The sequence below is a fragment of the Sebastes umbrosus genome, chromosome 18 (genome assembly GCF_015220745.1).
Source record: "Sebastes umbrosus isolate fSebUmb1 chromosome 18, fSebUmb1.pri, whole genome shotgun sequence".
Lineage (NCBI taxonomy): Eukaryota > Metazoa > Chordata > Actinopteri > Perciformes > Sebastidae > Sebastes > Sebastes umbrosus.
The window spans coordinates 26,146,298-26,257,063 of record NC_051286.1 but is presented as its reverse complement, the minus strand read 5'-3'; the positions used below and the strand labels follow the sequence as shown (position 1 = coordinate 26,257,063).

Sequence of the window (110,766 nt, the reverse complement as noted above, 5' to 3'; positions counted from 1 at the left end):
GCTGCTGCTCACTCAGGCTGCAGGGTAGAGCTGACGTTCAGTGGGCCAAACAGCCTGAGCGGCTGCAGGGCCACACACATACAGTATCCTCAGACTGCAGTTACTAGGTGAAGCTGCCTTATATATAGAACAGAAATAAGAACAGCCTATTATGAGGGAAAACTGTGTGTTTGAGAAAGTATATGTATGCAGGAAAAAGGGTATGTGCACGTTTGTCTTTAATCAAGTGTGCTTAAACAGTTTCAGTGGTGAGCCCACCCCCCACACAAAGACACACAAGCATGCAACTTGGCCAACATTTTAACCACTGCTGTTGTAGTTCTTTTTAAAGGTCCCATATTATAAAAAAGTGATATTTTTATGTTTTTTTTATTATAAAGCAGGCTTAAGTCCTATATAAATACTGTGAAAGTATCAAAACGCTCAATCCACAGGGAAATACACACAGCCCGTCTTCAGAAACTATGCGATTTCTGTCCATTTGTGATGTCACAAATATACAATATTTAGACCCTTTACACAGATTTAAATATAAACATTCTAAGTGTGTCCCAGTTTATTCCTGGTTGCAGTGTATGTGAATGTCATCAGCTGACAGGAAGTATACATGGATCCAAGCTGTTGCCTAGCAACGCAATTCTGTTGCAATTTTGTCGCAATTCCGTCAAAATGCGCTAAAACAGAGCGTTTAAGGTCCCATATTATGCTCATTGTCAGGTTCATACTTGTATTTTGTGTTTCAATTAGAACATATTTACATGCTGTAATGTTTTAAAAAAAACTTTATTTTCCTCATACTGTCTGTCTGACTATGCTTGTATTTACCCTCTGTCTGAAACGCTCCGTTTTAGCTCATTTCAACGCAATTGCGTTGCTAAGCAACAGTTTGGGTCCATGTTTACTTCCTGTCAGCTGATGTCATTTACATACACTGCATCAGGAAAAAACTGGGACACATTAACAATGTTTAAAACCGTGTAACAGTCTAAAAATATTGTGTATTTGTGACATCACAAATGGACAGAAATCCTGACGGCTTGTTTCAAATGCAAAATTTCTGAATACAGGCTGTGCGTATTTCTCCGTATATTGAACGTTTCAATCGTTCACAGTATTTATATAGCACTTAAACCTGCTTTATACTATAACAGATATGACAATCTCACGTTTTACAATATGGGACCTTTAAAAGGATAATTCCGGTTTACATTTTCACCTTCTCAGCAATGGCTTATTAAAGTCCACTTTGGTTCTCTAAGACAGAAAAAGCAAATAGTGCAGTGCTTTTCCGTTTGATGTATTAATCTTCACAGCACGTCTCTGTTGGGGGGTCTGCTGTCACTCTGTGGTTCTGTTGTGACTTCACTGTTCATACACAGAGGCCTCAGGCACACGTCTCTGTGCCGGGAACACGCTGATGTGTTTGTATTGAGAAAGATGGATGCTCCCGCACATGTATAGTTGGTGCTGTAAGTCTTTTGGCAACTCAAACAAACTAGTAACTATGTTACTTTTCAGTTTACAACTTGTCTCACTCATTCCATATCTCTCTAAAAGTCGACATACTCCATAAAAGCCCAATAATAATCCAAATATGTCAATATTAGGACCCCGTTATCTATATTATGGCCAAATGTTCGTTTTTGCTATGCCAGAATTCAAAGCTGACACCCATGATGCACATAAAGAAGAACCCCTTTAGAGCAGTGGTTCCCAAACCTTTTTTTTCCGACGTCATCACCTAAAAGAAATTCATAATCCTCAGATAACGTCCTCAAATTTGAGTAAAGTGATTCGGTGTATTAAATTAGGTCTTTTTTTATAATTCAACTTTCTCTGAATGAATATGACCACAGTGAAAATGTTGTTTTTGAAAGGCTAAACGCCAACAAATATGGATCGAAGCAGAATATCTCATTAGATAAAAACATGTTGTGAATTTTGGAAATGATAACATCTATCTTTTTTTTTTCAATACATGTTGACTTTTGGACTTAACAATATGCTCTGGAGATAATGGGAATGTTTGGATCACGAGTCTGAAACAATCCTTCGCAGCCAATACTGGAATCTAATTCTACTAATAATATAATAATAATAACAATAGCGGAGCTTGATCTTTATCTGCAAATGTGCAGAAATACTGGGTTTAAACACAATGTGGCCTACTAAGTATAGCAAAAAAAAGACTTGTGGAAATTATCCAGTAAGTGTGTTATTATGATTTTAGTTATACATGTGCAAATCTAATGCTGACAACCTCAAAGTATAGACAAATCCTGGCACACCCCTAAAGGGGCCCCAAACCCCCCAGGTTGGGAAACCCTTCTTTAGAGGTTTGGGTGTGAAACTGTAGTTAGTAAATGCTGAACTCTCTCTCTCAGACAACCAAAGCAAAGCTCCTCAAAGAAACTAGTTTGGAGTTTGAAGGCGTCAGCAGCAGCTGTGGAGAGCAGTCTCCTGGAAACAGACCAAACTCAAACACCAGTGTCCAACACAGGAGGCCTGAAGGGAAACACTAACATTCTAAAACCCATCCAAGTGGTAGATTTCAAAGTTAAACCATCATGTTTGGAAAAATAGAAATAAATAAGAAGAGTGAAGGTCTAAATGTATGCAATGTAGGGCCGAGTTAATTGCTACTTACACTAATGTAATGTTACATCTCTGATATTTCCTGATGCAACAAGGATTATTAAAGCCGAAGTAGGCGAGATTGGAGCGAATATGATTAAAAAAAGTTATTTTTATTAAAAAAAATATCGTGACAGTATTACATGAAACAGTTAACCTGGGAAAAAAACATGTTCCTCTGTGTCCTCCGGTGCTCCTAACGGCATCTGCAAGATTTCACAGACCAGAGGAAAACAAGCAGTAAGAGCTGATCTGAGGTCTGCTGTCCATCTGCCATCTATGAGAGCCGGCTGTCAGTCACTCGCGAACTCCGACCAAACAGTCAAACTAGGCAGCGCTGATAAAAAATGAATCAATATTATGTTACGTTGATGCCTATTTCTCTCCTCAGATGTTCTCAGAATTATCTTGTAGTGGACTGTTTAGCTGTAAAATCAGAAAGTTTGTGACACCGCCATCATTGTGAAATCTGGTGAAGGAACACAGCCAATAGGAATGCTTGTTCTCTGAAATGACCTGTGATTGGCCAAAGTCTCCCGTCACGGGCTAGATTTTCTAAAGCCTGAAAACAGAGCCATGAGGAGGTGCAGAAGTCTAGTTATCTCTCAGAACACTTGAATTACAATATGCTGAAATGTTATTATGGAATTTTTGCCCAATGATGCCAAAAATATACTGCCCACTGCAGGTTTAAAGGTCCCATATTATGCTAATTTTCAGGTTCATACTTGTATTTTGTGTTTCTACTAGAGCATGTTTACATGCTGTAATGTTCAAAAACCCTGTATTTTATTCATACTGTCGACCTGAATATGCCTGTAATCCTGCTTTGTCTGAAACGCTTTGTTCGATGGAATTGCGACGGAATTGCAACAGAATTGTGTTGCTAGGCAACAGCTTGGGTCCATGTGTACTTCCTGTCAGCTGATGACATTCACATACACTGCAACCAGGAATAAACTGGGATACATTTAGAATGTTTATGTTTAAATCTGTGTAAAGGGTCTAAATATTGTATATTTGTGACATCACAGATGGACAGAAATCCTGACAGCTTGTTTCAAATGCAGAGTTTCTGAATACGGGCTGTGTGTATTTCCCTGTGGATTGAGCGTTTCGATACTTTCACAGTATTTATATAGGACTTAAGCCTGCTTTATAATAAAAAATCGTGAAAATCTCACTTTTTTATAATATGGGACCTTTAAGTCATAGTTTGATTTGACAAAAAAAAAATCAAAAACATTATTTACAATCAAGTAGATTTGATTGGAAACCAATTTAAATATATTGTTATGAATACAATAATTTCAGGGATTTATCACGACCCTTTATAAATGTGTCAAAAGAGCTGAGAGACAAGTGGTTGCTCCAGTACAATAACAAAGATTAGCCTGACCTCTATTGGACAAACATGGTGATTACAACTTAAATACAGCATCAGACCCATCACATATCAGACTGTTTAGTCTCCTAAAACAGGGAAAACAGAGGCCATGTTTTGTGGATCCAGAATTCAACTTGGACTTGTGGCAGCTGCCAATTCTCTGGTGCTTGCTGTTGTTTCCCTTTTCCCTGGTGTTTTTTTGGTTGAGTTGCTGAGTGATTAGAGGGTTATTCAGTTCACCTGTTGCGCAGGGTGTGGGGACTGGCTCTTAAATGATAGTTGAGAGCAGCTTGGTGCATTCCCCTCTTGGCCAATCAGGGTGTAACGACGCCCTTTCTGTAGGGCTTAAAAGAGGAGGGAAACTGCACACCCAGTGTCATTCTGATCTCTCCTTCACTCAATGCAACATGTGTTATCAGCTTTATCAGAAACTCTGGTCTGTTTTGGGCCCTTTTGGGATTCTGTGATCTTTGTGTTTTGTTTGTTGAGAGTGTTGACTCTCCTAGTTGGGGAAACAAGTTAAGTGCCAACCAATTGGGTTACCTGCACTGGGACGTTTAGGTACTATTTGTGCAACGATCTGGCTTGCCTTACAATAGCCTGAAGGCTGTATTTTTGTATTCTATTCATTTGTTGATTTTCAATGAAACCCTTTATACCCATTTCTTTTAATGTATTTTATTTGGGAAAACTTTAAAGGAGGGTAAAAGGAAAAGCAAAACCAATATTTCAGTTTCCTTAATTGTTTGTTATTATAGAGGCATTTGAACATTATTGAAGAGGTATTTGTTCATTATTATTATTAAGAAGGCATTTTATTTTATATTATTATGTGGATGGGAACTGTTTTTCAGTCTTTTGACTGAACAACTAAAGTCTGGGGAACTCAGTACTGCCACATAATTATTAAGTTTTGTGTCCCATCTTCTGATATCTATTTAGCAAGTGTATTTGAGTGTATATTTCTGAAATGTGTATTTGGAGTGTGGCTTGACTATTAGTCCAAATAATTACTAGTGACTATCCATCATGTCTTGGGAAGATCCAGACATTACAATGACCGCATTTGAACCGTCGCTTGCGGAATTGGAATCCGCGCTTTCTCTAAATGTTAGCTTGGATATGCCTGTAGTTGGGCAGGAGGTGCACTTACGGAATGATGATGATGATGATGATGATGAAGAGGGATGGGTAGATGCTCCAGTAGAACCACAATTGTCTGTGGACACTCATCCTCTTTTGGCTTTAGAGGGCTTATTACTTCCGCCTTCATCCCCAGTTCCTGTAGCTCCTCCCACCCAGGAACACTCAGATTCGGATTTAGTCATTTTTGCTAATGCTGTAGAGTCGATGAAACTTGTGTTTAAAAATACAGTGGATTGGCAGCGTGAGTGGCTGTCAAACATTTCAAAGGGCATACCCATCGATAAAGCTCTAAAAATGTGTACTACTCTCATAACAAATGTGGTGGAGAAAGCAAGTAACCATTTGCTCGCAGAAGTAAGGGATTTTGGTTCAAAGTGCATAAATGCCATTCAGTGGAATGCACAACAAACACAGTCTGAGTTCCAAGAGTCCCTGATTACTGACCGTCAAAACTTGATGACCTCCATTACATCCGCGGTCACTGAAAACAAGGATGTACAACTTCTGGTGACCGAGGTGCATACATTGCAACAGCAGATGGGTTCAGTGCAGGCTACCCTTGAGTCTCTTGTGCGTCAACAGTGTGCACTCAATTCTCAGGTCAATTCAATACATAAGCGAAAGGAATGGGTCCTTAAAGAAGTAGTCACACCTGTTGCAGTTTCGTCTCAAGCACACACATATCCTGTTTCTCCAGTTGTTAAAAATGTGGTTTTGTTGCCTACCTCCGCACCTGTGGGAGTTCGTTCGGATTGCTCGGGAGCTGCTGCTCCTGGGGGTGAAATTTTCCAGGATGATGGTTGTAGAGTGACTGATGGCAAACTTCCAATTAAGATGTTTTTCCCTTGCTATGGCGGGCCTCAGGATGAGAAAGATCCTTTGGTGTATTTGCAAAGATGCAGTGACTTCCTGTATCTGAAACCACTTACCCATGGTGAGATCCTAGCGACCATGAGAAGTGTATTGCATGGTTCTGCACGTGATTGGTGGGAGACTGTTAGGGAGAAAATCCATTCATGGGAGGAATTTCAGAGAGCTTTCCTATCATCTTTTCTTCCCGAGGACTATGTTGATGTTCTGGAAGAACAGATTCGAACCAGGGTGCAAGGAAGAAATGAGTCACTACGAGACTTTGTTTTCTCCTTTCAAGCACTTATCAAACGTTGGCACTCTTCGGCCACAGATGATGAGATTTTAAAAAGAATATTGAAGGCTATAAATCCCTTTCTGGCATGTCAGCTCCGTGGTCGGGTTACCTCCATAGATGAGATGATCCGCATTGGGAGTCAAATAGAAGTAGATTATGAAAACCAGAAAAGGTACAGGAGAACTCTGAACGAATCTCACAAAGCTAATGGTACAACTGAAAAGAAGGTTATAAAGAGACCTGAAATGGTTTTGTGTTGGCGTTGCCATGGTGAGCATGCACCAGGGTTCTGCCCTCAGTGTCATGCCTTCCCAGGTAGCTCAAAATACAGTAGACAGCAAAAGTCAGAGTCAAAACAGACTTCAGCGTCCAGTAAAAAAGGTTCCATGGCTACTGTTGCTAGTCAGCCTGCAGCCAAGAACTGCCAGAAGCAAAAGTCTACTAGTGTGGTGGGATCTCCATCTCACTCGCCCACTAGTCTAAAACAGTTGGTTGTGCCCATCACGGTACGTCGGCGTCATGGGAAAGCGCTTGTGGACACAGGTGCTACTTACACTTTATTGCATGTGAGTCTGTGGAATAAGATCAAAGGCCCCAATGAGTCCCTTGTATCATGGCAGGGTGGACCAATGTATCTTGCGAATGGCCAGCAAGCAAATCCTATCGGATGTAAAGTGCTGGAGTTCAGCATGCATGGTAACAGTTGGTTCGTACCTACCGCAGTACTGGATGCAGATGTGTTGGTGTATCCATTAGTTCTTGGTTTAGATTTTATGAGCATGAGTGGGCTCCAGGTCAACGTCCGGGACAAGGTATACTCTTTTGCTGGTGATGACACCACCAGGGTTTTCCCTTTCCAGCCTGTCCTGTGCCCTAGTGATTGTTGGGGTGTTCTGAGTGTGAGCAGTGTTGCTTTGTATACTACCTTACCACCTACATTACCGCTCTTGCCTGCCGTTAGTGATGACTGGTGTAACCTAGCTTGTATTCCTAAAGGTGATGACTTACTCAGTCTGCTCCATGCTGCTGTTGCAGACAGTGGTTTAACAGGGAGGGAGGCTGAGAAATTGTACCAACTCTTGCTAAACAACCCGCGGGTCTGCACCACCACTTTAGGCCGTACCTCTGTGCTGAAACATAAAATCAAATTAAACAGTGATGTTGTGGTTACCCAGCGCCCCTATCGATTACCCCTACAAAAGCGGAAGATGGTTAAGGAGCAGATCGAAGAGATGCTTCAACAGGGTATCATTGTACCTTCCCATTCACCATGGGCATCCCCGATTGTAGTGGTGCCTAGAAAAGATGGTGGAACACCCCGATTTTGTGTTGATCTCCGCCGTGTTAATGAACGTAGCGAGGGAGATGCCTATCCTCTACCAACGATTTCTGAGGTACTTGAATCTCTGGCAAGTTCAGCTGTGTTCACCACCTTAGATCTCAACAGTGGTTATTGGCAGGTAGAAATGGACCCGGAAAGCCAGCACCTCACGGCATTCGTCACATGTTTTGGATTATTCCATTTTCGGGTTATGCCTTTCGGCTTGAAGGGAGCTCCAGCTACCTTCCAAAGGCTGATGACTCAAGTGCTGAGGAGCTGCCTAGGAGAGTGCTGTATGGTGTACTTGGATGACATCATAATCTATTCCAAAGACGTCCAGAATCACTTTCATGACGTCCAGCGAGTGTTTGATTGCCTCCAGCAGGCTGGCCTTACACTCAATATTAAGAAATGCCCCTTCTGTTGTCCCGAGCTTAAATTCCTGGGTCATGTAGTGAGCAAGGAGGGAGTGCTGGCAGATCCAGCAAAGACAGAAGCACTTTGTGACTACCCTGTGCCTAGAAACCTCAAGGAAGTTCAAAGGTTTTTGGGTCTGGCTGGATGGTACCACTGTTATGTCCCTAACTTTTCAATGATTGCGGAGCCCCTGAATGCGCTGAAAAAGAAAGGAGTTGTGTTTAAGTGGTCAGAGGAGTGTCAGAAGGCATTTCAATGTCTTAAAGACCATCTGACCTCTCCTCCTGTCCTTGGTCACCCTGATATGTGTAACACATTTGTCGTCTACACCGATGCAAGTTCTACGGGTCTAGGGGCAGTTTTGGCTCAGAGATCGAACACTTCCTCTAGAGAAGAGGTTATCGCTTATGGCAGCCGCTCTCTAACAAGGTCAGAGCAAAATTACTCCACGACAGAACGGGAATGTCTGGCTGTGGTGTGGAGTCTGGAGAAATGGAGACACTATCTGGAAGGGAAACCTTTCGTTGTTGTCACTGACCACTCTTCGTTGTTGTGGGTCTTTAACACCAATAAAGCTAGCTCCAGGCTTATACGCTGGGCACTGCGTCTGCAGGAATTTTCTTTTACGATTGAATATCGTAAGGGTAAGTTGAACAACGCACCGGATGCTCTGTCGCGGGCCACTGGTCCGGCCTCCCTTGCATTGTACACTCGTTCCCTGGCACGGGATGAGAAGTTTGTACCTTTTCCTCTGACTGATGAGGATGTCTGGAAAGCCCAGAGGAGTGATCCAGACATCCAGAAAATATATCAGGCACTGCTCACTGATGACAAACCTGGCGGTGAAGCAGACTCCGGTTTTGTCATTTTGGAGGATATGGTTTACAGGAAAACCAAACATCTTGACCGTGGTGACCTATACCAGGTATATGTTCCACAGTCACTCCATCCAGTCGTCTTGCATGCATACCACGATAACCCTTTGAGTGGTCATTTTGGACGATATAAGACCCAGCAAAGGATTCGTGAAGTTGCATACTGGCCGAAAATATGGACAGATGTCGCAGAATATGTAAGATCTTGTACTATTTGCCAGAAATATAAACCTGAGTCCAGGAAGCCTGCTGGTTTGCTCCAGCAGACAAAGGTAACGGAGCCATGGGAAATGCTTGGTTTGGACCTCATAGGCCCTCTGCCTCGTAGTTCCCTGGGAAACACCCAATTACTTGTTGTGGTAGATTATTATAGTCGTTGGGTTGAGTTGTTTCCTTTACGTAATGCTACTGCTTCCACAATCAGCAAATGTCTGCGGAAGGACATCTTTACACGTTGGGGTGTCCCAAAACATGTCTTATCAGATCGGGGACCTCAGTTCACATCAGAGGTTTTCAAAGAGTTGTGTGATAGCTGGGGGGTTGTCCATAAACTCACAACTGCCTATCATCCACAGACTAACATGACTGAGCGTATTAACCGCTCACTAAAAAGCATGATAGCTTCGTATGTTGGAGAGAAGCATAAGAGTTGGGATCGTTTCATACCGGAGTTGCGTTTTGCCCTGAACTCCGCAGTCAATGAAGCCACCGGCTTTTCCCCAGCTGAGTTGCTGCTTAGAGGATCTTTGAAGGGACCTTTTGCCAGAGCTTTTGAGCCCTCTTCTCAGGTCCCACGTGCGCTGGAAAATGTCCAAGCTCTGGTAGAGTCCAATCTGGCACAGGCAAAAAGGAAACAGGCTCATACCTACAACAAAAACAGGCGACATGTCACATATGAAATGAAGGATAGGGTCTGGATGAAAGCCCATCCCGTCTCCAAGGCTTCCAAAAATTACACAGCTAAACTGGCCCCACGATGGATTGGTCCGTACCGCATTGTTGAGCAGGTAGGCCCTGTGAATTACAGGATTGTGCGTGAGGACACCGGAAAGGATCTAAGGGTGGTTAATGTGTGTGATTTGAAGGAGTGTCGCCCAACCTCTGTTGAAGTGGAGGCTCAGGAGAGAGAGGCGGTCATGCGCATTTTTCTGGACAGTGACACTAGTGATGAGGATGAATTTATGGGTTTTTTGTGACATTGTATTAAAGGTAAATAACTGTCTAAAGGATGTGTGTAAAACACCTTGGAGGCAGTGTTTATTATATGGGGGAGGGAGTGTGGCAGCTGCCAATTCTCTGGTGCTTGCTGTTGTTTCCCTTTTCCCTGGTGTTTTTTTGGTTGAGTTGCTGAGTGATTAGAGGGTTATTCAGTTCACCTGTTGCGCAGGGTGTGGGGACTGGCTCTTAAATGATAGTTGAGAGCAGCTTGGTGCATTCCCCTCTTGGCCAATCAGGGTGTAACGACGCCCTTTCTGTAGGGCTTAAAAGAGGAGGGAAACTGCACACCCAGTGTCATTCTGATCTCTCCTTCACTCAATGCAACATGTGTTATCAGCTTTATCAGAAACTCTGGTCTGTTTTGGGCCCTTTTGGGATTCTGTGATCTTTGTGTTTTGTTTGTTGAGAGTGTTGACTCTCCTAGTTGGGGAAACAAGTTAAGTGCCAACCAATTGGGTTACCTGCACTGGGACGTTTAGGTACTATTTGTGCAACGATCTGGCTTGCCTTACAATAGCCTGAAGGCTGTATTTTTGTATTCTATTCATTTGTTGATTTTCAATGAAACCCTTTATACCCATTTCTTTTAATGTATTTTATTTGGGAAAACTTTAAAGGAGGGTAAAAGGAAAAGCAAAACCAATATTTCAGTTTCCTTAATTGTTTGTTATTATAGAGGCATTTGTTCATTATTGAAGAGGTATTTGTTCATTATTATTATTAAGAAGGCATTTTATTTTATATTATTATGTGGATGGGAACTGTTTTTCAGTCTTTTGACTGAACAACTAAAGTCTGGGGAACTCAGTACCGCCACAGACTGTTACAGAGGACACAGTGTATTTAGGATGCAGGGGAGACATCAAATAACCTTTGATTACTCACAGACTACTTAAATAATTTAAGTACTGTTATGTAATTTAAGTATTTAAGTAATTGAAATAATGTGATCCCTGGACAATAACAGGTGTCTGGTAACAATTTATCAAGTTCTTTTAGAGACCAACCCAAACGTGAAACTGTATTTGGTTTGTTAGTTGATCCTTTTTTTCAGTCAGTTCATCTGTCAAACTCAAATCACACGTAGACATAATATATGGACCGTATAAGAAAGAGAAACTAGAAAATCTGCTGATTAACACAATTCTCACAATGGCAAAAAAAAAACATTTTTAATGCTTTTTTAAAAAAAATAATAATTTCACCTATACGGTAAATCCCTGAAATATATGAGTACATGATATATGAGTACAATCTGCAAAACAACATTTGGTTTAAAATTGAGGAAAGATACAAGTGTCAACAATTTTTTTTTTAGAGCCCAACCCAAATGTGAAAGGAACAATTTTGTATACAAGGAGTGCCTTTTCTTAAAGGGGATATATTATGCTCATTTTCAGGTTCATACTTGTATTTTGTGTTTCTACCAGAACATGTTTAAATGCTGTAATGTTAAAAAAAAACTTTATTTTCCTCATACTGTCTGCCTGAATATACCTGTATTTACCCTCTGTCTAAAACGCTCCGTTTAAGCTAATTTCAATGGAATTGCAACGGAATTACTTTGCTAGGCAACAGTTTGGGTCCATGTTTACATCCTGTCAGCTGATGTCATTTACATACACTGCAACCGGGAATAAACTGGGACACATTTAGAATGTTTACGTTTAAATCTGTGTAAAGGGTCTAAATATTGTAGATTTGTGACATCACAAATGGACAGAAATCTTGACCGCTTGTTTCAAACGCACAATTTCTGGATACGGTCTGTGCGTATTTCTCCGTATATTGAACGTTTCAATACTTTCACAGTATTTATATGGTACTTGAACCTGCTTTATACTATAACAGACATGACAATCTCACTTTTTACAATATGGAACCTTTAAAATTCTGCCTCCTTGGGGCATCATTTAAATTGAAAAATATTTCAAAATGTTTCCAATGTCACTTGTTCACACATTTTTTTGAGAAAAAAAGATAACATTCTGACTGGCTACTTACTTACTTAAGCCTTTAAATTCCCTAAGGAACATGCCATCAATGAAACCCCTCCATCTTCTCCGGTCTTGCGCCCTCCGATCTAGTTGTTGCCATGACAGCCCTTCCTTTTTCATCTCCTCTTCTGTGATTCTTCTCCAAGTGGTTCTAGGACGTCCTCTCTTCCTCTTTCCTTGAGGGGTTCCATGTTAAAGCCTAGCTGCTTTGTGATTGATTTGTTGAGTGTGTGATCTATCCACTTCCATTTTCGCCTCTTAATTTGAATTTCTATTGTTTCCTGCTTGGTGCGTTCCCATAAGTTGGCTTTTGAGATGGTGTTGGGCCAGTAGATTCCCAGGAGGCGTCGGAGGCAGCGGTTAATAAATGTCTGTAATTTGTTCAGTATGTTGGTGGTCGTCTTCCATGTTTTGGATCCGTAGAGTAGAATGGATTTGACATTTGAATTAAAGATTTGTAGTTTGGTCTTGATTGATAGTTTTTTTTGTTTTCCAGATTTTGTTTAAGATGTTGAATGTTGTCCTTGCTTTTCCAATTCTGGCTTTGACATCCTCCTCCGTACCTCCGTCCACAGTAACTATGCTCCCAAGGTATGAAAAGCTGGCTACTTCCTCTGGCTGGTTTTGATCCATGATTATCGGTGTGTTGTTCTCGTTGTTGATTCTCATTAACTTGGTTTTTGATGAGTTGATTCTGAGGCCAGGAGAGGCAGCAGTTATCTCTAGTTTATGTAATTTTCCTTGCATCTGTTGGTAGGTGTGTGCTAGTAGGGCCAGATCATCAGCAAAATCCAGATCTCCTAGCTGTTCAGTCAGGTTCCACTGTATGCCGTTTTGGTTATTGCTGGTTACATGTTTCATAATCCAGTCTATGCAGAAGAGGAAGGGACTGACTGGCTCTGAAGGCCCTCAATTCTTGGCAAGAAAATCCGGGTTGTGGAATAGATAAACATTAAAGATGTTAGCCGGAGCATTGGTTCAATGTCCCTTTGGCTATGGTGCCACCTACTGGTTTAAAGGGGACATATCGTGCTCATTTTCAGGTTCATACTTATATTATGGGTTTCTATTAGAACATGTTTACATGCTTTAATGTTCAAACAACACATTATTTTCCTCATACTGTCTGTCTGAATATGCCTGTATTTACCCTCTGTCTGAAACGCTCCGTTTTAGTGCATTTCAAGGGAATGGCAACGGAATTGCGTTCCTAGGCAACAGCTTGGATCTATGTTTACTTCCTGTCAGCTGATGTTATTTACATACACTGCAACAGGAAATACACTGGGACACATTTAGAATGTTTACGTTTAAAACTGTAAAATTGTCTAAATATTGTAGATTTGTGACATCACAAATGGACAGAAACGCACAGTTTCTGAATACGGGCTGTGTGTATTTCTCCGTATATTGAGCATTTTGATACTTTCACAGTATTTATATATCACTTAAACCTGCTTTATAATATAAAATACATGACAATCTCACTTTTTACAATATGGGACCTTTAATAGAACATCACAGCACATCAAAAATCCACTCCAGACTGCCCAAAACCAGCTCATCAGTGTTGTGTTAAAGGTCCCATATCATGCTCATTTTCAGGTTCATACTTGTATTTTGTGTTTCTACTAGAACATATTTACGTGCTGTAATGTTAAAAAACAACTTAATTTTCCTCATACTGTCTGCCTGAATATGCCTGTATATTCTCTGTCTGAAACGCTCCGTTTTAGCTCATTTCAACGCAATTGCGTTGCTAGGCAACAGTTTGGGTCCGTGTTTACTTCCTGTTAGCTGATGTCATTCACATAGACTGCAACTGGAAATAAATTGGGACACATTAAGAATGTTTAAAACCGTGTAATGGTGTAAAAATATTGTATATTTGTGACATCACAAATGGACAATTTCTGAATATGGGCTGTGCTTGTTTCTCCGTATATTTAACGTTTCAATATACCTTTCACAGTATTTATATAGCACTTAAACCTGCTTAATACTATAACAGACATGACAATCTCACTTTTTACGATATGGGACCTTTAAAGTTACTTCCTGTTTTGATTCAGCATATTTTCAAACAACTTAATTGGTTTCCAGTTGAAAAAAAAAAGAGTCATACACATACTTACTCATAAATTTGTTCATAATGAGGTCCCCAAATATCTGATTCGATCCGATTCAAGAGGTCAATGGGCAAAAATACGTTTTTATACACGGCTGGTTATGAAAAGTAGTAATCTGCCGGTATCTCTGAAATTCATTGGAGCAGAGAGACATTTTAAGCAGGCTATGAATAAATGGCTATAGCAAATTAAATCAGCGTTGTCTCTTTTATGTGATTAAATGGATATTGTATTTGCACCTGTCAGACCACAATGGAAATAAGCCTACTGTAGGCTTTTATTGTGTCATTTAATCCTCGACGCCTCGACAGTTTGTAGGTGTATGTGATGACTGTTTTCAGGTGAAGCAGTGCTATGTATATTTTATGATTGTCAAATCTATCTATCTATCTATCTATCTATCTATCTATCTATCTATCTATCTATCTATCTATCTATCTATCTATCTATCTATCTATCTATCTATCTATCTATCTATCTATCTATCTATCTATCTATCTATCTATCTATCTATCTATCTATCTATCTATCTATCTATCTATCTATCTATCTATCTATCTATCTATCTATCTATCTATCTATCTATCTATCTATCTATCTATCTATCTATCTATCTATCTATCTATCTATCTATCTATCTATCTATCTATCTATCTATCTCAGTTTCACATTTTACCCACAAGGTGGCTCTAGTGTGGCTCTAGAGTGAAGCCCAGTTCCATTGAGCAACAGGTTTTTGAACCACAGAGTCTCACAGTTCCTGTAGACGATGCAATAAATCAGGTCTGGAGGGATTTATAGTCAATATGTTTTCTATGTGCTATCACTCCTTTTTTTTATCCCTCCAAAATTCAAATTTGTCCATCTTTTTTCACCCTTCTACACATAGATCCAGTATAAAAGAGGGTAACCAATACACCATATCATGAAGTTATATATCATTGTAAAGCTTAGACTATAATCTATCCATCGGTCACATTCACATTGTCATGACACTGAGGTCAAGAGAATTTTGACCTTTAACCTCTAATGCTGTAATGGGGCAAATTCTGAATGCCACTGCAAATTCCCTGATAACTAACTCCACATTGATCTGATGTGCTCATGGATAGTTCCAGCATAACGAGGACAAAAAGAGCTTACAAAATGATATATTATATGAATAACAACAATAACAACATTTCTTATCAGAATAAAGGCAACTTTGTATCTGATAGAATGTGCAGAACTTTATATTGGATTCTGTTATTGGGGCAGTTTGTAAAAAGGTATGTTTCTAATGTGATGCCAAAACAGAAATCCCAGATGTAAATGAGGACTGTTGTGGTTCCCATAATCCACTTGGACAGCCAGGCTTCCACTGCACGGCATTCATACTGGCCAACAATGAACCATGCAGTGTGTGTGTGTGTGTGGTACTTACGCGGTCAAACACATTTGCCTCAAATTTGTGTTTACGCTGGCTGCTGAAAGGCTTGTTGACACTTTGCCTAAATGGATCCTGTCAGGATAAATATGCCCTCAACTACTTCCTTTTTTCACAATTCATTCTCTGGTGTGAGAGATAAGCTGGGTAATTGACAGCGGGCACGGTGCCTACTGTACAGCAATGACTTGCTTTTTATGTAATACCACAGAAGAAAAGGGCCTCATCACAGTGGCAATCTAAGCTATTTATGTCTAAAATGTAAATCCTAGTGCAGACAATAAAAAATCCTAATATAAAGAAATACAAATTTCTTGGAGGAAAAAGACTCTTTCGGGAGGAGATCTTGACAACAGGAGACTTATCACAAAAAAGTAATTAAGGGCATTGAAAATGTCTTCATTACTACAGCATAATATATAGTAGTAGATTTGTAACTTTTGAAGTTATTTTTACCTGTGTGAAAAGAATGTATCAGAATCAAAGGGGCACAACATGATTACTAAGAGACATAAAATGACCACAATGAGACACAAAACAACTACAGAGACAAAATGACAGCAAAGACACACAAAACAACTACAAAGAGACACAAAATGACCACAAAGAGACACAAAACAACTACAGAGACAAAATGACAGCAAAGATACACAAAACAACTACAAAGAGACACAAAATGACCACAAAGAGACACAAAACAACTACAGAGACAAAATGATTACAAAGGGACACAAAACAACTACGAACAGACACAAAATGACCACAAAGAGACACAAAACAACTACAGAGACAAAATGACTACAAAGAGACACAAAACAACTACGAACAGACACAAATGACTACAAAGAGACACAAAACAACTACAGAGACAAAATGACTACAAAGGGACACAAAACAACTACAAAGAGACACAAAATGACCACAAAGAGACACAAAACAACTATAGAGACAAAATGACTGCAAAGGGACACAAAACAACTACGAACAGACACAAAATGACCATAAAGAGACACAAAACAACTACAGAGACAAAAAGACTACAAAGGGACACAAAACAACTACGAACAGACACAAAATGACTACAAAGAGACACAAAACAACTACGAACAGACACAAAATGACCACAAAGAGACACAAAACAACTACGAACAGACACAAATGACTACAAAGAGACACAAAACAACCACGAAATGAACACAAAGAGACACAATACACACAAAAAGACACAAAACAACTACAGACACAAAATGACTACAAAGGGACACAAAACTACTACGAACAGACACAAAATGACTACAAAGAAACACAAAACAACTATGAACAGACACAAAATGACTACAAAGAGACACAAAACAACTTCAAAGAGACACAGAATGACTACAAAGAGATGAGAGATCTCACTTATGTCGTGTTTAAAAGCAAATCTTTTTTAAATTTTTATGATTTGTCAGACATTTTCACACAGGCTCAGCCGTATGATTGTGTTATAAACAGTTTGTCCACTTCATTTCCTTTCGCAGCAATCACGTTGTTTGGGGTGTGGTGTGGATGTTTTAAATAGCGTGTTGTCCCTCAGCAGACAGGAACAGGATACTACTGTGCCTGTTGATGCCTTTGTCATACCTTTATGACACTGCCACAACCCATGGCATCGAAATAGGATTTCAATCAGATACACGGACAGAGAGGCAGAAAACAAGAGGGGAAGGGGGAGAAGGAGTGATATCAGAAGAGTGGAGCAGAGGAAATGTAGTATTCTACATCTTTTTTAGGGTTAACAGGATACTGAAATAGCCACCAACACTGTTCTGGAGCCAGATTACTGGGAGATGTTGAGTACAGTTGACTCACACCTATACCTCTCAGACCTCATTACAATATACAGTATGAACCCTGCATGCAGTCTGCTGTCTTCAGCAACCGAGACAGCGACGCTGCTATTGTTTTCACCTTGTGTGTGAGTCATCGATGCAAAATGTGGTCCTGGAGACACCTACCAGAACTACCACAAGGCAGTTTTCGCCAGGTGTTTATGTCGGTCTGTCTGTCTGTCTGTCTGTCTGTTGACAGATTTTGTCACCGTGATAGCGTCACAACCGTGTAAGATGCAGTCACGAAACTTTACAGATGTGTAGTTGAGATCAAAATGAAGGCATTTATGTATTTTTCTATTTTTCTTATTGCCCTGTTCTGTTGTTCTGTGTACCACTGGGTGTATAAAATACAAAAAAAATGCAAATATACTTTGGATATTTTGTGAATATACTAATTCATGAGTGGATTGCAGTAAAAGCATTAACAAAAAATGAATGCAGATTTTGAAGATGGGTGTGAAAGAGGCTAAATAACGCTCCAAACTAACCCTAAATTTTGGCGAGGAAAAACGTTTTCAAAGGGGTCCCTTGACAACTGACCTCCAGACATGTGAATGAAAATGGGTTCTATGGGTACCCACGAGTCTCCCTTTTATAGACATGCCCACTTTATGATAATCACATGCAGTTTGGGGCAAGTCATAGTCAAGTCAGCACACTGACACACTGACAGCTGTTGTTGCCTGTTGGGCTGCAGTTTGCCATGTTATGATTTGAGCATATTATTTTATGCTAAATGCAGTACCTGTGAGGGTTTCTGGACAATATCTGTCATTGTTTAGTGTTGTTAATTGATTTCCAATAATAAATATATACACACGTTTGCATAAAGCAGCATATTTTTCCACTCCCATGTTGATAAGAGTATTAAATACTTGACAAATCTCCCTTTAAGGTTCATTTTAAACAAATAACAAATGTGAGATTAATTTGCGATTAACTATGGATGATCATGCGATTGATCAAGATTCAATATTTGAATCGACTGACAGCCCTAATATAAACTACACTATATCATAGTATCATAGTATTCTCATTTCTATTATATATGCTTAATAGTATTGTATTATAACTGTATTGTGTGTGTATATTACATAAACTGCACATATATTAAATATAACATAATTACTGTATTATTGTACTTATTATTCTCTCTCTCTCTCTCACACACACACACATATATATAAATTATATATATAGATATATCTATTTTTTTTTCATATAATATGTCTTTTTTCTGTTATTTTTTATAAGGGTACTGGGTGTTTCATGTCCTGTGTGTGTGTTTATTGTAAAAAAAAAAGATGAAAATAAAATAATAATAAATAAATAAATAAATAAAACGTATATTTCGCGCACTTAAATGTATCTTGACTTGAAGTTTTCATTGTGTGGCGTATTTTTGGTTATTGTTAACTTTTAATATCTGCATGTTGGACAACAAGTTTAAGAGCTCAAATTAATTTATTATTATAATTTATTATTATTATTATTATTATTATTATTTCTTTTCTTTCTTTTTTCCAGATGAACTGTTTTAAATTCCCCTGGCGCTCTCGTGTGAACAGAAGCTAGTTATCTAGTGTCATGCCAGATAAAGACTTCTGATAAGACCATTATCAGTTTACAGGAGTGGTAACAACAGTACCGGAAACGTTTTTTACTGCTAGGTTTGTTTCCCATTCCCATAAACATTCCTGAAACTCTGATAACTGCTGGTTAGTTCAGTAAAAAAACAAAACAACCACAAATGTCCCAATAGTTGGGAGGAGGTAGTCTCTCTCACACGTACACGCACTCGTACAGTAGTTACTGTACTTGTGCTGAGTGGGCCAATCACACAGCGGGGGGGATCAACATCAACATTCCATTAAACATTCCTCTCGCGGGACTGTCCTGCCCGAAATCTCGCGATGTTTCCTGCTGTTTAGTATTTTGGTGGCAGCCAGCAGCAGGCAGCAGCCAGTAACCCGGGGAGACGGGGGAGACCAAGTCCAAGAAAGGTGGAGACTCCTGCTCAACTTCCTGCACAATAATCTGGAAGCAACCACCAAGAGAGAGAGAGAGAGAGAGAGAGCTGGGGACTCTGCTGCTGCTGCTGCTGGGGCAAAAGACGAATGGATATACGACTCACTTTACTTCTTTTCTCGCCAGTGAATCGACCCTGAAACACTTAAAGTGGTTGATTCCATCTTACCTGGCTAGTAGCTACTAGCTAGCAGTGGAGGCTGCTGCTCTGCTGGAGAACACATTCCCAACATTGTGATAGCGAGGCGGTGATAGAAGGAGCAGGAATGGGTGAGTTTTCCATGATGTGGCGCTTGTGTTTTCTACTGTTACCTTGTTTTCTACTCAACGCACGAAGCGAGTGGACCACACACGTAAAGCGTTAAACCGAATGTCAGTGACATAAATGATCCTGTTGTGAAGCCAGCGGGCGAGTTAAAGTTAGCCAGCTAGCTGGTTAGCCTAGCCCAGCTAGCTGCCAGGAGAACGCCACCTCCACCTCCATCCCTGGATCAGGCTGCACGTCTGGAGCTAATGTGAGAGAGCTAACCTCAGAAGCTGATGTCAACATGGCCTCTGCTGCAAAAAAACACGTTATGCCCTGAAAGGACTGTAACGTTAGTGGCTTGAAATTCCCAGTTTATTCTTCCAAAGTTAGGACTGTTTAGGTGTGGAAAGAACTCCACAGACAGGAAACCTTAGACATTAAGTTAGCTTGTTCTTCTCCTATACGTTAACTTCTGCTTTTGAGATTTTGCTTTTAGGTGTGATAAGAATATGTAGATTTGATTGTGGCACACTGTGTGACAGTGACAGTCTTACTGTAAGTAAGTTCCTCACACTCCAATGCATGGACTGCTTTGCTCGTCTCCACTTAACACTGGACCAAACTGACCCAGGGTCTGTTTTTGACCCATGATGACCCCATCCTTTAACCTCACATCATGTTTTTTTTTTAACACTCTTAACCCTCTCTTGACTGTAAGTACATTTGTCACAACTGTTTGATGGGACATCACAGCTCTATTGCATGTCTGCAAAAAGGTAGTAATTCACCCAAAACACTTCATTCATGCTTCAGAAACCTAGTTATTGTGTCAGTAAATTGGCCGATGGCACCAAAATGACAAGTTGTTTTGTCATTGTGATGTTTTTTTCACGATGGCAGTCAACCCTGGAAATGTTTCTTATATACGTGTATTATATATGTTAGTTGCTTGAAATTCCCCAGTTTATTCTTCAAAATTTAGGACAGTTAGTGCAGTTTAGGTGTCAAGAGAACTCCACAGGACAGGCAAGCCCCAGACAAGTTAGCTTCTTCTGATACTATACGTTAACTTCCGCTTTTTACATTTGCTTTTAGGTGTGATAAGAATATGTAAATTTGATTGTGGCACACTGTGTGTGTCGTCACTGACATTCTTTCCATGACAGTGACAGTCTTACTGTAAGTAAGTTCCCCACACTCCAATGCATGTACTGCTTTGCTTGTCTCCACTTAAACACTGGACCTAGCTGACCCAGGGTCTGTGTTTTTGACCCATGATGATCATCCTTTAACCTCTAAACACTCTTAACATTCTCTTAACTGTAAGTACAATCGTCACTACTGTTTCATGGGACATCACAGCTCTATTGCATGTCTGCAAAAAGGTAGTAGCTCGCCCAAAACACTTCATTCATGCCTCAAAACCTAGTTATTGTGTCAGTAAATTGTTTTTTCCACGATGGCAGTCAACCCTGGAAATGTTTCTTATATACTAATCTCTGTTTTGTTCAACTTGTTTGTTGACACTGACTGCTTATTGTACTATACCTGAATGCTACTGAGCTTTTTTAGATTCTGATTTCAACAGTAGGTACAAGTTTACTGGGGAAAAGTCAATACTGTAGTATACAGTGAATTTATTTGTGTAGCAATTAGGGCTGTCGATCGATTAAAATAACACATTTTTTATCTGTTCAAAATGTACCTTAAAGGGAGATTTGTCAAGTATTTAATACTCTTATCAACATGAGTGGACAAATATGCTGCTTTACGCAAACGTATGTATATATTAATTATTGGTAATCAATTAACAACACAAAACAATGACAGATATTGTCCAGAAACCCTCACAGGTACTGCATTTAGCATAAAACAATATGCTCCAATCATAACATGGCAAACTGCAGCCCAACAGGCAACAAGGGGAGACTTGTAGGTATCCATAGAACCCCTTTTCATTCACATATCTGGAGGTCAGAGTTCAAGGGACCCCTTTTGAAAATGGCCCTGACAGTTTTTCCAAGTTTGGAGCGTTATTTAGCCTGCTTTTGCGACAAGACAACTGAGTCCGCTACAACCCTAAAAATTGCAAGTCGCACTAATGTGTTAAAGAAACTAGTGGCATTAAAATGAATTTGCGTTATTAATCCTGTTAACTTTGACTGGCCACTTAGCGATGTGTTACATGTACTGTAACAGAAAATTCACCTTTGACCCATCAAGTAAAGTCATACATATACAGTGGCACAAAATGACATCCACGCCAAAAACAAACAACCCGCAACAATGAAAAAAGCTGCAATGGTTGTGCGAAATACAACAAATTGTACCTCCACACAGTATGCAACACTGTGTCATAGATATTTATGGAACATATACATGCATGTTTGACAGATTTTGATAACCGATTGGATCATTTTGATGACTCAAGCGATGAAAGAATGTTTACAAGTTGTGCGTAAGACAATTTCATGGAGAATCAACTCAGAATCAGTTTTGATCAGCGAGCCAAAACTGATTGGTTATTGTGCAAATTGTAGACTTTTTTTTTACTCTTTTGCACACGTGCGCCAAAACACATGCAATTTGCTTGAATGAGAAATTCAAATCTGTTGCAACACTCTAATTGTGCAGAGATTTAACTTCTTTTGAGAGAAAAACAAAAAATATCTCATTCAAGAATTGAGCCGAAGCGAATGAGAAAAACAGTAAATTGACATGATTCTCAAAGTGATGGATTCAGTTATCTCCAGGCTGACAACATCATATAATCATGGCATTTCAGTAACTTGAAAACATAGTTGCAACCAAAGATGGTTGCTATCTTCTATATGCACAGATGTCACAGAATGTGGTTGTCGTGATGGTCATAGCTGACTGAATGTAGAGGAAACACTCTGATCTGTAAACTGCAGACGTCTTGTACTGTACCATGAAACCCGCCTGTTGCATCTCGCTAGATGTGCAGTCTGTGGTTAGTGTGTGGTTGTGTGCAGTGGGACTTGCTCAAGAACTCTGCTATGTTGTAGAACAGGTTAGAAGCCCAGCCTTTGCTTAGCCCTCAGATGTGTGAGGTTGCAGATGGTGCTTTTTGATACTTTCAAGTCAGAGACAAAACTGCTTTGCATGAACTTTGTTGCTCCCACTTAGTATTCAGTTCTACAGTGACACACCACAGCGAAGGATGTAGGAGACATATGAAACTAACACTGCACTTAATGAGCAACAAAAACATTGCAGAAGGTAATCAGACAACAAGTTGGGGAGTTATTAAGAATGTGACTAAAACTGACAATCACTCCATATGAGAATCCACCAAAACAGGCTCTTTAGCTAGTATCCGTTTATCTTAGGACACTGGGTTCACATGTGATGCATTGTTCTCTACTTTGGTATGCCTTTCTTCATCTCTGAGGATATCTGTTTGAACATGTCTGAGCTGTGTGAGCCCCTCACATTCTGTGTTCTCTGAACTTAGCTTAGGCTACATGTGTCCTGCTACCAGGGCTGGGACGATACACCTATCTCCAGATTCGATACTTTCTGGATACTTGGTTGCCAATTCCATATGTATTGCGATTCGATATTATAATTTATTGCGATTTTTTTTTTTAAACTTTTTTTTTAACACTAGACAATGGGAAAAAGTTGAATCATACACTTCTGGGGACTTTTACTTTCTCTTAATTCATACAGTAAAAATGTTTGATTTTCATGTCCTGAAGTCAAATATATCAGTTATTGTCAAGCATTATTTATTACATTTTTTCCAGCAAGCCAAAAATCAAAGAATAAAGACATTTCCCCTCACAAATTAGTGGTATTTTCTTTTTAATTTATAAGGGACATGTAATGTTCTATTCTTCTGGTGAATATAATCCAATCAATCTTATTTCCATATATGTATTTTGTATATACAGTACACTTTATTTTGAAAACCGGACGTAGTCACACATGTATACTTCCTCTAACTTCTCCAAGGTGGTCTCTAGCTCTCCCGTCAGCTCCGTTCTCTTTGTCCATCCATGGTCAGCTCCATCGGGGCCGTGTGATTGCATTTAACATAAATGTCAGTATATGGGTGCTCTACAGTTGTAGCGTCGGCCCATTTGACCACGGAGATGAGAGCGACGGCCGGCTCGACTGCATGTTACCATGATACAGGAACTACAACGTTTCCTGTCTGTGACAGAGTTATCATGCAGCTTTAGCCGTGATGTCTAGCTCTGCTTTTCCTGGAAATGTGTGAAACTAGGGATGCTAATTTTGAAAAGATAATTCTTAACCGATAACCGACCCTCATTAACCGACAAATTTGTGCCTCGCATGCAGCGGTGCACCAGCTGCAGTGTACGAGCACGACAGACAGTCCCCAGTTCACCGTCCGGAGAGCTACGATGCTGCGTTCACTGTCTCCAGTTTACCGCCCGGGAGTGTTAACTTAGCAGCTACGATGCTGCGTGTAGTGTCGCGGACATGCAGCCACTTTCCCAGTAAAAGTCTCCACCGCACATTTAGTTTAGTTTAACAGGATGTCAGATGTGTGTCTGCCCGGATTAACGATAGCGATTGTCCTACAAACAGTGTGTGTGTTTGCGCTACGTTAGCAGCTGCTAGCGTTGCCGGTGGCTTTGTGCCCGCTGTAGCCACACACATATGGTCTGTCAGCGCAGCGTAACTTCAGCGAGTTTTCCCGACAGACCGTGTGTGTGTTGTTGGTGGCGTTATAGCTGTGAATGTAAGTGTAGCAGACAGTGTGTGGACAGTTTATTTGTCGGTGAATAAATGCTACGAGGCTACAACTCCTCCGCTCAAGTGAGCTATAGAAGGGAGCCAAATTCCTATTGTCGGTTCAGACTCTCTTAAAGTGGACCAGCTTTTCTCCTTAAAGTGACGAGTTATTCTCAGCTTTTTAATTAATTATCATATCCCTATGTGTAACCCAAAGTGTTTCCATACTTTACTGGATGTGTAGTGTTTACAACCTTGCATTTAAAATGTAAAAGCGGTAACTTCCGTCTAACTCAGCATAGACTCAAATGAAGCAAATACTGTTTTTATTTATCAAATATCGATTCTGGGATTAAACATGATACATAAACGTGATACATAGGTGAATCTATTTTTTTCCCACCCCCTTCCTGCTACTGGTCGATCGACTTAAATCCACAAACTGGAATTTAGTTTGGTAGCATTAAGTGGTTTGAAATACTGCTGCTTTGTGTGGTGTGCTCTCACCATCTCTGTGCCTGTCTTCAATCTTGTATTTTTGTCTTCTTGTCCTCTTATTTTGAAAGCGGATAGTACAGAGGAGAAAGGAAAATGAGGGGAGAGAGAGCAGGGATGACCTGCAACAAAGGTCCCCCAGCGAGACATGAACTGGGGACATTGTGATTACACGGACAACTTCTTAAACCCCTCCAGGCCACCAGGACGTCCCAGTTAATATTCTATTCAGCTTCACCGCAGGATTCCATAGAACCAGCGAAACAAAGACTGGACGTGTGCCAGTATGTCTGATTGAATATTAACCTCACTGGCTTCAGCCAATATTTACCAGCACGTGGTTTGGGGGTGATTTCCCACCATGGTTTTAATTTAACCAGTGAAGGTCAGTTTACCTAGTGTGGTTAATCTGGTGGTTAAAATGTTGTAGTCTGACTCACCGGATATAGACTGTGGGTTTAAGCCTGCCAGTGGCCGCGTATTTCCCACGGCTTTCTACTCACCTTCCACTAACTGTGCTATCTATTTTGTATGGCTGCAACTAACAATTATTTTCATTGTCGATTAATCTGTTGGTCATTTTCTCGATTAATTGATTTAGTTATTTGGTCTATAAAATATCAGAAAATGGTGAAAAATGTTTTGTCCACAACTCAAAGATATTCAGTTTACTGTCATAGAGACCAGAAAATATTCACATTTAAGAAGCTGTTCTCTATGATTGTAAACTGAATCTTACAGGTCTCCACAGCTATAACTGTCCTGAGATCATAATAAAAAAACATCTCATCTGAACTAGGGATGAGTCATGATTTTTCGATTTTTCAAATAGTCGTTAAGTTATAAGAAATCAAATAGTTTTGTCCTTCCGTCCATCCGTCCGTTCGCTTGTCACAATTTCGTTTCTTGAGCAGAACTGGTAAACTATTTGACTTAAGAACTTCAAATTTGGTTTGATGGTTGACGGTGTGTCCTAGTTGTGCCTTTTGGGGGTTAGAAGTTGAGGAAGGTGAGCTAATAACAAGCTACTATTGTGCTCAATAGACTAATTCCATTAGTTCCAAAAGGGGCAAAAACCTTTGGCCCTACTTTAGTAGGGGTCAAGCGGTGAGCGGGGGTATGTGAGCCAGGCTCACTTTTGCCTTGTTTTCTCAGCGACCCTGTCTTCGAACGGTGTGAATGAGAGCAGAGAAGGAGAGACAGGTGATCAGAGAGAGAGGAGAGGAGGGGAGTTTGGGAGACAGCCAGCTGCAGCTGGACTCACTACTACTTATCCAAGTTTCATCCAGGAACATTTGTAATTTGTTATATGTTCATTAGAGTAAAAGTCCATTTAGTTAACCAGCTTAACTTGGTTGGACTGATTCATCTCCACCTGAATGAAGTGCGTTCTACAACGATCGGCAAGGTAAAATGACTGTTTCTGTTACTGGAGTCTCATAGCTCTGAGGGGAGCATATTGATTGTATATTTTGTACGTTAATACATTTTAATAATTTCTTAAATCCCTGTTGATTTTTTTTTTTTTTTTAATAGGCCTACATTTTCCATTTCAGACAAGTAAGTTTGGTTATTGGTATAAGTAAAGCATCTCATCTACTTGCCCCAAGGGAAACTGGCTGAAAACGCTTAATGTCAAGCCCTGCCTAGTACTATGTTCAGGTACAGTATTGAGAGTAGGTCACCCGTGTTTTGGCAGTGTGAAAAGACCAACACACAATCACTGTAGTTACCGGTATGCACGTAAACAACAGAAGAAAATGAACGTGTGGAAAAATACGTTTTGAGTTTGCGGTTATGCGTGTATAGTGTGAGCCGTTTCGTTCATATGGAGAAAACTAGAATGGCATTCGGAGAGCGCAGGACCTCCGCCAAGCTGCCCGAGTACGATTGACCCCCCCCCCCCCTCCGTTTAGCTTGCGCCATCATCCAGGTGTATTTTTGTTTATGTTGAGATCAGCTGTACGTAGCGGAGCATCGTAAAACACTTCATTCAAACTGGACAGAAACAAAATAAAACTCACCTAAACTGTCCTGGTTACTCTTTCCAACAATCACCAAGTGTGCTTTGGTCAAACTCAACTGTAATTTCACAGAGTTTAATGTGAAAAAACGCCAGATCTACAGGTGTATCTGAATTGTCCTGACCAGGGTTCAACCTGGGTTGACTAGCTTGGTTTGAATTGACAAAAGGAGGGTTGGACCAGGGTAGGTTAACCCTGGTCCAATCCTGGTCATTGGTATGAAAGTGGTATCTGTCCCTCTCTCTGCCATGGATGTATAAAGAGAACTGTATACAGCGTTGGAGGCGGGGCCCCGGTCATTCCTATGAGAGTTGTTCATTGGCGCATGAAGCCTAAATGGCTCGACTTCCGTCTAGAAAAGTACCCGGATCTTGGCGGAGTAGCGTCCGAGATGAATGGCGGAGTACCATCCACTTGGTCACATGACTATGTCATGGGGTCCCAACGTCACGCCGTCGTCACGTCTTGGCGCTCCAGCCTCGGTCTAGGTCTCACTCACATGAACGGAGGAAGGGAAATAACTCTGGATTCAGCTATTAGTGCGTTTTACAACATTAAAAACTTAATTTTTTAAATAAGGATTATTAGAGTGTTCGTACTGGGGAATTGATTCACCTCAAAAAAAATTATCCGCTGAGTTACAGATGTCTCTTTCCCAATGTAAGTCTATGGGGAAAAGTATTTTTGTGCCCAATGCATCGCGTGAACGACACAGAAGTTGCAATACCGCCGTTTGGCCACTAAGAAAGTCGGGATCGACGACTGCCGCGCTTCCGGGGAGCTTGCTCTCTGCAGGCAGAAGGAAACATGCAGGGAGAGGCGTCATGAATGCGTCATCAGTGTACACTGATGACGCATTCATGTCTTAAAGCCTGTTGTGTTAATGCATAGGCTGAGTGGAGTTATTAAAGAAAAAACCCTAAGCCGGATCATGATCCGGATCGCCACCAAAATCGAATGGATTGTTCATTGTGCCACACCCCACCCCTCCAAAAAATGTCATTCAAATCCATCGCAGACTTTTGGAGTAATCCTGCAAACGGACAAACCAACAAACAAACCAACAAACAAACCAACGCCGGTGAAAACATATCCTCCTTCCTAGGCCGAAAGCCTAGGAAGGAGGTAATAAAATCTTGGAAATGGTGTTGGTTTGTTTTGCCAATCAGTGGTAGTGAGGGAGGTGATTTCAATGCTTACTCTCTGTATATTTCTGATCTTATATGATCCGGGGTGAACTGTGCGTTCCTCAGTGCGTTCCCTGCTTTCCTATAGATTATTTGCATACTAGTTTGCTCGCAGCATAACCATGTCTTATCTGTTAGTTTCCACCATTCCATCTGTAATAGGCAGCAATATTTACGTCTCCTCCCAGACTTCTTGACATGTTTGCTCTTTGAAATCTGACAGCCATTGTTTGCACTTGGCCTTTTGTTTGCTCCTAGAACTATGGGTTGTGTATATATTTGTGAAACCAGACAGGTTCAATAACTTGAATAATAGCGACAATCCCTGTTTGATTGTCTAGTTGGCCAAACGTAGCTCCCAGGTGTGTGTAATGTGTCAGGGCATCGGTAAAATGGTCACATGTTCAGCTACTATCCTCACCGTCTGGACTGTGGGTGAATAAAGGTGAACAGGAGTCCCTCTTATCCGTCTCACTTGATTTTGTCCTGGTAACACTTTGCCCTTCATATCAGCCACCTCTCAGATCAGTGGGAAGGAATGCAGTTATGAGTTTCCTCTTTGCTGATTAGTGTGTGTGAGTGAGTGAGAGAAGCACAGAGAGAGCACTGATTCAGACTGTCTGCCTGGCAATCAGCTTGCCTGCGTGGCCTTGAGTACCCCCCCCCCCCCCGCCCTTTTCTTCCTCCCCCCGTTACATCCTCCTGTCTGTCACTGGCTTATATAACACCCATATTGTATAAACTCTTTACCTGGAAACATTGTGCGAGGAGAGGAAAACAATAACCTGGAAGTTCCTTTTCTTTCTGTTGAACCTAGACCCAGCGCACACACACAGACAGGAAGTGACATCAACATTTGCAGTGCGCTCTCAGTATGAGAGTAAAAATAGCAACATAGAAGATAATCAAATTGATTTAAAAGACTTGCAAATATGTCTATTGGGGCTCCGGAGCCACATGCGTCTCTTTAACCCCTCTCCAGTGGCTCCCTGTGGATTTTTAAAAATGGAAATGAAAGTTGTAATATTATGGTAATAAAGTCAGAAGTTTACGAGAAAAAAAAGTCGTAATATTGTGATAATAAAGTCAGAAGTTTACGGGAAAAAAAGTCGTAATACTATGAGGGGAGAGTCAGAAGTTTAAGAGAAAAAAAAATCTTAATATTATGAGAATAAAGTCTGAAGTTTATGAGAAAAAGTTGTAATATTATGAGAATAAAGTCATGTCAATGTCAATGCCAGTTTTTCCTTGCCGGAAGTTCGAAGCGTTGTTGAGCCTCCTTCGCGACAAGCTAGTAGGACATGGTTGGTACCGATGGATTCCTCAGGTTATCTAGGTTGTGATATCTTCACTCTAGATTTAAAACTGAGCCCGCTACAACTAAAAAAAACGCAAGTTGCCTTAATGTGTTGATGCTTGAAATGCGTCATCTTTGATTTAATGCTTAACCGCTGTGTGAGTTTATTAAATTGACGCTGTGGGGAGGAGAAAGAACGATAAAAATGTATCTGATAAGGACTCAAAACAAGAATGGGCATGATGGAAATATGCTGTATTGAGACAATCATAACACACACAGACATTCATAACAGTGCTGCAAATAGGCAATAGCATAGTTACTCTGTGATGAGAATAATCCAAGATCCACTTCCAATACATTTATTTATTTGCTTTTCTCATGGACTACTATCACAACTGGGCAGCAAGTTGTGGACGAAGTGTGCGTCTGCAGAGGAAATGGTGCATGCAAGCACACAGTGAACATGTGTCAGCCCAAAGTGCTGCTTTGGAATGACTCCTTTTTAGCTTTTGATCGTCATCTCTCTCCCTTGCAGCAAAAATGTCAGGAATCCTCAGCCGCCACTCCCCTAGGCCTCAGGTATCAAGTCACTGTTAATGAGAAAGATAGCTCCTGGTGCGTGTTTTTTTTTTTTTCACGCCTTCTTTGTATTGTTATTTCTCGCTAGTCTTTTAACTCCCACTTCTAGGGTTGGGAGATATGGCGTAGAAATGTGTCCACTGGTTGAGATTTACTAATACCATTTCCACCGCGATAGCAACTCTCGCGTGAATTTCTCGATTCACACAAGATCGAGAATCCAGCTTCCTCGCAAGGTAATGTGAGTTGGGCAGATATGGAGGAGGAGAGCAGTTGCCTTTTGTTTGTATGGAAGTTCCAAATATATAAGAAGAAAATAATCAAATGTTATGAAGGACAGTATGGCTATTTTAATTTCTTAATTGATTTTACAGAACAATTACTATATTGTGATATATACAGTTACTGTGATATAAAATTACATATACCGTGATAGCAGACATTGCCCATATCACATATATTGGCCATATTTTGTCCCGGATTACGTTTGTTTTTGACGTATCACAAATCTTTTTGTATTGATAGAGCGCAGAAGTTTGTGTATGGAGGAGTAGGAGGTTGGGGTGGTGGTTGGGTCAAACTAACCCAGAACTTTAGCCCAGGAGACCGCTGTTTGTGCCCCGTCAACGTTTACTTAATTTAATCATGATGTGTTTTTACTTTTACTAAACCTAACCAAGTAGTTTCGTTGCCAAAACTAACCAAGTAGTTTTGTTGTGTTTTCTGTTTTATTTTGTTTCAATTTACAACATTAACCATCTGTTTAAAACCGTTTAAAAGTGCGTCCTAGTTTCAGGGAGAAAATAGGATTCCCTTCAAACGTAATTGAGGATGCAGTTTAGTTGTATGGGAAAGTCAGTTTGTTGGAGACAGGGTTGACATCAAAGACAGTTAACTTCCGTTTCCATTAGTTTCCTTTTCTGTCCGTAAACCTGTGGGCATTGCCAAACAATCTGTCAGGAAGTAACTTGGCAGTGTGGTTTGTAGAAGCGGTAAGCCAAAGGAACTTATCAACACGTTTTACAAGTCTTGAACTTTGTTCCCATTATTATTATTTCACTCTGTGCTCAAAACTAGCGGTTATAGAAAGAGCAACTGTTGTCCAGAGGTGTAGGCTGTGTCCAGTGCCATGTGCATTCGATATTATGCAAATGATTGTTACATGATTACTCAGGACACATCTTCAATAATAAGGGATGTTCCTAAGGACTAATTTCCATGATGGTTAAACGGAAGTTAAAACTTAGACTATTCGACTAGTCTAAAAGTAAGAAAACACTCAGAAAACAGTCAAAATAGAACACAATTTAATCTGTAAGGTTAAACATTGTGCATAAAAAACATTTGATCATTATGTCCCCAGTGTTTTTGTGTTAAATATAACTAACATTGAATGACACCACATTTAAAATGTTATTCCTTCATTAAGCGCAGAGATTTCAAGAGTGGCAGATACAATTTCTGAGTGGCAGACAGTGAAAAAAGTTAATTTCAGACCCTGACTATCAATAATGTCAGAAAATATGAAGTCAAATATTTTTAAGATGTCAATGAAACCTCCCGACAGTGTTGCCAGAAGACTCCAGGGGGGTTCCCTCGGTTATGTATTTCTCATCTCATTCTTGTACAGGGTTTTGACTCTCGCTCTACTCATCATTTGCTTGATGGCACACCATTTAATGGGATGTGCTTTTGGCTCTTGGCTTTATGACCCATTTCTGCGTTTGTGGCTGCTGCTTGTTGTTTTAGAAAGCTGTGGATATAATCTTATATTGTTCAGATTAGACTGGAATTAAAGAAAAAATGTGATATAGTTAAATTCACATCCGTGACTGCTTTTCAGTGGTCTGCATGCGTGACACCAGTAACAGGATCATATTGTACTGTAGTACAGTCTGACATCATGTAGGTCATGAATGACTATAGCAGACCTGCTGACCCACATCCACACCGACCCATTAACACAAACGTAGCCAGGGAGACAAGCATGCAAGCCAGTTAGCAATGAAATGAAATACTCACTTACACATTTGGGTATCTGGACCGCCAATGAAGCCTACAAACTGTGAGATAAGACAAACAGTCACTTTTTGAGACCTTATTTCGGTAGTTGAATGTGAGAGTCAAATATTTTTTTGGATCCCGTTTGAATTGCGCCAAGAATCACACATATGATGTTTGTCAATTTAAAACATAATTTTGTAAGTCAAGAAACTCTTAGTTTGTTATAAACCTGTTGAAGTATCAAACTGTGAAAACTGCGTAATTAGAAAGATGACACACCCAAATGTCACCTAAGTGACGTCTGTCTCTGAAGCTACGATGTCTGTGTGTTTCCTACTGGGTTGAACTCACACCAGCAACGGGTCTGATCATTCTTTCTCTTCCCGGCTGATAAAAAGACCTGGAGTCGCTGGATAAAACACATCCGGTAAGATAAAGTTACATTTGTGTGTGTAACACAACCAAGTTAGCTAGCTGACTAACGTTGGTGCCGTATAGGGATGCACAGATACCAGTATTGGGTCCGATTCTGTGCCCATATACTCGTACTCGTTCTCGCAAAACGGCACCGATACCACTTTACGGCAGCGCGACGTTAACCTCTCGTTACCACCTTTCGGGTCCTATCGCACGCGCTCACGCTCCACCTCCCTGACGGTGCGGGCGAGACGGGCCGGTGGTGCGCCCGACCGCATGAAGTCGGGATCCCACCTCAGGCGGCGCGCGCCGGCCCTCACTTTCATTGCGCCACGGGTTGCTTGACTCCTTGGTCCGTGTTTCAAGACGGGTTGGGTGGGTTGCATACATCGCCGCAGACCCCTGGCGCCTTTTACATGGGCCGAGCCCGCCCTGGGGGCACGACGCGGTTGGGGCGCACTAAGGACAGTCCGCCTCGGTGACGTTTTGGCCACGGCCCCGGGAAGCACCTTCACCCTGAGCCTTTCCAAACCGACCTAGAGCCGGTCGCGGCGCACCGCCTCGTATGTGGGACTCCCCAACCTGCCGTGTGTTGACGAGGGTCTTTTGGCACAGAGAAGTACTCGTATCGGTACTTGGTATCGGTGAGTACCCAAATGTAAGTACTTTTACTTGTACTTAAAGTGGCATCCCTAGTGACGTATATTGTGCGAGACGAGAGATGTAGTTCACTGAGCAGGTTTCACATGAAACTAAATGATACTACGACAAACGAACGACAAACTGCAACTGTCTTGACTTTCAAAATTATCTTTCAAATTGACAAACATCATATGTGTGATTCGCGGCGCAAATTAGGACAGCCACGTCGTGCCCCCAGGGCGGGGCTCGGCCCACCTAAAAGGCACCAGGGGTCTGCGGCAATATCTGCAACCCACCCGACCCGTCTTGAAAAACGGACCAAGGAGTCTAACGCACGCACGAGTCAGAGGGTGCAAGCAAAACCCCGTGGCGCAATGAAAGTGACGGCCCTGCTGGGTCGGGCGCACCACCGGCCCATCTCGCCTGCACCGTTGGCGTGAACGCGTGCGTGACGAGAGGTTAACGTGAGGTTAACGTCACGCTGCCGTAAAGTGGTATCGGTGCCGCTGTATCGGAGCCGTTTTGCAAGTACAAGTACGAGTACATGAGCACGGTATCGGACCCATACCCGATACTGGTATTGGTATCGGTGCATCCCTACTTTTTTTACTATCGGAAAAAGCTTAATTCTTGGCCAGTATGAATATCACAATGGAGCTGCTCCTGGGACAGCGGCCTGCACCGGATGAACAAAGCAATTCTCCAACATGCGTGAAAACCTCAGGGTGAACTCTGATTGGAGGCCCCTCATGTGATTTGACCTTGGATAGTTTTTGTCCAGGTTACTTTGTTGTTGATGATGTTGTTGGCAGGCTTGTCTTCACTTTCATTTCTCATGAAAAGTCAATCAAACTATTTTGGCCAGAATCCCCCGACCCCCACCCTCCGTCGCTGCCTGACCGGCAGGAAGTTTGCTCTCGCTGCTACACACACATGCACACAAACCACCTGTACGCTGTTCGTTTTTTGGCTGCGTTTAATGTATTTAGAAAGGCATTTCCTCTGAGGAACAAACCAAGCAGACTTTGTCCACTGCCCCCAATGCTGGTATTTGACAGGCCAACACCCATCACTCACTGCACTCATTCAGCAGCAGCAGCCACAGTTTGTGGGGAAACAAAATGCCTGACTACTAGAGAAGTGACCATCAGAGTTCATCTATGTGTCTTGCTTGACCTCACACAAATAAAGATGAGACATTTTTCTCAACTTAAATCAGCAGGTGGCAAGCAACTTGACTTTTTTACCTTTAGGTTTGAAATTGACATTTTTCCCTGATAAAGTCAGTTGTCTTGGCATCAGTTTTATGTCACATCATGTCCTTAATGTGATTTCTGTTTTGTGTTTTGTTGAGCTGTTTTCATAATAACGCATTAATTAAAACAAAATTAATAGTAAATTAAAGAAAAAATCCTCAAAGAGTTTACAGTTTGAGGATTTTTAGTTGCTTTTTCTCCACTGACAACTAGGGGTGGGGGAAAATCGATACAGCATGGTATTGTGATATTTTGCGTGGCAATATTTTATCGATAGACAGGCGTCATTTTTTTTCTGTTCAAAATGTCCCTTAAAGGGAGATTTGTCAAGTATTTAATACTCTTATCAACACGGGAGAAATATGCTGCTTTATGCAAATGTATGTATATATTTCTTATTGGAAATCGATTAACAACACAAAACAATGACAGATATTTTCCAGAAACCCTCACAGGTACTGCATTTAGCATAAAAAAAAATGCTCAAATCATCACATGGCAAACTGCAGCTATTTGACTATGACTTGCCCCAAACTGCATGTGATTATCATAAAGTAGGCATGTCTGTAAATGGGAGACTCGTGGGTACCCATAGAACCCGTTTACATTCACATATCTGGAGGTCAGAGGTCAAGGGACCCCTTTGAAAATGGCCATGCCAGTTTTTCCTCGCCAAAATTTAGCGTAAGTTTGGAGCGTTATTTAACCTCCTTCGCGACCAATGGATCCCTTAGGTTTTCTAGTTTCTTATGATACCAGTATCTTTACCCTAGCTTTAAAAGTGAGCCCCATTATCATGTTAACTTTGACAGCCCTATTTATTATATAAACTATTAACCTTTTAAAAATATGACGGCGCGCCCACGGGCTGGCCGCTATACTGTCTTTCAGAGTCTTAAAGCTAAAGTGAAGATCCTGGCATCATATAAGGAATCCTTTTGTACCAACCATTTCATGTTAGCTTGTCGGGCAGAACGCTAAATAACGCTCCAATACTCAGCATATCTGAAAATGTTTAAAATCGCAATAAAGTATCGTATCGTAGGGTCTCTGGTTATCCCCACCCCCTACTGATGACCACAATAACAATAATTTAAGTAACACTATGTTATTGGCGTCTTCAGGATAAGACAGGCTAAGTGGGCAAAAATTCCCAAACAGAATGTAGAAGTCAGTGTGCTCGGAGGTGATTTAGGTGATAGTGAGCTGACTGGCCCTGCGTTCCTCAGGCAGGGTGTGTTAGTGTGGTTGCTGAGGCGCTGTAATCTGTGTGGTTGCAGAAAGTCCCTCTGCTTTACACATCCAGTCATCTGGAAGATGTCCTGTTAACTCAGCGGAGTACGACTCTGTCCGTCAGCGCTGCTGCCTCTTTGTTTTGTTTACTACAGAGGACCATATCTCTTCCTGTGGTTACACGGACAGATAGTCCCAAATTACTGTCTGTGGGCCCTCGGCTGAGCGGTTTATTTGTGTACTGCTCAGCTTGTTGCTGTGTGTTTTTTTTCTGCACTTTTTGTGTGTCTAGACTGTCAGCCGCAGTGTACCGCTCACAGTTGACTACTTTATAAGCTTAAATGTAGTCTTCCTTACAGTTGATCTACAGTGCTGGTAGGAAAGGGAGTAGCTAGAACCCACTGGACAGCAGCTGGACTCATTACTGACAGAGACTGAGAGAAAGAGAGAGTTTTACTCGCCTCGCCTGGCAGTACATGAAGTGGTTTCACTGCCTGGTCCATAATATCTGCCTAGTCTCCACCAAACCGGATGAAGTTTATGATCCTGCTTCCATGGTGGGAGTGACTGAGGTGGGATTCTTCATGTATGTGTATGTGAATTTGTGGCTAAATTGTTACACAAATAGTCACTGGTCATGTCGATAATGTTTTGTGAACAGTGTTTTTCCACCTTATATCTTAATGTTTGATTAAAAGACAACTTATAATGAAGCAAATGACATTCGCTAGTCAGTATATTATACATTTGATACAAGGTGAAAAGGTATTAGCATGACATACAGTATACAAGGTTAAAAGTGTTTCAGCTTTTTATTAAAGTATCAAAAGCATTCATCATATAAGTGGTGTGTAACAATATATACATACTTCGCGAAAGTTTCTCAGCATTGAGATATTCCCTCTGTCATTGCTGACGTTGTTGCTGCCGTATTCATTCCTAGATGGAGCAGCTACAATGTTAGAGCTTGCCAGCTCCGCGCTCTGCAGCGCGAGCACGCATCCATGGCGTACATGCGGACGAACGGAGGACCGGACTCCTCGCTCTCGCACCCGGTAGCGGCGTGTAAGGGAGACAGGCACCGGTTCTGCATGAGCTGCTGGCTCTGCGGTGCCGAGGAACCGGTCGACGGAGTTTCATTTTGGGTGCATTACGTGAGCAGGCGCTATCAGTCCACTTGACGAGGGGCGGCTTCACCCACCGGCTCTTTCCCCGTGTGCTGTCGTATTTTCATTCAGAGAAAATTACTTTCCTTTCCCCGTCATGATATCTATGTGCATCACGCAGCATCAGCCTCACGTATCCAACCGGAGAGCAGACGGTCCGCGAGGCCAATTATCACAGGAGTAAAGTAAAAAAACAGAAATAGTTAAAAAACATAGTTTTTAAAATGTTTTTCCATATGTTTTCATGTATGAAGGAGCCCAAATAAACACTGTCGGTGGACTACTTGATTACTCTCAGCAGATTATTTAAACAGCGCTTGTGTAGGAATGATTAGTGTTAGCTGTTTGATCGGTTGATCTCTGTATTATTGCTCTACCGTTTGTATTGAAAATGAGAAAACAGAAGCAGCAGGTTAAACCACTGTTCATTTAACTTGAATAGAAGTTATATTTTTGTGTTAAATATTGCACTGCTTTGTATCTTGAGAACTGAATCAGCAGGTCCTGCAGTTGCACTTTTTTTTATTATTTTCTAATAAAAGGTGTATGTATTTGCCATTAATCGTTGTGTTTATTTGTTTATATCCATCATTAATTTATCCCTGATTCCCTTACAAGAAAAACTTTGAGGAATCCTGACCTGCTCTGTCCAGTATCAGCTATTTATTTCACAGTCACACTGACTGAACTTTTGGCAAAAAAGTTACTGTATCGATTTCAAATCATTGCATCGCATCGCATCGCATCGCATCGTATCGCATTGTATCGCTCTAGATGAGCCAAATATCGTCCCAGAATCGTATCGGAACCATGGAAATCGTATCGTTGTAAAAAAGTATCGTCACACCCCTTAATTGTGTGTGTTTGGCCCTCTTGCCTCTTACTGCAGACAACCCTGTTAGTTTGTTTGGTCCGTCAGCAGTAAGACACAGCAGGCAGCTAGGCTGAAGCAGGAACCGCTGCTCCTCTTATCCTCTTTTCAGAGTGTTTGATGTAGAGAGGGGGAGAAAGCTGCTCTGAGATCATTGGCCGCGGCCAATTTCACCTTGGATGTTGGCCCAGGCTATGCTGTAGTGTTTGGGCCAAGGTTGGTGATGTCAGAGCCACACAGTGGAAACGGCCAAATTCAACAGCAGTTAATCTTGTATCGCTTGACCGATGACTCTGCCCAGGTGTGTGTTTGTGTGTTAGAGAGAGACACGCACAGTTTGCAGTGCACCCTTCATGTTTTTGTTTTGGCTGTGTGCTTGGTGTGAAGCCAGTCGAGTCTCTTATGCTGTGAGTCACGTGTTAAAGGGCCATACCCCGTAGTAACATACCTCACTACCAGTTAGTCCTCTGCAGCCCGCATATTTTTAGATGCTGCTCAACCTGCTGCACTGGAAGCAGTCGGGCAGAGCCTGTCCAACTCCCTCGTCTCTCTCTCTCTCTCTCTCTCTCTCACTCACTCACTCACTCACTCACTCACTCACTCACTCACTCACTCACTATTTGTTGTTTTTGTGAGCACAATATGTACTTTAACCAGTCAGAAGATTAAACACGGATACTTGAAATACCTGTCTGCATGATCTGTAGACTGTGTCGACTATGTTTTTCTATGTAGATGTATTGTTTTGACTGTTTCTTCGCATCCTCCCAACAGGAGATATTTTCCATAGGGGTGTAACGGTGTATAATAATAAATAGGGCTGTCAATCGATTCAAATATTGAATTAATATAGAATCGCACATTTTTTATCTGTTCAAAATGTACCTTAAAGGGAGATTTTTCAAGTATTTAACACTCTTATCAACATGGGAGTGGGCAAAAATGCTTGCTTTATGCAAATATATGTATATATTTATTATTGGAAATCAATTATCAACACAAAACAATGATAGATATTGTCCAGAAACCCTCACAGGTACTGCATTTAGCATAAAACAATATGCTCAGATCATAACATGGCAAACTGCAGCCCAACAGGCAACAACAGCTGTCAGTGTGTCAGTGTGCTGACTTGACTATGACTTGCCCCAAACTGCATGTGATCATCATAAAGTGGGCATGTCTTTAAAGGGGAGAGTTGTTGGTACCCATAGAACCCATTTATCTGGAGGTCAGAGGTCAAGGGACCCATTTGAAAACGGCCATGACAGTTTTTTTTCTCGCCAAAGTTTGGCGTAAGTTTGGAGCGTTATTTAACCTCCTTCCCGACAAGCTAATATGGCATGGTACCTATGGATTCTTTAAGTTTTTCTAGTCATGTGATGACAGTATCTTCACTCCAGCTGTAAAACTGAGCCCGCTACAACCTAAAAATCGCGTTGCGTTAAGAAATTAGTGGCATTAAAACTAGGGATGACTGAAAACTTCAAGGCTTCGACCGTTGCCATGGTGTTTGACCTCCAAATCACTATTCAAATGCTTTATGCATCACCTGAATGTGGAGTTACTGGAGAGTGAAGATACTGGCATCATATGAAACTAGAAAAACCTGAGGAATCCAGTGGTACCAACCATGTCATACTAGTTCGTCGGAAAGGACGTTAAATAACGCTCCAAATTTACGCCTAATGTTGGCGAGGAAAAACTGGCATGGCCATTTTCAAAGAGGTCCCTTGACCTCTGACCTTCAGATATGTGAATGTAAATAGGTTCTATGGGTACCCACGAGTCTCCCCTTTACAGACATGCCCACTTTATGATAATCGCACGCAGTTTGGGGGCAAGTCATAGTCAAGTCAGCACACTGACACACTGACAGCTGTTGTTGCCTGTTGGGCTGCAGTTTGCCATGTAATGATTTGAGCTAAATGCAGTACCTGTGAGGGTTTCTGGACAATATCTGACAAATCTGTCTCAATTTGCATAAAGCAGCATATTTGCCCACTCCCATGTTGATAAAAGTATTAAATACTTGACAAATCTCCCTTTTAAGGTACATTTTGAACAGATAATAAAATGTGATTAATAAGCGATTAATTGCGATCAACTATGGACAATCATGTGCTATATTGTTATTTTAATATGCCACTTTGATATTTAGTTAATTTCTGTGTGTTATTGTTTCTCTTCTCACCCCTTCAAACCCTTTCTTTCCCTAAACTTCCTCATCTTGTCCCTCTGACCCTCATGCCCTTCCTGTGACTGTCCCCTCCTTCTCTTTACTCCTCCTTGTCCCCCCCCTCTTGTATTGGCTTCCTCTCTTTCTTCCCCCTTCCTTTTCCTTTCCTCTGTCCTATTTCCGCCCTCTCCCTGTCTCCTCGAGCAGAGGTGGTGGTGGAGTACGAGTATGAGGCGCTCCACGATGACGAGCTGACCCTGCGACCGGGCAACATCATCAAGAACGTGCGGTACATCGAGGAGGATGGCTGGATGGAGGGAGACCTCAACGGGAAAAGGGGCCTCTTCCCCGACAACTTTGTCAAGGTGAGAGGGGAGACCGTTTAGTTTACGTTCATTTTTAGAATATTGCTCTGGAGTTATAATAGAGTTTGCTTGTTTACACTCTAGAGCTGACCTTGCACTTCCTCTGAGGTTTTTCAAGGTTGGAACGAAGTTTTGCTGTCGTTCCATCAGAGAGAATCCTGTTGAAACTGCGAGCATCGTTGGACCGTGGCGGTTTGCGTTGGTCACATGCTACAGCAGATGTGGTGACCCAGAGCTACGATAGTAGGCCTACATCATATCTGTACAGAGACCGGATGAAACTCTGTGTATGAATGTATGTGTATAAACCACAGACTGTCTATGGTATAAACAACAACGTCGCTGCCGTATTTATGCCGAGACGACTTCATCTTGAGTGTTGATGGTGCAACTGCATAGCCTGGCACCGATCGAGCCGAACTCCGTTCAGAAAACAAGCATTTTTAAAGTTGTTTGCTTGTCGTCTTGCGGACAGACCTGACAAAACATGAATTCAGACTTTTTACAAATCAGCATCATTATGTAGTTATTTCAGCATCATTTTGATTAGTTTACAACAACGTCGCTGCTGTATTTATGCCTAGATGACGTTATGTTGTTGGAGCAGCTACAATGTTAGCATAGCCTGGCACTGATCAATCCAAACTCATACCTCAGTAGTGACGTGTGGCTTGCTAGAGATACAGTCCGTGCAATGGCACTGTATGTGAATACAGCTCGCCGCCGGGTGATGTTATGAACCCAGACACAACGGCAGTTTGGTTTTCCGACATCTCTGGGACCTCCCATAAAATGTACAAAGCAGCAACAGTGGTTATTTCTTCCATGGTTGATGGCGGAAATTGGCAGAAAGAAAAGTTGTTGCTTCGCTCTTGGTGTGAATGCGACATTGGACTTTGTGTAATTGTAAATTACTACAAACTACAAAAGTGTCTGAACAAATCTGTGTGCAGACATGAAGAGGCTGTTAGAACTGTGGTTGTTTTGCTTTTGATTGGATGAAGGACGTGAGTTGATTGATCGCAAAAAGTAAGTCAGAGGTTGTAGTCCAGCCTTTATTGATATCAGATTTGATAAAACAACCGTGGACTATTTATAAGCAGCACTAAATGGACCCTGTGTTTGTGCCCTTGACTTACAAGCTACTGATAACACTGGACTGAAAGCATGGGTTAGTGCAGTTTGATGCTGCTGGAATAATGAATCCTCTTTGTCGCTGCGGTTAATTCTGTTATCGGGAAGAACCTTTTGTTTTTTGTGGTTAAGAAACATCTGATTTTAGATTAACACAGGGCTACATGATTGTCTTCCTTGTGATTTGTCATCCACAATGAGGATTGTTGGATAAGGATTTTAATGCTTTTAGTATAAAACATTTTGCTACACACTTTACTAATCAAAGTAGAGCTGGGCGATAGATTGAATTAATTCAAATTTTTGTTTTTCTATAATGTGTGAAATGTGTACATCGTGAAAATCAAGTTATTACAACATACACAAAAAGGTTACTTTCAGTCAAAAAGTAACCTAAATGAAAAGTGGTTACGTTAGCCGGCTTTAGTCACGACAGTTCTTTAAAGGAATACTCGAACGACAAAATGACGAAGAAAAGTCTTGATGAATTGAAGTAAATGGGAGTCACTTTTAACGACAGCAAAACTATATCAAAACTAGGACTGAGATGATACGCCTATCTCCCGATTTGATACTATCTCAAAACTTAGTGCTGATTTGATGTGTATTGCAATTCATTAAGTATTACGATTCAATATTACGATTTAATGCGATTTTTGTTAACTTTTTTAACACTAGACCATGGTAAAAAGTAGAATCATAAACTTCTAGGGACAAAGTCAACGTCTAACCTTAACCATTGGAGGGCAACGCCTAGCCTTAACCATTCAAGGTCAATGCCTAACTTTAAGTATTCTTGCTTGTGTTGATGACACAAATTCATGTCACCAAAGTTGATTACTTTGCCTGGATATCTTTCGTTTTCTTTAGTGAATCTAATCTATTATCCTACATTTAAATCAACTGACTTCTGAGTGAACTGTAGCTGACCTACAGTAAATGGTGGCGTGACTGGGTTCTTGTGGTAAATTAAAATCAGGCGCTAAAAATTGCTGCTGGTGTGCTGTGAAAATTCCTATTTAAATCAAATTAGGAAACTCAGTTTGCAGCTGATGATCACACACAGCTAACTGTGCAGCTGTAGACCAGTAGATACACAGTATCTGTAGTGGTTTTGGTAGAGCTGAGTCCTGTTATAACTTGATGCACCTGAGAGATCTACTGTGAAATCAGTGTTTTCTGTGCCAGATATTTACACAGCTAATGCACCGTGAAATGATTCACCGCGGTGCAGTCTGCTTATCTTCATCTCTCTTGTCTTCTTTATCCGACCCTCACTTCCCTCTCCCATCTCTCTCTCCTGTGTTTTCCCATTCTGTAATTCCACGTAGTGAGATAGGTAATCTGCTAAAGAGCCTGGCCCAGTCACTGAGCACGGCTAGTTAATCCTCTAAAGAGCCTGCTGGCTTGCTGAACTTTGCTCCCGACAACGTGCTGTCGCCTGAGACGTTGTCTTGTTCCTGCTTCCCTTTAATTGGTGTTGTAGCCGAGCGATCAGGGGACATGAAACATGTCTGGGGGGGAGATGGTAAGAAGTACTTCACCATTTAGGATTAATTGACATGAATGAATCTTGTTGTTGAAGTGTCCTTGTCCTAATCAGTGCAAGATTGTCCTCAAGGTAGAAATGTGTGTGTGATTATAGGAATCAAGTACATATATGGGGGTTTTGGAGAAACAGGTTTGATTTCAGGTCTGTGTGTATTTCCTCGGGTGTAAAACCATCCATTTTCCATCGTTTATGCTGGTCCAAGTGTTTCTGGGTGTGTAATATCTCATCTGACTGTGTGAATATAAGAACCATGTTGATGGGACATTCTTTGGAACTACAGTTCCCATTATAAACAGGAAGTATAATGTCAGTGAGTTAGCTTTAGGCTTCAAATTGAGCCCCTAAAACTCATGTAAATGAAAAAATACTTACAGTGTATCATTTACTTTACGCCTACTACTCTTTTTTTTTTTTTACTGAATAGAGCCCTAACGCATCATAATGTAACTCCTCATAATGTAACTGCAATGCAACCTCCGTTAACATAAATAAATAAATGAATAAATGCATGAATAAATAAATGTCATTAAATGTAGCAAAAATAATATTGAAAATAAATGTAGCCATTGATTAATTGATAAAATGTGAAAGCACCCTCATTTGCATAATGAGGCAGAAATGTAAAAATAAATGTATAAAGAAAAGAATACAGAAATAAAAAAGTTTAGGGAAACAAATAAGGGATGAAATGCAAAGGGAAAATCATGCAAAAATAAATAAATATAGTAAATGCAAACATTTCAAAATAAATATAAAATAAATAAGAAATAAAAAATATATTTAATTAATTAAAAGATAATTAATTAATATATAAACATAAATGCAGAAATAAATAAATACATTTAAAAATAAATACAAATATATATATATATACATAAATACAAAATATTTTCAGAAATATATACATCAATAAAAAAATAAATGCAAAAATAAATGAATACATTTAAAAATGAATACAAATAAATACATAAATAAATAAAAAAGAAAATTAAAAAGAAGAGTTAATTGAATAAGGGAATTAATACAAAGATAAATAAACAGAGAAGAGAATTAAAACAGAAATATCAATTTATGTCACATTTTATCAATTAATTAATGGCTTCATACATTTTTTATGTTATTTTGTGACATTCAATGACATTAATATATTGAGTCATTTATTTATTTTTGTCATTTATTTTTGATTTTGGCAGGTTCCGTCCTCCATAAGCAGGACTGACTGTGCTGTCCACCAGCTGCTAACAGCTAACGTTAACTAGCTCCTGCTGATTTCAACACTGATTTGTTGTCACAATGTAGCATTGTCAGGGACATTTTCTATCGTCCCCGGGACGCTGGGACGCCGTTAGTCACAAGTCCTGACCCCTCGGTACCTGTGGTGCTGTGGAAAAATGAGTACCGTCACATTCTCAGAATTTTGGCATCGATGCATCGATTCTCGCGACACCTGTGGTACATCTGCAATAAGCCAATATCAGCTGATATCGGCCAATTTATTTTAATCTCATCTACCAAATAAGTATTGAGGTTCAATATCCAACTTTAATTAAGATTTTTCTAATAACGCAGTGCCCTCTCCTCCCCTTTATGTACCTCCCCTGTCGGTGATGGAAGTCGATTTTCATTAGATGAAGTCATTACGGGGATCATTGCTGATCCACTCGTGGTGATTATGATGCTGTAAAACTGCCAAGCTGATACTCGTGTCCCCATGGAGATCTGCCAGTCCAAGTACTAAAACACTCAATAAAGACTCCCAATTTACTCTTCAGTAAATTCATTTTTCTATCGTGTCGGCCATGTTCACTACTTCGACCATAAGACTTGTCAAGCATGTCATGGAAGACGAAAGAATATACAGAGAACGGTCCTTTTTTGTTAGTGGAGTATGCTGGAATGAAGAGATGATGATCTAATTAATACCCCAGATGTGTGAAAACAGTTTGTAGGTTGAGCGTGTAGATATACGTGGTGATGATGTGTGATCTCAGTTTTTACACTCTTCAGCAGTGTCAATGAAGTACTGTGGAACGTGGAAGTAATTCTTCAGTGTTTATTACAATTATTTTAGGCTGTATTTCAAAATCTCATACTATAGTAATAGTACGTACTGATTTGGTGAAAATGTAGTATGTAGCATGTAGTATGCAAACAAAAGCTAAATCTACAGTATGCCAAAAATACCCGGATGTAGTACTGATTTGAAAAAAATCTTCAGTATGCATCGGACAAGTCAACAGCGGCCAAAACGGCACGTTTCTTGTAGCTATTTCATCACTAAATTCACGTCTGAAAATGTTTGAGGCGAGAAGTCGACCGTGTAGATTTTGAATATCGACAGTTTTGCGATATTAGATGGCGAATCGAACATTTGCTCCGACGTTTTCGGAGTTGAGAAGCTCCACAAATTGCCGTGACAGCTAGCTATAGTGCCTGCCAGGGTCGTTACCTCGCCAGCCAGCCGGGCGGTCACGCTCACAGACCCTGCTATGAGCTGGCTGGAGCTCTCTCTAGAGACCGGTCTGTAGACGAGAGACTTTTATTTCCTTGTCGACGGATAGTTTGTTTAAATATCACGCCTGTGGGCGTAACTCGCTCTAGAGCCGGCCAGTGATGCTCACAGAGCGGCTACAGAGCAGCAAGGCCTGTTGAAGGAGGCTGGGACACGGGCGGAACACGGGTCTTGGGGTATAACACATGCGCAGTGTAACTGAAGCTGCGGTCGTGCGTTGCGATTGGCTCAATTTCGGCGAGCGCTGACCAGATTTTACTGCGCATGTGTTGTACCCCAAAGATATGACACGTGACACAGCCTCCTTCAATAGGCCTTGCAGAGCAGCAGGAAGTGGCGAGGAGAGAGAAGAGGGAAGAGAAGAGGAGAGAGAAGAGGAGAGGGAAGAGGAGAGGGAAAGAGCAGCCTCTGACGGGTTAGAGAGATACCTGCTGAGTCAACATGACCCTTTTTAACATGACTCTAATATCTGGAGGGAAATCAGTCCACTGTTTAGTTGCTGTAACTGAAAAAGTAGTTACAGTCTCCTCTCGCTGATGATCCTGTTCATCTTCCCTATGAGCTGTTAGAATAAATAGTTTAAGGGGTGGTGGTGCTGTAGTATTGTAGTATACGTTGTATTTTTTCGATAATACTGTACTAGTGATACAAGTTAATTTTTTTGTCCAGCACTTTAAGAGCTTTTTTAAAGGCTAAAGCCTCATCTAGCATACTGCAAAATACATCGCTTTAACTGTTTCATACTGCATACTACTGAGGAACGCAGTATGTACTGTATACTGCGTACTGTGTTCCTCAGTAGTATGCAGAAGGTGGTTTTCGAATACAGCCTTACACTTTTCTCTCTTCACACTGCTCTGCCAGCTGTCTCTCTCTCTCGGTGGTTCTGCAGTCTGAAGCTGTTAACTTTAGTCTGTATCTGCCTCTGTAGCAGATCGGGTCTTAACTGTGATGTTACTGTACTCTCACTCTGTTGCTTTCCCCTCTCTTCTCTGTCTCAGTGCCTGCTACACACACACACACACACACACACACACACACACACAAACACAAACACAGCTAAACTTTCCTCTCCAGTGGAATTGCAAAGTCAGCGTGTGCGAACCAGGAAGTGGACGGGTGAACTGGGTCATTGCCCAGCTACACACACACACACACACACACACACATTTAATTGCTACTGCTCTGAGCTCCCAGTGGGACATTTCTTATTTTGAACAGCTGGAAACTGGTGAGCACCCGTCCAATCCCTCTTTGTTTTATGTTTGTTCGAGTAATAATCATGATCATTTCTTTATATACCAAGTTTGTTTTGAGATTTAAAAAGTAAGATACTGACTCGCTGGGCCTGTTTGTAGGTCTGGGAGCCCATTGACGTCAAAGACTGTCATCTTTTTGACTTCAGTCTATACTGACCGAGCAGCAGACATGTCTGAGGATTGCAGGATATGTTTGAGGTCATTGTGTCAGTCACACCATTAGCGTGGTTTGGTCCTTAAAAGTGTGATGACACCCAAACATTGCTTCTGGGTTTCCTCTTAACAGGCTTGTTTTGAGAGGCCAGACTGCCGAGTCGATAAAGAACAAGAAAGGCTACATAGAGTTAGAAGAAAGGTTCCTGTTTTGCTTTCTTATTTATATGGATCAATTTAGTCATATGGATTGTTAGGGGTGTAACGATGCGTTTTTGCAACAATCCGATTATCATTGTTCTGATACGATTCAGGACAATATTTGGCTCATCTAGAGCGATATGATACGATACGATTCAACAATTTGAAACCGATAGTAATTTTTTTTTGCCAGAACTTCAATCAGTGTGACTGTGAAATAAATATCTGATACTGGACAGAGCAGGTCAGGATTCCTCAAAGTGTTTCTTGTAAGGGAATCAGGGATAAATTAATTATGGATATAAACAAGTAAACAACGATTAATGTCAAATACATACAGCTTTTATTAGAAAATAATAAAAAAAAGTGCAGCTGCAAGTAGAGCTGGGCGATATGGCCTAAAAATAATATTGCAATATTTTAAGGCAATATCGCGATACACGATATATATCGCGATATTTTCAAATATCCTCTAAGCACTTCATAAATGCTCCGCTTTAACCCTTTGATGCATACAATCACACCGATATGATGATTCTTGTGATCCCTGCAGCATATGTCTCCTTCTTGTTTATATTCATCAGTGGTTTCCGTTGGAACTATTTTAATGCAAAAAAAGGGGAAATCACAAGTTAAATTTAACAAAGCAGTGTCCAACAGTATTCACTTTAACCAAATAGTTATCTGGCAATACATGCTTTATGTATTTTGATAAATACATAACACACAAGGGTTTTAATGGTGTGTATTAAGTGTAAAGTAACTTATTGTTATGTTTACCAGTAAGCTGTTATAACATTGCTGATAATAAAAATGATTATTTTCCCACTAGTGTAGAAAGACTCACCAATCGCAAGGTGCAGCTTGTGGCCAAAGCAGTCTGGTCCACTTATTCAGGCTCACAGCTTTGGTTCTGTTAGCTGGACGTTCAGATCGGTAGTTGTGGAGTGGTGGGTCACCTCTGTTAGCTGGTTGGACAACTTTTCTCTCACTGAAATGTAGAGCTTTCTCCGCAAAAAATTTGCGACCAGGCAGTTCATATTTTGGTGTTTTAAGTGTCTTAATTAGTGTTTCGAATCCGGGCTTATCCACTACGCTAACCGGCGTTGCGATGTAGTTGTTTACAGCGGCTGTGATTTCTTTGCATTTTGCACTTTTTTTGTCATATGGGATTGCTTTGGAAAGCGAGGAAGCCAGAGTCATTTGCTTCTCTGCTGGTTCTGGTTGCTTTGGTCGTGTTCTCTCTACCGTACTCGCTTTGCCGCTTCAGTTCTTTTGCTTTCTCCGAGCTCCGGGCTTTTTCTCCCCGCTGCTTCCCTCCAAATACAAAAACACACCGGCCGAATACGTCACACACACTCGCCCAGGAGAGAGGTCTGGATGGGAGCGGAGTCTGTGATGTATGTGTAGGAGGGAGCCGAAGGAGAGAGGAAGAGAAGGAAATGCCAAAGCGAGTCTCATGCCGGCGGAGGGGCTTAAAAATATTACAATTTGTAGTCGATGTTCACGATATAGTCATTTTATACACCGCGTTTGGGACAAGCCGCGATACATCGACTATATTCGATGTATCGCCCACCCCTACTCGGAAGTCAAACTTTTTCGGCTTCATGCGCCACTGAGCAACTTTCACAGGAACGAACGGGGCTTCCTGCTTCCAACGCTGTGTCCGTTTCTTCTTTATACATCCATGGGTTAGTATAGAAACTGGACTGATGTGCACAGAATGTACTAGTGTCTCCAGTCTGTGTCCTCCTGACAGTGTTTAGTGAAGGTGTGATGTGGACTTTGTGCTGTCGTCAGGGAGTTTCTCCCCAGGCTGAGAGAATGTGGCAGCTGCTCTGTGACATCATCGGGATCATTAGCAATAGCTACATTTAGCATACGTGGGCTGTAACTAGCACAATGCCACACTGAGCACGTTGACATAGTTATGGTGTATTTTGTGTCTCTTTAGCTCACCAGAATGCAGAATCGTCACACACGTTTCAATTACGTGAAACTGCTGCACATTGTTCCACACGTCCCCCTTCCCATCCAACCAGCCCTGTTTCACAACACTGTTGCTATCTCAGCTGCCTGTGCATTTTTGTGCACGTATTATCTCCTGCATGTAGAATGGAGACGCATAGTGTTTGTGGTGTAGTTTCCCAGACCACATCCAGAAGTGGTCTGGATGACCACAACTGTGTGTTTTGGCTGCAGTCCAGGGATCTTTTGGGGATATTTTTTGGTGTCAAGTTACAGTCTACTGACGCAGTGTGTATATATCCTCACCTCTGTAATGGGTTAATTTGGGGGTTTAAGGTTGGTGCTAGGATAGTAGGTTTATGGCCAGTGGTTTAGGAATTGAATCACACCACTGACTGTCTGCTGAAAACAGAACATTCTAACTTTCATCTGCTACCAAACAAACTACGCGCGAATTTACACATTCACCAGCTGAAGACAAATGTTTAAGATTCTAAATTGAAGTTATTCTTTTAAAGCATCCATCCTACCAGACCCGCCACTGTGGTGCTCTCTGAGAAGATTTACTTGGTGTTGTGTAAATGTCTACCGCCCTAGTCACAACTCTCTCTGTAGGGCAGTGCTCCTCCTTTAACCTCTACCTCACTGACCTATAGTGTGCCACTGTCCCCGGTGTCCCTGGTGTCCCACACATGTAGGTTTTTTTAAACTCACTTATATTTTGGTAGATGTGATATATGTTAATGCATAAAAACATGATGGGCTAGCACATCCCAGATTTCAAAACCAAGGAGGACAAAATACTAACATTTCACTTGTTTAATCGGCTCACATCACAATAGACATATTCTTACGTGTTTCAGCACGGAGCCATCTTCAGAGCTATGTTAAAGGTCCCACATCATGCTCATTTTCAGGTTCATACTTGTATTTTGTATTTCTACTAGAACATGTCTACATGCTGTAATGTTAAAAAAAACCTTTATTTTCCTCATACTGTCAGCCTGAATATACCTGTATTTACCCTCTGAAAAACGCTCCATTTTAGCGCATTTCGACGGAATTGCAACAGAATTGCGTTGCTAGGCAACAGCTTGGGTCCATGTGTACTTCCTGTCAGCTGATGACATTCACATACACTGCAACAGGAATAAACTGGGACACACTTAGAATATTCACATTTAAAATTGTGTAAAAGGTCTAAATATTGTATATTTGTGACATCACAAATGGACAGAAATCCTGACGGCTTGTTTCAAATGCAGAGTTTCTGAATACAGGCTGTGTGTATTTCCCTGTGGATTGAGCGTTTCAATACTTTCACAGTATTTATATAGGACTAAAGCCTGCTTTATAATAAAAAAATCATGAAAATCTCAGCTTTTTTATAATATGGGACCTTTAATGCATATCAAAAACACGGCTGCAACAGTGAGCATAAATTTCCCCTTTGTCTGCTAGAACGTAGTCTTCAAAATAAAAAAATCCACTTATTTCTTCAAAATTTTCAAAATAATTTTGTCAGAGGAATTTTTATTTTGATGAAAAATATTGCCCGTTATCTAAATCAAATCTCAGAAAATCATAAAATCTCCTGTATAAATATGGAAATAATATTATTGTTTGGTATGGATGCACCGATCCAACTTTTTCAGACCCGATATACCGATACAGATACCTGGGCTTTCCTAACTTTGTAAAACAAAATGTAACAAATAAATACATAGATATACATTTTTATTATTTTCATTATTATTATTTTTTTTTATTATTAAAATAATAAATCTTACACCAGCAACTTGGTAAAAAAAAATCTTCAAATTAACAAGAGATGCAGTTCAAGTGTAAATCTTTTTTTAATGCAGCAACAGATTGGTCAAAAACAATGCTTCCCACTTATTGCTGTGTTTTTTGTTTTGTTTGTTTTTTTTAGGAATTGAAGAAGGAATCCAAAGAGGTCAAGGAAACAAAGACTGAGCCAAAAGAGGAGGCCTCTCAGCCTCAGAGGAGAGAGAAGAGTGCAGGAAACGTGGCCAACCTGGTTCAGAGGATGAGCACCATCGGCATCCCGACCGGCGGCTTCCTACCTCAGCCACCGGCGGCTGCAAAGAGTAAGACGCTGTGGAATAATAACACCTGTAAATAATTGTCAGAGTTTGGTTTACCAGAGTGGGACATGGTTAGCACATATTTGCAAATATTACTTCACCTGCTGTGTGTGCGCTCATGTGTCCTTTGGCATACCAACACCGTGTCCGGTCTTGCTCTAAGATCCTATCATGGGTGTCTTTGTCTTCTCCCACCTCGCTACAGTTACTATGTTCCTATCCTTTCAGAATGACACGCTTAGTGAGGATTCCCAAGTACAGAGCTCAACTTCAGGGGAAAATGCAACTGCAAACACAACAGCACTGTTAAAGCCTGCCGAGGCATTTCTGTCGCCACATTTGAAATGATATATGGTATAATATGGCCAGTGAAAGAGCATGAAATAGTTTGTAGAGCTATTCTGAAACAGGTCTAACATATATTAAAGGGATAGTTTGGGTGTTTTGAAATGGGGTTGTACGAGGTACTTATCTATAATCAGTGTATTACCTACAGTAGATGGCGGTCGGCACGCCCCCAGTTTGGAGAAGCAGAATATTTTCACCGCTATACCTTGCCATCAGACAGCCCTTTCTGATTGGGCCAATCAGTCAAAACAAAAACAAAAAAATAATGTACGTGTGTATATGTATAGGAAATGAATATATGCACCAATACAACTTCAAATCAATAAGTACAAAATGAAGCAATAACCTGGTTAACCCTGCCGGACTGACCCTGCTGACCTGCTCCGGAGGTCCCTGACGCTGCGCCCCCCCTCGACTCTATCGTTGTTATAACTGTTATTATTGTTCTAATTGTTATTATTATTATTATTATTATTATAATTAATTATGTTCCTTGCTCATTTATTTATTTAGTTATTTCCTTCCCTTTGCTTCCCCTTAGTTAGCCTTAGTTAAAGGGACTGTTTGTAACTTCTTACACGTATAAATCGGGTCGGTGTCCCGGTGTTCTCTCTAGCTCCACCTCTCACGTGCATGCGCGCACACTACACACTGTAGAAGACGGGAGTCTGAAGCAGGACAACGCAGTATCAGCACTGATTCATGGAGAGGCCTTCGCCTGGTCAGCTAACATTACTGCCAAGCAGCTGAAATATAGAGTGATATTGTGCTTTTAGCTGACGTGTGTCGCCTCACTGTTTTGAGTGATGCTCGTTCATGTCTATGTAGAGCGAGCACAAGCGCGAGCAACAGGACGCTGACTTTCGTTGACTTAACGGCCACAGGTGTCGCTGTTAACAAGACATTTCTGACAGCCCTTTCCGATGGGGAACTGAAGCAGTTACTGTATATCCATCTATGCTAGACTTTCTCAAAGAGGGGTGTAGATTTAGTCAAATACGTTTTAAAAATAAAATTCAAATATTTCTTAATCCGTCTGCGAGCCTAGTAACAAGTAGCATAGATGTGTTTTTGATATTAAAACAACATCTCCTTTTCATTCGTCCTCATTTTTGACAGAATCACGAAGACCAGACGTGCGCTCGCTCGTGGTGTGTTTACTTTATAGTCCGTTTGTGGCGCTCGTGTTTGACGTCATGTCTGCGACAAGCTTTTATTTACTGCATGCGGGAAGAACACAAAAGAGAAATGGCTAAACCAAGAGCTAAAGTGAATCAAACACGATATATCGTGGCTGGATTATTTACACGATATTACTATTTTCATGTTTTTAATACCGCGATTACCGCAAAAATGCCCTAGTAGCAAACCCCTTGTCTTCAGCTTGGATGCAGCGTCTTGTGCTTGTCCTCACACATTCACGTCAGCGCTATTTCTTCTTTGGTTGTTACATTTCCTGTGTGCAGCTCTTGCTGCTTGTTCAGCAGGGTGTGTCACAGGATCACCTTGCAGAAATAAGTTCCTGAGGCCCTTTGACTGCCCTCCCACTTCCTGGATCTGCACCTTGCTTGCTTGCTTACTTTCTCACCTGTCCCAGTTCTCACCCCCCCAACCCTCCCTTCACACTCTGACATTCTAGAGGAGACGGAGACATGCCAGTGGCGTGCCCGCAGCCGCGGCTCATCCCCATTTGATAAAAACACAGACTGGCACATGCACATGTGAGGCCACGCAACAGGTTGGTTGACTAACTGGTGTTTTTTCTTTGAACCCGCCTCTCACAGAGCCCAAGAAGAGGCAGTGCAAGGTTCTGTTTGACTATCAGCCGCAGAACGAAGACGAGCTGGAGCTGAAAATCGGAGACCTCGTTGAGATCGTTGAAGAGGTACTTATAACGCATGCATCGACTTCATAGATGTCAAATATATCTACCCCCAAGTTGTATTAAGTTCACCATCTGTGATCGGCTTTCTTTTTGGAAAGGTTGAGGAAAGCAGGAAATGGCATTTCCTGTGATATCCGCCTTGGCCCTTTTGAATTGGTGACCTTTTGGGTGTTTAAGATAAACAAGACGGCAGGCTTCAGGTGTAATATTACAATCACGGGATGTATTTAGTGAAGATACACCAACTGTTAACGGAGTTACAGTGCAGGCAAGTCAGAACAAGTAAGACAGGACTGTGAGTTAATCCTGTATGCAGCAAGAAGTGCTAATAATAGGTTAAAGGGAAATGTGTGTGTGAAGGCCTTTGAAAAATAATGTGCGTATTACAATATAAAAATTGTAGGGCTGTCAAAGTTAACACGATAATAATATCTTGTAGCGAAGGAGGTTAAATAATGCTCCAATACTGGCAAACTGGGAAAACTGGCATTACCATTTTCCTTGACCTCTGACCTCCAGATATGTGAATGTAAATGGGTTCTATGGGTACCCACGAGTCTCCCCTTTACAGACATGCCCACTTTATGATAATCACATGCAGTTTGGGGCAAGTCATAGTCAAGTCGGCACACTGACACACTGACAGCTGTTGTTGCCTGTTGGGCTGCAGTTTGCCATGTTATGATTTGAGCATATTGTTTTATGCTAAATGCAGTACCTGTGAGGGTTTCTGGATCAATATCTGTCATTGTTTTGTGTTGTTAATTGATTTCCAATAATAAATATATATACATTTCCATAAAGCAGCATATTTGCCCACTCCCATGTTGATAAGAGCATTAAATACTTGCATATATCCCTTTTAAGGTACATTATGAACAGATAAAAAATGTGCGATTAATCACGCTAAAATATTTTTTATCAACTGACAGCCCTAAAAAACGTAAACATGTTATTTAATAATACTAATTGCAACAAATACACAACATTTCACAGTTTTTATTCTGAATTTTGTGTTTGTGTTTGGCAGGGTTGGTTATTGTTTTTTTTAGTTTTTTTTTTAAAGATGAGCTTTTGTGCTTTTTCTCTTTCCTTTACTGTGTTATATAGTTTTTTGTGCATGTAAAAGGTCTGCAAAGTTACAAAGCCCTAGGCCAAAGGGAGTAACTCTCCCCCACAGAAACACTGCTCCTGAACGGCCTGAAACACCTCGCTCGAAGTCCCGCCTTTTTCTTCCGTAACGTGGCGATGTTACCAAGTATCATATTTGCATAATACCTGCCTAGAGGGCTAGTTTGGCACGCCCTCAAACAAAAAAGCTAGTTGGAGCTGAGCTGGAGCGGAGTCTGAAGAGTTCGGTTCGATTGACCAATCCCAACAGAGTGGGGCCAGCTGACCAATCAGAGACTGGGCTGGTCTGTTTCAGACAGAGGGTGAAAAAGAGGTTCTGCAGCATAGCCCGTATGAGAAAAATAAAGCCTTTTTTGAACATTAAAACATGTCCACTAGGCCTGTCAATCAGTTCAAATATTGAATCGCAACTTAATCGCACATTTTTTACCTGTTCAAAATGTAACTTAAAGGGAGATTTGTCAAGTATTTAATACTCTTATCAACATGGGAGTGGGCAAATATGCTGCTTTATGCAAATGTATGTATATATTTATTATTGGAAATCAATTAACAACACAAAACAATGACAGATATTGTCCAGAAACCCTCACAGGTACTGCATTTAGCATAAAACAATATGCTCAAATCATAACATGACAAACTGCAGCCCAACAGGCAACAAGGGGAGACTCGTGGGTACCCATAGAACCCATTTCCATTCACATATCTTGAGGTCAGAGGTCAAGGGACGCCTTTGAAAATGGTCATGCCAGTTTTTCCTTGCCAAAATATAGCGCAAGTTTGGAGCGTTATTTAACCTATTCTAGTTTCATATGATACCAGTATCTTCACTCTAGCTTTAAGACTGAGTCCGCTACATCCTAAAAGCACCGACAACGTTATTGAACCTGTAGCGTTTATTATAATTATTCAGGTAAATTAATCGCCTCTTTGAAAACTTTGCGGTGAAAAATGTAATATTTTTACGGGTCTCGGGCTTGGGTTTTGCAAAATGTCTCGCTAGCGCCCCCTAGAAAGTTGGAAAAATTGAGCCCCTCGCTACGGTTTCACCTACATGTATGAAATTTGGCAGATAGATGTAACATGTGGAGACGCAAATAAAATGCCTCTTGGAGGTATGCCCAAAACTCAACAGGAAATCGGCCATTTTTAATTTAATGGGCGATTTTCGCCCATTTTTAGCGTTTTATAGGCCGTGCATTTTAACGAATTCCTCCTACAGATTTCATCAGAACAACTTGAAATTTGGTCAGGACCATCTTAAGACCTTAAGGATGAAAACGTATTCAAATGGTGAGTTTTCACTGAACCACCTGACCGTGGCGTGGCGGCCATTTTGAACCATTTGCCATGAAACACGAGGTTGTTGTAACTCAACTGCCCATAGTCCGATCTGCCCCAAATTTCTCAGGCATGATGGGGGTCCAGTCCTGACGACATGTACATGCAAAAATATACTCATAGCCACGCCCCCTTTCATAACTCGTGAACCGTTTGTCGTAGAGTCTTGTGGCAGGCGTCATTGTACTCATCAGAGTTCATTATGCCTGGCCGCGTCGATCGACATCCTGCCAGTACCCCTGACGCGCGGGAAGGTGCGAGGGCCCGTTCATCGCTGCTCGCAGCTTTAATTAATAATTATATCATATATCTATAGCACCTTACTGTATATGTGCAGCATTAGTGGCACTAGTGGATTTTTAGTGGAGCTGTTGAGCTACCTAAGACGTCACTGCCTGAGGACGCTCAGATCCTCCGGATTTCTTTGCATTAGAACTTACTGAAACAAATCCCATTACCTTGCCAGCAGGTTTATATAACGTTACAATGTCTTCTGTGCAGGTCGAAGAGGGCTGGTGGAATGGCGCCATCAACGGCAAGTCGGGACTGTTTCCCTCTAACTTTGTCAAAGAGCTAGACGCCACAGGAGAGGACGGAGAGTCCAACGACACGACGGCAGACGAGGCGGGTAAGACGGACAACGAGCAGGGCTTCATTAATGTGAAGGGGTTGCAACGTAGCAGTTGGGGGGAAAAAAAACATCAGAGAAGGAGTGTAGTGACAGAGCTGTTCAGGTGTTACTGCGGCCCAGCTAAAAACAAGCCTCAACAAGAAGTTTAGCCCGAGAGTTCAGTCTGCAGCTGGCTGTTTCTAAGCCTTTTTGTCTGCTGGTTATGACTTGGAGCTACAGCAGATGAAAGGGGAATAAAATATATTTTTTAGGATACAAGACAAATCATGTATCCTATATAGAATATTGCAGCCGAAAGGCAAAGCAGTAAGATGCGATACTCGTGGGATGAATTCACCCCCGTCGTATCTCCTCCGCAGATGGAATTGGAATGGAAAGCAGCTCCCCCGTACCGGCCTCAGGAAACGGAGTCATCGCTCAGCCCAAGAAGATCCGAGGCGTTGGCTTCGGAGACATTTTCAAAGAGGGGTCGGTCAAACTAAAGGCCCGACTGCCGAGCCCCGAAACGGAGGAAAGGAAGGACAGAGTAAGTGGGAACGCAAGCTCGTAATATATACACTATATGAAATGTTGTTAAAGCTGAATTGTGCATGTATGTAACACTGCAAAATGTTGCGTACTCACTAGGGCCAGGTATCGCTTCTCGATATACCACTCAGGTATCGACCGAAATAAACCCAGCACCGAGTAACATCGAAACTTCTCCAGTCAAACGACGCCTGCAGTTGATTCTTTTTGAACCCAGATACTAGAAAAAAATTATAACATATAAATATAAATATAAATATAAATATAAATATATATATATATATATATATATATATATATATTTATTTGTATGCTTTTGCTCGCAGCCAATCACCGCAAGCGTTCTTTGATTTAATGCGATGTGTGATTGGCCCACTACCACAGCAGGTACAACCAGTACATCCTGGGGGTGGTGAAGTCCAGCGCGGTGTCGAGACGAAGTCGGCAGTTCGAAGTTCCGAGATGCCTCCAAAACGTTCAAAAGTATTGGTTATATTACACACCTGTACGTTCGATAAAAATAAAGCAATTGAATGCTTGGATCTCACATGATGGGTATTGAATGAAGTAGAAAAAAAAGGTATCAAATGAAGTACTATACTCTCTATTGGTATCACTTAAAGGGTACTGGTATTGGTACTGGTATCGTATTTTTTTTTTTAATATTTAATCGCAAAAACATTTTTTTATCTGTTCAAAATGTACCTTAAAGGGAGATTTGTCAAGTATTTAATACTCTTATCAAGATGGGAGTGGACAAATATGCTGCTTTATGCAAATGTATGTATATATTTATTATTGGAAATCAATTAACAACACAAAACAATGACAGATATTGTCCAGAAACCCTCACAGGTACTGCATTTAGCATAAAACAATATGCTCCAATCATAACATGGCAAACTGCAGCCCAACAGACAACAACAGCTGCCAGTGTGTCAGTGTGCTGACTTTACTATGACTTGCCCCCAAACTGCATGGGATTATCATAAAGTGGGCATGTCTGTAAAGGGGAGACTCGTGGGTACCCGTAGAACCCATTTACATTCACATATCTTGAGGTCCGAGGTCAAGGGACCGCTTTTGAAAATGGCCATGACAGTGTTTCCTCGTTAAAATTAGGCCCTCTACAACCTAAAAATTGCAAGTTGCGTTAATGCGTTAAAGAAATTAGTGGCTTTAAAATGAATTTGCGTTCATGCGTTATTTTACGTTAACTTTGACATCCCTATGATTAAGGATGCACCGATACCAGTATCAGGTATCGGGTCCGAAACTGTGCTCATGTACCGGTACTCGCAAAACGGCTCCGATACAACGGCACCGATACCACTTTATGGCAGCGTGACGTTAACCTCTCGTCACCATCTTTTGGGTCCTATCGCACGCGCTCACGCTCCACCTCCCCGACGGTGCGGTGCGGTGCGGGTTGCCTCACTGTCATTGCGCCACGGGGTTTTGCTTGCACCCTCTGACTCGCGCGTGCGTTAGACTCCTTGGTCCGTGTTTCAAGACGGGTCGGGTGGGTTGCCGACATCGCCGCGGACCCCTGGCGCCTTTTACGTGGGCCGAGCCCCGCCCTGGGGGGCACGACGTGGTTGGGGCGCACTAAGGACAGTCCTCCCCGGTCGACAGTCGCACCGGGTGCAGGGGGCCCCTTGGGAGAGAGGGCGCAGCGAGCACTTTGTCCACGGCCCTGGGAAGCACCTTCACCCTGAGCCTTTCCAAGCCGACCTAGAGCCGGTTGCGGGGCACCCCTCATATGCGGGACTCCCCATCCTGCCGTGTGTCGCTCACACCCTCCAGCTGGCTGTTAACGAGGGTCTTTTGGCACAGAGAAGTACTCGTATCGGTACTCGGTATCGGCGAGTAACCAAATGTACTTGTACTCGGTCTGAAAAAAAGTGGTATCAGTGCATCCCTACTTATGATAACCACCTTTACCTTCCAAATTGGTTGGACGTCGTAGGAACAAGGTTTTTTTCCCAGCATAACCCAACACCTACTAGTCCACATAATGAAAAATACTTCGGACCTTTCCCTCTGCGGTCTCCTGCCTGAATGTTTCTTTGAACTGACTTTTGATGACTCACAACAGCTCCAGTCCAGTGTGATATGACGGAGCAGCCAATCAAATGCCTTTTGAGTAGGCCTGTTGTGTTATTATAATTTTTTTTTAATACCTGTTTACTACAGAAATAATGTAGTCAAAGGCCTTTATAACCTTGATTTATCATTCTCACTTCATCAGTGATCTTTTTGTTGAGCTGACATCAGGCTATTTCATATTTCCTCATTTTGTAGCCTTTCTCTTGCAGAATAAATAGATTCATATTTAGCAAGCAACTTATGCAAATCGACTGGGCTCATTTACATCTGTAGTCTCGGTGAAGTGAAATACATGCAAAATGCTGCACTTCCAGCGACAGTAATTTTGCGGCAGGCTACGTAAACATCTTCCGTAGTGTCAGTGACATCTCTTAACTACATCTACGTGATGTGTGATGTCTCTATGCTTAATGTCTGTGTTGTTTTAGAGGAAGTGTCCCGGGTCGGCCTTTTTTTGTTTTGAGAGGTCCGTTGTTTACTGCCTACACTGAAGGAACGAACCCAGTTCATGTGAAGTTTCTGTTTGATGTGAACACACTTGTTTTGCTGTCATCAGCACACGTACAGTACATGATGTCAAATACAAGCAGGAAACACCATTTAAAACTGACGCAAAGTTTGGGATTGATGGCCGGTAACTTCCTTCTACCTCTGCACAGACTTGATTGAAACAAATATATCGATTCTGGCATTAAAAAATCAATTTAAAAAAAAAAAAAAGTTTTCCCCCACCCCTACTGACTATGGATAAGTACCTTATTCAGCCCCACCCACAAAACATCCAAACTTTAACGTGCTATAGCGATTAATAACACCCGGTAGGCTCACTGCTTCGTTTAAGCATGTAACCCCCGTTCTGAAACTCTCCCGTTTTCCTTCTCTCTTCCTCTTCACAACAGCCCTCGCACTCTCTTTCACCACTAACACGGCTTCCTTCACTCTCCTCCACTCCTCACATATACCGCCACATGTCGCATGCTCTCGCACTCTCCTCTTCACAGCCAACGATCTCTCCATTTGGCCTTCACTTACTGCTCCGTCCTCTGCCTGCAGTAGCAGCAAGGACATGCCTGCTTGTGACAATTTTTGACTTTTTTTTGGTACTTTTAGCAGGTTAATGCATTAATTTCTGTTAGTACCACAGCATAGTAGTACTCCCTTTTTATTTGTATCTTCTTTATTTCCATGTAGTCTTTTTTTTACTCACTAATCATCACTTCCAAGCAGAAAAAAGGCACAAGCCTTCTGTGTTTCACTGTTTTACTTTCTCTCTTTCTTTCCATGTCTTCTACAATCCTTAACTGCAAACCCCCCCCAACCCCAAATTAACAGCATCATTCATAAACATTTCTACTCAATAGCACGGAGTCGTGATCAGACTGCTCCGCCTCATTTGGTTCAGGCACAAACCGTACTTCGGACTCCTCCACATATCCACTCATGTGCGATAAATCATTTCCATCTGTATGGTTTTGCTTCATTTTAGCCAATCCCATCATTACCATCTGCCGCAAAGCCTGCCCATCCCAACATGACAGACTCGCAGAGAGCGGACGCGGACGGCAAATCCAAAGGTAAAAAAAACACTGTAAACGTACTGAAAAATGATGCTTTGACGTGTGGAAAAGTGTGTTTTTTTACTGTCACAGTTCCTCATCAGTGTGAGGAGGGGGCGGGGGGTGGAAAAACGGCTTGTCCTGTTTACTTCTAAAGTTGGCGTGCATCTGTGATTAGTTACAGCTCCACTGTGTAGTTTCGATATCCCGAAACATCATTGTAAATACTGGAGAAAGAAAGAAAAGAATTACCCTCAAGGAAGTGAATTGTTTGTGTTTGGTGCCGTTTTACGTACCATTTTTAAGGCATTTCGTGCTCGTCTGTGTGCTCACACGAATAATAAATGGCTGCATACGTACACGTCTAGTATGCTCCCTTTGGTTTCCTGAATCCTTGACAAGACCCCATTGTTTCTGTTTCCTCAGCGAAAGAGTACTGTAAGGTCACGTTTGCTTTCGAGGCTACGAACGAGGACGAGCTGACCATCAAGGAGGGCGAAATCATCCACATCCTGAGCAAGGTGAGTTTTTTTAACTGCTTCGCTCGTTCAGGTCAACCATCCGTCGTGAATTTTCAGTCCAAAAAAAACAAGACTGCTTTCTTTTGGCAAGCTTGACTTGTAGACCTCCTCCAGAGCTGGGAGCTGTGTCCTGATGATCTCTCGCTCTCTCTCTGCTCTGGAGATGACACGCCGGAGTGCTTTCCAGCTGATGTACCACACAGAGATACAGTTTGCGAGGATGCTCTCCATGGTGCAACGATAGAAAGTCACCAGCAGTTGTTGGGACAGACCAACTTTCCTCAGTGTCCTCAAGAAAAACAGCCTTTGTTGTGCTTTCTTAACAAGTGCAGCCGTGTTAATGGACCAAGTGAGGTCTTTCTGAGATGTGAATACGAGATATCAGCTCTGTAAATGGATAGATGTTGTTAAGTTCTGGCTATTCCTGATGGGACGTCAGTGTTCCCAGCATGCCTAGTGGTTTTAGAATCTCTTCTGTACTGAAGGTCAGATGTTAGATGGATCATCTGATTTACAGATTTACAGCGCCCCCGTAAGAGAATTTAACAGAAGATACACACACTGATCATAAGGAGGATTATTCTAAAACAAAAACACATTTTGGAGTAGTAAATGCACAGTTAAAACCAGTGTTGCAACCATAGAAATAGAATTATGAGTAGAATGAACATTCTCATTCAAATCAACAAAACAGGATGGTCAGGGGCAGCGGCCATTTTTATGTGTACCGTTGCCACAGCGGCCGTCATAGCGGACCGACTTCCGTATAAACTAAACTGACTTGCGGCAAGTCTGGGACTCACCGAGGTGAGGTTTTGCAGTAACAACGACTAAATCGAGCATAGGAGTAGTGACATTACGAGTAGGGATGCACTGATACCACATTTATTCAGACCGAGTACAAGCACTTACATTTGGGTACTCGCCGATACAAGTACCGATATGAGTACCGATACGAGTACCGATACGAGTACTTCTCTGTGCCAAAAGACCCTCGTTAACAGCCAGCTGGAGGGTGTGAGCGACACACGGCAGGCTTGGAGTCCCGCATACGAGGAGGTACCGGACCCGATACTGGTATCGGTATCGGTGCGTCCCTAGTTACGAGGCAAATAGAAAATGTAAATGAGTCAAATTGAACAACTTAATGCTTCATTAACACACTCTGGTCACAGCAGAGGAAAGCACACTGCTATCACCAGATGAGTGACAGCTTTGTTCGGCTCGTTTTCTGTAAGCAGCGTGGCATTGGAAGCATGGCGGAATTAGAAAGCGAGCTAGCTAGCGGACACTTGACTGGTTAGCTCTTGGACTGGTTTCACCAGGCTTTAGCGTCGATTGTGGAAAATGAGCTGGTGGCCGGGCGCCGGGCCTAAACTGTCCCTCTGCCTGGGGACAAGCTACCTAACTACATAGCTAACTAGCCAGCCAGCTGTCTCTGGGAGCTGCATCCGTTCTCTTCTCGGCGAGCTGCGAACCACGGATGTATAAAGAGAGCTGGATACAGCGTTGGAGGCTCCCTGTCATTCCTGTGAGAGTTGCTCAGTGGCGCGTGAAGCCAAAATGACTCGACTGCCGAGAGCTAAAATACCCGGATCATCCGGCGATCTTCCTTTAACTCCGCCTCCCAGCCCTCGGTCTGGGTCTCATACACATGAACGGAGGAAGGGAAATAACTCTGGATTCAGCTATTAGTGCATTTTACAACTTTTAGGACCTGATGATTTAAATAAAGTCTTTTCAAGTGTTCATACCGGGAAGTTGGTTTACCTAAAAAAAAATGATCCTCTGAGTTACAGACGTCTCTTTCCCAATGTACGTCTATGGGAAAAAGCTCTTTTTGGCATCGCATGACTGACACGGAAGTTGTATTTCAACCGTTCGGCCACTACGGAAATTGGCTTCAAAGCTTGGCGCTCTTCCTCGAGGGCTCGGCTGCAACCACACACTTTATGGCTCCCCCTTTGGGTTCTGTTGTCACCATAACAACTAACAACAATTTATTTTGTAATGGTCAAATCACCACCGCAAACAGTCCAATGACCCCTTCTACTCCTATTTTATTTCTATGGTTGCATATTTGTCGAGGCGTTTACAAACGATTGTCATCTTTTAATTAATTAATTTCTTATTTGAGTGTCCTCTAAAATTGACTCATGGTCAGTAGCATCTCTCTGTCAAGCCTGTGTATTTTTGTAAAGGCCCATTTAGTCGTCTGATTTAACCCAGAGAATAGGCACCGGGTCCCCTCCTAATGGGTCATTCAGGAGTAAAGGATTACATGGCAACCGGCCCGCACATAGAGATACACAGACTGTGTTTGGCTCGGCTCAGCTGCCTCTGGCATGCTGTCGAGGTATGACGACTCTGACTCAGAGAGGCTGTTAGTTCATAGCATAGAGAATGATGATGACACATAACCGTGACTCCTTCAGCTCCCCTACTTAGACTTTATTAGACCACCATCTAGTGGACACCGTTGGGAAGTGCTCGATAAATGATTGCTTCTTTTCTTTTACTAGTGACTTTCACTTTGGAACAGTGTTCGGTTAAGGGTCATTTATTTTCTTCTGAATCTGCTTCTTGCTGCAAAAATAAAGAAATGACATGCGTATAAGAGAGAAAGTGACGAAGTATATTACTAACGTTTTTTCCCTTGGATCTCTACCAGGACACAGGAGAGCCCGGCTGGTGGCGAGGGGAGATCGGGGGCAGAGACGGCGTCTTCCCCGACAACTTCGTAGTCCTGGTGTCTGAAGCAGAGAAAGAGGTAACATCAGAGAAATTAATTAAATGAAACTATTTTCATAACTGATTAATCATTTAGGTCAGTGGTTCTGAAACTCTTTACACCAAGTACCACCTCGGAGAATATTTGACTCTCCACGTACCACCATTATGACCAGGGGTAGGCATTTATTTTTCATAGTGGGGGGGGTGGGATCACATGAGAAACCCAGATTGTTGCCGGGGGCCAAACGAATTCTGTCAGACGTAACCTCTATTTTATCACTACATTAATTTATAGAAAACATACTGCGCACTTATTTTTTCAGCATTTATTATACTGAAAATCACTCCAAACAGCATGTTATTAAGAAAATGACATCATAGCCAGGAGTTTTTTAACCGTACAGGACAAACTGTTTTGGGTAGTAATATTTCCATTAACAAAACTTCACAAACCAGAGAATCCCCCAGCATGCCAACATATAAAAACATGCATTGCAGGTCCAAAAAGCCCTATTTTTCAGGGCAGGGAGGGTAATGTACACAGTACTGTACTGTACTTTGTTATTGTCATCTATAGTGGTTGTTTGCATAAAAACACACACTTCAAATGATTATGATTATTTAAATATTTGCTTTGATTAAAAAAAATCTTATAATCTAATATCTATTTTATATTGATGTGAAAACATCTCCTAACAACTGGATTTATTCAAGTTTCTCACCAAAAACTACATTTTACGAGATTACATTTGAACACATCATGATAACGTTGTAATTTACCTTCGCCAAATAGTCATTTTTCCTGAGTCAACTTTGAACGCCTCGTAACAATAACTCAATGGCACCTCCGTTAACATGCGTATCTCCGCTATTTATCCAGTCAGGACTGTGCTGCCCACCTGCTGCTAACAGCTAACGTTACTAACTCTCCTCCTGCTGATTTCAACACAGGTTTGTTCACAGTGTCGCATTATCAGGGAAAAAATAGGGTGCGTCCCCTCAGGTTTAGTAGCGCCATGCTTTTGAGCGTTTTTTTTTTTCTCTCCGCCGTATCTCCAGTGATTGAAGAATTAGAAATTAAACAGCCCAAATTATCCCTAGGCACAGGGGGTTAAACAATTGTTCTGACATTTTACAGATCAAATGATCAAATGATAATGACACTAATCGTTCGTTGCAGCCCTTAAATGGACATTAATCATCTTATTTGCACAAAAATGGGTGAAATTTGTCTTTAAAGTCGCCCTCCACTAAAAAAAAAAAAATGTGTTTTGCTTATTGTCACTTCACTAAAACCTCGTCCACACCGGGAACGTCAGGAGCGCGTGGCGGCTGCGTTACCTGTTGTTTTTTGTTCGGGGTCTGTGTTAACAGGTTGGAGCAGCCACACTCGGCTGCGTGTCAGCTGCGTCTCTTCTAGAGATTCGTTACACTGACACCATAATTAATCCATTCCTAACACTGCTCATTTTATCACAAGTCTTACATATGGCATGCTATACCTTACATCATCTAATTAATACAAGGGAGCGGTAAAGCACAGCTTATGTTTTACCACATCACAAATGCAGAAATCCTGTTTCTTATAAAGGCTTTTCCACATCGGGTAATAAGGCCTCTTGATAATCAGCCAGATGCCTTTTAGCTTATTGCTAACAAGTCTCCTCCAGGCATCTTTAATGATCAGTGAACCAGATTTTGAAAAGCATCTTCATGTCATGTTAATGTGTGTTGAGCAGACTGTGTGTGTGGGTCTCTGGGAGTGTGTCTGTTCTCTATGAAGTCTAACTGAAATCATTACTCTAATACATTGCGTGTCCTTATCTTCATATTTCAGACTCCCACGTCGAGAGGGTCGTTGAGATCATCTCCTAAGCAGGAGTCAGAAGAGGTAAGCTGGCAGTGCCTCTGATAGGATGATCCCATTCTGCTCTGGATGTTGCATGTTTTTGATCACACACTTTGGCGGTGCATCATCACTGAAGTTCCCCCTCATGCCAGCATCAGACTGCACCATATTTTTGACTGTTACGATGGTTACTGTGTTAGATTAGACGATTGAGAGCCATAAATTCTTGTCGTGACTTGGCTGTGACACATGACAGACTACACGACGGTTCCCTGTTGTTCCGACAATACACACTCTCCCGGCACCACCGTGTTGATATACAGGCTTACTGGGGCTCAAGCCCTCAGGCCGACCACGTGAAGGGGCCCAAGAGGCAGGAATATAATTCACAGGGAGAAGCGAAAGCCGGCGCGCAACGGGATGCTCCATGCGCAAAGATGCAACGGTGGTGGTGTTTTTTACTCCGACACTACCTTGATTGAATATCCTATCGCAACGTCCGGCAGCAGTTCAGCCGGGAAGGTCCGATGACATCATTCTGCATAATAAGCAGCCATGTGCTTCTGTTTACAGCTGTGTGCGTCTGTGCTCTGCCGGTCAAATTCACGGAGCACGTCGTGGAAAGCGAAAAAAAAAATCAAACATGCTAGACTTTCTGTCGGGACGTCGGGATGTTGTGAGGCGTCCCAGACGCGGTGTCGGTCACCATGTGCTATGACACACTACACGAGGTAAAACAATCGATTGTCACACACAACACTCATTTATCGTCCCTGATCCGAGTCGACACCCTACGATGGCCACGTCGGGCTGTAATCGGGCTGATATTGTGTAGTCTGAACCGGACATTAAAGAGATAGTTTTTTTGTAAGTGGTGTTGTGGGAGGTACTTAAAGGTTTGGGCCGGTGTAAAAATTAGCAAACCAGTTACATATTAAGTAATGCTGTCAAAGTTAATGCGATAATAACACGTTAACGCAAATTTGTTTTAATGCCACTAATTTTTTTTAACGCATTAACGCAACTTGCGATTTTTAGGTTGCAGCGGGCTTAAAGGTCCCATATTGTAAAAAGTGAGATTTTCATGTATTTTATATTATAAAGCAGGTTTAAGAGCCATATAAATACTGGTAAACTATCAAAACGCTCAGTATACGGAGAAATACACACAGCCCATATTCAGAAATTGTGCATTTGAAACAAGCCGTTAGGATTTCTGTCCATTTGTGATGTCACAAATCTACAATATTTAGACTATTACATGGTTTTAAACGTAAACATTCTAAATGTGTCCCAGTTTATTTTCTGTTGCAGTGTATGGGAATAACATCATCTGACAGGAAGTAAACATGGACCCAAGCTGTTGCCTAGAAATGCAATTCCGTTGCAATTCCGTTGAAATGCACTAAAACGGAGCGTTTCAGACAGAGGGTAAATAAGGGTATATTCAGACAGACAGTATGAGGAAAATAAAGTGTTTTTTGAACATTACATGCGTGTGTACATGTTCTAATAGAAACACAAAATACTAGTATGAACCTAAAAATGAGCATGATATGGGACCTTTAAAGCTAGAGTGGTATCATATGAAACTAGAACACCGAAGGAACCCATCAAGCCCGCTACAACCTCCGAAAGATCCAAATAGGTTGCTATAATACGCTAAAGAAATTAGTGGCGTTAAAACAAATTTGCGTTATTATCTTGTTAGCTTTGACAACTAGTGTATATTGATTGCGAGAATACGCACTGAAGAAGGGCGTCTTGCCCCGAAGGTACGTGTGGTAATATTGAAAAATTCAAATTGGAACGTTATCCTCGTCTCTCCTTTTCTACTGCTGATAAGAAGTAATTGAAAATGTTTTTTTCTATAGGTATAAAAAAATAAATTTACCTCTTTGGCAGGATGATCATTTAATTGTGCATATTCCTGTGAATGTGAGTGGGTGTCAGGCCAGACCCACTGGGGTTATAGAATGTGATTGGAATGTAAATGGCTTGCTAATTTAATAGATGTCAGCAATCAGTCCGTCATAGCTGATTATTCAGCCCACGGGCTCTTTGACTCTTATTTGACGACGTCCAATTCATTAAATGTCAAAAACAGCAGCAGTCTCTGAACTTTCTTCAAGTGACAGTCTGTTGTTTAAAGTCCAGACTTTCTATTGCCATGTTTGTCTGACTGATGAAATCTCTCTCTATAAATCAATCTAAATGACACAAACAGCTTAATAATGATATACTACTTAATAATACACTTAAGGATGCGCCGATGCCACTTTTTTTTCAGACCGAGTACAAGTACTTACATTTGGGAACTCGCCGATACCGAGTACGGATACGAGTACTTCACTGTGCCAAAAGACCCTCGTTAACAGCCATCTGGAGGGTGTGAGCGACACATGGCAGGACGGGGAGTCCCGCATACGAGGCGGTGCGCTGCGACCGGCTATAGGTCGGTTTGGAAAGGCTCGGGGCGAAGGTGCTTCCCGGGGGCCGTGGCCAAAGTGCTCGCTGTGCCCTCTCTCCCCGCCGGGGAGGGACGGGGCTCCCTGCTTCCGGTGTGACTGTCGATTGGGGCAGACTGTCCTCATTGCACGTCGTGCCCCCCAAGGGCGGGGCTCAACCACCAACCCGTCTCGCCCGCACCGTCGGGGAGGTGGAGCGTGAGCATGTGCGATAGAACCCGAAAGATGATGACGAGAGGTTAACATCACGCTGCCGTAAAGTGGTATCGGTGCCGTTGTATCGGAGCCGTTTTGCGAGTACATGAGCACAGAATCGGACCCGATACCTGATACCCGATACTGGTATCAGGTATTGGTGCGTCCCTAAATACACCACAGTTTATTAGTTGAATTTTATTTAATCTTAAGTATCTGAATCTGCACATAGCTAGTATCTAATATTGTCAAATAAATAAATAATTGAAGTAAAAAGTACAACATTTCCCACTGAGATGCAGTGGAGTAGAAGCAGGCTATAAAGATACGTAAAATAGAAATACTCGAGTAAAGTACAAGTACCTCAAAAAATTGTACTTAAGTACAGTACCTGAGTAGTCTATAGTCCACCACTGCTAGAGCACAACATTGTTTACAAGAGCACAAGATCTAGTCTCTGAATTTTGCATTCAAAGTGCACCAGATTGATGCATTTAACGCTAAAATGTACAAAATGTTCTGGTTACTGTGAAAACCTGGAACAAAGACTGGGGAAAACTGCTGGAAGGAATGTGTTTCAGCGAATAAATTAATTTACTTTGCAAGCAGTTCCGGGGTTCCAATTTTCTTTCATATCCTTAGTACTTTCTTGCCAGTACGGACGTTGAAGTAGGTCTTAAATAGCATTCATAGTGGTCTTAAAAAGGTCTTTAAAAAGTCAAAAAAGTCTTAAATTTGACTTGTTGAAACCTGCAGATACCCTGTGATAATGAATATTGTTTACTAATTATTAGTAATGCTGTAATTTCTGTTGTTTTATCATTAGTTTGTGTAACGTGAAATAATTAGTTTATAAATTCTATAATGTTTCATAGCTGATATGAGACGATAACAATTACATTCTGATTACATTAGTTAAGTATTTATTAACAGATTATTGTTGTACACACTATAACATTTTATATATAATATGTGAAGTATTTGTTAGTGATTACCAAACGATTTGTAAACCTTTAAATGGTTTGTAAAACATCTATAAACATTCCATAGATAGATGTACCAGGAACCGATTATTAACCACTGACAAAGTATTAACTATCTATCTAAATAATGTTTAAAGATGGTTTACAAACCAGTTATTAATCATTAACAAAGAGATAATAGATGTAACTCACACGGACCTATTTTTCCTCTCTCTCCCTCTCTTCCTGTCAGAAGCCGAAGAAGCCGCCTCCGCCATCGAAAAGCATAGGTAAGTAACACTTCACACCCTCCACCTCATTAAGTGCAATCAGCTCAGTGGTTAAGTGTGATGAAATGCTGCTACTTGATGTGTCTTGCAGTGGAACACTCCAACAAAAGCTCACTTAGCCCCCTAAGACCCGCGATCCCGACCGCCTTTACTGTTTTTCACTGGCTGTAGCAGGATCGGTTTTAGAGCTGGAGTGAAGGTATCACATGAAACTAGATAACGTCAGGAATCCTTCGGTACTGGTGCCAAATAGCTTGTCGGGGAGGAGGCTAAATAACGCTCCACATTTAGGCTAAATTTTGGGGGGTCCCTTAACCTATGACCTCAAGAGATGTGGATGAAAATGGGTTCTATGGGTACCCACGAGTCTCCCCTTTACAGACATGCCCACTTTATGATAATCACATGCAGTATAAATGTGTTATTGTCTGCTATTCTAAAATGGTGTTTTTGAGTATTTCTGCATACTGGGGTCCCTAAACAGTCTTAGAATTATATAAATTGGGTCTCACTGTAAAGCTGAGACTCTTCTGGATCCAATGAGCCCAACTGTATTCATGTGTGATGATGTTAGTCCCCATAGGAGACATTTCATCGTAGTTAGACCATTTTTTTTTAAACTTGACCTCACTGTATAAAAACGACCTGTGGTGACCTCTAGGATAATCACAGCCTCATGAAATTTTACAGTCTCAAACTAGAGACCTAGAGCATTCAGAAGATGGATGGCTTTCCTAACTTAGATTGATAATAAGGGGGTTTCTGAGCAGTTTACACAACAGAAGTGCTCGCCAAAAAATGCAATCATGCAGAAATCTCCAAAATGTCAAAAGTTTTTGATACCAAATAGCAGCATGGCTTTTTTCTATGGTGTTCCCTCAAGATCTTGGTGTCTTAATGTAATGTGGTATTTTGGAGAGATTATTGATCATTTCTATGAATTCTCGAGTGTTATAAAATGCTTAAATTTAGCAACAACTTGTGAGACATAATAGAGCATGGAGATGGACATCATACACTTCTATCATAATATTCTAAGCCCTTATACACATTGACAATTTATTCTAATTAATAAGTTAATGTTTATTTCTCATTTATGACTAGAACAACTTGACACACAGCGCTGAGCTGCATCTCACATTAATCTCCAGGTTCTCAGCTTTCAGATGATGTACACCACTTCTATGTGACATCTACTGTTGACCTGCTATCTCCCCCTAAAGATCCCCTCTGTACCCCCCTAAAAAATAAGACAAGAACAGGTCTATTGTGGCTCTCAGAGGGTTAAAGCAGCATGCGCTTCCTTCGTATCGGCACCGAGATCTACAGCTTGCAAAAATGCACGCTTTGCATCATTGTGTTTCCTGTCTGCACAGGAAGTAACAATCATAACTTTCTACCGCTGCGTCGTGTTGCTGTTTGGTGCATCTGTTTTCACGACTTCCTGTCTGTCGAGATTCTTTTCAATGAATGTGTATGTCTCACGCAAGCAAAAGCTCAAATGAGCGCATGTTGAGCTGTACGTGCACGGTACAATCTGTGCCACATAAGAGATAAACATTGAGTCTGTGTGTGTGGAACTGTGTCTCAGTGCGTGTGTGCTTCAGAGAGCAGTGGTTTTCTTTGTGGGATTGCACTTGTGAAAGTGTGTGTGTGTGTGTGTGTGTGTGTGTGTGTGTGTGTGTGTGTGTGTGTGTGTGTGTGTGTGTGTGTGTGTGTGTGTGTGTGTGTGTGTGTGTGTGTGTGTGTGTGTGTGTGTGTGTGTGTGTGTGTGTGTGTGTGTGTGTGTGTGTGTGTGTGCGTGCGTGCGTGCACCTTGTCATTGTCTGGTGACTCTTGAATCAGTCGGGTCAGGCAGACGAGGTGACGTTCTTTTGGACCATGTTTCGTTTTTCAGCCCTCAAGCCGGAGGTTCCCAGCGCCGACAGGAAGCCTCATCCCACCAGGCCGGAGGACAGAGGTAGGACACTCTTCATCTTTCATCTTCATCTCATTTTATCCCTCTCGTTGTTCACGACTTGGCACCACGCATCAAAAGCTTTACCTTTTCATCTTCTTTCTTTTCAAATTTGGAACACTAATTTCCTGGGTGCACTGTCCTCCGTGTCACCACTAACTCTACTGCTGACAGCAGTGGATGAAGCACCTGAACGCCACACTTGAGTAAAAGTACAGATATCTAACCGTAAAATGACTTAAGTCGAAGTTAAAGTATCGCTTGAGTAAAAGTATTAAATTCAATTTAATTTATTTTTATATAGCTTCAAATCATAAAAGAAGTTATCTCAAGATGCTTTTCATATAGAGCAGGTCTAGACCGTACTCTATAATAATAATGTAGAGACCCTACAAGAGATTCCCCTCCCCCCGAGCATGCACCAGGTACGACAGTGGCAAGGTAAATACAGGCTACATTACGCTTGAAGAAAAACGAGGTTTTCACAACTTTAAGGATTTAAAGAACAAAATCCAGTTTTTCCTTCCCTCGTAGTCGCAAGTAGCATGATCTGACATGCAGCCTGCCTGGACTTGAGCGGAAATAGAAACTTAAATAGGGCTTTGAGAGCACTTTGTTTGCACTAGCCCATCACGTAAATGATGTAACTTGCGAGCTAGGACCACTGATTCACCAAACCTGCTTGCTTACAATATTAACAAGTAATGAAGATGCTTAGGAGAAATGTACCGGAGTAAAATATACATATTATTTAGGAAATGTTTAGAAGTAAAAGTATACATATTATTTAGGAAATGTTTAGAAGTAAAAGTATACATATTATTTAGGAAATGTGTAGGAGTAAAAGTATATATTATATTTAAGAAATGTACCGGAGTAAAAGTATATATTTTATTTAGGAAATTTAGTGGATTAAAAGTGAAAGTTGACAGAAATATAAAAAAACTCAAGTCAAGTACAGTTAGTCCCAAAAACTACTTAAGTACTGTAACAAAGTATTATTACTTTGAGTGAATGTCCTTTGTCTTTCAAACGCCCATGTGTATGACGCATTAGAAACATACTTGTGTGTAATAATCTGCTTATAGCACTATATAATCATCAATGCTTTATAACAATAATCATAACACATTGAGAAGCACTTTATAATGACTTATAACGTCAAGTTTCATAATACTTAATAATTACTGGACTTTTTTTTTTGCAAGGATCATAGCATATTATAATTCCTATAGTTGTAACACATTATAGTCTTTTTTATAATGCATTATAATCACTGTAATAATGCATTATAATCACTGTTATAATGCATTGTAATGTGATTTCTAAGAATAGTCACTGTTTGCTTTAAGTAAAGTAAAAATTTATTTGAGAACGTTCTGTGTGTTGTTCTTGCATAGATTCAATGATAAACAACATAAATATTAATAAACTTATAAACGGTGATTATAATGTATTACAACTATGGGAATTCTAATACACTATGAAGTAATTTAGTGACCAGCAGTTATGAAGTGTAATGACCTGATAAGTCTTTATAAAATGCTTATTGTTATAATATGTTATGGATCTTTATCAGTGCTTATAACTATAATTTTACAGTGTTAAAAGCCGATTATAACGCGGTAGAAGTGTGTTTATAATGCATTGTAGACACGGGCGTCATAGAAAGTGTTGTTTCCCTCGGTGGCCTCTTTCTGCACTCTTTCTTTCAGTGTATTCATCCGTCGTACTTTTGCTCTCCGAGCTTCAGCCTTCATCCTCTGTAGCTCACGCTGCTCTCCCTCCAGGTATACTCCGTGTGAGAATAGTCTCTTACGCAAGACACTGTTGCATTTGCACTCTTCCCCTTTGCGTTGTGTGTGTGACTTAAGTAATGCTTCCTTTGAGAGTTGAATTAGAGTGCATTCAGGGCTGTTGTATCATTGCAGCAATGCGAGTTTAAAATGCAGAAAGCACAAAAAAACATTTTGCAATTTAAAGAAGGCTCACAAATAGCATAAAAGCTGATCTTTTATGCTTATTTTCAGTTGCATAATTGTATTTAGGGTTTCTACTAGAACATGTTTACATGCTTTAAAGGTCCCGTATAATGCTCATTTTCAGGGTCATGCTTGTATTTTGGGTTTCTAATAGAACATGTTTACATGCTTTAATGTATAAAGAAACACATTACTTTTCCTCAAACTGTCTGTCTGAATATACCTGTATTCACCCTCCGTCTGAAACGCTCCGTTTTAGCGCATTTCAACGGAATGACAAGGGAGTTGCGTTGCTAGGCAACGGCTTGGGTCCACGTTTATGTCCCGTCAGCTGATGTCATTCACATACACTGCAGCAGGAAATAAACTGGGACACATTTAGTATGTTTACGTTTAAAAAACGTGAAATGGTCTAAATATTGTAGATTTGTGACATCACTGTGAATTTTTAAATGGTAAATTGATAGTTAAGTAAACTTAGTTAATAGTTATTTTACTGTTAACAAACAATTAAATTATAATGAATAATGTTTACTAATTATTACTAAAGCTATGATTTATGCTATTGTAACAGTTTATTGTTGCACACATTATAACATTTTATATATATTTACAAATATTTATAAATAATTGAGATATTATTTGTAAACCATAAAGAAATTGTTTGTGAAACATCTAGAAACATTATTTGGATGGCTATAATAAAGTTGCAACTGGTGATTATAATACCTTGTTAAAGGGTTAATAAATACATTGTAAAGCGTCTATAAACATTAAGATGGATAGTTAATACTTTGTCAATGGTTAATAATCGGTTTCTGGTCCATCTATCTCTGTAATGTTTATAGATGTTTTACAAATTATTTCTTAAAAGTTTACATATTAATTTGGTAATCACTAACAGCTACTTGATATATAAAATGTCATAATGTGTATAAACTGTCAATAAATAGTTTACTAATGAAATCAGAATGTAATTGTTAGTGTCTTATCAGCTCTGATAAAATTTATAAACTAATTATTTCATGTCACTCAAACAAATGATAAACAAACAGAAGTCATAGCATTACTAACGATTAACATTATTAATTATCATGTCATTGTTTACAGTAAAATAACTATTAACTAAGCTTAATTAACTATCCATTAACAATTTGTAAATGATGGTTATTATAAAGTGTTCATTAATATATAGTTATGAAATGATGGGTAAAAAAAAAATGTCAGTAAAGGCACAACATATACAAAAACATTTAAAACAAATATATTCCTGGAGAAACAATAATTCTATGAACATTATGAAATTATAACACATAATTTAATAAGCCAATACAAAGATGAGTGAATTAAAACAAAGGCAAATACTGTGAGGTTGTTTTCTCTGATCTCACGCGTTAGCATGACTCCAACAGTTTGGTTATTCTGTCTTGTTACGGACTAAATCTATATGTCATTATAGAATTCCTTCTTTTTTAGTTTTCATTTTCAGAAGAGGTTTTCAGAACATTCAGCGACCTTGAGTTTCCTGGTTGCATCTGTCATAACAGCAGAGAAAAAAATCAATCTTCTCTTCCTCAGCCACCTCCTGACATACGGTTTAGCCCTGTAGCTATGAATCCTCAGTGCCATGCGAAGCTTATTACTCGTGGTTTTTAGGTTATGTCACTTTTCAACGTGATGTCAGTTGGCATAACTCAGTTTATCCCCACATATTATACAAGTACATGCTAAGCCTCCCTTCCAGACTCAAATTAGATCATGGAGCATTTAGAGCATGAAAACTCACATACAGATGTGATGTGACAGATGTGACTAACATCAAGATCAGCCAACTTCCTTCTTTTCTTGAATATACAGGTTGAACTGATGTGTTCTGGACTAGGGATGCTAATTTTGAAAAATGTTCTTAACCGATAACCGACCCTCGTTAACCCATTATTAACCGCTAGCTGCAGTGTACGAACACGACAGACAACTGAGTCTCCAGTTCACCGTCCGGAAGCGTTAACTTAGCAGCTACGATGCTGCGTGTAGTGTCGCGGACATGCAGCCACTTTCCCACTAAAAGTCTCCACCGCACATTTAGTTTAGTTTAGCAGGTTGTCAGCTGTGTGTCTGCCCGGCATAACGATAGCGATTGTCCGACAAACAGTGTGTGTGTTTGTGTTACGTTAGCAGCTGTAGCTCTGCTGGTAGCTTCGTGCACACACACATAAGGTCTGTCAGCGCGGCGTAACTTCAGCGAGTTTTCCGACAGACCGTGTGTGTGTTGTCGGTGGCGTTCTAGCTGTGAACGTACAGTAGGTGTAGCAGACAGTATGTGTACAGTTTATTTGTCGGTGAATAAATGCTACGAGGCTACAACTCCTCCGCTCAAGCGAGCCGTAGACGGGAGCCAACTTCCTGTATCTGGAGCTCCTGGTGTGACTCTCTTAAGGTGGGCCAGCTTTTCTCCTTAAAGTGATGAGTTTTTCTCAGCTTTTTAATGAATTATTAACATGTATTTTAATCATTTAAACCTATAGCGTTAAAATGCTTAATGTCGGTTAACAGTTAATTATTAACATCCCTAGTTCTGGACTAAAACGATTACATTTGCTAGGGCTGTCAATCAATTAAATTATTGAATCGCGATTAAACGCATAATTGAGATGATGATGATGATTAATTGCAATTTAATAAAGTTTGTTTTTTTATCTGTTCAAAATGTACCTCAAATGGAGATTTGTCACATGGGAGTGGACAAATTTGCTGCTTTAAGCAAATGTATGTATATATTTATTATTGTAAATCAATAAACAACACAAAACAATGACAGATATTGTCCAGAAACCCTCACAGGTGCTGCATTTAGCATAAAACAATATGCTCAGATCATAACATGGCAAACTGCAGCCCAACAGGCAACAACAGCTGTCAGTGTGTCAGTGTGCTGACTTGACTATGACTTGCCCCAAACTACATGTGATTATCCTAAAGTGGGCATGTCTGTAAAGGGGAGACTCGTGGGTACCCATAGAACCCATTTACATTCACATATCTGGAGGTCAGAGGTCAAAGGACCCCTTTGAAAATGTTCATGCCAGTTTTTCCTCGCCAAAATGTAGCGTAAGTTTGGAGGGTTATTTAGCCTCCTTTACAACAAGCTAGTACGACATGGTTAGTACCGATGGATTCATTAGGTTTTCATCGAATTTGCGTTAACGCGTCATTAACTTTAACAGCCCTATTCTAAAAATGTTTGTATGTCTACTGATGTCATGTCAGAAATCTGAAAACACTGTGTGGTTTTTCAGTGAAGCAGACCTCAAAATAGAAAAGTAATTTGCTGTGATTCCCATCTTGATTTCCTCCACTGAGTCACGGACAACAATTTGATTTGATTTAGTGGAGGCACCATGGCAATTGCTCTCAGTGAGCCAATCACACGCTCAAGTGATAAAATATTATTATTATTATTATTATTACAGTGATAGAAAAGCAGTCAAATTGATTTCTCAATTGCTGTTTTTCTTTCTTTTTCCTTCTACGCCACACTAAACTGTGTCTGACGGCCATTCCGCAGAAATAATGACTAGTATGATTTGCTGTGCAACTTAATTTGGAGGTTTATTTCATAGACGACAATCATCAACCCTCTTCCATAATAACTACTTATATTCTCTTATAGTCTCCCCTATGAGAGAGAGAGAGGGAGGTTGTGGTGGTGTAGTGGAGAGACCAGATCCACACTAAACCGGCTCAGTGTTGAAAACCTATTACTATAATGATGACATAAGCCTGCTTTGACCGTTCATTTTAATAGTGAATATATCCTATCTCACAATACAGCCATTACTTAAAAAAGAAGAAGCATGAAACCGTACTGACAAAGGGATGTTAATAATTAACTGTTAAAGCTGAAGTAGGCAAGATTGGAACAAATATGATTTTTTTAAAAGAAGTTATTTTTATAAAACGGTCGCTATATCGTGACAGTAGTACATGAAACAGGTAACCTGAAAAAAAATGATGTTCCTCTGTGTCCTCCGGTGCTCCTAACAGCATCTGCAAGATTTCACATACCGGAGGAAAACCAGTAGTCAGAGCTGATCTGAGGTCTGCTGTCCAGCTGCCGTCTATGAGAGCCGGCTGTCAATCACTCGCAAACTCCGACCAAACGGTCAAACTAGGCAGCGCTGATCAAATATGAATCAATATTCTGTTACTGTAATGCCTATTTCTCTCCTCAGATGTTTTCAGAATCATCTTGTAGTGCACGGTTTAGCTGGAAAATGAGAAAGTTTGTGACCCGGCAGCTATTGTGAAATCTGTTGAAGGAACGCCAAGTTCTTGTCACATGACCGGAGCACAGCCAATAGGAACGCTCTCTCAGATTCTGTAGATTTTTTAAAGCCTGAAAACAGAGCCATGAGGAGGAGCAGAAGTCTAGTTATCTCTCAGAACACTTGAATTACAATATGCTGAAAGGTTATTATGGAAATTTTTGCCCAATGATGCCAAAAATATATACTGCCTACTGCAGCTTTAACCGACAAGAATTTTCACCGATCAATGCCATCGGTCAAACGGTTATAAGAAATATTGAAAATTGATTAAAAAGCAAAACTCAGAGGAACAGCTCGTCACTTACAGCGAATAACCTTAACCGCCCACCTTAAGTTGTTCTTCGGGCAGGGGTGTAAGAAAATTGATATTGTGATATTATGTTTTTTTAATACTGTATTAATTCTCAAAAACACTATTGATTTTTTTCCCCACTGTTCTGATTGCATAAAAAAAGTCAACTTTTTTTTACTCAGATTTAAAGCATGGTGTGTCCTTTATACTATGACAGTTTTCCTAAAATTCCGTTTAAAAAATCGCAATATATCGTCTTGCTTACTGTATCGCAATATATTGAATCGTAACAGTGTGTACAGTCGGTGAATAAATGCTACGAGGCTACAACTCCTCCGCTGCGCTCAAGCAAGCCAGAGACCGGAGCCAACTTCCTGTATCTTGCAACTCCGGCTCCGTCTCTTAAGGTGGGCTGTTAAGGTGGACCAGCTTTTCTCCTTAAAGAGACGAGCCGCTCCTCTGAGTTTTTCCTCAGTTTTTTAATTAATTCTTAATATTTCTTTTAACCTTTTTAAACCGATAGGCGTTAATCGGTTAAAATGCTTAATGTCGGTTAACGGTTAAACGGTTAATTATTAACATCCCTAATCATTAATACTGACTGATGACTAGAAGTTCAGCTGTGGACAGACTTTCATCTGCAGACGAGCTCGTTGAACATGAATTCGTCCTGGTCATTTCAGCTCTGCTCAAAAACAAATTGACTTTTTGTGACTGGGATTTGAAAGGATTTGCCTCAGGGGTTCTGTGGTAATTGCCAAGTTGAGTGCAGGAAGGTGAAATTGAGTCCGTTGCAATGTTCTCTCCTCTCTTCCACTTTGTTTCTCTTTTATCAGAAATACTTTATTGATCCCCGGGGGGAGAAATTTCATCCAAATTTAGTCCGTCTTCCTTTTTTTCCAACTCTTCTTTCTCTTGTTTCAGTCGACAGGCCTACGCCAGATCACAAACCATCCAAGCCCGCGGCGCCGGTCGTCCCGCCCAAGAAGCCGGTCCCCCCTCCCGGTAGAGGCAGAAACTTCCCACCGAAGAGGCCAGACAAGCCTCTCGCTCCCTCGCCAAACCTCAAGTAAGTCTATTAATCGCCTTGCGTTTGTCCATCTGTTCATCTGTCTGAACGCCGCTGACCTTTTATTAATCAACTCCAGTGCTTTTCTACCCGTCCAGCACCATAATCAGTCTCTTGTTATATTTATGTTAAGAAACACTTTTACGTGAGGACATTCCTAAGAAATGGCTTTCATTGAAAGAACAGGAGAGTAGGCGGTAATGACGGATGATGACGTGACCTCGGCAGTGCACAGATTAAGAGTCAGGTAGTGTCATGTCGTTTCTTGTATTTACGGTAAATATTCTATATTCCCCTCTTATCTGCAGGCACAATGGAGAGGTGCCTTCCACACGACCAAAGTCCGAGTTCGAGCCATTATTGCCCACCAAACCCAAACCACTGTTTAAGGACTGGGGGGAGAAGTCCTCGGATGGGGAGAAGTCCTCGGATATGGGTATGTACAGTATTGCCTACAGACTGTCAAACTACAGTCCTGATCAGGGTCTGAAATAAACTTTTTTCACTTCCTGCCACTGTGGCAGGCAAGTAATTATTTTTTTATCAGCCACTTTTGAAATCTCTGCGCTAAATGAAGAAATAACATTTTATATCTGATGTCACTCAATGTTCGATACATTTTACACAAAAAACATTATATACACGGTAAATTACAGTGTTTGGAATTACACCGTGGAGGAACGGTAGTGAACACAGTACTGTACTGTACTTTGTTATTGTCATCTGTAATGGTTATTTGCATAAAAACACACAATTCAAATGATTATGAATATTTAAATATTTGCTTTGGTTAAAAGTGTTTGCACATTTGATAACACTTTATAATAACCACCATTTATAAATGGTTAATTGATAGTTAATTAATCTTCGTTAATAGTTATTTTACTGTTAACAAACAACAAAATGCTAATTAATTATTAGCAATGCTTTAATTCATGTTATTGTTGCACACATTATAACATTTCATATACTATATATATATATATATATATATATTTATATATTTATATATAGAGAGAGAAGTATTTGTTAATGATCAAGATATTATTTGTAAACATTTAAGAAATTGCTTTGTAAACCATCTATAAACATTATTTGAATGGCTATTATAAATTTGTAACTGAGGACTAATATACCTTGTTAAATGTTTAATAAATACTTAGTAAAGCATCTATAAACATTATTTATATGAATAGTTTGTCAGCGCTTAATAATTGGTTTCTGGTCCATCTATCTATATAATGTTTATAGATGTTTTACAAACTATTTCCTAAAGTTCACAAATAATTTGGCAATCACTAACAAATACTTAATATAGTATAAAAAATGTTATAATGTGTGCAACAATAAACTGTCGATAAATTCTTAACAATTAGTTATCATCTCATATCAGATATGATACAATATACAATATAACTTATAAACTAATTATTTCATGTTACACAAACTAATGATAAAGTAACAGAAATGATATCATTACCAGTGATTAGTAAACATTAATTATCATTTCATTGTTTACAGTAAAATAAACTAAATTTAATTAACTATCAATTCACCATTTATAAATGATGGTTATTATGAGTTCGGGAAAAATGTATCTGTACGTCAATATGCAAATATTCCTTCAATAAAACGGTTGAAAGACGTGATGAAGACGTGCAGAACTCCAACAGAGGTCAGTGTAAGTCAGAGAGAAATAATAATAAAAGACAGGATGTGGTGAGGGAAAACTGTGAACGGGAGCACACCTAGTTGAAAAGATGAATAGTTTAGAGGTTGATGTTTTTGAGAGTGGATGAGAAGCGATAAACAGAGGCCAAGGGGAAGAGAAAGAGAGGCAGAAAGGTCCAGAGAAAAGACATCATGGATGGATTTAATCCAGCCGAGCTCTGGGGGTTTTCACTGGAGAGTTCTCTGATTGTGACAGATGCCTTTGAAAAGGTGATAAAGAGCTGCTAAAACGCTGCACCGCTCACCAGAAGGCGGTCTGACACGCTTTGTGATGAAACATGAAAATCCAATCTTTCCTGCAATCACAGGCGATGCTTTCTGACTGCAGCAGTTTACCACTGTGAGAGCTGCAAAGTGCTCTTACACAACAGTCACTGAAGTTTTTCAGCGTTGAGTAATAAAAGTGTGAATGACTCATTCTTTTTGTTTGTTGTGCTCATATGCTCACAGTCATAAACAAGCCTTATGTCAAGTTACCATCTATCTGTTGCCCTGAATTTCTCTTGGTAACAGAAATTCTGTTTTGATTCATTTATCAATTCTTCTACTTTCTATTTTAGCCCTTTTATAAATTGCTGGTTTCTACTGTCAATGAAAACCAACACTTATACCAAAGAACGTATATTGATAAGAAGTGAAAGGCAATTGGTCGTTCCATTGCAACATCAGCGCCCAGCAGCAGAGTATACTGTTATCAATACTTTGTAATGAAGTAAGCTCACCAAGATAGTGACGTGCCTTTAGTGTTTGAGGTTGAGACTCCGAGACCTGATCGAGGCAGAATGAACATGCTGATGACTTAAAGGATTAATGATGACAGACCGTCCTGTACTACTATGCCCGGCCCCGACCCACAGCTGCATAGCAGCTATAACTCAGGGATTGATATTGTTTTAATTTTCTGTTAAGAGAAAATGTGAGCCATGCTAACTTTTGCCTTGATTTTCCAGAGCGTCAGTACTGGCATTACTAAAAAATCAAAAAGCATCGAAGTATGGTATGGCAGTATGTAAGCCATTCAGAAGCTCAACGCACGCAGTGTCATCCAAGGGTTTTAGAGTATTAATTGGGATCGTATTTTCCTTTGCCAACAAATTGAATAATCCAATCAGTATAATTTACTCTAAAAAATCTACATTTGATTATATGAAATATTTCAGACAACCAACTTGTTGACTTCTAAAATACGATTTTTTCACTAGTAAAATGTTCCCATACCTAAGAGAAGAGCAAACACACGAAAACACGGGTGAATCCAAGAAATCAACGGGCACTAATGGAATAAGAACAAGTCGTGGATTTCGAGGAAATCAGTTCTTGTGTTGCTTCCTGCACGAGGCCCATTGTCTGTGTTAGAGTGTGTTCAGACCGATATTGACATTGCTCCAAACTGTAGAAGGGAGAATACACTGTAGCATTTAGCATCGTGCTAATGATGAAAAGAGAGAAAATACTTGATGTTAACTAGCTGTTAACGTGTTCTCTTAGTGAAAATACGTCCAAAGAATTGGTACAACAACACCTCACATACCAACACATACTGTAGGACTAGCACCAAGTTTGTGTTTTGAGCAGGACAGCTATTTTTCAACTGGAACACCAGCATTCAAGCTCCTTCATTGTTGAAGTACTTCCATAAATGCTTACCAGCTCAAGTGATGCTTGGCCCTGTCGCAACATTCTTCCTCTACAGGCTACAGGTCAATAGTACCACAAAAATAACTAAAAACATCCTGTATGTATAACATTGGCTATTCGATGATGATAACCCACTTGATCATTATGTGAAGGAACATCTACACAAATATGTCTTCATATTTTGTGAAGCCAAGCATAAGAGTTGAAGTGCTTTGATCAGGGGTCAGCAACCTGCGTCTCTTTAGCTCCTCTCCAGTGGCTCCCTGTGGATTTATAAAAATGGGAATGAATAACTGTTTTTATTTACATTTTCATTTTTATTTATCATTGTTGTAGATCTATGGTGCGACGGAGTATTAGGGCAACATTGAGAAAAAAAAATGTAAATCTGAGATTTCGAGAATAAAGTCATAGGTTTACGAGAAAAAAGTCGTAATAATATGAAAATAAAGTCATAAGTTAACGAGAAAAAAGTTGTAATATTATGAGAATGAAGTCATAATATTGTAAAGTATTAATTTTACGTGTTATTTTCTTTTTTCTCGTAAAGTAATGACTTTATTATCGTAATATTACGACTTTATTTCTCGTAAAGTTATGACTTTAGTCTCGTAATGATACAAATTTTTTTTTCGTAAAGTTATGACTTTAGTCTCGTAATATTACGACTTTTTTCTCGCAACATTATGACTTTATTCTGAAAATCTTAGACTTTTTTTCCTTGAATGTGGCACTAATACTCCATACTGATTTGCACTTTGGCCCTCACTGCATTAGACTTATATACTATATACTTAGACTATAAACTGTTACCTTCATCACAATGATCAAATGTTTTGCGGCTCCAGACAGATTTCTTTTTTTCCTTTCTTTTTTTTGCCTAAAATGGCTCTTTTGATAGTAAAGGTTGCTGACCCCTGGCTTTGAACATGAACTTACGCTACTTCCAAGGGACCATGAACACTTCAGGAACACAGAGGAATCTCTCTGTGTATGTGTGTGTGTGTGTGTGTGTGTGCAGCCCACATGTGGCCTAATAAGGAGAGAACTCTACCTCTACGTTTCTTCCCTCAGGAAAAACCTGCCATTTGCTTGCAAAAACACCTCTTTAGCAGAGGAAAAAAAAGAAATTGTATGGTGCGTAGGTGACTTAATGGTGATAGCCTGTTAGGAAGTGCATGCTCACAATTTCAGAACATGCTGTTAACTGAGCATTATGGTCTGTAAACATAACCATAGAGAACACAAAAGTTCTGCCCTAAATGTGATTACACCCTTTATCTCCATAAAGTTTGCTGCTGCATAATTCTTTTTTAACCCTCTGCCGACTGACTTTACTGTCTTTCAGAGGCTTTTCAGAGTTTTCATGTCATATGAAACTAGAAAACCTGAGGAAACCATCAGTACCAACCATGTCATACTAGTTTAGTCGGGAAGGAAGCTAAATAACGCTCCAAACTAGGGCTAAATTTTGGTGAGGAAAAACTGGCATGGCCATTTTCAAAGGGGTCCCCTTGACTTCTGACCTCAAGATATGTGACTGAAGGTGGGTTCTATGGGTACCCACGAGTCTCCCCTTTACAGACATGCCCACTTTATGATAATCACATGCAGTTTTGGGGCAATAACCATGCCGTTTTTTGCCTATTCTAAAATGGTGTGTTTGAATATTTCTGCATACTGTAGTCTTTAAACAGTCTTAGAATTGATAACAAATCACAGCATGGCTTTTTTTCTATGGTGTTCCTCAAGGTCTCGGTGTCTCAATGTGGTATTTTGGAGGGATTATTGATCATTTTTAATCAATTCTCGAGTGGTAAAAAAATGGTACCAACCCAAAATAACAACTTGTGAAACATAATAAAGCATGGGGAATGGCCATCATATACTTCTAATATAATGTTGTAAGCCCTTATACACTTTCACAATTTATTTTAAATCATTTATGACTAGAACAATTTGACACACAGTGCTGAGCTGCATCTCAGATTAATCTTCATGTTCCCAGCTTTCAGATGATGTACACCACTTCTATGCGACATCTACTGTTGACCTGCTATCTCCCCCTAAAAAAAGACTACAACAGGTCTATTGTGGGTCTCAGAGGGTTAATTGAATATAAATGTATTCAGGGGTCTCGAATAAGAAGCGTTCACTACCCGTAGCTCGCTGCCTACCTGTAGCTCGCTCGCTACCCGTAGCTCGCTACCCGTCTCTGAGTGGATCGCTAGAGGTTCAGAGAATACGTACATAAATTTGATAACACAAAGTCACTTTGTAAACCTGTTTTAAATTTCTATCCCATCAAATTCCCAGACATCCCGCCCCCCTTCTGACACAAAATAATAATTTGCCAATCAGCTGTCAATCAAACAACTTTCAAGTTTGGTTACATCTGTGACGCCGTAACATTAGGCGATGTTAGAATAGCAAGAGCACACCAGATTTGACAATGACCGCAGAAAACTAAGCAGGCAAAGAAAAGGCAAAAATATACTATTTTCATGAGGAAAGGTGTAACAGTATGGAGGACGAAACCTGCCAAAATCAAAACTAAATAAGTAAATGACTCGATAAATAACTAAATGTCATTAAATACAGCAAAAATAATATTACAAATAAATGTATAAATGTAAATAGGTCTTTTATTAATTCATATATATTTTATTTATTTATAAACTTATTTATTTTTGCATTTCATTATGTATTAATACATTTTGGCATTATTTATGGATGTATTTATTTTTGCATTCATTTGATATTCTTTTTAAATGTGTGTATTTATTTATGAATTTATTCATTTATTTCTGAACAATTTTCCCTTTGCATTTCACCTTATCTTTATATTATTTATTTCTGTATTCTTTTCTTTATACGTTTCTTTTTACATTTCTGCCTCAGAATGCAAATGCGGGGGGGTGTCACTCAACGTGTGTGATTATGGGGACAGGGTACATGACTATATGTTAGCTAGCTAGCTAACTAACGGTGTCTGCTTCAGCTTATCAACTCCAGTCTTCATTACCGGCTCCGTACAGCGGGTCGGTCATCAAGCTGTTGACAGTCAACTAGATTGCATTCATATTGAATGAAATGAAATTGTCAGTTCACCCGTTGATGTTTCCCTTAGTTACGGCTGAAATATTCCACCGTTTTTTACCTTCCTTACCTTCCTCTGTCTCTGCCTCCCTTATCCAGTCTCAACAGATCTGATGAGTTTTGATGAGTTGTCGTCTACCTCGGAGAAGCTCTCTCACCCCACTGCTAACAGACCAAAGATGCCTGGCAGGAGGCTGCCCGCCCAGTTTGGTGGAGGACAATCGGTGAGCATACGCAAACACTCGGCATACTCGCACACAGACATGTATTATACAGTCCATGACAGTGAATATCTGCCGACTGGGCGTACCACAAATGTACGTACCTATGTACATCCGCACCAAATTTGGCACAGACGTCCACTTGGACTCAAAGATGAACTAGTTTGATTTTGGTGGCCAAAGGTCAAAGGTCAACAAGTATTCTTTTTTGTCGGCCACTCAGAAATTTTATCTGCCACTTTTGACATTTCTGCGCTAAATGAAGGAATCAACATTTTAGATCTCATGTCATTCAATGCCCGATATATTTAACATAAAAAACATTATATACACGGTAAGTTACAGTGTTCGAATTACAACGTAGCTTCTGGGGAGCCCTGTTTTTTGAGCATGGGTGGTTACTGTACACAATACTGTACTGTACTTTGTTATTGTCATCTATAGTGGTTATATGCATAAGAACACACAATTCAAATGATTATGATTATTTAAATATTTGCTTTGATTAAAAAAAAACTTGGTAAGTTGTTAGGAAGTTAAACACGTCAAAATTCTCTCTCTATTATCTATTTTATGTTGATTTGAAAACATCTCCTTCAAACAACTGGATTTATTCAAGTTTCTCGCCAAAAACTTAATTTTACGCGATTACATTTGAACACATCATGATAACGTTGTAATTTACCTTCACTCAATGGTCATTTTGCTGAGCAGACTTTGAACACCTCATAATAATAACTCAATGGCACCTCCGTTAACGTTCGTATCTCCGTTATTTCTCCAGTCAGGACTGTGCTGCCCACCTGCTGCTAACAGCTAATGTTACTAACTCTCCTCCTGCTGATTTCAACACAGATTTGTTGTTCACCGTGTCGCCTTATCAGGGTAAAATAGGTTTAAAATCAGGTTTAGTAGCGCCACGCTGTTGAGCCTTTTTTTTCTCTCCACCGTGTCTCCGGTTCCAAACAAACTGAATCATGATACGGCGTGCGTATGCGTCATTGTGCAGCGTAACTGTTGAAGAGCATCAATAAGAGGAATCGATAGTCACGGAGGCATGAGATGCCAAGGAATTGGACAACTACGGTTCTCTATTCCCATCACTAGTGTTTCCCTGCCTGCCAAAGTGGCGGGTGTCCTGATGATTTCACCCGCATTTGGTGGGTGGCAGGTGCTAATTTCAGACCCTGGTTACGCACGTACACAAACCACATACCTATCAGCTGTGCGGTCAAGATCAAACTGGAGACGTAGCCACTTAAAAGATGGGTGAGTAGTACTTGCTCTCTTCCGACGTTTGTGTTGTTAAAACCGCAAACAGGTTTTATGCTGCGATATTTACTAAAAATGACAATACAATACAGCCAACAGTAGCGTAAGTAACTTTTCAGGCACCTGCTGGTCTCCCTCCAGCCATTCCTCGTCTGTTGAAATAAGGAGTAAATAGAAACAGGACGCCTGACAAAAAATTCAGCTCAAATCGCCGCGCTGCGCAGCGCTTCGTCGCTCGCGGCCAGTTAGTTCATTCCAATAGAAAACAATGCAATCGGATTGATTTTGTCACTGACGCTCGCGTCGCATTCTATTTGGAGGGTGTAATATGTGTGGGCTACATGCCCCCCAGTACATTAGATCTCTCTGCGTTGTACACATCACATTTTCTCTCAATTTTTTTTTGCAAACCCCCAACCTTGAAGTTCAAACTGCGCCTATAAGAATTTCATCACATCTGGCACAGACATCCACAGACATTGGCTGTAGCTCAGAGGGCAGAGCAGGTCGTCCACTAATCGGAAGGTCGGTGGTTCTATCCCCGGCTAGTCCATTTACCTTTACTATTTTGGCCATAACTCAAGAATTCATATGCTAATTATGACAATTTCACAGAACTGTAACAGAACAGGATGAAGTGAGGAATTGATGACATTTTGGACAGACATGGATGTAAACTGACTGGTTGGCGGAGGCGTACAACCACCAGGCGGTACTTCTAGTTTTCCTCTATGGCCACTCCATGAATTCCCTTTGACTCCGAGGTCCCTCGGCTCTCTGTAACCTGTCACATCCCTTCACTCACTCACCCTCTCTGTCACGCTCACTCTCACTCACACACAAGCAGCAACAGCCTCCCCTTCCTCTCCTCATCAGCCGGCTTTGCGTCGAGGCATCACTCAGCTGCACTTGGTCCAAATGGCTGCGTGAGAGTAACTGTCAGACGTCGTCGTCAGGGATAGGCATCTCCCTGAGAGTTTGCAGGATATTATCATGTTTTCATCAGTCAGGTTCAGGAAGCTGTAAACTGACAATCAAAGATAATGTTAATAAGCAAACAATAAATCAAATCTTCCCCTTGCAGCCCACCAAGGAAGTGAACGTGGAGAAATCCTTCAAGTTTGATGAAGAGGATGCTGCCAAACCAAAGCTAACAGAAACCAGAAAGGTAACTGCAAGCACTATTATTCACTAATTATAGAGAATATATCCACAACATGACAGCAGTGGTGCAAAAATGGGTGGGAACCTTAAGAGGAAGAGGGAGCGAGTTAGCGTATGGATGACCCATAACCAGGTTACTATAGTCTATAATAATGCAGGACAGCGAGGAGGATACAGCCCATTCACCCCATGGAGGTTCATATGAGACAGTAGCCTATAAAAACTATTTTAATACTTATATATATATATATATATTTATAATTTCCATTGCAGTTAAACAATAGGCCTACAGAAAAAAACACGGGGTTGCTTCAGCACCCTCAGCACCCCCCACCTCCCCATGTTGACTCATGCAAGACGAGCCGGTTAATTGTCACCTTCCTGACAGTGTAACAGTTCTCCGCAGTACGTTGTTTGTGACGGAAGAACGCATGGAGAGAAGGAGATTGACCCAGGTAGAGAGAGATGGAGGGAGGGAAGGAGGGATGGAGGGAGGACCACCACCCGCTGCTCAGTCTTCCCTTTCAGCATTTCATTAATTGCCTCAGATGCTATCTAGTCTGGATTGGTCATAGTCAACCAAGACGAATTAGACCTGGCTGTGCAGCTGGGGGAAGAGATCATCATACCACCCTGTTGTTAACAACAAACCCACACACAGAGAGAGAGAGACAGACAAACAGGTTATGAGCGCCCCAAGCTAGGCTTTACTCAGATTGTAACCTTCAATCCAGTTGCTGTATGCTTTCTGTTTGGATTCTTTACAGACATATCTGTCCACATTTGATTGTTTCAACACTTAGCTGGGCTACACAAGTCAAATGTTTGGACCACTTCACCATAGCTATATAGCCGTCTGACTAGTTTCCAGTGGATTCCTTCCCACCCTGAGCAAAATGGCCGCCATTTGAATATGGTCAGTGGTTTTCTCGGCACACTTTGGGCCCCGTAGTACCAATTGAGAATTGTTTAAACGCCACAGCCTACCTGAGTATTGTTGCTGATCACATCCATCACTTTATGACCACAGTGTAGCCATCTTCTAATGGCTCCTTCCAGCAGGATAACGTGCCACGTCACAAAGAAGAAAGGGTCATTGCAACTCAACAACGGTTATTCTGAGTGATCACCTTTTATACTATGATTTTTTTATTATTTTTTTTTATCTCCACAGCCTTCCACAAACACCTTATCCCAGTCACCGTCACTCCACAGGCCCGCCGAGGCCAAGCCGAGCCCGGCGGCAGCCCCTAGCTCGGACGGCGCGTCGCAGGGCGGCAGGGCCCGGCTGGAGCCCGACGAGCCCAAATCCGAGCTGGACGAGCTGAGGAGCCAGATGAATGAGCTGCTGCTGTCAGTGGAGCTGCTCAAGGCCCAGCAAATGTAAATGCAACTCAGTGGGGATGAGAATGGGGTCTGAATGTGCTAGCTTGAAAAAAAAAAATCAGAAATTGAAAACCGAGTCACGCAGCGATCCGTGCTGCGTTCCGTCTGTAATGTAACTTTCAAAGAATACATACTGTACGTTTAATCTCCAGAGAACACACAGCACTTTGATCATTAGTTTGGACCTGTTTTAATATATGCTGCAGAAGTGTACACATGCTAATGACTATATATATCTGTGTATGTGTGTGTGTGTTTATTTCCAGGAAAGAGATAGTGGAGCTACGAGGAAAGCTGGATGAGGAAAGGTTGAAGCGCGAGGCCCTGCAGGTAACATCGATCTCCATAGCAACACATGCTGGGCTGTCAACACTAATTATTCTCATTAGTTTAGCCAAATATTGATAAAGACCTGAACAAAGAAACTGACTGGCATGCACACAATTAGCAGACAGGTACACACAGAAGTGACTTCTATCCACTTCTGACTTCTATGTTTTGTAATAATGACGGAAAAATCTGAAGGCTGTCCGTCATTTTGACGTACTGGAGGAGGCCTTGGAGCGCATCTGTGACCATTCGCGAAGCACACAGCGACGCACACAGAGACGCACACAGCGGCGCACACAGAGACGCACACAGAGACGCACACAGACGCACACAGCGACGCACTCAGCGGCGCACACAGCGGCACACACAGCTGCATACACAGCGACGCACACCGCAACGTACACAGCGGCATACACAGCGACGCACACAGCGGCGAACCCAGCGGCGCACACAGCGGCATACACAGCAACGCACACAGCAACGCACACAGCAACGCACACAGCGGCGCACACAGCGGCGCACACAGCGACGCACACAACGACGCACACAGCGACGCACACAGCGACGCACACAGCGACGTACACAGCGACGCACACAGCGACGTACACAGCGACATACATAGCGATACACAGCAATGTACGCAGCGGCGCACGCCCATGCTGTGTGTGCCGCAGTGAGTCAGTCTTCAGTCCAATACCCAATATTGAAAAAGATAGGGCTGTGTATGAACACTTGATTTTTTGCAGCGCGCACACACAGAATGGAAATACGGTGGGCCGTGAGGAGATATTCACTGAATTCAACAAAAACATCCCGTCAAAATGATGGACAGCGAGATAGTCTAACGTGACCACTGCTACCAGTAGTTCATGTTGTATTATAACTCATTTTTAACTTGACCAAATGACAATGGCAAAGGAAAAAGAGTTTAATTGTAAAAAACATTTTACATCTAAAATAACCATTTAAAGTGTTTTATTACAGCTTTTGTTACGTTTTCTTACAAGAGAACAGAGGTGACCCTCCAGCCAATGCTTTTTTCATAAGCCAGGTCAGCTACTTCGGTCAGTCACATGGCTCACCATCATGCTCACCTCAGTGGTCCCCCGAGAGACACCCTCGCTGCAGTGAACACATCCAGCCTTCGCTGTGCTCCGGCGTGACCCAGCATCACGGGTCTGACAATTAGATTATTCCTTGGTGAACACGGCCCGGCCCTTCCCAGCATGGCACCAATATAAATCACATCACTGGAGGAGGAGAGGAACCCCTGCAGCGAGCCCCGGGCATACACAGTACACACACACAGAGAGAGAGAGAAACAGAACTGCAGATTAGTTTCCCCCCCTGCGGTTAACTTCTACTTCCACAGATATGTAGAAAAAGATGAAAGAGAACAATGGAGAGATCGCCATCATACTTATTGTCCCTCAGGACTTTAGAGTTTCCTCTTGGTTCTCATTCAGATATTTGCGTAGTAACAGCGGTAGTAGTACTGTAGTAGTAATTAGAGTTACAGGAGCGAGATCGTGATTTGAATGGATGATTTATTTATTCCCTTCCATAGAAAAATCTTCTTCCACAGGCTTCACGTGTACATTGTTTTTTTTTGTATTTTTGCCCACAACTGCCCTTCGTGTCGATATCTAGCATCATTCAATTCAGTCAGAGGGTCGCATATGGATTCCTTTAGCACGGTGCAAATTGATCCACAGTTTATCTTACCTGAGCTTTGTCATGATGTGACCGACTGGAGAGAGAGCCTTTCCACTGCTGTCCATAACCTGTGGAGGAAAAATGTTTTACTTTAAATTAGGGCTCACAATCGATTAAATTATTGAATCGCGATTAATCGCATGATTGTCCATGGTAAAATGAGATTTTATTATCTGTTCAAAATATACCTTAAAGGGAGGTTTGTAAAGTATTTAATCCTCTTATCAACATGGGAGTGGACAAATATGCTGCTTTATGCAAATGTATGTATATATTTATTATTGGAAATCAATTAGCAACACAAAACAAAGACAGATATTGTCCAGGAACCCTCACAGGTACTGCATTTAGCATAAAACAATATGCTGAAATCATAACATGGCAAACTGCAGCCCAACAGGCAACAACAGCTGTCAGTGTGTCAGTGTGCTGACTTGACTATGACTTGCCCCCAAACTGCATGTGATTATCATAAAGTGGGCATGTCTGTAAAGGGGAGACTCGTGGGTACCCGTAGAACCCATTTTCATTCACATATCCTGAGGTCAGAGGTCAAGGGACCCCTTTTGAAAATGGCCATGCCAGTTTTTTCCTCGCCAGAATTTAGCGCAAGTTTGGAGCGTTATTTAACCTCCTTTGTGACAAGCTAGTATGAGCCCGCTACAACCTAAAAATCGCAAGTTACGTTAATGCGTTAGACAAACATCGCAAGGTAGCCCGGCCCTAAAGCATCCCCTGTTTTATGGTCTATCTAACTCTAAATAGAACCATCATTTACTAAATGAACATCATGCTGTATTGAAGAAGACTTGAAACTAGCGATTGAGACCATAAACTCATGTTTACAATGTTTACTGAGGGAATAAATCAAGTAAGAAGTGGGCTAATTTTCTCATAGACTTCTATGCAACCAGAGGAGTCGCCCCCTGCTGGCTATCAGAGAGAATGCAAGTTTAAGGCACTTCTTCACTTCTCAGACCCGGACGTATCCCACTGTCTGGCAACATAAGTCAAGTTTATTTTTATTTTTTTCAACAGCGACCGCACGCTTTTTGAACGGCTCCGCTTCCAGAAGTGAATTTCCCATGCATTCACTACTTCGACGTTTCAGAAAAACCTTATATAAAGAGTTTTAAAGGTCCCATATCGTGCTCATTTTCAGGTTCTTACTTGTATTTTGTGTTTCTACTAGAACATGTTTACATGCTGTAATGTTCAAAAAACACTTTATTTTCCTCATACTGTCTGTCTGAATATACCTGTATTCACCAATTGTCTGAAACGCTCCGTTTTAGTGCATTTCAATGGCATTTGCAATGGAATTGCAACGGAATTGCGTTGCTAAGCAACTGCTTGGGTCCACGTTAACTTCCTGTCAGCTGATGTTATTTACATACACTGCAACCAGGAATAAACTGGGACACATTTAGAATGTTTACGTTTAAAACTGCATAATGGTCTAAATATTGTAAATTTGTGACATCACAAATGGACAGAAATCCTGACAGCTTGTTTCAAATGCAGGCTAGTGAGAGTACGTGCTGCTCCGTGGTGTGTTTCCAGATTTCAAACCAGGCCAACATGGCAGCTTGTTTCTCTTAAAGGTCCCATATTGTAAAAAGTGAGATTTTCAGGTCTTTTATATTAGAAAACAGGTTTAAATGCTATATAAATACTGTTAAACTATCAAAACGCTCAATATACGGAGAAATACACACAGACCGTGTTCAGAAATTGTGCGTTTGAAACAAGCCGTTAGGATTTCTGTCCATTTGTGATGTCACAAATATACAATATTTAGACCATTTACACAGATTTAAACGTAAACATCCTAAACGTGTCCCAGTTTATTTCTGGTTGCAGTGTATGTGAATGACATCAGCTGACAGGAAGTACACATGGAACCCAAGCTGTTGCCTAACAACACAATTCCTTTGCAATTTCATTGCAATTCCATTGAAATGCACTAAAACGGAGTGTTTCAGACAATTGGTGAATACAGGTATATTCAGACAGACAGTATGAGGAAAATAAAGTGTTTTTTGAACATTACAGTATGTAAACATGTTCTAGTAGAAACACAAAATACAAGTATGAACCTAAATGAGCATAATATGGGACCTTTAAAACAAGGTTGACATCATACGGACGGCGCATACCATTGTTTCGCAATCTCCCAGCTTGTGGTAAGTCTACCATGGATGGTTATGGCTAATAATGAAAATCTATCCCTCTATCCAGAATGTAAATGGGATTTTCACTTCTGGAACCTCACTGTTGAGCTCTATTGTGCTTTTTGAACACACTTTGTTAAAGACATTCGCTGCTCAGCTTACATTCTCCTCCAGCACGTGGCTTCATCGTCATCCCTATTCTCCTAATCCCCGCCATCAAAAAAGATCCCTTCCACAGCGGGACACCTCCACCATTGTGCCTCACAGCGGGGGGGGGGAACAATGTTGAGAACTTGGTATTACTCCATCAGAGTTGGTCTACTTTTTTCCAATCTCCGTACTGAGTGTGTTTTTGTTGCAATTGTCCTCGCAGATGGAGATAGAAATACTGAAGCGGGCCGTCCACTCGACGTGAGGACCACGTTCCAATCAACAGCAAGCCTCGAGGTCAGCTGCTGGCCTGTCGACCAACCAGAGAGCAGGAGGAAGGGGGGGGGCAGTGACGGACGGATAGTTGAACGGACGGAGAGAGGGTGGGGAATCAAGACGGAACCATCTGGAGCACAATCCTTTTTCAGTGATCTAAAAAAACTCTCCCCGTTATTTGTAAGATTTACATTTTTGCACATATATATAAAAAAAAAATGTTCAAGCTAAATGTAATTAAGTTACAGATGTATATGTTTCTCTCTTTTTCTTTTCTTTTTTTCTTTTGCCAACACACAACAAAAAAAAACGGAGGCCTTATACTTCAAACTACTGCGCTGCCACTCCCCGCTCTCTCCCAGTCACTCCGGCGTTCCTTGAACCCCTCAGGGAGGAGGTTCGCTCTCAGTACTACTGACTTTGTATAAAAGCAGGGGGACGCTTGTTTTCCTCGCCTAATTTTCTTTCTTTCTTTTCTTTTTTTTATGGTGCACAAATAGTTGATTTAAAAAAAAAAATAAGTTTGATTTCTGTTTAACATCTTTTGATCCTTCTAGCGAATGATTTTCTTTCTTTCCTACGCGACGCGCCTGTCGGCAGCACTCCACTCCACGTGGCTGCGGCGCTCCAGAGAGAGCTTTCTTTTTGTCTTTTTATATGGTTTCTAGCATTCCTATCCAGGGTAACACTACTGTGCCTGTTTAAAAAACAAAATTATATATATATATTAAGTGTTTGTAATGGGAAGCTTACATATGACATGATGGTGTCTGGAAATTTTTGCAGCATGATATTGTATATCTATATTTTTTAAGTCTACTGACATATGCCTAGTCAAATACTATATAGAGGGCCTCTTCTATGCTGGTCTCTTCTATTTTTGTCAAACTGTTTCAGTCGCTGGGAATGTTCTCAGAAGTTTTTGCCAGAGTCATAGACCCCTTTTCTTGTGTCGACGTCATGATAACATCTCGGTGTTAGCTGGAGGCAAAAAACAGAAGAGAGACTGGATGCTAACACTAGTGCTGGGTTAAAGTTACACATCGAAAATGTCATCTCGCCGTGTTGTTGGGTGCCAAAATCCAGATATCGCGTACATTTGAGATGACAAACTGTGATTTAAGGCTCTAGCGAGCTACAATATCGGCAAAACGTTTTACATGTTGCTAATGTATATAACCTTCTGCTAACTGCAGATGGCTGCATTAGCAGAAGGCTAAACTATTAGCAACCATTTCACTCCATCTCTGAAACGCTTCGCCGATATTGTGCGACTCTCTTTTTGACTGACTTTACTGAAGGATAGTTAACTATCGGCATCCAAAGATTTATACGTCCTCAATTTATTTACAGCGCTGCCGCTGGCCACCAGCTCGCCGAGCGGACGGCTGGCTACTTAGCTAACTTAGCTTCCTAATTCCACCGCGCTTCCATCACGCAAAATTAGGCGAAACAAAGTTGTCAACTCATCTGGCGATAGCGCTGTAGCTTTCCTACGCTGTGTGTGGATGAAGCATTAAGTTGTTCCATTTTACTCATTTAGTGACTGGCTAGTTAGCTAGCTACCTTGCTAATTCCACCATGCTACAGAAAATGAGCCCAATAGCGGACATCGACGGGTCACGGTCCCTCTTCCTCACTCCTCGCCGCAAGGAGACTGCTTCGCCGGGAGGAGAGCAGGCGTTAGCCAGCTTGCTTGTCAGGCTCCGGACAAGCTAGCTAGCTAACAAGACAGTTACAGAGACAGAAAATTAAGATAGCTAACGTTAGTTAGTTAGTTAGTTATAACCCATTGGTTAATGTTAACTTTCTCAACTAAGACTCATGATCCCGGAGAGCGAGTGACAGTACATATTGAGTATTTTCTTCAGCCATTGTTAAAAAAAAACAAGCCAGCAATACTTGCTAGCCGTCGTTAGCTAACGTATTCAGAGATTTTTTCAGCCTCCACTTAAAGCTGCGCCCGCAAAATACGTCATCATGTCGAACTAACAGAAAATGGGTCTATGGTCTGCGGGTAGTGCACACAGAATCCACATGCAAAAAAACAACAACTCTAAAGAGAAGAAAAAGGAAGGAGAGACTGCACTCTTCCATAGACGTGTTTATCAAAAAAGCAGCCTCATTACGGTCATCTCTGCAACTTGCTTTTAATCTGGCCCTCTAATAATCCCTGTCTTCCTCTTCCTTTCTCCCAGCCCTCTTTGATTTATGTGATGTGAGAGGAGCCTTGTCTTTCTTACTCTGTAATGTCGTGCACGAGCATGCAGTTGCCCTTATTGTCCTTATTCTACATGTCTACATCTCTTTCCACATTCCGAGTACACAAATTAAGATAACTGGAAGCAGAAGAAGCAGCGAGATTGAAATGAAAATGAAATTAACTCACATTCTTTCTCATCCTAACTCTGTTTTAAGGAGCAAACGGGTTAAAGCCCCTATGTGTAGAATTTGTACTGTATATGATTATATAATCCTTCAAATTATTCTCTTGGTGAAAGTTTTTGTAGGTAAAAAAAAATTAGACAATCCCGGTACAAATTGGTGTCTTTTTTAGCCACCTAGCGTCATCGCTCAAGAGATAGCACTCGCCGTCCGTCTGTCTGTCAGTTGAGTGGTCAGTCCGCCGCTTTTGGTCCAGACTGGAATATGCTTGTAAATATTGTATGGATTGCAAAGAAATTTGGCACGGACAATCGTGGTCCCCAGAGGTTAAATGCTAATGATTGGCGCCACCAACAGGATAAATTATCCAGGGAAATATCTCCAACAGATGCATTGGCCAAACATTTATCGCTACCAGATCTATGTAACTTTGGTGACGATACATTATTTAGGGCGATACATTACAAAATTTAAGTGAGTTAATGATATCGATCCTAGTGAATCAGGAGGACCTTGTCAGCTTGCCACCCAGCAGCTCAAAATATGTAAATCTTTGGAGGCCGGGTAGGTATATATAATTAAGATCTACAAGCCAATCGCCAACTCCACAATCATCCGGACAAAGATAAGTTAGCTAATGTTATGCTAACAGAAGTGTAGTGTTTAGTGTTATCTTTTTTACCCTTGGCAGCAAACAGCCGGCGGATGGCACTCTTAACCCTTTATCCTCCAAAAATGGTGGACTTTCTGTCGGTGACGTCACATTCCCATTCCCAAAACTGATAAAAAAAACTCCCATCAGCCTCAGCTGCACTTATTGGTAATTAGCAAATGTTAGCACGCTAACACGCTAAACTAAGTTGGTGAACATGGCTAACCTTGTACCTGTTGTTAACATCCGCATGTTAACATTATTACTGACCGCTACTGGATTTTTGAGGCCAATATTAATATATGAAAGTTTAAAAATCTGCTGACAATATGTCGACCGATTAATATTTTTATATAAACATCTTGCATAAACAAACATTTTTGGTAAGGTTTTTTTTTTTTTTTTTTTTCAATTACGACCAAGATATCAACTATTTATAGTCGGAACATTTTACAGTTCTTTTATCCCCGCAACAAACAAACAAAAAATGGTCATGTTGTTCAGAAACATATCTTTGTAGCATGTTAGCATTTAGCTCGAAGCGCGGGGTACTGCCTCGCGGGGCAGCAAGCACGGCTGACGCTTATGGGCCTTTGACACAGAACAGTACTGCGCTCCGAAACTTCAATGGCGTGGCGGCGCAACAACAGCTTTTTGCTGCGCCGAGCGAAGCGTGAGTTCCCAATAGAGTGCTACAGGAATGAGTCCTAAAACCCGGAAATGAGTTAGCATTTTAGCACTTCCGATTACCTCATCTGGAAGTCAATGGGTTTTTAGTTAGATGCCTGAAATACGGTCTGTGGTTAACACAAGCTGAAGAGATTTTAACGTTTTGTTCTACGATATAAAATGCATCAATAAATACCGCACTACTGAATTTTGAAGCTTTTTTTGTCTCAATAAAAAAAGGTAAGTATCAAACGTTTGAATCCAAAACCCAATGGAAAAAATCCCGTTGGCGTTTTGTCGAGGGTTAGCATGTAGCATGCTAACTTCCTGGTTGGCCTACAAAAATAAATCATCCCTGAAGCATTCTATGTTCAAGCTGGTTGAACTTTGGACGTAGCGCACTGGGACGCGCAGTAATGAGCGCGGTGCAAACCGAGTTCCGCGTGAAAGGCCCGTTAGTCTCGTTCGATACCGCCGCTAGAAGTCGCCAAAAGGCTAAAATGTTCAAATCCTACACATTGGAGCTTTAAGATGGAGCTCATAAACAGAAAAGGAAATGGGGGTGCTCACTTACTGTATGTACACAGCTGCGTCCAGCAGCACAGAACTACTGCTGCCCTTCTGCACACTGATTGTGGATTCTTCTCACTGCTAGCGAGGTTCAGGGCTACAGGAATGAGTCGAAACTAATGCGAGTTCCTCTCAGTCGGCTCTAACTTGTAGCCCTGAGCTCTGAGTGTACAGCGTTGTGGTTCTGTGCTGATGAGCAGCTTATATCTCGGTGTTGAGATACCAGTAAAGTATAACCCCCCCCTCTGGTCAGCCCAGAGTGTTGATATCACATATTTACAGCAGGTTTTTGTTTCCAAGTCAAAAATGTTGTACTTTCACATCTACTCCTGTGTACCACAAGTACTGGTTACTATTATTCTCTTTTTTATTTTAAATATCTTTATACATGTCTCACAAATGTCTTAAAGAAGTGTTACTTTGCTTTTAAATCATCCTCAGGCTTCGTTCCATGTGTTCGACATGTGTGCGTGTGCATGCTTTTCGCTGGCGTCTGCTCGCAAAGTCTAACAAGAGTCTGTGATGTTAAATTCTGGACTCCAGAGTGTCTTTGACCAAGTTGATGTTGTATATCTGACGGCACTCACGCAACATGTTCGACGCCTGACATAAAACAAACTTCCTTTTTTTTAGCAAGCGGGTCTTAACCGATACAGCCGGGCGATGAAATCTGGGTGAAAGCTCTTCATGTAATATCCGTAATATGGTTTAACTTCCACATATGATACATTCCAGAGTTTGACACCAAGAAAAAGAATAAATCTGTGCACATTTATAACATATTTTCAAGTGATTTTGTTTACAAAGAGCTGTATCCTTGCATGAGCTGAGATTCTTTTCGAAAATGAATAAATATCATCTTTATTTACTGTCACACGCTCTTCTTTCTTTTGTTTCCAATTGAGCATCGCTTGATAACCTTGTCATGCTTGAACTCTTAAAAAACTTCTTGGAAATATTGAGCGGTAAATATTGACTGTTTCAGAGGAGAGAGGTTAGAGTGAAATTAGCCCTAGGTGATGTGTTCAGTCTGTTATAGTATCTGACGTCTGTCTGTCGGGCATTGTATCGGACCGTCGCGGTGAAGAGGGCACTGAGCCGGAAGGCAAAGCTTTCGATTTACCAGTCGATCCATGTTCCAAACCTCTCACCCAGGGGTCGTGAGCTTTGACTAGTAACCAACCCGCTGTGTTCATATACAGATGTATTTCTGACTTTTATCTCTCCTTAAAGCAGGGGTCAGCAACCTTTACTATCAAAAGAGCCATTTTAGGCAAAAAAAAGAAATCTGTCTGAAGCCGCAAAACATTTGAGCATTGTGATGAAGGTAACACAGTTTATAGTCTAAGTATATAGTATATAAGTCTAATGCAGTGAGGGCCAAAGTGCAAATTTACGACAGAGTATTAGGATCACATTGAGGGAAAAAAAAGTCTGAGATTTTCCAGAATAAAGTCATAACTTAACGAGAAAAAATGTCGTAACATTACGAGACTAAAGTCCTAACTATACGAGAAAAAAGAAAATAACGCGTAAAATTAATACTTTATAATATTATGACTATTCTCATAATATTACGACTTTTGTTCTCATAAACTTATGACTTTATTCTCGAAATCTGATTTTTTTTTTCTCAATGTGGCCCTAATACCCCATCACACCGTCGTACCATAGACCTACAACAATGATAAATACAAATGAAAATGTAAACAAAAAACAGTTCCACAGGGAGCCACTGGAGAGTGCAACCTGCGGCTCCGGAGCCGCAGGTTGCAGACCCCTGAATTAAAGGCACAGTGTGTAGGATTTGGTGGCATCTAGTGGTGTGGTTGCAGATTGCAACCAACTGACTACCCCTCCGCTCCCTCCCTTTCCAAGACTGCGGTAACGTGAGCCGCCAAGTGCAAAACCGCAGTAATGCCATTCGCCTTGCTCAGAAGCCATATTTACCACGATAACACTACTTTAGGAGCAACAGAAGTCAGACAGCGGCTGGCGGTACCACGGTTTTGCACTCGGCGGCTCACGTTACCACAGATTCACAAGCGTGTCGGAGAACTACAGTGGCCTTCAGGTAACGTAAAAAAAACGTGAAAGGCTCCCTCTAGAGCCAGTGTTTGGTTTGTCTCTAGAAACACGGAGTACCCACTTCCTACGTAGATATAAAGTGGTCATTCTAAGCTAACGAAAACACAACAGTTCTTAGTTTCAGGTGATTATACGCTAAAGAAATTAAAATAATATTCCATTTCTGTTAATAGATCCCCTGAAATATTATAGACTGTTTCTTTAAGAAGCTTTAAAGACGCTGAAAACGTGTCTTTAAAATCTTAACTATTTCTATAGTATATTAAATATTCAAGACTTGATATGCAACAAATAAAGTTCAAACATCTAGGCATTGTTTATCAAGAGTTTAACACGTAACAGGGTGTTCTGCAATTTTGTTAAAGGTCCCATATTGTGCTTATTTTCAGGTTCATACTTGTATTTTATATTTCTACTAGAACATGTTTACATGCTGTAATGTTCAAAAAAACTGTTAAGTTCTTCATCATGTCTGTCTGAATATACCTGTATTCACCCTCTGTCTGAAACACTTCGTTTTAGTGCATTTCAACGGAACTCCAATGGAATTGCGTTGCTGGCAACAGCTTGGGTCAATGTTTACTTCCTGTCAGCTGATGTCATTCACATCCGCTGCAGCACGAAATAAACTGGGACACATATAGAATGTTCCCGTTTCAAACCTGTGAAATGGTCTAAATATTGTATATTTGTGACATCACAAATGGACAGAAATCCTGACATTCTTTCAAAGGCTCAGTTTCTGAAGACTGTGCTGTGTGTATTTCTCCGTATATTGAGCGTTTTGATAGTTTAACAGTATTTATAAACCTGCTTTATAGTATAAAAGATGTGACAATCTCACTTTTTACAATATGGGACCATTACAATTTGCAGTGCATTGCTTGATAAATATATATACACAGTATTATTACCCATCTTGACATAAAACATAATTACTAAATAATCTGATTTAATCAAATGCATGAAGCATTTTATGGGTCCAAACAGCACTTTCACTTCATCTCCCACAACTCTGGTCTCAATGATGAGACATGTAAAATGAGCTTATTCAATTATAATATGATATTATTTCAAATAGAATTGTTTCATAGACATATTACTTTACATCATATTAAAATAATGTTTTTGTTTACAAATCATCGATATGTTTTTCATCAAAATGAGCCTGTCCCACACTTCTGAGTCCTTACCGCGATACTGAACAAATGCCATTGTAAAAGTTTTATTCAAAGCCAAACAAATCTAGTTTCTATGGAAACAGAAGTAAGCACTGGTTGACAGGATGGGCCGCCCACGTAGGTGACCCCCAAAGATGAAGAAAAACAAGTTTAAGATCACCTTTTCTCCTGAAGCATTTATTGTGTGTCCTCACCATACAGTTTAGTAATTGTGTATTTTGAACTGCATTTAAAAATTAATTTAAAGGTCCCATATTGTAAAAAGTGAGATTGTCATATCTTTTATATTATATAGCAGGTTTAAGTGATATATAAATACTGTTAAACTATCAAAATGATCAATATACGGAGAAACACACACAGCCCGTATTCAGAAATTGTGGTGTTTGAAACAAGCCGTTTTTTCTGTCCCTTTGTGATGTCACAAATATACAATATATAGATCATTACACGATTTTAAACATAAACATTCTAAATGTGTCCCAGTTTATTTCCTGTTGCAGTGTATGTGAATGACATCAGCTGACCGGAAGTAAACATGGATCTAGAACATGTTCTAATAGAAACACAAAATACAAGTATGAACCTGAAAATGAGCATGATATGGGACCTTTAAAGGGACTGTTTGTAAGAATCAGAATTCATTGTGAAAGTCAAGGAAAATCAGTGTCGGGCTTGCGCTTGTGCTCGCTCTAAATAGACATGAACGAGCATCTCTCAACACAGTGAGGCGACACACGTCAGCTAAAAGCACAATATCACTCTATATTTCAGCTGCTTGGCAGTAATGTTAGCTGACCAGACGAAGGTCCCTCCATGAATCAATGCTGATCCTAGTGTTGGCATTTCCTGCTTCAGCCTCCCGACCGCAGCCGGAGGGAACAGGAGAGACACCGGAGTTTTGGTCGGAGACGATAACGTTTCTCTCTGCGGAGCCCCGTCACTTCACAAGACACGGGAAACCTCTGTTGGTCTGGAGGAGCTGCAGCATTTATTTCTGCACAAACATCCACTCTACATTCACTAGATATTCTCAGAGCTAAACTAACTCTTCTGCAGTGTGTAGTGTGCGTGCATGCACGTGAGATGGAGCGAAAGAGTGAGGATGAGCGCGGTGTGTGATTGAAAGCAGGCAGGTAGAGGAGCTGAGTACAGCAGAGACTCCGGTCCTGGAGACCAAAGCTACGGTCTCTCCCGCGTACTCCGACACTGTTTAACAGACGGGCTTCACTAGATACAACCAAGAGGTTTTGGTGCTTCACTGTAGTTTGTGTTGGAGTTGGATATATTTGTGTAAGAAGTTACAAACAGTCCCTTTAATATTACTGTTGAATTCACGTATATTAGATGCTAAGAGTCAAAGGTAACGTAGCAGACCTCGCTAGCACACATTCATACATACAATATACGTACAAGGTGCCAACCTGCCCATCAGGTACTATACAGGAAAATCAATCATAAAAGAGTAAAGGTATCCCTCAGTAGACCAGAATGCATTGCATTGCAACCTTATATATACTGTATGTCAGTGTGAGATACAGAACCAAACAGAACATTATTACTTTCTCTGCTGCTCGCGCTCTCTGCAAATGCAGCGCAACACAAGTGTTCTCTCTGGAGGCTGTTAAAGGCCGTTTTCTGACAAGAGGGCAACTTTAACTGGAGAAGAAGGTGCAAGAGGCCACTGAAGATGCTCATTAGGAAACAGCAGGTCTGGAGGTCAGGCCAGCTTCTTCCATTTTAAGAAATCTCACAAAGGATCGAGATGAGCTGAAGTCAACCGTGCGTGTCCGTGTGAACATGTTGGTGAAAGTTTGTTCAGATGAAGTCACACTCTTTCTTCCACTTTCTACCCTCACATTTAGTTTCTGTTTGCTTTGACCATCTTATCAGTATGTGACTTTGGCTCATTCCATGTTCCTCAGCCTCTATTGGTCACCATGGGTCAACCGGCTTTCAACCAACTCCGCATGTATAAACCCATCTGGGTCATTATTGGACGGTAAGAACAACTGAAGTAGTATAAAGAGCAACAAAGTCCGATTATGGAGGAGGTCGGGGTGGATGGATGGGTCAAACAAACACGGACTGTCACCCATGATACCGCTGTTTGTGTCCCGTGTGAAACCAAGTAATTTTTTACTTATTTTACCGTACTTTTGTTCCGTAACTTACCAACAAGCGTACTTATTTTAACCAAAACCACAATCTTTTCCTAAACCCAAACAAGTGCTTTTGTTGCCTAAACCTAACCAAGTTAATCTAAAAAACTATGTCCTACATTGGAATTTTATTTTGAAAAGACACTGTATGGATGTAGCTAGCAGAAACTGTACGTTTCCTCTGAACACGGAAATTTATTTTGAAAAGACACTGTTGGTATGTAACGAGCGGAACATGTATGTTTCCTGTGAACGCGTACATTTATTTTGAAAAGATACTGTATGCATGTAACAAGGCTAAACTGTACGTTTCCTGTGAACACGGAAGTTTATTTTGAAAAGACACTGCATTTAACGAGCAGAAACTGCATTTCCTGTAAACATGGAAGTTTATTTTGAAAAGACACTGTAGGCAAGTAACAAGCGGAAACTGTACGTTTCCTGGGAACACGGAAGTTCATTTTGAAAAGACACTGTATGCGTGTAACAAGCAGAAACTGTACGTTTCCTGTGAACACGTAAATTTATTTTGAAAAGACACTGTAGGCATGTAACAACCGGAAAAAGTATTTTTCCTGTGAACATGTACATTTATTTTGAAAAGACACTGTAGGCATGTAACAAGCGGAAACTGTACGTTTCCTGTGAACATGGAAGTTTATTTTGAAAAGACAATATACGCGTGTAACAAGTGGAAACTGTACATTTCCTGTAAACCTCGAAGTTTATTTTGAAAAGACACTGTATGCATGTAACGAGCGGAAACTGTGCATTTCCTGTGAACACAGAAGTTTATTTTGAAAAGACACTATGCATGTAACAAGCGGAAACTGACATGCTGTCCCTGATCCTTCCAAAAACTAACGTTAGAGGGGTACATAGAGCGGCCACTGACCAAGCGTCGGTATTTGACGAACTGTGAGTGAGAATGTGTTGCAACATTCACACAACACCATTGGATGTAAACCTACAAAAATTTGTTAATTTTGTTTTGCAGATTTTTCTGGAAATTCTGTAAAAAATTCTGTTACATTGGCATGGAAATCTGGTTACAGATAGCCGATGAACATAGTGGAGCATTTAACAGCTAGAGAGGCAGATATTTCCTTCAGGAGTTGGTGGAGACCAAAAACAGAACTAAAATGAGAGTGAATATTGGACTTACATTCACTGGGTGGCCAGAAGTACGACTTGAAATGAATGATAATGTCTTTCTATGAGATATATAATGTTTTTCTTCTTTTTTCTTCTGTTAATCAACTGAATGATATTGCAAGAAAATTGACAAACTATTCTCAGGGCGATGTCAAATAGCCAATTTTCAACAAATGGCTCAATTACATGGCCTCATTGCCACTAATTATCACTGCACCTCTCCTCCATCTCCAACATTCCTTGTGCTAATCTCTGCACTTTCCCCAAAACTCGACTCTTTTATGTAAGTACAGACATTGCACAAGACATACCGTAATTGCACATGAGATAATTGCACTGCCACAGAAAGGGCAGCGGGCTCAGCCATCCATGTGAATTAAATTCCATAATGGAAGCGCAACAGGTGCCGAGGCTCACGCCATATGGAGAAGGTCCGTTATGATAATGAATGTAAAGGGTTAGTGAGAGCAGACTTCAATTTGTCTCTGTAAATTAATTAAAAATTTTTTACTTCCTACACCGTGTCCACACTGAATCCGTCATATGCACTTCTGTTACGTCACGAAAACAAACCACGCAGGCTAACTATTAGCACTTATCTTCCTTTGTTTGATCTTTTTAAACAGAAAACACACATTTAATATTGCGATATTTACTGAAAATGACAATATAGCCAACGGCAGTAGGAAACTTTCAAGTGATCTCCCTCCAACAAGCTGCCACCTTATTTAGGTTTTTCTAGTGAGATGAGGAGGTATCATAAAGATAACTCCTCATTTCAACTTCACCAATCAGCCGCTCCTGGACCATTGAGGCGATTTCAAGGTGAAGCGACAGGAATAGATAGAAACAGCTGGGCGTCTGACAAAAGTTCAGCTCAAAGCGGTGTGCCACGTCGCGCTGCATTGCTCACGGCCAGGACATTCCAATGAAATAAAGGACATGGTTCTTAACCCTCTTGTTGTCTTCCCGTCGACCATGCAACTTTTGTCTTCCCAGGTCAAAATTGGCCTGGTCTGGTTTGACTGTTTTTAAAGCATACATTATGAATTATCACCCAATTCTGTATTACACCTTTTTGGCCAACTTCATTCCAACTCATTACCACAAGTTTTACACTTTTTTTGGAAATCATGGTCAATATACCTAATTTATATTAAATTAAACCTAATTTTTTTAGGAAAAAATGCAGAAATTATGAATTATTTGGACTATACACAAAATTGGAGGAATCATTTTTATGGATTATCACAGACCGGTATATGTCAAAGTTTAGTCCGAATATTACAAATATTATAATATAAAAAAAAATGTTTAATGACAGTGTGACATATTGCACCACCGGGTCAAAATTGACCCGGGAACACCACAGGTGCTATAATTTTGAATGAAATACCCATAATGCAACAAAAGTAGTGGTCATTATTTTATTTTTGCAAAGACCATATAAGGGAACCATCCATTTAATTTTGGGGCAATTAGGTGAAAGACATCCATATTTATGATATAATGAAGTTTGAAAATGGGTCAAATTTGACCCGAAGACAACAGGAGGGTTAAGCAGTGTTGTTAATGACTTTGCGGAGCACAAGACCTGTAGGATAAACTTCTGATGGGTGAGTACTGGTTTCTTTTTGTTATTATGGATCGGTATCAAGGATTTAAATCTATAGCACTGTAATTGTTACGTCACATATGTTGGAAAATGTGCGTTAGTGTATGGGGCGAGGGCCCAAGAAAAAAATTTGCACCGGGGCCAATCCCAATTACGTTGCGATGCTGGCTAAAGCCTCTTCTTCTTGTTTTGTCAGTGTGTGGGCAATTGTTCTGTGGGATGAGATTTATCCAGTTCACCCGGTGTGGTTGATGATAAGTTAACTCAGTCAGTTAACTAACAAACACAGCATGCCGTATTCTCAGAAAAAAATAACAACCAACACCAAACTCCTTTCCTTATAAATAACTACTGAAAGATGGATTTCAGAAGAAAAAAAAAGGCAGGCGAACGGTAGTCAGACTGCTGAGTTCCTGGGAATGTCAGTGGGGCTGAAAAGGCCGATAATCCAATCCTGAGACGAGCAACGCTCAGTGGGAGACTGATGATTGGTTTGCACCGGTGCGCTGTGGCTCCAGACACCGCTGGGATTGCGTCAGTCTGGTCTGGTGCTTTGATTCTAATCAGAGATGTCCTGCTCTTTGTCCGGGACACCTGAGACTCTCAGCTGTATTTGGTATGTGTGATATGTGGACATGTCAGAAGAGGACACACAGGCTGTATTCGTAACTGCCTACTACATACTACTGAAGAACGCCGGGGTCCGGTCTTCTCGGCGTTGGGTTGTTTTGGAATGCAGCCCGCAGCGGGTGGTAAACTCCATCTAAGGCTAAATACCGGCATGAGCCCGATAGTCAACAAGTACCCTAAGGGAAAGTTGAAAAGAACTTTGAAGAGAGAGTTCAAGAGGGCGTGAAACCGTTGAGAGGTAAACAGTTATATTGAATAAAGTAATTCGAGCCGCGCTGTTATTTCCTTGTTTTTTTTTAAGGGAGCGTCTCAGAGCGAGACTGTGCAGCCGGTGAGAGATTCAATACAGTTCTTAGCCTTTTTCTGTCTAAGGTAAATATAAATGGTATTTATAAGGAGATGAAATGGCCGTTATGAAAGACAAAGCAGCAGAACTACTGTGTGTGTGGGCACCACGGGCGTAAGAGACGCAGCAGTTGAGCGAGGTAGCCATCACGCACTGCTCACTCAGGCAGTGTGGCCCGGTGCGTTTAAGCTTTGGAAGTCATTTGCTGAATAACAGATTCAGACTTGCCCAAAGAGAAGTCAAACAGCTGGATTGTCGAAAAGAATTAAAGTCACATCTAAAAAGATACAAGCAGAATGTTCCAAAAAGCAATGGCATATGTCAATGACTTATGGATCTCCACTGCAGAACAGGGGCTAGACATCCGCAGCACACTTTATATTTTTTTAGGTTGCACCTGCAGTCGATTCTGACCGCAAGGTAGCCAGTGACAAGTGGCAGAAGTTTGGGTTAAGCCGCTAAAATATGGAGAGAAATGGAGTCTTAACTCTACGCTCAGGGCAAAGGATGCAACTAAACACATCGTGTGTGTTCAAGCAGCAGGCATCAGGTGCTTCATTCTGACACCCACGACCCAGAAAGGCTGTTTTCTCAAGTCAAATCATATGATAGATACAGTACACTGTCTGTAGCTTTTTGGTCAAAGATGGAGTGACAGTTAAGCACATAAAAGTACATAAACGTTTGACTTAAAAAGTTGTTTTTAGGTTTTGAGATTAAATTATTCAGATTTTTCTCAGTAAAAAAGTTTGTACTTTTACCTTTTTGTTTTCCAGCTGTATGTACATGCAACAATTTCTAGAGGCAGGTTTTGATTGAAATTTTAATTCTCACTTTTTGTGTGAGGAAATATAAACTATAATATTACTGCAGCAAATTTTTTGGTAAGACTTCATTTTACAGGTCTGCAAATTTCATGGTAATAGGTGATGATAAGCAAGAAACCTATTTTAAATGTCTTTGGAATTACTGCCAAATTACCCCCAATATTTACCTCAAAAATGTATCGAAAATTACTTTATTATAAACATTATTTAATAATTATATGCTAAAACAGCATATATTTGTTAAAATAGGGCCCTTAAGGTTGAAAAGCAGCTGTGCCATGCTCTTCATCGGAGGCGGAAAACCAAACCCACATATGAAGCCGGGGTCTGGGGGTCCAAAATATGAGCATCAAACACTTCATTTCTTACAATCTGGGGAATTCTTATTTTAAAAAACTCTTCGGATGTAGGCTACACGATTCACGTGGATGACTTATTTAGCAAATTTCGCTGAAAAGCGACTAGTTCGCAGGTATGAGTGTTATACGAAATGTTGATTTTCATAGCGCTAGCATTAAGCTAATGTCATGCTGGCAAGATTCAAAGTCAATAACATTGCGTGCGGTTGAAAAACTGTAAATATAATTTGACAGTGTGTTCAACAACAAGACTAGCTATCTATCCAGCCATGTTATTGTCCCCAAATCAATATCAAGAGTTTCAACAAAATGTGAAAATCTTATTTACAACACTGCGTGTAACATCAATCCTTTAGTGCCTTATCCTCTGAACACACTTAAGGTGGCGACACACCATTTATTATAGCCAGCGCATTCATTTAGAACGGTGAACAGACAGTTTCACTGGAACTATGTAGTAGGTCTCCATTATCAGGAATTAATGGACACCCTGCAGCCAATCAGAATCGAGTATTCATCCAGACCGTGGTATAATCTGCAGTAATAGCACACATATATTGCTTATAGTTTAATATAGCAATGATTCTACTTCTACAGAGGTAAACAGATATTACAAAAATGTCCTGAAAGACAATAACCACAGAGACACAGAGTGACTCATCCTGTTTCATAGTTTATTCCTAAATGTGCATGCAAAAGGTTGATTTCATTCCTAGCATACCTCAGTGTCATGTCATCCTCTCCGTGCACAGTCCCATTTACTACTAGAGGTGCTATTAGCTGGCAGCAGCTGACAGAAGTCTTATTTCTCTCCTGTGAATTCACCGGAGACCTAGTACATCACGCATGGAAGCATTTGGCACAATCCCCCCATCACGGACCCCTTTAATCGCTCCACCCTGCTTCAACACCTTTAATGGAACCTTCTGTAGGTTCAGTCTCAGGTCAGCTCAGAGCCTACACTTTCTTTTTTTTTTTTTACAGCTCCATGAGCTGTGAGAGAGCACTGCTTAATTTTGAATTCCACAGCGGAAAATGTCAGATCAAGCTTTCATTCAAACTCCATCCATCCTTGTGATGAATCTCCCAGAGAACAACAGTTGGCAGCGGAGGGTGGAGAGGTTCAGACATATTCACAAAACATCCCTACAGGCTAAAGGCTACATCCACGACAATACATTTTCATTTTAAAATGGTGTTTTAGCACCGTTTTAGAAATGCTCTCTGTCCATAGACGGCAGCCGTTGTAATAGATTTGGCATTGTTTGTACATTCTTGTTGACTATACTAGACCCCTGCAGAGTCCGACCGCCATATAACATTATCATATGACATATTAGTGTGAGATTTGTTTATCATTATCACCGGTTATGATATGGGTAACGTTAGATCAGACACAAGTGTGATTTGACTTTGGGGATCCAGGGTTTGTTTGGTTGACACTCCGGTCGGAGTTCAAGCTACGTGAGCCCCTCTAGATGGCCGCCGCCGGACACCTTTTCCTTAGCGATTCCTCAACCTCCGACGGCTCTCTGTTAAATAGCGTTTTGCTGGTTGCTAGCTAACGTTAGCGGTTAGCCCTCAGTCGGAAACGTAACGCCAAAAGT

The 110,766-nt window shown here is 40.9% G+C and overlaps 1 protein-coding gene across 3 annotated transcripts; it reads left to right on the top strand.

Moving 5' to 3' along the window:
- Window positions 1-19,424: 19,424 nt before the first annotated feature.
- Window positions 19,425-99,670, top strand: LOC119477402 (CD2-associated protein). Of its 3 annotated transcripts, none has more exons than XM_037751490.1 (19): window positions 19,427-19,869; window positions 40,138-40,295; window positions 51,011-51,188; window positions 53,318-53,418; window positions 56,395-56,521; window positions 56,884-57,050; window positions 60,648-60,735; window positions 61,144-61,238; window positions 63,910-64,008; window positions 65,809-65,862; window positions 69,699-69,735; window positions 71,633-71,695; window positions 79,219-79,363; window positions 79,672-79,799; window positions 85,940-86,055; window positions 88,409-88,492; window positions 89,663-89,871; window positions 90,141-90,204; window positions 94,468-99,670. In XM_037751490.1, the coding sequence occupies exons 1-19, from the start codon at window positions 19,866-19,868 to the stop codon at window positions 94,507-94,509; spliced, it is 1,959 nt and encodes a 652-aa protein (XP_037607418.1). In that variant the 5' UTR covers window positions 19,427-19,865; the 3' UTR covers window positions 94,510-99,670. The 3 variants fall into 3 exon arrangements, with proteins under 3 accessions (XP_037607419.1, XP_037607418.1, XP_037607417.1); XM_037751489.1 differs by having other exon boundaries at window positions 19,432-19,869; window positions 85,931-86,055; XM_037751491.1 differs by lacking the exon at window positions 71,633-71,695 and having other exon boundaries at window positions 19,425-19,869; window positions 85,931-86,055.
- Window positions 99,671-110,766: the final 11,096 nt, after the last annotated feature.

Coding starts and splice junctions, on each gene's coding strand:
- LOC119477402 (XM_037751489.1), top strand. Junction 51,189..53,317: donor GCCACCGGCGGCTGCAAAGA/GTAAGACGCTGT, acceptor CGCCTCTCACAG/AGCCCAAGAAGAGGCAGTGC. Junction 88,493..89,662: donor AGCTAACAGAAACCAGAAAG/GTAACTGCAAGC, acceptor TTATCTCCACAG/CCTTCCACAAACACCTTATC.